Genomic DNA, 144179 nt, shown 5'->3' with positions numbered 1-144179 from the left:
AAGCATTTGATGCAGTTTTTCCACCTCGATCAGTTCTGACTTTGAACTGTGCAAGTATTTTTATTAGAGAGTGAGAGCCATTTTAATACGTGAACTCTTCATTCTCTACTCATACCCTGTCTAACATAAGTTTACATAAACTTAGTAAGCATGCTAGCTAGCAACGACCGAACTTGAGGTGCAATTTATGTTAAATGAACACCTCAACTGCCGAACTGAATTGCTTATTTTCATTACGTTGCCTCAATCAGGCAGGTCGGTTCTGGTAGCTTTGAGTGCATTGCTTTTAGAAACTTTGTTTAAACAGAACAACCAATGATCTCAACACCATACTCAAACCTGTCAAGTCAGTATTTCTGTGCTTCCATTTTCTATTATTTTTGTTAAAATAGTACAATTTCATGGCTTGGTCAGCTTCCAAGGTGAATGAAGGTGATTGCTAAGACAAACAGTGGCACTTTAAGAGTTCTATTTGAAGTATATGATTGAACCTAGAAGGAGTTCATTCGATCTGAATACCCTGCTGTTGTGGAGAGTCTCCTTCATCCAGACCTATCTTGTGACCTGATGGGTTGGTACTCTGGAAGGATGAATTTGAATGGGACCAAAGGGTCTCCTTCATTTTAGGTATCAGCCTTGGCTCAGTGGTCGCACTCTCGCCTCTGAGTCAGAAGGTTGTGGGTTCAAGCCCAGCTCCAGAGACTTGAGCATTGTAATTCAGGCTGACACTTCAGTGCAGTACTGAGGGTGTGCTGCACCCTCAGAGGTGCTGTCTTTCATTAACCGAAAGCCCTATCTGCTCTCAGGGGGATGTAAACGATCCCATGACACTGTTTGAAGAAGAGAATTTATCCCTCAACTAACATTACGAGAACAGATTATCTAGTCACTTACCTCAGCACTGTTTGTGGGAACTTGCAGTGTGCAAACCAGCTGTTGCCTTGCCCTCCATTACAACACTTTGGGACTTCCTGAGGTTGCGGAAAGTGCTGTCTAAATACAAGTTGTTTTCTCAGCTGAACATATTTTGTGATATTATGATTGCCATAATATCGGGTCATAAAACAGGAGGTTAAAATCTAATTAGCAAAATAATGACAAAACATATGTAACAATTTCCAGAAACACTAAAGGACTTGAGTTCAGGGCTTCATACCGAGTAACAGAATACTGTGTATATTTGATCATTTACTCCACTTCATAGAAACCAGAGAATTGATTCCAGGTGACATCAAACATTTAACAGTGAAATTCATATAGTGCCTTATCACATCTCTCAGGCACATCCCAAAGTGCTCTGCACACACTGAATTACCTTGAAGCAGTTGTGGTTATGTGGGTGAATGTGGAAGCCGTTTTTGTGCACTGTGAGTTCCAACAAAAAGCAATGAGATGAGCAGGCAATTAATCTGTTTTTGGTTTAACTGAGAGGGGAATGTTGGCCATGACACCAGAAGAACTAGCTGCTCTTTTTTTGAATAAGATCATGTGATCTTGAATGTCCATCTGAACACCACTAGAAAAGGCAGGTGATCCCTTGGCTTAAACACCTCATTCGAAAGATGGCTCCTCCAACAATGCAGGGCTGTCAGTACTGCACTGCACTGGAGTGTCAGCCTAGATTATGAGCTCAAGCCCTGGATAGGGGTCTGAACCTCTTTCTTCCTTATAAAACCAGGGAATTAAATTCTAGCTAACATCAAACATTTGAATTTGCAATTGAGCAACTAAATTAGTGACAGTTACAATGCCTAGGGTGGTCCATGTTTGCAAATAGAAACCTTTATGTTACAAGCCCAAAGTAGGTTCCAAACTGCAAATAACGTTTACAAACCAGGATCAGAAGGTTTACTCAAAGTACCAGTCTGTTTTGCCACACTGGAAACAATGTGAAACATGAAGCACGTAGAATTCTAGACTATTCTTTATTGCATTTGCCCACAAGATTCTCACTCTCAAGTTTCAGGATATAATCAAATCTTGACTTCTGACAGACACCAATTTGTCTCAGGTTAAAAGTTCGTTCAGTCCCTTTTCAATTCTTCATCCACCCCCTTTCATCTTACCAACTGTGAAAGCTTTGGCTATTCAAACGTCTCACCTCCATCCAATAATACTGTTGGTTAAAGACTTTTCTTGTACAATTTCTAGGACTCCCGGATGATTTGATTGAGAAAGGCAAAGACATCAAGAGCGTTTCTGATATTGTCCAAACTGGACACCATTTCAAGATCACTGTCACAACTGGCAAAAAAGTGCTTGTTAATGAGTTTACAATTGGACAGGAGACAGAAGTGGAATCTCCCTCAGGAGAAAAGATTAAGGTAACCTTTCCCTCCCTTTCAATATTAAGGGCATAGCTTCATCTGATACTGCACATTGTTAGTTGACTTAATTTCACAAGTATTCTTAATTAAAGGCTCAAACTGTGATGATGAAATCATAGAATTGTACAGCACAGATGGAGGCCTTTCGGCCCATCATGCCTGTGCCAGTTCTTTGAAAGAACTGTCTAATCAGTTCCACAGTCCTGCTCTTCCCCTATAGCCCTGCACATTTTTGTATTTCAAGTATATATCCAATTCTCTTTGTGTAACTTGTAATTGTAATGCATGATTTTTTTTACAAATTTTCATAACTTGGATATGACATTACAAAATGAGTCTTGTATTTAGAAGTATAATATTAATTCTAGTATATAACAGCTTGATCGGAGAGGAAGTGCTTGCTAACTGTATAACATAAATCAAAACCAAAGTACAATCTAACCTTAATTATCTACCATAATAAAGAACTACCTCTCCACGGGGATAATACAAATGACCAGATAATCAAGAGCCCTACGCTTTTCCATTTGGAAAATGGTTATTCACTTCAGTGCTGGCAGCCGGCACTCCTGCTGGTCTCCCGACTTCCGACTCGCTGGGCAGCCCAAACTCCTCATGATCCCTTGGACCTGAAAGCCCGGTTCCAACAAAAGTTCCTTGCAGATAATGCGGGTAACAAAAATGTGGATAATGGAGGCGCCATTGTAAAACAGTATCTTACCTATGTCTCCTGATTAGAGTTTCTATAAGTTTGAACTAATACTGTGTAAACTTTGGTTAGAAAGTTCGAAAAACTCCCTACACTGGAAGAGTTAAATCCAAATACCTAGATGGATACTAAAAGCTTAGGGTTCGGAGATGCCAGCACCTGTGACATTAAGTTGTATTAATGCTAGCCAGGACATCAGCTAGACTTATTTGAAGACTTCATTTTTAATTGCCTTGTTCCTTGATTATCTAGGCCATAGTCAATCTTGAAGGGAACAATAAACTTGTTGTCAAGATGCAAACCATTACCTCGGTTACAGAGCTCACCGGAGACCTACTGGTTAATGTAAGTTACCATTAATTCTGGAGTGGGGTTTCTTGTACTTCTAGATTTAATCCTCTGAACCAGGCCATGAGCAGCTAAAGGCGTGGGGCGACTTTCACTAGCTGACTGTGGTTAATGTACATAATGATGATGGGACTACAGGATTAGAATTGGCTTTCAACTTCAGGTGTCCATCGGGCTCCCAGGAGAAGGAATATTTCCAATCAGTATGGAAGCCATATGGACTAGGAAGAGCCCAGATTCAATGACTGGTCTGTGCTGAGTTAGTTGATCTTAACCATGGTGGCAGTAGATCAGCTATAATTGGCCTCAGTGGCACAGAGGAAGGGCAATAAAATGGCCTGGGGTTTCTATTCCTGATCGCTGTCCAACAATCCTTGCTTGCTGCGTGCGAGTGTGGACAGCATTAGACTCGTCTGTAATGCTCTCCACGATCACGGGGGTGATTTTAGGGGGCAATTGCGGGTGCGTTGGCGGTGGGGGGACTCCGAAAATCGCGGAAATCCCATTCGGGTTCGGAAGCTGGCTCCAACCCACCGACTTCCGAGTTTCCCAGGAACCCACCCCTGTGTACGTGCGGGTGACCCGAAAACAGAAGTCCCGCCGGCAATCAAAGCCAGCGGGATGACAGTTCAATGTACCATTGAGGTACTTAAGGCACGTTACCCGTGACAGATTAAGTACTTAGAAAGATTTTTAACTTACCTGGGCGGCTTGCCCACCGCTTCTGATTCACGCCTGGTGAAACCAGGGGGCATGAAGGGCTGGATCAGGGAAAAAGAAACGAAATAAATTAAAGGAAAATCCATGGAAGGAAGTGAAAATGCTAAATGAACCTACCTTTGCACCCTGCTCCGATGTCCGATGTCCGATGTCTCCCGCTCCGATGTCCCCCTCTTCATCCTCCGATCTTCCCCCGATGTCCCCCTCTTCACCCCCCCAATCTTCCCCCAATGTCCCCTCCATCTTTACCCCCCAATGTCACCCCAATGTCCCCCTCTTCACCCCCGATCTTCCCCTGATGTCCCCCTCTTCCATCCCCAATCTTTCCCCGATGTCCCCCTCTTCAGCCCCGATGTCCCCCCGAAGTCTCCCTCTTCACCCCCCGATCTTGCCCCGATGTCCTCTCGATCTTCCCCTCCCCCCTCCGATCTTCCCCTCTCCCCCCGATCTTCCCCTCTCACCCCCCGATCTTCCCCTCTCACCCCCGATCTTCCCCTCTCACCACCCCCCGGTCTTCCGTTCCAGGGCCAGATGACGTCTCGCTCTCTCTCTCTTTCTCTCCCTCCCCCCCCCCACCCCCCCCACCACTCGCGTTGCAGTTCCTGACGGAAGCCAGCCAAGGCTCACGCATCAATAATGGCCGCTTGGGTAAAAAGTACCAGAGGGTGCCCATTGTCCATGGAACTATACTCCATCCTTCAGGAGAACAGAGAAATATTTTGAGAAAGAAATCTTTATGTACCCAATTTGCATGTAAACATCCAGAGGAAAAAAAAGGGTGGAAATTTTTTTTTATTCGTTCGTGGGATGTGGGCGTTGCTGGCAAGGCCGGCATTTATTGCCCATCCCTAATTGCCCTTGAGAAGGTGGTGGTGAGCCGCCTTCTTGAACCGCTGCAGTCCGTGTGGTGACGGTTCTCCCACAGTGCTGTTAGGAAGGGAGTTCCAGGATTTTGACCCAGCGACGATGAAGGAACGGCGATATATTTCCAAGTCAAGCCTCGTTGTAGACAGGCAGCTGCCCTGGTGCCTGCAGTGCCTGCCTGAAACAGGCATTGGGCCCCTTACATATATAAATGGGGAGCCTAATACCTGTTTCAGTTCCACTGCACTAAATTAGTGAGTGATGAGTGGATCAGGCTCCGGGCCTGCTCTGATCAGGATTCTTCAGCAGTTGCTGCGGTTTAAGCAAAAAACCTTTTGCAAAAAACTTTTAACAAAAAACGTTCCTGTGCGTCCAGGAGGAGCTTCACAGCACTCCTGAGAACCGCTGTCAACCCATGATTCCCCCCTTCCCCCTCCCATTGTCCTCCCCACCCCCCACCCCATACACCCCGGGCAGGCGGGTGGCTCAAACTTGAAGTGCTGGCAATGGGCCAAAACTAATTTTTACCCCAAAATGTCTCAGGTTTAATGCTTTCTGTGATTAAAAAACATGTTGACCAGTAAAATCTGGTACAAGCATTAGTACCACTATAGTCCCGTTCAGATCCTGTCTTGAGTCTACTCCCATCATCTTATGGTGCATAGTTCCTCATTGAGTTAACAGTTTAGAGCACTATCATGTTAGTGCTAGATAACAAACTACTGGAATAGTATTAGCGTTAAATCCTGTTGCCTTATTGTGCAATCACAGTCTTGTTAATAGGTTTGAAATCTCAATTTGCGATAATAGTGGAAAAACACATTAGTTTGAAATCCCTTCATCCATTATTTCAACAAAGGTGTTAAACCAAAATGTGATAAAGCCTTTGTTAAAATAATAGCCACAGGACTTTCATACAAACCCACTCATGCATTTGTTACCATTATTGCACAGTGCAAATTCCAGTCTCTAAATGGCATCTGAGATGTATTGTGATTATATAAATTTACTTACTAAACTTTCAATATCCAAAAGTGCCCTTAAATGGGTACCACAAAACTATACTTTGAAAGAAAGAACTTGCATTTATGTAGCACCTATCATGACATCCCAAAGCGCTTTACAGCCAATGAAGTACTTTTTGAAGTGTAGTCACTGTTGTAAAGTAGGAAACGTAGCAGCCAATTTGTCACAGCAAAGTCCCACAAACAGTAAACGTGATGATAGACAGATACTTTTTTTTAGTGATGTTGGTTAAGGGATAACTATTGGTCAGGACACCAGGGAGAACTCCCCTGCTCTACTTCGAAATAGTGTCATGGGATCTTTTACATCCACCTGAGAGGGCAGACATCTCAGTTTAACATCTCATCTGAAGGACACCACCTCCAACGGTGCAGCATTCCCTCTATACCGCACTGGAGAGTCAGCCTAGAGCTTGTGCTCAAGTCTCTGGAGCAGGACTTGAAACCACATCCTTCTGACTCAGAGGCAAGAGTGCTACCAACTAAGCTGACACCGTCCAATGGGTATAAAAGTAAACTTCTGTATCGCACCAATAGGATTATCTAAAGCCATTAAGAATAATTCTGCTGTAACCAAAAAAAGAAACATTTGCATTTATACAACATCTTATCATATCTCTCAGAAACATCCCAGATGATGAATTACCTTGAAACAGAGTGACTTTTATGTAGGCAAGCACAGTAGCCAATTTGTGCTCAGTAAAATCCCACAAACACCAATTCCATGAATGACCAGTTAATCAGTTTTTGTTGGTGTTGGCTGAGGAAGCAATGTTTTTCCTTGAACAGCGCTTTGGGATCTTTAACATCCACCTGAAGCACACAGGAATAGGCAGACTGGACCTCACTTTAATGTCTCACCTGAAGAACAGCGTCTCCAACAATGCAGCATTCATGGTGCACTGCTTTGGAGTGTCAGTTTAGAGTGGGACTTGAACTCATGAACTTCTGACTCATAGGGAAGTGTGCTATCAACCAACCAAAGCTAGAACCAACCTCATAGTTGTCCCTTGATAAATGAAAGGGCCAGGCAATGACCATCTCCAACAAGAAAGAATCTAACCAACTCCCCTTGACATTCAAAGGCATTACCATCACCGAATCCCCCACCATCAACATACTGGGGGTCACCACTGACCAGAAACTTAACTGGACCAGCCACATGAATACTGTGGCTACAAGAGCAGGTCAGAGGCTGGGTATTCTGTGGCGAGTGACTCACCTCCTGACTCCCCAAAGCCTTTCCACCATCTGCAAGGCACAAGTCAGGAGTGTGATGGAATACTCTCCACTTGCCTGGATGAGTGCAGCTCCAACAACACTCAAGAAGCTCGACACCATCCAGGACAAAGCAGCCCACTTGATTGGCACCCCATCCACCACCCTAAACATTCACTCCCTTCACCACCGGCGCACTGTGGCTGCAGTGTGTACCATCCACAGGATGCACTGCAGCAACTCGCCAAGGCTTCTTCGCCAGCACCTCCCAAACCCACGACCTCTACCACCTAGAAGGACAAGGGCAGCAGGCACATGGGAACAATACCACCTGCACGTTCCCCTCCAAGTCACACACATAGGAACATAGGAACATAGGAACAGGAGTAGGCCATTCAGCCCCTCATGCCTGCTCTGCCATTTGATAAGATCATGGCTGTATCTGTGATCTAACTCCATATACCTGCCTTTGGCCCATATCCCTTAATACCTTTGGTTGCCAAAAAGCTATCCATCTCACATTTAAATTTAGCAATTGAGCTAGCATCAATTGTTGTTTGCAGAAGAGAGTTCCAAACTTCTACCACCCTTTGTGTGTAGAAATGTTTTCTAATCTCGCTCCTGAAAGGTCTGGCTCAAACTTTTAGACTCTGCCTCCTACTCCGAGAATCCCCAACCAGTGGAAATAGTTTCTCTCTATCCACCCTATCCGTTCCCCTAAATATCTTATAAACTTCGATCAGATCACCCCTTAACCTTCTAAACTCTAGAGAATACAGCCCCAATTTGTGTAATCTCTCCTCGTAACTTAACCCTTGAAGTCCGGATATCATCCCGACTTGGAAATATATCGCTGGGTCAAAATCCTGAAACTCCCCACCTAACAGCACTGTGGGAGAACCTTCACCACACGGACTGCAGCGGTTCAAGGAGGCGGCTCACCACCACCTTCTCAAGGGCAATTAGGGATGGGCTATACGCCAGCGACGCCCACATCCCATGAACCAATAAAAAAAATGCATTAAGTTTTATTTTCTCATTTCAGACAATGACTGTTGGAGACATCATCTACAAGAGAACCAGCAAGAGGGTCAGTTGAAACCTTTGCAGAACACCTTAGGTAGCTTATTGTATACACTGTACATTATTCAAATAAAACCTATGCTACTGTCCAATGACTTGTCTGCATTTTGTTTATTGTAAACAATTTTACAACACCAAGTTATAGTCCAGCAATTTTATTTTAAATTCACAAGCTTTCGGAGATTTTCTCCTTCCTCAGGTAAATGAGGAATTTTAAAATAAAATTGCTGGACTATAACTTGGTGTTGTAAAATTGTTTACAATTGTCAACCCCAGTCCATCACCGGCATCTCCACATCATGCATTTTGTTTGCCTCTTTAGGTATTATAGATCACATTTCACTTCCACTACTGAGACAGTCTTAACTACAGTGAATCAAGGGAAGGTTTCTAAGGGAAAAAGATCCCTTTTGGCAGCAAACCATGCAGCAGTCCATAAACCCCTCAGTGCCAAAGAGTAACATAGAAACAAAGAAACATAGAAAATAGGAGCAGGAGTTGGCCATTCGGCCCTTCGAGCCTGCTCCGCTATTCAATATGATTATGGCTGATCCGCTACCTCAATACCATATTCCTGCTCTCTCCCCATACCCCTTGATGCGTTTTGTGTCTAGTAAGCTCCTATCAGTTCCTTGGGGAGCCTATGTATGACTGAAAATTCTCCAATCCTGGCAATATCCTCATAAATCTCCTCTGTACCCACCCTAGTGCAATAACATCCTTCCTTTAATGTGGAGACCAGAATTGTTCGCAGTACTCAAGCTGTGGCCTGACTAGTGTTTTATATAGTTTTAGCATAACCTCCCTGCTCTTATATTCTATGCCTTGGCTAATAAAGGAAGCTATTCTGTTATGCCTTTTGAACCACTTTATCTACCTGTCCTGCTACCTTCAGGGATCTGTGGACATGCACTCCAAGGTCCCTTTATTCCTCTACACCTCTCAGTATCCTCCCATTTATTGAGTGTTCCCTTGCCTTGTTTGCACCCCCTAAATACATTGCCTCACACTTCTCTGGATTGAATTCCATTTGCCACTTTTCTGCCCACCTGACCAGTCCATTGATATCTTCCTACAGTCTACAGCTTTCTTCCTCACTGTCCACCACACAAACAATTTTTGTATCATCTGCAAACTTCTTAATCATGCCCCCTACATTTAAGTCTAAATCATTAATATATACCACAAAAAGCAAGGGACCTAGTATTAAGCACTGCGGAACCCCACTGGAAACATCCTTCCAGTCACAAAAACACCCGTCGACCATTACCTTTTGCTTCCTGCCACTGAGCCAATTTTGAATCCAATTTGGCACTTTCCATTGGATCCCATGGACTTTTACTTTTTTGACCAGTCTGCCATGTGGGACCTTGTCAAAAGCCTTGCTAAAATCCATGTAGACTATATCAAACGCGCTACCCTCATCGACCCTCCTTGTTACCTCCTCAAAAAATGCAATCAAGTTAGTCAGACACGACCTTCCCTTAACAAATCCATGCTGACTGTCCTTGATTAGTCCGTGCCTTTCTAAGTGACGATTAATACTGTCCCTCAGAATTTTTTCCAATAATTTGCCCACCACCGAGGTTAGGCTGACTGGCCTATAATTACTCGGTCTATCCTTTTCCCCCTTTTTGAACAACAGTACAACATTAGCAGTCCCCCAGTCCTCCAGCACCACGCCTGTAGCCAGAGAGGATTGGAAAATGATGGTCAGAGCCTTCGCTATTTCCTCCCTTGCTTCTCTTAACAACCTGGAATACATTTCATCCGGGCCTGGCGATTTACTACTTTCATAGATGCTAAATCCCTTAATATTTCCTCTCCCACTATGTTTATCCCATCCAATATTTCACACTCCGTCTCCTTAACTACTATCTCTACATCGTCCCCTCCTTTGTGAAGACAGTCGCAAAGTATTCATTAAGAACCATACCCACACCTTCCGCCTCCACACATAGGTTATCTTTTTGGTCTGTAATAGGTCCTACTCTTTCCTTAGTTATTCTCTTGCTCTTCATGTATTTACAAAACATTTTTGGGTTTTCCTTAATTTGACTTATAAAGTCATAGAATCATAGAAAGGTTACAGCACGGAAAGAGGCCATTCAGCCCATCGAGTCCACGCCGGCTCTATGCACGAGCAATCCAGTTAGTCCCACTCCTCCACCCTATCCCTGTAGCACTGCACATTATTTTTGTTTCAAGTACTTATCCAATTCTCTTTTGAAGGCCATGATTGAATCTTCCTCCACCACTCCCTAGGGCAGTGCATTCCAGATCCCAACCACTCGCTGTGTAAAAAAGTTTTTCCTCATATCACCTTTGGTTCTTTTGCCAATCACCTTAAATCTATGCCCTCTGGTTCTTGACCCTTCCGCCAATGGGAACAGTTTCTCTCTATCTACTCTAAAATAGACCCTTCATGATTTTGAATACCTCTATCAAATCTCCTCTCAACCTTCTCTGTTCCAATGAGAACAATCCCAGCTTCTCCAGTCTATCCACGTAATTTAAGTCCCTCATCCCCAGAATCATTCTAGTAAATTTGTTCTGCACCCTCTCTGAGGCCTTCACCACCTTCCTAAAGTGTGGTGCCCAGAACTGGACACAGTACTCCAGTTGTGGTCGAACCAGTGTTTTATAAAGGTTCATCATGACTTCCTTGCTTTTGTACTCTATGCCTCTATTTATAAAGTCCAGGAACCTGTATGCATTTTTAACCACTTTCTCAACCTGCCCTGACACCTTCAACGATTTGTGAACGTATACTCCCAGATCTATCTGTCCCTGTACCCCTTTTAGAATTGTGCCCTCTAGTTTATATTGCCTCTCCTCATTTTTCCTACTGAAATGCATCACCTTGGGTTTTTCTGCATTAAACTTCATCTGCAAAGTGTCCACCCATGCCACCAACGTGTCTATATCCTCTTGAAGTCTACCACCATCCTCCTCACTGTTCACTACCCTTCCAAGTTTTGTGTCATCTGCAAATTTTGAAATTGTGCCCTGTACTCCCAAGTCCAAGTCATTAATATATATCAAGAAAAGCAGTGGTCCCACCACTGACCCCTGGGGAACATCGGTGTACACCTCCCTCCAGTCCGAAAAACAACCGTTCACCACTCCTCTCTGTTTCCTGTCATTTAGCCATTCTGTATCCATGTTGCTATTGCCCCCTTTATTCCATGGGCCGCAATCTTAATAGTAAGCCTACCATGTGGCACTTTATCAAATGCTTTTTGAAAATCCATATACACCACATCAACTGCATTGCCTTCATCTACTCTCTCTGTTACCTCATCAAAAAACTCTATCAAGTTGGTTAAACACGATTTGCCTTTAACAAATCCATGCTGACTTCCCCTAATCAATCCACATTCATCCAAGTGACTGTTAATTTTGTCCCGGATTATTGTTACCAAAAGTTTCCCCATCTCCGAGGTTAAACTGACTGGTCTATAGTTGCTGGGTTTTATCTTTACACCCTTGCCAGTATAGTCAAGTCTAGAGTTATAGAGGAGGCATAGATGAGGGTTTCAGCAGTAAATGAGCTGAGGCAGGGGTGGAGACAGGCGATGTTTCAGAGGTGGAAGTAGGCGGTCTTGGTGATGGAGCAGATATCTGGCCGTAAGCTCATCTCGGGGTCAAATAGGACGCCAAGATTGCGAATGGTCTGGTTCAACCACAGACAGTTACCGGGAGAGTGATGGAGTCGGTGAATGGGAACAGAGTTTGCGCCGGGGACCAAAGACAACGGCTTCGGTCTTCCCAATATTTAGCTGGAGGAAACTTTTGCTCATCCAGTACTGGATGCCTGATAAGCAGTGTGACAAATCAGAGACATTGGAGGGGTCGAGGGAGATGGTGGTGAGGTAGAGCTGGGTGTCGTCAGCGTACAAGTGGAATCTGATGTGGTGTTTTTAGATGATGTCGCCAAGGGGCAGCATGTAGATGATAGGAGGGAGCCAAGGATAGATTCTTGGAGGATGTCCTGGTAGATCTGCTCCTGGGTTTGATGAAACCAACTGTACACAAGTCCAGATGTACAAGATTGCCAGGGAAGAACTCTCAGACTGCTTGCCCATGTTTAGATCTTGGGGGTATGAGGGGGTAACTGTTGAATACAGTCCAGCATGTGAGTGCAAAAGACAAGGCTGAAGTGTTGAGTAGTGTCACAGAAGCCAGTCTTCAGCCAATTCGATTCACTCCACATGATATCAAAAAACGGCTGAGTGCACTGGATACAGCAAAGGCTATGGGCCCCGACAACATCCCAGCTGCAGTGCTGAAGACTTGTGCTCCAGAACTAGCTGCGCCTCTAGCCAAACTGTTCCAGTACAGCTACAACACTGGTATCTAGCCGACAAAGTAGAAAATTGCCCAGATATGTCCTGTCCACAAAAAGCAGGACAAATCCAATCCAGCCAATTACCTCCCCATCAGTCTACTCTCAATCATCAGCAAAGTGATGAAAGGTGTCGTCAAGCGGCACTTACTCACCAATAACCTGCTCACCGATGCTCAGTTTGGGTTCCACCAGGACCACTTGGCTCCAGACCACATTACAGCTTTGGTCCAAACATGGACAAAAGAGCTGAATTCCATAGGTGAGGTGAGAGTGACTGCCCTTGACATCAAGGCAGCATTTGATTGAGTGTGACACCAAGGAGCCCTAGTAAAATTGAAGTCAATGCTATGGGGAAAACTCTCCAGTGGTTGGAGTTGTGCCTAGCACAAAGGAAGACGGTAGTGTTTGTTGGAGACCAATCATCTCAGCCCCAGGGACATTGCTGCAGGAGTTCCTCAGGGCAGTGTCCTAGGCCCAACCATCTTCAGCTGCTTCATCAATGACCTTCCCTCCATCATAAGGTCAGAAATGGCGATGTTTGCTGACGATTGCACAGTGTTCAGTTCCATTCGCAACCTCTCAGATAATGAAGCAGTCCATGCCCGCATGCAGCAAGACTTGGACAATATCCAGGCTTGGGCTGATAAGTGGCAAGTGCCAGGCAATGACCATCTCCAACAAGAGAGAGTCTAACCACCTCCCCTTGACATTTAAAGGCATTACCATCGCCGAATCCCCCACCATCCACATCCTGGGGGTCACCATTGACCACAAACTTATCTGGACCAGCCACATAAATACTGTGGCTACAAGGGCAGGTCAGAGGCTGGATGTTCTGCAGCGAGTGACTCACCTCCTGACTCCCCAAAGCCTTTCCACCATCTACAAAGCACAAGTCAGGAGTGTGATGGGATGCTCTCCACTTGCCTGGATGAGTGCAGCTCCAACAACACTCAAGAAGCTCGACACCATCCAGGATAAAGCAGCCCGCTTGATTGGCACACCATCCACCACCCTAAACATTCACTCCCTTCACCACCGGTGCACTGTGGCTGCAGTGTGCACCATCCACAGGATGCACTGCAGCAACTCGCCAAGGCTTCTTCAACAGAACCTCTCAAACCACCTAGAAGGACAAGGGTCAGTAGGCACATAGGAACAGCACCTCCTGCACGTTCCCCTCCATGTCACACACCATCCCGACTTGGAAATATATCGCCATTCCGTCATCGTCGCTGGATCAAAATCGTGGAACTCCCTTCCTAACAGCACTGTGGGAGAACCTTCACTACACGGACTGCAGCGGTTCAAGAAGGCGGCTCATCACCACCTTCTCAAGGGCAATTAGGGATGGGTAATAAATGCTGGCCTTGCCAGCAATGTCCACATCCCATGAACAAATAAAAAAATACAACCGTGTATCTACCATGACTAGTGAGCACCACAGGACATCAACTGCTTCACTGACCCAAATATCAAAATATCATTTAATTTTTATTGCTGGCACTCATTTTTCATTTAGATAGGTTGTCCAATCTTTGTTAGTGGCATCTATTTCCTTGGAGGTGCTTGTAGTTGCCGTAGTGTCATTGGGCACTACCATTCATCACCCTGGTGTAAAATAGGACAGGTATGAAGTAGAGTTGATAATTGAGTAGATCGATGGTCGGATAAACCCTTTGTTTTCAATACTCTGCCAATTGATTTCTCAATTGAGATTTCACCAGGATTGGTTGTTATGGGTGAAACACTGTTGTCCTTCTCTGCATTCCTCTGGAAATATCATGATTTCAATTAACAGACCCTCATTTTCTCTTGAATTCCACCAGGCTGCCCAGGTGAAGCTCCTATAAATTGTCCCTTCAGGTTATCTTTTACTTGTCTATCTATTTTTTAAGGTATTGGTAAAGGGTTCTTCTTATGTTTTGTCTATAGTTTAGAGTACACCCCACCAAAACACAAGTGATAATGGTGCTGTTGTGGTGTCCTGGTCTTCCTAAGTTGCTTATGGGTTGTTAGTTGGAACTAAATTAAGCCTAGCAATAGCTTTCTTGTTTGTAGAAAATAACTTAATCTATAATCTCAATTGCTACAAATTCTCTTGTACTGCCAAAATAAAATTCCAACCTATCTTAGGGGATAACAGGGAAGCTAAAAGTTTCTGACAGAAAACTGGTGATTACTTAGTGATATAGAGTTGAGCTCATAGAGAGAGAGCTTTTTAAATCTCTAAATAATTGCAATAGGGGTTGTATAATTATATGATCTAGCTTTATACTGCCACTGACTTAGTAAATCTAATGTGTATATATTAGTATTCAGTCTTTGATTTAATAACTACTGTTTTAAGTATATGGTGCTTTTTAAGGAATATATCAGTAAAACTATTTCACTTGTGGAAAAAAAATTACCACTGAAAAATGTTGGTTCAATTGAGTCAAATTAAGGAACTGGATTAATACTTTAATCAAGTACTGGTTTAGGATATGGGGGGTGGAACCTTATCTTTCCCTGGGTTGTTTGCTTTTGTTTAAGTTTACTGAATCTACATTTGCAGGGCTTGTCTAGTTCCACTACATTGTAACTTTGTTGATCAGAATGTTAAATGTTGTATTTGCTCTGTTAGCATGTAGTTTAACAATTTTCCTAAATAGTCACACTAGACCCTGAATTTCTCTGGTACTCCTGAAAGACCCCTTGAATGAAGTGTTTCTATCTTATTTGTTTCTCTCTTCCAGTGCCCTTATGGCAACAGCAAATACCAGGCTGCTGGTAACTTAAATTGTCTTTTGCTCTTTGGGGTGTTTTACTATGTTAAAGGCACTATATAAGTTTTTTTTGCATTTAAAATCCAATTAACCAATATGAATTAAGAAACTTTGAATTAAGCAGTGTAGATTATAACAGTGTTGCTGTTTTTAGATAATGTTTAAATGAAACTTTTTGTTCCGAGTTCCTAATCGGTGATAGTTTCATATCAGTGCTAGTCTGTGATGGTATTATGGTCCATTTGTAATAGAGGTATACTTGTCATTATCTTTGGGGTGTCATTAGAAATGTAATGTGAGGATTAGAGCACTTCTTTAAAGACTAAAGAGGTATTGCATTGACACCAGGAACTACAAATAGTTCTGATGTAGGGAAAATAGAATCATAAGTTACTGCACAGAAGGAGGCCATTTGGCCCATTGAGTCTGTGCTGGCTCTGTCCCTGTAGCCCTGCAATTTTTTTTTAACCTTTCAAGTACTTATCCAGTTCCCTTTTGAAGGCCATGATTGAATCTGCCTCCAGCACCCCCTTGGGCAGCGCATTCCAGATCCTAACCACTTGCTGTGTTTTTAAAGTTTTCCCTCCTGTCACCTTTGGTCCTTTTGCCAATCACCTTACATCTATGTCCTCTGGTTCTTGACCCTTCTGTCAATGGGATTTTTTTTCTCTTTACTTTGATTTTTGAACCTCTATCAAATCTCCTCACAACCTTCTCTGTTCCAAGGAGAATAGCCCCAGCTTCTCCAGTCTATTTATGACTAAAGTCCCTCATCCCTGGAATCATTCTAATAAACCTCTTCTGCACCTGAAGAGGGGTAGTAAAATGCTTAGCTAAATATTGTAAGAGGAAGTCTTTACTTAAATTTACTGGAGTTCAATGAAATGACTAACCTTTCTGACCATGGGAATTCTGTGGATGTGCTGTGTTTAGATGCAGCAAAACTTTTGATACTGTGCCACAGAAATGATTAGTTCACATGGTAGGAACACATGGAATAGAAGGCAAGCTTCTGAGGTGGATTTAAAAATTGGTGAATGCAATTGGTGGTTGACTACAGCTCTTATCCATGCAAGGGTTCACTAGCAGTGTACCAGAGAGTGCTCACTGCTGTTTACCCTCTGTAGGGAGAAGAGACCAGTTGTCTAAGGGTGTATTCAGTAGAACAGTCATTGCTTGCCTTTTGTTAATCATAGAATCCTACAGCACAAAAGAAGGCCATTTGGCCCATCCTGCCTGTGCTGGCTTTTTGAAAGCTATCCAATTAGTCCTATTCCCCTGTTCTTTTTCCATAGCCTTGGAAATTCAAGTATTTATCCCATTCTCTTTGGAAAGTTACTATTGAATCTGCTTTGACCACCTTTTCAGGCAGTGCATTCCAGATCACAACTTGCATGTAAATTCTTTTTTCCTCGTGTCTCCTCTAGTTCTTTTGCTAATCACTTTAAATTTGTGTCCTCTGCTTACTGACCCTTCTGCCAATGGGAACAGTTTCGCCTTATGATTTTGAATGCCTCTATCAAAACTCCTCTTAACATTCTCTGCTCTGGGGAGAACAACCCCAGATTCTCCAGTCTCTCCACATAACTGCAGTCCTTCATCCCTGGTACCATACTGTAAATCTCTTCTGCACCCTCTAAGGCCTTGACATCATTCCTTGTGAGTGGATGCAAAGAGGCTTCAAGGGGCTATAGACAGGCTAATTGAGTGGGCAGAACATGGCAGATGGAATATAATGTGGAAAAATGTGAAGTTATCCACTTTGGTAGGTTAAACAGAAATGTAGAGTGTTTTTTAAAATGGTGAGCGATTGGGAAATGTTGATGATCAAAGGGATATGGGGATGGTGCAGGAAAATGGCATTGAGGTAGATGATCAGCCATGATCTTGACTGGCAGAGCAGGCTCAATGGGCTGGATGGCCTACTCCTATATCTTGAGTTCTAAAGTGTGATGCCCAGAATTGAACACAATACTCCAGCTGCAGCCTAACCAGTTTTTTTAATATAAAGGTTTAGCATAACTTCCTTGCTTTTGTATTCTTTGCTTCTATTTAGCAGGCAGTCTTTTATGGAGCTGGCTTGGCTCCTACTGCAAATTTACTCTGCAAGTTTAGCATTGATGCAATGTGGAAATGCATTCACAAGTTTGAAAATGATGCCTAGTTTAAGGGGGAGGGTCAAATAATGGGAAAGAAGCAAACCAAATCAGAAGCTAAAAGGGAAATAAAAGTAGGGTTATATCAACTAAATAGCTCTACAGTAGAGGAATTGAGGAGTACTGGTGAATAACTCGCTGATTCCAGCAGTAGTGTGACAGCAATAAGAATGACAACTGCATCTTAGTCTGCATAACCAGAGGGATTAAGCACAAACCTAACACAGCACTGGTACAAGCACACGTGGAATCCTGTGACTAACTTTAACTTTGCATATCTTTGCTGTAAAACCAGGCAGTGCAAAGAAAGCAACCAAACAGATGCCTGGATTAAGATGAGCTATAAGGAGGTGAAAGGCCTAGAATTATTTTCTCTGGGGAAGAGAAGGCTTGGGCACCATGTTCAAGATTCTTCAGGAGGTCATTTTGAGATTGTTGAGCATTAGGACCAGGGGGCACGTGTTGGAGTTTAGAGGGAAGGTGCACAGACCATTTAGGCTCAACTACCTTTGCAGGTAGATATTTAATGGAGAATTGGATATATATTTAAGGGAGTGGGTGATTGAGGCATTTAGTTTTAGGACCTAGCAGATAGGTTGCAGAATAATTTCTGGTCCTGTACTTTCCTCTGATATGCAAAGTATAGCTGTCCTTGACCTGCAGGTGTACAGTAGTAATGTGCTGGATTGGGTGATCTGGGTTTGAGTGATGAGGTGCCCTAGTTGCATGTTAACATCCTGTCCTATGTGGTGTTCAATGAGTAATTTTTCCCAAAGCTGGGAAAGTCTTGCATATAAAGATTGATTTTGATATTACATTATTTTCAAGGTAAAGGGATTTGTACAAAGCAAACCCTAATTCTCTGAATGCTGAACATCTACAATGGACTTCACTGGACAGTATGAACTCCAGAGCCAGGAAAATGTGGAACTATTTATGAAAGCTCTGGGTAAGCTTATTGTAGACCCCTGAAAATCAAAGTACAACTGTTGTCAAAGGGCTTCCCGTTGAATGTCAAAAGATTAGACCCGATGACCTAAACTTTTGCCTTTGTTGCGGGACAGGATTAAACCAGTACAAATTTCCTCTACAGTAAATTTGTGCAAATGACATGGAGAACTGTACTGCATCAAGATCTTGTAATCTGCTGTAAGATAATCTTCCTCATATCTATAAACTGAGAACCCATTACATTATAAAATTTTACAGCAAGGGCCATTTGGCCCAATGCATCTGTGCTAGTGCTCAGCTATCCATTTGGTCCCTTTTTTAAATATTTATCTATTATTTTTAGTTTTAAAAGCTGTTATGGGTTCTGCTTTCCATTCTTTCTGATGGCATTCCAATATTAGGACAACTTGTCTATTCCATCTTTTGCTAAATGTATGCACTCCATTTCCAACTTACTGACCAGTGGCATTAATTTTTTCCCTTTACCATATGAAAACCATTTTGAGCACCGATTACAATCTCCTCTTAACCTTTGCTGCTCTAATGAAAAGAACCTCTAGTGTCTCATCACCTGGGGCTCTTCTCTAGAAAAGAGAAGGTTGAGGGGTGACCTGATAGAGGTCTTTAAAATTATGAAGGAGTTTGATAGGGTAGGTATTTCCACTTGTGGTGGGGGGGGGAAAGAGAGGAGAGGAAAGAGTCCAAAACTGGAATTTGCTACCACATGGAATAGTTGAGGCAAATAGCATAGATATATTTATAGGGAAGCTAGATAAATACACGAGGGAGCAAGGAATAGAAAGTTATGCTGATGGGGCTGTGTGAAGAGGCTCGTGTAGAGCATAAACACCAGCATAGGCCAAATGGCCTGTTTCTGTGCTGTAAATTTTGTAATTCTAAAGGCCCCCCCCCCCCACCAAGCCCTATCATGTTAGAAAATCTCTTGTGTATCCTTCCCCCATGGCCTTTTTAAAGTCCAGTGCTCACAACTGGATACAATATTCCAACTGGCCTAATCAATGATTTGTTTCAGTTTGCCTTTGTACTCAGTGTTCCAATTAATAAAACCTATTATCCCATGTACTTTTTTAAAAAAAACTACCTGTCCTCTTACTTTTAAAGATGTCCATCCTAATGCCATTCTCTGGCTCTTTTCCTGTGTCTGTTGAACTTATTATTGTGGCTTGGCATTTGAAGCCATCACTGAACAGTATTTACTACAATCTGTGGTCTCTAACACTTTCCAGGAGTCCCAGATGACATGATTGAAAAAATCAAAGACCTCAAGAGTGTTACTAAAATTGTCCAAAATGGAAAAGACTTCATAGTTGCTATCCAAACTGGCAATCAAGTGCTTGTCAATAATTTTACCCTTGGACATGAGACACATGTAGAAACTCCTGCAGGAGAGAAGGTCAAGGTAACTTAACCCAGAGTTTGTGACTCCTGTACAATTTTTAACTTTTTAAACTAGTGCTGTGTTCCTGTTGAGTAAATGGTTGTTTTTTTGATGGCCAATTTTTGAAATGCTGTCTATCTAGCTAATGTACTTTAGTTACAATTTTTATTAACCAGTTTAGTTCTAGTATAACTTTCTTGTACAATGAATGCTTAGAACTATTGAGCCTCTGCTTTAATACATTTGACTTCATGATTTTAATTTATTGTTTGCACAGGCTGTAATGAACCTGGAAGGAGAGAATAAACTAGTAGTTAACACAAAAATCATTACTTCTGTTGCGGAATTCAATGGCGATCAGCTGACTAATGTAAGTTTCAATTAAGATCATCTGCAGAATTCCTGCCACTCCTAATTTGCACACAATCTCATCATACTGCATGCAATCGTAAGTAACTGATGTCCAATTAGGAGCATGGCAAACTTGAATACAAAAGGACATAGGCAGACTGCAATTGGGTAAATGTGGTAAATGCAGTTTAATGAAGATAAATGTAAGTGATATATTTGGGGGGGGGGGGCAGGCAGGCAATGAACCACAAATGGTAATGGCGTTCTGAAGCAGTGGTGCAGTTATGTATACCTTTGAAATCAGGTGGAAAACTCCCATTTTTTTGGTCTGGATGTGGGCATCACTGGCAAGGCTGGCATTATTGCCCATCCCTAGTTGCATTTGAGAAGGTGGTGGTGGGCTGCCTTGAATCACAGCAGTCTGTAGTGAAGGTACTCCCACACTGCTGTTGGGTAGGGAGTTCCATGATTTAGACCCAGTGACAATGAAAGAATGGCAATATGTCCCAGTCTGGATGCTGTGGGGTTTGGAGGGGAATTTGGAGATACTGCTGTTCTGATGCGCCTGCTGCCCATCTCCTCTGGTGGAGGTTGCAGGTTTGGGAGGTGTTACTGAATATCAGACCGAGTAAGGACGGTGGGTTTCCTTCCAGCTAAAGACATTAATGAACCAGTTGGATTTTTAATGACAATCAATAGTTTAGGGGAAAATGAGTAAGTAGGTAGCTTCACTGTGGAATTAGGCCCATAATCACTATAGAAATGGTCTCCTTACAATTTACTGTTTTCCCTTGTGTAAATCAATCTGTACTGATGACTTGTGGCAACTTTCATAACGCTAAGATCCTCATCCAGAGTCACTTGGCCTTGTGACTAAGTGAGTTTTGAAACCTAAGAGTACAGTTAGACAATCACTTTATACCAATATATCCTGAATACCTTGACTTTCACTTTGTCTTCTCTTTCAGACGATAACTTATGGTGACATTGTTTACAAGCGAATAAGCAAAAAAATTAAAGACCCTGATGCTGAAGAAGATCATCTGTAGTTTGATATAATTGCAAAAATAAAGCTTCTACAATGATCTGTGGTATGACTGGTCACTCCTAATTCACTTGTATCTTCATGTATGGACTTCTACAGTTCTATGGAGGCCTTGTCATTGACTCTAACCATATTTGGTGATGAATGTGTCCTTCCATTGGTAAGTTAGGTCACTCTCTGGTTTCCATAATGATTTAGATTCATAAGTGCAGCTCCATAGAGGGAGCACAATTGCTAGAGGGAAAAACATGGTACATAAATGGAAGTTATACTTGTAAAGAAGACTTTCATTTCCAGGTACACTTAACATCACGATCCAAGTCTTGGGCAAGGTTCTGCCATCTCTTTATGATCCAAATATAATTGGAGCTACTTTCTTTTTGTTGACTGCCTAATAGTGTGGTATAGTACTGAATAGAAAGTGCCCAAAATCTGTGACCTTACCAATGATCTATACAGGGTAGATTATATTTGTGTTGGTTTAAATCAAGTCCCATCTCCCACTCCAACTCATTCTTTTCCCAAAACTCGAGTGAATACAGGCCGAGTCAACCCAATCTCCATATGAAAGTCCTGCCATCCCAGGGATCAGTCTGGTGAGCCTTTTGCTGCGCACCCTCTATGGCAAGGCCAGCATTTATTGCCCAACCCTAATTGCCCTTGAGAAGGTGGTGAACTACTGCAGTGCTGTTAGGTAGGGAGTTGAAGGATTTTGACCCAGTGACAATAAAGGAACAGTGATATATTTCCAAGTAAGGATGATGTGACTTGGAGGGGAATGTGCAGGTGGTGGTCCCATGCACCTGTTGCCGTTGCCCTTCTAGGTGGTAGAGGTCGCGGGTTTGGGAGGTGCTGTCGAAAAAGCCTTGGCAAGTTGCTGCAGTGCATCTTGTAAATGGTACACACTGCAGCCACAGTGCGCCGGTGGTAGAGAGAATGTTTAAGGTGGTGGAAGGGGTACCAATAAAACAGGTTGCTTTGTTCTGGATGATGTTCAGCTTCTTGAGTGTTGTTGGAGCTGCACTCATCCAGGCAAGTGGAGAGTATTCCATCACACTCCTGACTTGTGCCTTGTAGATGGTGGAAAGGCTTTAGGGAGTCAGGAGGTGAGTCACTTGCTGCAGAATACCCAGCCTCTGACCTGTTCTTGTAGCCACAGTATTTATATGGCCGGTCCAGTTACCATTCTGGTCAATGGTGACACCCCCCCCCCCCCCCCAAGGATGTAGAGGGTGGGGGATTCGGTGATGGTAATGTCATTGAATGTCAAGGGGAGGTGGTTAGACTCTCTTGTTGGAGATGGTCATTGCTTGACACTTATCTGGCACAAATGTAACTTGGCACTTATCAGCCCAAGCCTGGATGTTGTCCAGGTCTTCCTGCATGCAGGTACAGACTGCTTTGTTGTCTCTCAGGTTGTGAATAGAACTGAACACTGCAATCAGCAGTGAACATCCCCACTTCTGACCTTATGATGGAGGGAAGGTCATTGATGAAGCAGCTGAAGATGGTTGGGGCTAGGACACTGCCCTGAGGAACTCCTGCAGTGATATCCTGGGGCTGAGATGATTGGCCTCCATCTTCCTTTGTGCTAGGTATGACTCCGGCCACTGGAGAGTTTTCCCCCTGATTCTCATTGACTTCAATTTTACTAGGGCTCCTTGGTGTCACACTCGGACAAATTCTGCCTTGATGTCAAGGGCAGTCACTCTCTCCTCTGGAACTCAGCTTTTTTTTTGTTCATGTTTGGACCAAGGCTGTAATGAGGCCTGGAGCCAAGTGGTCCTGTGGAACCCAAACTGAGCAACAGTGAGCAGGTTATTGGTGAGTAAGTGCCGCTTGATAGCACTGTCGATAACACCTTCCATCACTTTGCTGATGATCGAGAGTAGACTGATGGGGCGGTAATTGGCCAGATTGGATTTGTCCTGCTTTTTGTGGACAGGACATACCTGGGCAATTTTCCATATTGTCGGGTAGATGCCAGTGTTGTAGCTGTACTAGAACTGCTTGACTAGAGGCACGGCTAGTTCTGGATCACAAGTCTTCAGCACTGCAGCCAGGATGTTATCGGGCCCATAGCCTTTGCTTTATCCAGTGCACTCAGCTGTTTATTGATATCAAGTGACATCGAATTGGCTGAAGACTGGCTGCTGTGATGCTGGGGATATCGGGAGGAGGCTGAGATGGATCATCCACTCGGCACTTCTGGCTGAAGATGGTTGCAAATGCTTCAGCCTTGTCTTTTGCACTCGTGCTGGACTCCGCCATCATTGAGGATGGGGATGTTTACAGAGCCGCCTCCTCCTGTTAGTTGTTTAATTGTCCACCACCATTCACGACTGGATGTGAGAGGACTACAGAGCTTTGATCTGATACCTTGGTTGTGGACTCGCTTAGCTCTGTCTATAGCACGTTGTTTCCGCTGTTAAGCTGTGTTGTAGCTTCACCAAGTTGGCACCTCATTTTTAGGTATACCTGGTGCTGCTCCTGGCATGCGCTCTACACTCCTCATTGAACCAGGGTTGATCCCCTGGCTTGTTGGTAATGGTAGAGTGAGGAATATGCCGGGCTATGAGGTTACAGACTGTGCTGGAATACAATTCTGCTGCTGATGGCCCACAGCACCTCATGGATGCCCAGTTTTGAGCTGCTAGATCTGTTCTGAATCTATCCCATTTAGCACGGTGGTAGTGCCACACAACATTGTGGATGGTGTCCTCAGTGTGAAGATGGGACTTCGTCTCCTCAAGGACTGCAGTGGTCACTCCTACCAATACTGTCATGCACAGATGCATCTGTGACAAGTAGATTGGTGGGGATGAGGTCAAGTAGGTTTTTCCCCTCGTGTTGGTTCTCACCACCTGCCGCAGGCCCAGTCTGGCAGCTATGTCCTTCAGGACTTGGCCAGCTCGGTTAGTAGCGGTGCTACCGAGCCACTCTTGGTGATGGACATTGAAGTCCCCCACCCAGAGTACATTCTGTGCCCTTGCTACCCTCAGTGGTTCCTCCCAACATGGAGGAGGACTGATTCATCAGCCGAGGGAGGACGGTAGGTGGTAATCAGCAGGAGGTTTCCTTGCCCATGTTTGACCTGATGCCATGAGATTTCATGAAGTCCAGAGTCAATGTTGAAGACTCCCAGGGCCACTCTCTCCTGATTGTATATCACTGTACCGCCACCTCTGGTCGGTCTGTGGGACAGGACATACCCAGGGATGGTGATGGAAGAGTCTGGGACCTTGGCTGAAAGGTATGATTCTGTGAGTATGGCTATGTCAGGCTGTTGCTTGACTAATCTGTGGGACAGCTCTCCCAATTTTGGCACAAGTCCCCAGATGTTAGTGAGGAGGACTTTGCAGGTTCAACAGGGCTTGGCTTGCTTTTGTTTGGTACCTAGTTCAGTTTTATTTTTGACTTTTTGTAGCTGGATTGTACAACTGAGTGGCTTGTTAGGTCATTTCAGAGGGCAATTAAGAATCAACCACATGTGGGTCTGGAGTCACGTATAAAATCAGACCGGGTAAGGACGGCAGGTTTCCTTCCCTAAAGGACATTGGTGAACCAGATGGGTTTTTACAACAATCCAGTCACTTCATGGTCACCATTACTGATACTGGTATTTTATTCCAGATTTTTATTTAATTAACTGAATTTAACTTTCCCAGCTGCCGTGGTGGGATTTGAACTCGTAACTCTGGATTATTAGTGGAGGCCTCTGGATTACTAGTCCAGTAACATAACCACTATGCTACTGTACCCATAATTTATTCCCTATATCTGAAGTTTAGGAGTAACAAATGAGAAAAGCTACTTTCAGATCAAGAGGCACAGGAAAGATTGAAGGCTACAGGTGAGAGACCAATTTTTTTTTTCTCTGAATTCTGTCCTGAAGTCTTGGAGATATTAGCTATGGAAGGAGTAATCATGTCTTGGCACAATACCCAGCCTCTGGCCTGCTCTAGTAGCCATGGCATTTATGTGGTTGGTCCAGTTGAGTTTCTAGTCAATATTGACCCTCAGGATATTGACGGTGGGGGAATCAGTGACGTTAATGCCATTGAATATCATGGGGAGGTGGTTTAGACTCTCTTGTTGGAGATGGTCATTATCTGACATGTATAACATTCACGCCATACTAGCCACTTACCAGCTCAAGCCTGGATGTTGTCCAGGTCTTGCTGCATGCAGGCTCGGACTGCTTCATTATGAGGGGTTGCGAATGGAACTGAACCACTGTGCAATCATCAGCGAACATCCCCATTTCTGACCTTATGATGGAGGGAAGGTCATTGAAGAAGCAGCTGAAGATGGTTGGGCCTAGGACACTGCCCTGAGGAACTCCTGCAGCAATATCCTGGGGCTGAGATGATTGGCCTCCAACGACCACAACCATCTTCCTTTGTGCTAGGTATGACTCCAGCCACTGGAGAGATTTTTTGAATGCCTTCTGAAAATCCATATAAGCAACACCTATTGTTGTGCCTTTATCCAATTGGCCAATAGGGTGATGGTTAGTGAGCTGGGAGATAATATAAACAGAAGCAAAGTTTGAAGGTGAGGGAAAGGTGCACCAGAAGTAAAAGGGGGACAGCAAAGGACATGGCTTGAGGCCATTGGGTGAGATACCATCGGAAAGTAGAGGTCTTATTGGATGATCAGAGAACCTGACCTGTTGGCAGGGATAAATCTTGATATTAGTCAACAGGGCCGTGGAGAGAGTGTCTTTACCATTATCTTTTAGACATAAGTTGGAAGAAACAAGCCAAAAAACCTTTCTCTTTTTTTAGGAGAGCTGGGAACTGTACATCAGAATAGAAAAGGGTTGGTAAGGAGGAATCACAGAGCATAGAACAGCTCTGATCATCATACTGGTGTTAGTAAATCTGTTGTAATTAGATGGTGGAGCAGGAGAAAAGAGTAAGAATCTCCCCAAATGGATTTTATTTAGGATCATTGCAGTTGGCATATAGAAAACGACCAAATACATAACATAGCATATTTGATTTGACTTGATTCATATGCATAAACCATATTACACAATCATCACTCTCAGTAGCTTAATACTAGAAACTATTAGTGTGCTCAGGCATGTGGTAGTGTGGAGGAACATATAGCATAAGGAACCAGAAAAGCACTGTTTAAAATACCTCATCGTAAGCCTATTCAATGTGAAATAATGAATTTGAAAGATCAATCTGAACTTAATTGCCTCCAATATTCATCTTATAGTTTCCATTGCATTGTATTTTTTTCCAGACATGCTATTAAGTATAATCAATCAATAAATAAATACCATAGAACCTGCTGGTGAGATAGTGTAGGCGCATGGAAAAATCTCTCCACCTAAGATACGATTGCTTCTTGCATCAAGAGGAATTTAGGTTATGGTACTGGGAGAGTTATCCCAGTCTTCCTTGTATTTTGAAACTGTTCTATTCAATGATTAGAGAAGGGATGATGGGACAACCTAACTTCCCAATGACATTGCCAGACTGAGAGTGAGAGCAAGAAGTGACCAGTCATATTTCATTCAAAGTGAAACGTGAGGTACATCCCTGTCAAAGTTTGAAGTACAATCTTTTGCCAAGCCCCGAAACAGGTCACGTGACCATATGGCAGTGGAGCAGGGGTGAGATTATGGCTTCAGTTCTGATGTTTGCTTTGCTAATTGTGAAAATCAATTTTTTTATTCATTCATGGGATGTGGGCGTCGCTGGCAAGGCCAGCATTTATTGCCCATCCCTAATTGCCCTTGAGAAGGTGGCGGTGAGCCACCTTCTTGAACCGCTGCAGTCTGTGTGGTGAAGGTTCTCCCTCAGTACTGTTAGGTAGGGAGTTCCAGGATTTTGACCCAGCGACGATGAAGGAAAGGAGACCAAAACTGTATGCAATACTCCAGGTGAGGTCTCACTTAAAGCCCTGTACAACTGTAGTAAGACTTCCTTACTCTTGTACTCCAACCCCATAAGCAGACATAAGAATGAGCCTTTTCCATTTTGTACCACATGAGAGACTTGGAAGTGGAGTTATGCTACAATAGTGATCTCACCTTCCCTTTAACTCTAGCCCTTGGCAGACTTGCTGCTCCATGTGGCTCTGGTCCACTGATTATGGTCTGCCCAGCTGAACGATGTCAGTGGAGCTTCCAACATTGAGGAAACGTTAGAATTCCAATTTATAATCAAAAAGTGTGAGACCGATTACAGACCAATTTAAGGGGCACAGAGACGTGTTTACTTTTAAGGGTGATATACATTTAAACAGGTCATGATTTTCAACCAAAATGAGTGGATCTTGTTCCAAATGAGTGGAATTTGATTAGTCTGGGTATTACCAGATCTGGTTTTCAATGCTATTCCATCTCCCCCCCCCCGCCCCTCCACAAGAGGGGAGATGTAGAGAATTTATTTTTACAGTGAGTTGTTATGATCTGGAACGCACTGCCTGAAAAGAGGTGGAAGCAGATTCAATAATTACTTTCAAAAGGGAATTGGATGAATACTTAAAGGAAAAAGTTGCAGGGCTATGGGGAAGAGCAGGGGAATTGGACTAATTGGAGAGCTCTTTCAAAGAGCCAGCACAGGCACGATGGGCTCATTGGCCTCCAGTGCTGTATCATTCTATGAAATGCTGTTGGTCGGTAGGACTATCCCAGTCTGCCTACAACATGTGAACCAGTCCACAAGGCACCAGCATAGGATGAACTTGTGATCTAATTCCAGTGCTTTTTAAGATTGATAGTGTGCCATTGGCAGCCACCCAGTACTCCTGCAGCTGAGGGCATGCTATCAATCTAAAGGAGGGAGGCGAGTACAACACCTCTAACGAGGACTTGTCCTCTGCCCCGTAACTAACTATCAGAAGCAAGGAAACCATAGGCCTCCATCCAATATTGGTGCTCCAATGGGTTGGCAGCACACTGAAAGGAGAGTGGCGCATGTAGGGCACTGTTTGAGCACCATGATAGCACAAAGGAATATGTGATCTTCCGGGGGTAATTTTAACCTAACCCGCCCGTCGGGAAACTGACTGGATCGGGTGCAATGCTTTTTTTTTTACACCCTGCTCGGTTGGGGAGAGTAACATTGGGCAGGGTATAAAAACCAGTGTTTACCCAGGTTAAAATTACTCCCTAATATGTCTGGTATTTCCCCCTCCTTTCTCCTCTTCTCTCCCCCTCCCCACCCAACAAGCTGGTTGGATGTGAGCTGGTTGCTTTTTAAAGGGGCATCACCTTTGTGAAAAATGTTTGCCATAACTCGTGCGCTTGTCACAAACTGTATGTTGAAATGTATGATTGCACAAAATGCCACCGTGAGGAAAAACTGCTGCACAATTCTTTATCACTATTTGTGAAGACAGTGCCTCTTTAATTAAAACAGGTTCTGATTACAATTGGATGTTCGTCACTCGTTCCCCCGCACCCACCTTCAACTGGTAGTTATGAAGCAATAATATAAATTCAGAATTCCTGCGCCAAATGATCAAAAGTCGGAATTTTATTTTCTCTTATGGAAAAGCTGCTTGACGTACTCGGCAGTTGGTTCCGCCATCATTCGCATTTTCTGATTCTTCAGCGCGGCCTCTCTCATCTGGTAGTACATGAATTCGTTCTCCTTGAACATTCGCAGTTCCATTTCTGTCTGGCACCGCATGGCCTGTGAGACAAACGCAATTCATTTCATAATTGCTGCTTTGATAGATAGTGAGAGCCCGGCAAAAAGCTACAAGAATACAACGACAACTTGCATTTATCTAGCGCCTTTTAATGTTGTAAAACATCCCAAGGCGCTTCAGAGGAGCGTTGCCAAACAAAATTTGACCCCGAGCCAGGTACATGTAGCAGGTCTTCTATAGCCACTGCAGCTGGTCAGTTGGCTTCACAGGCACCTACCAATGATATTTCATCAACTAAGGGAGCAGATGACAGCAAGGCATGTACACAAGCATAGAGAGGTTCATGAAACACAAGGGCTAAGTGAACCAGGAAGACAACAACAACTTGCATTCATAGAGTGCGAAACGTCCCAAGGTGCTTCACTGGAGCGTCATCGACACCAAGCCAAAGAAGGAGACATTAGGACAGGTGACTCAATCTTTAGTCGAAGAGGTAGGTTTTAAGGAGTGCCTTAAAGGATAAGCGAGAGGCGGAGAGCTTTAGGGAGGGACTTTCAGTGCTTAGGGCCTTTTCAGCTGAAGGTAAGGCTGCCAATGGTGGGGCAGAGGGATGCTCAGTGGCTAAAGGCAGCAGCTAGTGTTACATTAAGGTATACAGGGCAGACAGTCTTGGGTTTGATTTATCATCTGTGCCAGGTTAGCTGATCACAGCCAGGAAGAGTGTTCCAGTTGGCCTCAGTGCCTCGAACCTAGTGATTCCTGCTGGAAAGGGAGCATTTGTGGACGCCGCCTCCACCCACTTCTCCCAAACAGGCTTTCCTCATGTATGAGCTAAACAGTGAGTTTTGCTGGGCTTTTCAATCACTTGAGTGCATCACAGTTGATCCAGAATGTTGTCCTCATCACACAGATGCACCTTCCGGCAAGGGCTTATGGGCAGGTCATGACTCTGCTCTTTGTTTTTACTCTCCATACCCCAGCAATGCTGAGGACATCTGGAGTCACTCTGAGATCAGTAAACTCAGCACAGACCAGGGAAGGAACCTAGGGCCTGCACGACCTGTACAGCCCACTACCCCACATCAGCTGGAATACTAAACCATCAGGTGGACAGTGCTCCTCTTGTGAATTTTTCAACTGCAACCATCTTTGATGTAGCATTTAGTTAAGGACATTTTGGTGGCAATTGTTGTCTCGCTACGGCCCAATTTTGGGCGGGAGTGAGATGGAAGAGGAACGAAGAGCCAGCGTGAATCAGTTCTGCCGGATTCTTGCTCGTTTACGGTCAAGCTCGATATTTGAGTTGGGCCTGGGATGGACATCTGGCACTGAAAGCGGGTTGGAGCTTCGTTGCCATATTACAAAGGGAACGGGGAAAGGGCCCTGCACCATTTTCGGCCCCATGGGTGTACTGGGTGCTGAGTCTCCTGCAAATCAGTGACACCTGCCAGGAGGACAAGGCCTCGGGCAGACCTGCATGGGGGAGGACATTTAAAAGGCCCACATACTTTCAAGGTTAAGTGAATTAGGCCTTTTGAAAGCCCTTCTTATAGTTGTTTTGTTGGCACCAGGGGGTTTGCCATCAGGAATTCTTCGGGATGATGTGTTCAGAGGAGGGATGTCCTCTCCGCCCGCACCCCACCGTCTGCAGAGAGAGGTCGAAAACCTCACCTTGGTGGGCCTTGTTGGTGGTGGCTCCTCTGGCCAATCATGGCGGCACCAGCTGACCCCTCAGTGACATCACAATGGAATGTGAATGCCTTTCTAACCTTATGCTGGAATCATCGAATCATAGAATGGTATAGCACAGGAGGAGGCCATTCAGCCCATCGTGCCTGTGCCGGATCTTTGAAAGAACTATCCAATAAGTCCCACTCCCCTGCTTTTTTCCCCATAGCCCTGCAAATTTTTTCCCTTCCTGGATTTATCCAATTCCCTTTTGAAAGTTAGTATTGAATCTGCTCCCACCATCCTTTCAGGCAGTGCATTCCAGATCAGAACAGTTCTGTGTTTTAAAAAAAAAAGTTTCCTCATGTTGCCTCTGGTTCTTTTGCCGATCACCTTAAATCTGTGCCCTCTGGTTACCAACTCTTCTGCCACTGGAAACAGTTTCTCCTTTTTACTCTATCAAAACTGTTGTTCCTCAGAAGTTTCCCAATCACATCATGTTATGCTTTACATGTTATTGCATGAAAGAAGTCTTGCCAGGGTGATCAAGAGATAGCGTTATCTGTTTGGCCGCATATGCCAAGGCTCCACCAACTAATGCTGCAGGGCCTAGCAAACCGACTTGGGAATGACTGCGGTAACCTGCCTTCTCGGAGTCTGAATCAGCAGAGGGGAAGATGCCAAACTCTGCTGCAGAGGCACCAGTGGCAACCATGCAGCACCAAGCTTGCACCCGTGCAGGGACAGTAATGGCCAACTGCGGCCTGAAACTGGGCTGCACCTTCTGGCAGGCACGCTGCAGAGCTGACCTATGGGATAGTGCTGTGGAGTGGCACAGAGGGAAAACCGTCCTGGTAAACATGTGGTGCAGCGCCAACTCGACTTCAGCATCCATTGAAGAGTTGGCCAACTGCGGGGCTGCATCGTCACTTGTGTACAAACGCAGGCCTGCACCTGCACGTCCCCTTCCCTTCATCCTGGCCTGCCACTACTTAATCCCTTGCCCCTTCAGCCTTGGCACAGGTTTCTGATGGATTGAGATGCTTTTTAATACTCTCCAGAAACTTTCTAAATTTTTGCCCTCCACCTTGTTACACTTCCCTTTAATTGTCTCCATGCCTTTAAATTTGACGTGCACGCTATATTCGTCTCCTACCAGTGCTTGTTATCCCTAGAATCAGTGTGATTTGCACTGAAATTGTGAATCATTTTGCAAATAAGGTTAGACATGAACATTGCGTGCTATTAGCACTTGAGATTGAGGTGGGTCTTAAAGCAGGGCTATCTATGGGAGAACTGACCAAAAGATGAAAATCACCCTCTCCCCTTGTTTAATGTAATTGGCAAGGTGCCAGATACAGGAGGACATTCTGATGTAGCAACAATGAAGGTATAAAAGGTGGAAATCACGCCTTTGTTTGACTTCATGCAGACAATTGTTCCAAATGGCAAAGTCCTATTTATAATGGGTTGTGGGAGTTAATTATTAAATCACAGTGAGACTGATATCATTGCTTTGATCTGCTGATACAGAGCCATAAAAAACTTGTGAGGAATACTCTTAATATTGAGTTTGCCACATGCTTCTGGTTAAATTCCATTATTAATAATAATGAGCAAGAACATTGAAGTTATTAACCATACACTGTGGTTAAAAGATGTACAGACATCTTCTCAACTATATGTACTTGAAGCACATCTTAAATTAATACTGCGATTTTTCTTTGGTTTCAACATACATTCCATTCATGCCAGAAAGAATTTGTATTTATATAGCACCTTATCACATTTCTCAAAAATGGCCCAAAGCACTTCAGCTACTATGAGCTACTTGGAAATGCAGTCAAGTGTTATGTAGGTAAACAGAGCAGCCTTCTTGTGCTCAGCCATCTGATCATTAACCTGTTTTGTGGTGTTGTTGAAGGAAAAGCTTTGGTCAAGGCACCAGGAGAACTCCCTGCTCTTCTTCAAATTGCACCATAGAATCTTTAATGTGCACCTGAACTACAGATCAGAGCCTTGGTTTAACACCTCGGCTAAAGGACATGAAGTATGAATGGAGCTAGTATGGAACTCATGGAGAGTATGAATGGAGCAAGCATGGAACTCATGGAAAGTATGAATGGAGCAAGCATGGAACTCATGGAAAGTATGAATGGAGCAAGCATGGAACTCATGGAAAGTATGAATGGAGCAAGCATGGAACTCATGGAAAGTATGAATGGAGCAAGCATGGAACTCATGGAAAGTATGAATGGAGCAAGCATGGAACTCATGGAAAGTATGAATGGAGCAAGCATGGAACTCATGGAGAGTATGAATGGAGCAAGCATAGAACTCATGGAGAGTATGAATGGAGCAAATATGGAACTCATGGAGAGTATGAATGGAGCAAGCATGGAACTCATGGAAAGTATGAATGGAGCAAGCATGGAACTCATGGAGAGTATGAATGGAGCCAGTATGGAACTCATGGAGAGTATGAATGGAGCCAGTATGGAACTCATGGAGAGTATGAATGGAGCCAGTATGGAACTCATGGAGAGTATGAATGGAGCAAGCGTGGAGCTCATGGAGAGTATGAATGGAGCCAGTATGGAACTCATGGAGAGTATGAATGGAGCCAGTATGGAACTCATGGAGAGTATGAATGGAGCCAGTATGGAACTCATGGAGAGTATGAATGGAGCAAGCGTGGAGCTCATGGAGAGTATGAATGGAGCAAGCATGGAACTCATGGAGAGTATGAATGGAGCAAGCGTGGAACTCATGGAGTGTATGAATGGAGCAAGCATAGAACTCATGGAGAGTATGAATGGAGCAAGCATGGAACTCATGGAGAGTATGAATGGAGCAAGCGTGGAACTCATGGAGTGTATGAATGGAGCAAGCATGGAACTCATGGAGAGTATGAATGGAGCAAGCATGGAACTCATGGAGAGTATGAATGGAGCAAGCATGGAACTCATGGAGAGTATGAATGGAGCAAGCATGGAACTCATGGAGAGTATGAATGGAGCAAGCATGGAACTCATGGAGAGTATGAATGGAGCAAGCATGGAACTCATGGAGAGTATGAATGGAGCAAGCATGGAACTCATGGAGAGTATGAATGGAGCAAGCATGGAACTCATGGAGAGTATGAATGGAGCAAGCGTGGAACTCATGGAGTGTATGAATGGAGCCAGTATGGAACTCATGGAGAGTATGAATGGAGCAAATATGACTCTTGTGCCCTTCTGTGTGCTACTGGCACCCTAAGGCTGTAAAAGCTCATTTACCATTTAACAAGATTTCCTTCTCTCTGTTACTCAGCTGCTGAATAACACTGTGCTCTTGCAAAAATCCGGCACAGACAGAATGGTCTGAAAAGCCTCCTTCTGTGCTGTAAGCTTCTAAGATTTTAACACTGCTAACTGGCACTATAAGCAGCTGAGCAGCACTCTGCTCAAAGTGATGCTGTTGGTTTGACAGCTGCCCCTGCAGAGTATCTTAAGATTACCACCCCCTTTTCCGGAATTGGTATCTTCTGATCTGGACTTCCAGCACAAACTGATCAGTGTAATCGATGGAAAATGCACAGATTTAATTATAAATAGGACTTGGCTCACAGAATCTGATCACTACATCCGAATGACCAGCAGTTGACTTAATACAAGCAGATTCCACTGGATCGGTGATGGACCAGATGCAGATTAGATAGGTTCGCTCAGGCTCAAGCAGAACCCCGAGCTTTTGTACCGCCTGATTCAAGTGGCGAGGACTGGTGGTTTCCCAGTCTCAATCCGGAGTGTCTCGGGCCCTGGGAAACAGGAATGTGGTGTACACCAGATTCCAACATTGTCACGCCATAAACCAATAGTGTCTTGAGCTCCAATAACAATACCACATTTAGGACTAACCTCAAGATCCTTGGTGATTGGGTGGGTGGGTCCGTGTGTCACCAGGAGAATCCTATTCGCTTGGCAAATCATCGCATGACCTGGTTCTATGAGCCCAGCATGCCAGTGTGTCACACCTGCCCGCATCAGAGACATACCCAGCTGGGCATTGTGGTGATGGTAGAGTTTCCTATTAACAGTTAAAATGCTTTATTAAAAAAAACATTGTTACACGATACTAACTTAATCTAGACCCATTAGTCGTGTACAATGGCCCAGGATTGTTATCCTAAGCCTGTAATAGTTGTACTTAACCAACAATTGACAGCACAGTTGCTGCACTGAATCAGAAAGCTATTGAAAGAGGAAAAGTTTGATAAGGGTTGAGAACCAGAGGACACAGATTTAAGGTGATTGGCAAAAGAACCAAAGGCGACGTGAGGAAAAACTTTTTTACACAGCGAGTGGTTCTGATCTGGAATCTGCTGCCTGAAAGGGTGGTGGAGGCAGATTCAATCGTGGCTTTCAAAAAGGAATTGGATAAATATTTGAAGAGAAAAAATTTGCAGGGCTAAGAGGAAAGAGCGAGGTGAATGGGACTAACTGGATTGCTCTTACAAAGAGCCGGCACAGGCTCGATGGGCCGAATGGGCTTCCTTTTGTGCTGTAACGATTGTATGATTCTAAGTAAATGCACCATGTGGTAGTGAGTTAAACTGACCACGGAGACCCCAGGTTCGCTCCTTGCTTTGCGCTGAGTTAACTGATCTCAGGAAGGCAGCGATCAGAGCACTACTTTGTATCGCATGATTCACCCAACAATCAAGCCTTCCTCTTTTCAGTTGTTTTCTGATTCAGTGCATCAGGGAGCCCATAAGCAATGGTTTGCTCCCAGTATTGCTGCTCATGAATTAACTTCGATACCACTGGGCTAAGGAGGGAGGTAAAGAAGATCAGCTTGAGTTCTCAGCCCTGAATGTTACTCAGTGATTCTTGCTGGGAAATGCGAGTGTGCCTAACATTGGGTGAGGTCAGGATCGGGCTAGGCCTTGATGCTAAACATGGGCAAATAGCCTACCAGAGGGCAGTCAGCATCTGTGAAACTGGTACTCCAGCAACTCAGTGGACCCATGAGAGGAAAGAAATAAAGAAAGAACTTGCATTTATATAGCACCTTTCATGACCTCAGGACTTCCCAAAACACTTTACAACCAATGAAGTATACTTCATTGTAGGGATGTTACCACTTTGCTGGCATGGACGTTCTGATCTATAAAAAGTCTTTAGTGTATGTAATGCAGTTTGTAATATATAATTGTTGGCACTTACTGATATCTCTCCACCACCTTCCTGGCACATTCTGTTGTAATGTAGGGAACACGGCAGCCAATTTGCAAACAGCAAGATCCCACTAACAGCAATGTGATAATAACCAGATAATCTGTTTTAGTGATGTTGGTGGAGGAATCAATATTGGCCAGGACACTGGGGAGAACTCCCCCTGCACTTCTTCGAAATAACACCATGGAATCTTTTACATCCACCTGAGAGGGCAGACGAGGCCTTGGTTTAACATTTCATCTGAAAGGCGGCATCTCCGACAGGGCAGTACTGCACCGGGAGTGTCAGCCTGGATTATGTGCTCAAGTCTTTGGAGCGGGACTTGAACCCACAACCTTCTGACTCAAAGGCGTAAATGCTACCGTCTGAGTCACGGCTGACACCGAAAACGGGGAGAAATTGCGAAGGGGAGGGGAACGGTAAGAGTGCAGCCCAACGTTGCCACTTTGCTGGCATGGACGTTCTGATCTATAAAAAGTCTTTAGTGTATGTAATGCAGTTTGTAATATATAATTGTTGGCACTTACTGATATCCCTCCACCATCTTCCTGGCATATTCTGCTGCCTCTTCAAAATACTGCAGGTAGGACTGCACTTCGGAGGCAAGGCTGAGAAACTTTAGCATGTAAATATTTGTATCAGCCAGAACAGGCTCCTGCTTTTTCAAGCATTCCCGACACCGCTTCACGACCTAAACATGTACCAAAAGCAGACAGAAACGCACAGATAGAAACAGAGGCAGAGAGAAAAATGCAACAACGGAGAGAAAGAAAGATATCAGTTAATATTACTGGGGGAGGGAGGGTGAACAGCCAGAGGTTGTGGTCCATATCAGTGCCAATGACATAGGTAGAAAGAGGAATGAGGTCCTGCAGGCAGATTTTAGGGAGCTAGGACAGAGATTGATAAGCAGGACCTCAAAGGCAGTAATTTCCGGATTACTCCCGATGCCACGTGCTGGTGAGTATAGAAATAGGAGGAGAGAGCAGGTGAATGTGTGGCTGGAGAGATGGTGCAGGAGTGAGAGCTTTAGATTCCTGGGACATTGGGACTGGTTCTGGGGGAGGTGGGACCTGTACAAACCGGACGGGTTGCACCTCAACAGGGCCGGGACCAATATCGTCACAGGGAGGTTCGCTAGTGCTGCTGGGGAGGGTTTAAACTAGCTTGGCAGGGGGATGGGAACCTGAGCGTAGGTTCGGAATGGAGAAAAACAGAGCTGGTGGTGAATAGTACTAATTACTGGTAATTATTAAGTGAGTTTAGAAGACAGAGGAAACAAAGGTTAGAAAATAGACAACAAAGGAGTGTGGCAGTGCTTAATGGTATATACCTCAATGCAAGGAGTATAGTGAATAAGGCAGATGAGCTGAGGGCACAGATAGACACGTGGAAGTACGATATCAGAGCTATTACTGAAACATGGCTTAAACAGGGGCAGGAATGGCAGCTCAACGTTCCTGGTTACAGGATTTTCTGACGAGCTAGAGGGGAATAAAAAAGGAGGGGGATTGGTAATATTGGTTAAAGAAACAATTACAGCTGTGAGGAGGGATGATATGTTAGAAGGATCATCAAATGAGACCTTATGGGTTGAGCTCAAGAACAAAAAAGAGGCAATCACACTGCTGGGAGTGTACTATAGACCCCCAAACAGTCAGAGGGAGATAGAAGAGCAAATATGTAGGCAAATTTCTGAGAAGTGCAAAAACAATAGGGCAGTAATAGTAGGGGATTACAACTACCCTAATATTAACTGGGATACAAACAGTGTAAAAGGTATAGAGGGCACAGAATTCTCAAAATGCATTCAGAACTTTTTTTAGCCAGTATGTAGCAAGCCTAACAAGAGAGGGGGCAGTTCTGGACTTAGTTTTAGGGAATGAAGTTGGGCTGGTGGAAGGGGATATCAGTGAGAGAGCAATTTTGTGGTAGTGATTATAATTCAATTAGATTTAGCATAGTTATGGAAAAGGACAAAGACAGAACAGGAGTTAAAGTTCTAAATTGGGGAAAAGCCAATTTTACTAAGCTGAGAAGTGATTTAGCAAAAGTGGACTGGAAACAGCTACTTGAAGGTAAATCAGTGTCAGAGCAGTGGGAGGCATTCAAGGAGGAGATAGTGAGGGTTCAGAGTAAATATGTTCCCACAAAGGAAAAGGGTGGGACTCCCAAATCTAGAGCCCCCTAGATGTCAAGGAGCAGACAGGGTAAGATAAGGCAAAAAAGGAAAGCTTATGTCAGACACTGAGAACTCAATACTACGAAAGCCTAGAGTATAGAAAGTGTAGGAGTGAAATTAAAAAGGGAATTAGGAAAGCAAAGGGAGGGCATGAAAAAATACTGGCAAGTAAAATCAAGGAAAACCCAAAGATGTTTTATAAATACATAAAGATCAAGAGGATAACTAAGGAAAGTGTAGGACCTATTAGAGACCAAAAAGGTAACCTATGTGTGGAGGTGGAAGACGTGGTTATGATTCTTAATGAATACTTTGTGTCTGTCTTCACAAAAGAGGGGGACGATGCAGAGATTGTAGTTAAGGAGGAGGAGTGTGAAATATTGGATGAGATCAACATGATGAGAGAGGAAGTATTAAGAGTATAAACATCTTTGAAAGTAGATAAATTGCCAGGCCCGAATGAAATGTACCCCAGGCTGTAAAGTGAAGCAAGGGAGGAAATAGCGGAGGCTCTGACCATCATTTTTCAATCCTCCCTGGCTATAGGCGTGGTGCTGGAGGATTGGAGGACTGCTAATGTTGTACCGTTGTTCAAAAAGGGAGAAAGAGATCGACCGAATAATTACAGGCCAGTCAGACCAACCTCAGTGTTGAGCAAATTATTGGAAAAAATTCTAAGGGACAGTATTAGTCGTCATTTAGGAAGGCACAGATTAATCAAGGACAGTCAGCATGAATTTGTTATGGGAAAGTCGTGTCTGACTAACTTGATTGAATTTTTTGAGGAGGTAACAAGGAGGGTCGATGAGGGTAGTGCATTTGATGTAGTCTACATAGATTTCAGCAAGGCTTTTGACAAGGTCCCACATGGCAGACTGGTCAAAAAAGTAAAAGCCCATGGGATCCAAGGGAATGTGGCAAATTGGTCCCAAAATTGGCTCAGTGGCAGGAAGCAAAGGGTAATGGTCGACGGGTGTTTTTGTGACTGGAAGGCTGTTTCCAGTGGGGTTCCGCAGGGCTCAGTGCAGAGTCCATTGCTTTTTGTGGTATATATCAATGATTTAGACTTAAATGTAGGAGGTATGATTAAGAAGTTTGCAGATGATATAAAAGCTGAAGTCTGCAGGAAGATATCAATGGACTGGTCAGGTGGGCAGAAAAGTGGCAAATGGAATTTAATCCGGAGAAGTGTGAGGTAATGCATTTGGGGAGGGCAAACAAGGCAAGGGAATATACAATAAATAGTAGGATACTGAGAGGTGTAGAGGAACAGAGGGACCTTGGAATGCATGACCACAGATCCCTGAAGGTAGCAGGACAGATAGATAAGGCGGTTAAGAAGGTATACAGGATACTTTCCTTTATTAGCCGAGGCATAGAATATAAGAGCAGGGAGGTTATGCTAGAACTTTATAAAACACTAGTTAGGCCACAGCTAAAGTACTGTGTACAGTTCTGGTCACCATATTATAGGAAAGATGTGATTGCACTAGAGAGGGTACAGAGGAGATTTACGAGGATGTTGCCAGGGCTGGAGAATTTTAGCTATTAGGAAAGATTGGATAGGCTGGGGCTGTTTTCTTTGAAACAGAGGTGGCTGAGGGGAGATCTAACTGAGGTATATAAAATTATGACGGGACTAGATAGAGTGGATAGGGAGGACCGATTTCCCTTAGCAAAGGGGTCAAAAACCAGTGGGCATAGATTTAAAGTAATTGATGGAAGGATTAGAGGGGAGTTGAGGAGAAATTATTTCACCCAGAGGATGGTGGGGGTCTGGAACTCACTGCCTGAAAGGGTGGTAGAGGCAGAAACCCTCAACTCATTTAAAAAGTACTTAGATATGCACTTGAAGTGCTGTAACCTACAGGGCTACAGATCAAGTGCTGGAAAGTGGGATTAGGCTGGATGGCTCCTTTTTGGCCGGCATGGACACGATGGGCTGAATGGCCTCCTTCTGTGCTGTAAATTTCTATGATTCTATGATTATCTATTCACTAAGGTGCGTTATTTCATCTCAAATTCAATGGTCCAGGTGCTTACCTATCCATTTAATTTAACACTATCATTAGCTCTGGGAGTGAACCTTGGATTATTGGTTAGTATTTCCACCTCTTGAGTCAGTAGGCGTAGGGTTCAAGCCCTGCTCCAGATAGTTCTAGTGAATAGAGACTGGAGCTCCACCCCTAAATTCTGGGTCGATGTTGAACAGGGTCCTAGCATCCATTGGTTGCGGGTGCCCCCTCCTCCCTCCTCCCTCCTCCCTTCCCTCTCCCCTTCCCCCCCTCCCTCCTTCCCCCCCTCCCCCTCCCTCCTTCCCCCTCCCTCCTTCCCCCCCCCTCCTTCCCCCCCTCTCCCCTCCTCCTTCCCCCCTCTCCCCTCCTCCTTCCCCCCTCTCCCCTCCTCCTTCCCCCCTCTCCCCTCCTCCCTCTCCCCCCCCTCTCTCCCCTCCCCCCTCTCCCCCCCCTCTCTCCCCTCCCCCCTCTCGATGAGTTATGAGATCCCTCAAACCCTTCTGCTGCATATAGCTAACTACCCAATCAGCTGGTAGAATCTGCTTCTGCGAAGCTACCAGTGTGAAAACTGGTAGCGTCAATGTGTTCACAAATCAGGATATGCTCCCTCCTCTCACCCCCCCACAAAATAAAAGGAGCTTTGCTTATATTACACTAAGGTTATTCTGTCTTTTTTCTTGGTTGGTTCTCCATAAACAAGAAAAGATAACAGCGAATGGTAATTAGCCCTTCCTGTGTCCTTTATATATTCACCCCTTCCTGTGTCCTTTATATATTCACCCCTTCCTGTGTCCTTTATATATTCACCCCTTCCTGTGTCCTTCATATATTCACCCCTTCCTGTGTCCTTTATATATTCACCCCTTCCTGTGTCCTTTATATATTCACCCCTTCCTGTGTCCTTCATATATTCACCCCTTCCTGTGTCCTTCATATATTCACCCCTTCCTGTGTCCTTTATATATTCACCCCTTCCTGTGTCCTTCATATATTCACCCCTTCCTGTGTCCTTTATATATTCACCCCTTCCTGTGTCCTTTATATATTCACCCCTTCCTGTGTCCTTTATATATTCACCCCTTCCTGTGTCCTTTATATATTCACCCCTTCCTGTGTCCTTTATATATTCACCCCTTCCTGTGTCCTTCATATTCACCCCTTCCTGCGTCCTTCATATATTCACCCCTTCCTGTGTCCCAGATATTTATATCTCTATTAGTCAATCTGCTGTGGTGTTTCACACAGGGAGTAAAGATCGAGGGAGGTGGGGGATTTCTGCAGGGGTTCTCCCGCTTGTCCACTGTTCACGCCATTTCTTTTACTGTTTCTGCAGCTATTTTGCCAAATTTATGGCAGAAGACCGGGAGAACCACTGTGGAAATTGAACCCCCCCCCCCCCGCCCCCGAGCGTAGTTTTCAGCTGGAGGCGGGCACAATTGGAGCAGACATATTTATATAATACTTTGATCTTATGTTATTATTCATAGTTAGGTCGGAAAACTTACAGCAATTTGGGATACATCGTTAGTTGGAACATAGGAGTTGGGAGACCCAAATCAGAAGCACCATGGCGCCACCACTCGAAGGAGGGTGTAATTACAGCCTGACCAGTTTATACAGGCAGTTTCAATCATAAAGGTGAATGTTGGAATTTATAATAGGGGAAATTTGACACAAAAGTTTGGAAAAACATGACAACAGGAAATAAGGTTTAGTAGATAGGAAGTGCATGTAGATGTATAATTCTCAATATTTTATTAATATATTTTTACAATAATTTCCTCTCAGAATGTTACCAGTTTTTCATTGTATTGATTAATATTTTAAAAACTCTTAACATTGCCCTATTTTTGCCTCCCCACCTTTCTTTTACAAAGAGCTGAGACTCTTTATGTTGCAGAATTTAATAGCCAATTTGTTCTGTAGTGGTGAGAGGAGACATAGGGAAGGATTAGGTCTCCATGTAGATCTTTCCCTCCCTTTGGGGTGGACTGACTCATCACCATGACACACACTGGGAAAGAAAGACAGCGGAAGAACTAACAGCAGGATAGTTAAAGAGATAAAAGGTAAGCAAACGTCTAACGATCTATCTGTACCAAATCCCCCAACGTACAGATATTCTATAGATATTTTATACTCCACAACTTACAATAATGATTCAAATGAATCTAAAATATGCTTGGATGGATAAAATCTGTTGATAATATTGAAGAGATTTCCCCATCAGGATTCTGTCAGTACTAACCCAACCAATGTTGGTGAATATATGGTGAAGAGCTAAAACAGTAAAGGAAATAAAATCACACACAATCCTAATAAAGTATCCAAATGTCAAGTTTCTTTACGATAGCTTAGCTGGATTTCAGTAAATGCATGGCTTTACTTACATTTACCCAAAGTCCCTCAGATCGATCTTGATCAATTTTCTCCAATGCCAACTTTGAAAACTCAATAACCTCATTCACTGTTTCTTCTGATGGCTGTAATGTGACAAATATGTTAGTTATTAGTTAATATTGCACACTTTTAAAGTGTTGTTTCAACACAATTACTATCCTTTTGTTTCAGATAGGGCTCTTTTGCTGGCACCGTAGGTAGTCCCACCAGCATTGATCTGAATTGTAATCTGGCAGCGCTGATTGGTGCCCATTATAGAGCCCATCCAACTTTCGTTAAAATCTGCAAGATTAATATCATGGATTTGTGAGTGTTGAATGAGCTGGGTTTGGGAGTGTTGAATGAGCTGGGTTTGGGGGTGTTGAATGAGCTGGGTTTGGGGTGTTGAATGAGCTGGGTTTGGGGTGTTGAATGAGCTGGGTTTGGGGTGTTGAATGAGCTGGGTTTGGGAGTGTTGAATGAGCGGGGTTTGGGAGTGTTGAATGAGCTGGGTTTGGGGTGTTGAATGAGCTGGGTTTGGGAGTGTTGAATGAGCGGGGTTTGGGAGTGTTGAATGAGCTGGGTTTGGGAGTGTTGAATGAGCTGGGTTTGGGAGTGTTGAATGAGCTGGGTTTGGGAGTGTTGAATGAGCTGGGTTTGGGAGTGTTGAATGAGCTGGGTTTGGGAGTGTTGAATGAGCTGGGTTTGGGGTGTTGAATGAGCTGGGTTTGGGAGTGTTGAATGAGCTGGGTTTGGGAGTGTTGAATGAGCTGTGTTTGGGAGTGTTGAATCAGCTGGGTTTGGGGTGTTGAATGAGTTGGGTTTGGGAGTGTTGAATGAGCTGGGTTTGGGAGTGTTGAATGAGCTGGGTTTGGGAGTGTTGAATGAGCTGGGTTTGGGGTGTTGAATGAGTTGGGTTTGGGAGTGTTGATTGAGCTGGGTTTGGGGTGTTGAATGAGCTGGGTTTGGGGTGTTGAATGAGCTGGGTTTGGGGTGTTGAGTGAGCTGGGTTTAGGAGTGTTGAATGAGTTGGGTTTGGGGTGTTGAATGAGCTGGGTTTGGGAGTGTTGAATGAGCTGGGTTTGGGAGTGTTGAATGAGCTGGGTTTGGGAGTGTTGAATGAGCTGGGTTTGGGGTGTTGAATGAGCTGGGTTTGGGAGTGTTGAATGAGCTGGGTTTGGGAGTGTTGAATGAGCTGGGTTTGGGAGTGTTGAATGAGCTGGGTTTGGGAGTGTTGAATGAGCAGGGTTTGGGAGTGTTGAATGAGTTGGGTTTGGGAGTGTTGAATGAGCTGTGTTTGGGAGTGTTGAATGAGCTGTGTTTGGGAGTGTTGAATGAGCTGGGTTTGGGTGTGTTGAATGAGCTGGGTTTGGGGTGTTGAATGAGTTGGGTTTGGGAGTGTTGATTGAGCTGGGTTTGGGGTGTTGAATGAGCTGGGTTTGGGGTGTTGAATGAGCTGGGTTTGGGGTGTTGAATGAGCTGGGTTTAGGAGTGTTGAATGAGCTGGGTTTGGGAGTGTTGAATGAGCTGGGTTTGGGGTGTTGAATGAGCTGGGTTTGGGAGTGTTGAATCAGCTGGGTTTGGGAGTGTTGATTGAGCTGGGTTTGGGGTGTTGAATGAGCTGGGTTTGGGAGTGTTGATTGAGCTGGGTTTGGGGTGTTGAATGAGCTGGGTTTGGGACTGTTGAATGAGCTGGGTTTGGGAGTGTTGAATGAACTGGGTTTGGGAGTGTTGAATGAACTGGGTTTGGGAGTGTTGAATGAGCTGGGTTTGGGAGTGTTGATTGAGCTGGGTTTGGGAGTGTTGAATGAACTGGGTTTGGGAGTGTTGAATGAACTGGGTTTGGGGTGTTGAATGAGCTGGGTTTGGGAGTGTTGAATGAACTGGGTTTGGGAGTGTTGAATGAGCTGGTTTTGGGGTGTTGAATGAGCTGGGTTTGGGAGTGTTGATTGAGCTGGGTTTGGGAGTGTTGAATGAGCTGGGTTTGGGGTGTTGAATGAGCTGGGTTTGGGGTGTTGAATGTGCTGGGTTTGGGGTGTTGAATGAGCTGGGTTTGGGAGTGTTGAATGAGCTGGGTTTGGGAGTGTTGAATCAGCTGGGTTTGGGAGTGTTGAATGAGCTGGGTTTGGGAGTGTTGAATGAGCTGGGTTTGGGAGTGTTGAATGAGCTGGGTTTGGGAGTGTTGAATGAGCTGGGTTTGGGAGTGTTGAATGAGCTGGGTTTGGGAGTGTTGAATGAGCTGGGTTTGGGAGTGTTGAATGAGCTGGGTTTGGGAGTGTTGAATGAGCTGGGTTTGGGAGTGTTGAATGAGCTGGGTTTGGGAGTGTTGAATGAGCTGGGTTTGGGAGTGTTGAATGAGCTGGGTTTGGGGTGTTGATTGAGCTGGGTTTGGGAGTGTTGAATGAGCTGGGTTTGGGAGTGTTGAATGAGCTGGGTTTGGGAGTGTTGAATGAGCTGGGTTTGGGGTGTTGAATGAGCTGGGTTTGGGAGTGTTGAATGAGTTGGGTTTGGGAGTGTTGAATGAGCTGGGTTTGGGGTGTTGAATGAGCTGGGTTTGGGAGTGTTGAATGAGCTGGGTTTGGGAGTGTTGAATGAGTTGGGTTTGGGGTGTTGAATGAGCTGGGTTTGGGAGTGTTGAATGAGCTGGGTTTGGGAGTGTTGAATGAGCTGGGTTTGGGAGTGTTGAATGAGCTGGGTTTGGGAGTGTTGAATGAGCTGGGTTTGGAAGTGTTGAATGAGTTGGGTTTGGGGTGTTGAATGAGCTGGGTTTGGGAGTGTTGAATGAGCTGAGTTTGGGAGTGTTGAATGAGCTGGGTTTGGGAGTGTTGAATGAGCTGGGTTTGGGAGTGTTGAATGAGCTGGGTTTGGGAGTGTTGAATGAGCTGGGTTTGGGGTGTTGAATGAGCTGGGTTTGGGAGTGTTGAATGAGCTGGGTTTGGGAGTGTTGAATGAGCTGGGTTTGGGAGTGTTGAATGAGCTGTGTTTGGGAGTGTTGAATGAGCTGGATTTGGGAGTGTTGAATGAGCTGGGTTTGGGGTGTTGAATGAGTTGGGTTTGGGAGTGTTGAATGAGCTGGGTTTGGGGTGTTGAATGAGCTGGGTTTGGGAGTGTTGAATGAGCTGGGTTTGGGGTGTTGAATGAGCTGGGTTTGGGAGTGTTGAATGAGTTGGGTTTGGGAGTGTTGAATGAGCTGGGTTTGGGAGTGTTGAATGAGCTGTGTTTGGGAGTGTTGAATGAGCTGGGTTTGGGAGTGTTGAATGAGCTGGGTTTTGGAGTGTTGACTGAGCTGGGTTTGGGGTGTTGAATGAGCTGGGTTTGGGAGTGTTGAATGAGCTGGGTTTGGGAGTGTTGAATGAGCTGGGTTTGGGGTGTTGAATGAGTTGGGTTTGGGAGTGTTGATTGAGCTGGGTTTGGGGTGTTGAATGAGCTGGGTTTGGGGTGTTGAATTAGCTGGGTTTGGGGTGTTGAATGAGTTGGGTTTGGGGTGTTGAATGAGCTGGGTTTGGGAGTGTTGAATGAGCTGGGTTTGGGAGTGTTGAATGAGCTGGGTTTGGGAGTGTTGAATGAGTTGGGTTTGGGGTGTTGAATGAGCTGGGTTTGGGAGTGTTGAATGAGCTGGGTTTGGGAGTGTTGAATGAACTGGGTTTGGGAGTGTTGAATGAGCTGGGTTTGGGAGTGTTGATTGAGCTGGGTTTGGGAGTGTTGAATTAACTGGGTTTGGGGTGTTGAATGAGCTGGGTTTGGGAGTGTTGAATGAACTCGGTTTGGGAGTGTTGAATGAACTGGGTTTGGGAGTGTTGAATGAACTGGGTTTGGGGTGTTGAATGAACTGGGTTTGGGAGTGTTGAATGAACTGGGTTTGGGAGTGTTGAATGAACTGGGTTGGGGAGTGTTGAATGAACTGGGTTTGTGAGTGTTGAATGAGCTGGGTTTTGGAGTGCTGAATGAGCTGGGTTTTGGAGTGTTGAATGAGCTGGGTTTTGGAGTGTTGAATGAGCTGGATTTGGGGTGTTGAATGAGCTGGTTTTGGGGTGTTGAATGAGCTGGGTTTGGGAGTGTTGATTGAGCTGGGTTTGGGAGTGTTGATTGAGCTGGGTTTGGGAGTGTTGAATGAGCTGGGTTTGGGAGTGTTGATTGAGCTGGGTTTGGGAGTGTTGATTGAGCTGGATTTGGGAGTGTTGAATGTGCTGAGTTTGGGAGTGTTGACTGAGCTGGGTTTGGGAGTGTTGATTGAGCTGGATTTGGAAGTGTTGAATGAGCTGAGTTTGGGAGTGTTGATTGAGCTGGATTTGGGAGTGTTGAATGAGCTGGGTTTGGGGTGTTGAATGAGCTGAGTTTGGGGTGTTGAATGAGTTGGGTTTGGGAGTGTTGATTGAGCTGGATTTGGGGTGTTGAATGAGCTGGGTTTGGGGTGTTGAATGAGCTGGGTTTGGGAGTGTTGACTGAGCTGGGTTTGGGAGTGTTGATTGAGCTGGATTTGGAAGTGTTGAATGAGCTGAGTTTGGGAGTGTTGATTGAGCTGGATTTGGGAGTGTTGAATGAGCTGGATTTGGGAGTGTTGAATGAGCTGGATTTGGGAGTGTTGATTGAGCTGGATTTGGGAGTGTTGAATGAGCTGGGTTTGGGAGTGTTGATTGAGCTGGATTTGGGAGTGTTGAATGAGTTGGTTTTGGGAGTGTTGATTGAGCTGGATTTGGAAGTGTTGAATGAGCTGAGTTTGGGAGTGTTGATTGAGCTGGATTTGGGAGTGTTGAATGAGCTGAGTTTGGGAGTGTTGATTGAGCTGGATTTGGGAGTGTTGAATGAGCTGGGTTTGGGGTGTTGAATGAGCTGAGTTTGGGGTGTTGAATGAGTTGGGCTTGGGAGTGTTGATTGAGCTGGATTTGGGGTGTTGAATGAGCTGGGTTTGGGAGTGTTGAATGAGTTGGGTTTGGGGTGTTGAATGAGCTGGGTTTGGGAGTGTTGAATGAACTCGGTTTGGGAGTGTTGAATGAGCTGGGTTTGGGAGTGTTGAATGAGCTGGGTTTGGGGTGTTGAATGAGCTGGGTTTGGGGTGTTGAATGAGCTGGGTTTGGGAGTGTTGAATGAACTGGGTTTGGGAGTGTTGAATGAGCTGGGTTTGGGGTGTTGAATGAGCTGGGTTTGGGGTGTTGAATGAGCTGGGTTTGGGAGTGTTGAATGCGCTGGTTTTGGGAGTGTTGAATGAGCTGGTTTTGGGAGTGTTGAATGAGCTGGGTTTGGGAGTGTTGAATGAGCTGGGTTTGGGGTGTTGAATGAGCTGAGTTTGGGGTGTTGATTGAGCTGGGTTTGGGAGTGTTGAATGAGCTGGGTTTGGGAGTGTTGAATGCGCTGGTTTTGGGAGTGTTGAATGAGCTGGTTTTGGGAGTGTTGAATGAGCTGGGTTTGGGGTGTTGAATGAGCTGGGTTTGGGGTGTTGAATGAGTTGGGTTTGGGAGTGTTGAATGAGCTGGGTTTGGGAGTGTTGAATGAGCTGGGTTTAGGATTGTTGAATGAGCTGAGTTTGGGGTGTTGAATGAGTTGGGTTTGGGAGTGTTGCTTGGTTTGGGAGTGTTGAATGCGCTGGTTTTGGGAGTGTTGAATGAGCTGGTTTTGGGAGTCTTGAATGTGCTGGGTTTGGGAGTCTTGAATGTGCTGGGTACCATAAAAGCATTACCAAAATTATTTTTTAATTCATTCTTGGGATGAGGGCTTCTCTGGCAAGGCCGGCATTTACTTCCCATCCCTAATTGCTCTGACAAGATGGTGGTGGGCCTTCATCTTGAACCACTACAGTTCTTGATATTCTTTGTAGCGGTTTGATGATACTGAGTGACTTTCTAGGCCACTTCAGAGGGCAGTTAAGAGTCAGCCACGTTGGTGTGGGACCTGTGTCACATATAGCACAATGGGTAAGGACGGCAGGTTACAATCCCTAAAGGGCATTAGTGAACCGGTTGGGTTTTTAAAACAATCCGACAGCTTCGTGTCACTTATACTGATATCAGCTTTTTATCTCCAGATTTCTTTTCTAAACTGGATTACCCACGGACCTCCACTGTGCCACTGGGAAGACCCTCTCATTAGGGCCATGAACGGAGGTTCCACAGAGGCTTCTAACTTACCTTTTTACCATCTTCCTCTTTCACGGCCTGCATCAGGTCATCTTTGATTCCCTTTGTGCAGTGCTCACAGGTACAGTCAAAGTAATACTGCTGTTTGAGCAGCTTACGCCTGTCCACACTTAGGTTGAGGAAGTCCACGTACGATACCGTCAGCTCCTCTCCTGCCTTGATTAGCTGGATTGCCCGAAGTTCAATTCTGTTGACAACGAAATAATTTACTGCAATGTTGTACTTAGTAGAGACCTCACAGCCCTGGCACTTTTCACTATTGCCTACCTGTTCCAACAGAATACCGTTCAACGTGTTAGCGCAATATTAGAGTATGGACATTTGTATGGAATTACTGTGCCTGATATTCTAACAGAGGTGTGAACCCATTCATTTTAACTTCTGTCAAGACAGCGAGCGCAGCAATTTCATACGAAGGGGTTAAAACATCGGCACACCCATACTGCACAGCGCAATTTGTAGCCTCTTGTATTCTGGAAATTTCAAACGTCTTTGCCTAAAGGCTTTATTCAAAAGGCTCTTAAGCCACTTTCTACTTGAAAGTGTTTGGTTTACTTAGAAGTAGTTTAGTTTGCATGGGGAAGGTCATGCATTTTTATATATTTTACATGTGATACCATGACGCTACAAAGCTCAGTTCACTTTGAAGCGAGGCAAAGCCATGCTCTATAAAATACATTCAGTAACCTCTACAGAAAGGATCACTGTATTGATGCCACTGCTAGCAGTCGATGCCAATAGGTGCACTCAAAATTCAATCTGATGTGTGTTAAGAGATCATATGTGCACTCCCAGTATAATTAAATACAGGCATCCATTGGGTCAAGGGAGACAGGCATTTTGGAAAATCAACTGGAAAGCTAGTCACAAAATACATGATGATTATGGAAGGAATTAAACATTGGTTAATGAAAGAAAGACTTGCATTTATATAGCGCCTTTCACAGCCTCAGGACATCCCAAAGCACTTTACAGACAATGAAGTAATTTTGAAGTGCTGTAATTTAGGAAATGCAGCAGCCAATTTGCACACAGCAAGATCCCACAAACAGCAATGAAATAAATGACCAGATCATCCATTTTAGGTGTTGGTTGAGGGATAAACATTGGCCAGGTCACCAGGACAACTCCCTTGAAAATAGTGCAATGGGATTTTTTACACCTACCTGAAAGGGCAGTCAGGAACCTCAGTTTATTGTCTCATCCGAAAGACAGCACCTCTAGAGAGTGCAGCATTCTCTCAGTACTACACTGCAGTGTCAGCTTAGATTTTGTGCTCAAGTCTCTGGAGTGGGACTTGAACCCATAACTTTCTAACTCAGTAGGTACAAGTGCTACCAACTGAGCTGCAGCTAACACTGGACTGAATCTACAATGCTTGGCCTTGTTTCTTGATTTGCTTAGCTTTAATTTTTTTTTAAATTAAAGGTTCTGTTATAAGCAATTAGAAAAACAAATCCCTGAGGATTGTGTAATGCAGTAGGTTAGTCCTTTTACCTCTAGGATTTAGCTTTGAATCTAGCCCAAACTAATGGGATGAAAGTGTTCTTTCTCTGTTGGTTGTAAGCATCCCATGTGAAATGAGTTTGGCCCGGGTCAACCTAGTTCCTTAAAGACACGAGTCCAGAGCACAAAACCTCACACAAACCAGCACCTAACTTAGTAAAGTTTATTCAGTGATGTCACAGGGGTGGCTGGTGAGGGGAATAAAAATGGTTAAACTAGTTTAACTATTTCACTGCCTGAAAGCGTGGTGGAAGCAGATTCTATAGTAATTTTCAAAAGGGAATTGGATAAACACTTGAAGGAGAAAAAATTACAGGTCTATGGAGAAAGAGCAGGGGGACTAGGACTAATTGGATAGCTCTTTCAAAGAACCGGGACAGGCATGATGGGCCGAGTGACTTCTTTCTGTGCTGTACTAAAGGAAGTGGCTCTGGAAATAATGGATGCATTGGTGGTCATCTTCCAAAATTCTATAGACTCTGGAACAGTTCCTACAGATTGGAGGGTGGCAAATGTAACCCCACAATTTAAAAAAGGAGGGAGAGAGAAAACAGGGAATTACAGACCAGTTAGAACATCAGTAGTGGGGAAAATGCTAGAGTCTATTATATAGGATGTGATAATAGAACACTTGGAAGGCATTAACGGAATTGGACAAAGTCAGCATGGGTTTATGAAAGGGAAATCATGCTTAACAAATCTACTGGAGTTTTTTGAGGAGGTAACTCGTAGAATAGATAGGGGAGAACCAGTGGATGTGGTGTATTTGGATTTTCAGAAGGCTTTTGATAAGGTACCACACAAGAGATTAGTGTGCAAAATTAAAGCACATGGGATTGGGGGGAATATACTGTCATGGACTGAGAATTGGTTGACAGACAGGAAACAGAGAATAGGAATAAACAGGTCTTTTTCCGGGTGGCAGGCAGTGACTAGTGGGGTACCACAGGGATCAATACTTGGGCCCTAGCTATTCACAATATATATCAATAATTTGGATGAGGGAACTGAATGTAACATTTCCAAGTTTGCAGACGACGCAAAGCTGGGATGGAATGTGAGCTGTGAGGAGGATGCAAAGAGGCTCCAATGTGATTTAGACAAGTTGGGTGAGTGGGCAAGAACATGGCAGATACAATATAACATGGATAAATGTGAGGTTATCCACTTTGATTGTAAAAACAGAAAGGCAGATTATTATCTGAATGGTGATAGATTGGGAAAAGGGGAGGTGCAATGAGACCTGGGTGTCCTTGTACACCAGTCGCTGAAAGCAAGCATTCAAGTGCAGCAAGCAGTTAGGAAGGCGAATGGTATGTTGGCGTTCATTGCAAGAGGATTTGAGTACAGGAGCAGGGATGTCTTACTGCAGTTATACAGGGCCTTGGTGAGACCACATCTGGAGTATTGTGTGCAGTTTTGGTCTCCTTATCTGAGGAAGGATGTCCTTGCCATGGAGGGAGTGCAACAAAGGTTTACCAGACTGATTCCTGGGATGGCAGGACTGTCGTATGAGGAGAGATTGGGTCGACTAGGCCTATGTTCACTAGAGTTTAGAAGAATGAGAGGTGATCTCATCGAAACATCTAAAATTCTAACAGGACTAGACAGACTAGATGCAGGGAGGATGTTCCCAATGGCTGGGGAGTCCAGAACCAGGGGTCACAGTCTCAGGATATGGGGCATGCCATTTAGAACCAAGATGAGGAGAGATTTCTTCACTCAGAGGGTGGTGAAACTGTGGAATTCTCTACCACAGAAGGCAGTGGAGGTCAATTCATTAGATGTATTCAAGAAGGAGATAGATATGTTTCTTAATGCTAAAGGGATCAAGGGATATGGGGAAAAAGCGGGAACAGGGTACTGAGTTAGACGATCAGCCATGATCATTTTGAATGGCGGAGCAGGCCCAAAGGGCCGAATGGCCTACTCTTGCTCCTACTTTCTATGATTCTATGATTCTAGTTCAGTCCTCTTCTGAGGTTCAATTTAAGGCGCACTGATGGGACAGAACAGACAGAGGTTTATTCTTCACTTGGGTGTACTTCACTTGACTGGGTGTATTTCATGTTGGTACTGGAAGCCCCAAAATGGGTAAGTGTTTCATATCTCAGATCTGAGAGGCCTCACCTTCGGGAACACAAAAAAAAATCTTCTAAAGCAGCAAAAGGGAGGAAAAGGACCATTGAATGTAGTATTCAGATTTTCAGGGTAATAGTGCTTCTTCCTGGACAATTGTCAATTTTAAAAGCTCGAGATTTCCATTCTGAGGTCCCCTATGTTGTTAAGCTTTTCCTTCCTTTTACCTTCTAAAAGTAAAACAGTTTGTTAATTAAAATGGTGTTAGAAAATGGTTAACAATGGCATTGTATTAAGTCACTCGGGCAATTTTCACGTGCAGGCTAGAAACTTGTGAACCAATGGAAAAGAAAGTTGAACTGGTTCCCTCCAAATATACACAAGCAGAGGACAAAACTGTTGAGGAGAGAGGATCGTAGGCTCGTTGGTTCACGCCAACAGCCTTGAATAAAGATTTACTTTGGGGGATACATTTGGTTTGCGTTGAGCTGATCGACCTAAAATGGGACTTCATTTCTATTTTTCACCTGATAAACCCTTTCAGTGAATCAGCTGGTCTGAACTGAACGCCAATGATCTTGTCTGTTTTCTTTTCCTCAGAAGCCTGAGACAGAACCCAAGTTTAATATCTCGTCTGAAGGCCGCCACCTCCCCCAATCAATGTGTTACTTCCACACAATGGAGTAAAGGCAGTCGAGATTATAAGCACAAGTTGCACTTTTGTACAGTGCCTTTAAAGAAATGAGAACTTGCGTTTATATCGCACCTTTCATGTACCATGCCATGTACCAAAGCATACATGATGCTGCCTGCATGCTGACACAAACAACCGATGCTGTAGTGACCAAATCGTGTGTGTGGTCCAGAACACATCATTACCCTGTTAACAAGTTGGGAAGTTTGTCAGCAGTGAAGATGGGTGAAAGGTGAGCCAATGTGGGTTTATTTTGCAACTGGGATGCAACGATTCTTGTTTTTTGTCATATAGTAATGGAAATTGCTACAGACAGGTCAGTTAGCATCTAATCGAGAAAGACAGGTTAATGTTTGGGGCGAAAACCTTAGCCCCATCGTTCTCTCTCAGGGGGTTTAAAAAACAAAGCACGAACACCGAAACTCTAAAGTAAAAACAAAAAAAAACGCTGAAAATGCACAGCAGGACGGTAAGCATCTGAAAGAGAAAGATAGGGCTTCAAAGCTGTTTAAATACTAATAAAACAATCATCGACCTCCTATGATAAAGAGTTCCAACAGATGTTTACAGCAAAGAGGTCATTTGGCCCATTGTGTCCGTGCCAGCTCTTTGCTAGAGCAATTCAAAGCTGCCCTCTCACACCATAGCCTTACACCTTTCTCTGCTTCAAATATTTTTCCAATTTTACCTTAAATAAAACGGTCTCAGCCTCAAACATTCCCCTGTTGCAAAAATATTCCCTGTTCCAACAATCACTGAACCAGAGGAAATAATCTTTCCCTATACACTCAATCAAAACCCTTTGTAATTTTTAAACCCTCTAATAAAGATCCTCTTAGCCTTCTTTGCTCTAGTGGAAATAGTCCCAGTGGTTAATGTTAACCTAGCCCACCTGATCGAATCCCCATTTTACACCCCACCTGATCTGACTTTAATAGAAAGTAAAATGGTGCAGGGTGTAAGATGGGCACCCAATCCAATCCCGTCAGTTTCTCTCCGGGCAGGTTAGGTTACAATTACCCCTCAGTATCCTAAAAAGTGTAGTTTCCCATCCCTGATGCCGTCCAAGCGAATCTGTGCTTTATACTCCCTAGGGCTTCAATGTATAATGGTTGCACACAAGACTGCACACAGTACTCAAACTGTGGTGTACAAATTTATAATTTGCTCCATGCCGCTATTTATAAAACCCAAAATGAAGCTGGCGTATTTGAACTCTTGACTTTTATCTGTTGTCCTCCTCTCGATCTGTTTGTTTCAGTCAGTCCTGGCTCCCGTCTCAAACATTAACCTCTTCTGCTTCAGATGCGGACTGCCCTGACATCCATTATCACCATCGTATGTTTTTATTTCAACATTTCGAGAAACGTGTTTTTTTTTTAAACTTTTGACCTCTACTGATTGACTTTTGCTCATTTTTGTAATTTTTTTTGGTTGTGTTTTCCAGCCTTTATTGGAAGGATTAAGCTCAGATGAAGAAGAAATCGTTACACCCCCTAGACAATGTGCGGAGTTAATGTCAAACAGGGAGAGGAGAAAAAAAAAACTGTCGTCAATAGCAACACAATAGCAACGCAACCCACCTCATCTGTGTGTGAAACATTGAATTAACCGCACCACGACTGGAAAACAAAATAAAAATCTACATTTCACAACCAAAAGAAAAAAAAAATCACACACAGTAAAAAATCAAAGCCCTGACTAATACAAACTATTAGAATGCATAGAACTGTGGATAATCCAATAGAGAAAGCAGATTTATCTCATCTTCTCTCCAATCTGCGCCATTGGGCCAACTAAAGAAAGGTTTATCTTGAATCCACCCAATTGTGGGTTGGCCTGTGTTTCTTTGCCGTCAGGCTTGGTGTCCAAGGATAGCAGTAAGGTGACCAACGCCAAAGAGAGTTCCTGTTTTCTCCCCACGTCACCTCATCCACCTCAGAGGAATGAGTGAACCCTGTTAGTATTTGAAACTCGGGCCTACTAGGCCCCAGTCCAGCACTCAATCCCAACTGAGCAAGTTTGCTTTTGTCTAGGTTTCTCAGTGATAAACTAAAGTAGCTGTTGCCTTCCAGGAGATGTCAAAGTTGACATTTTGAGAGCTGAATAACCTTCCATCCCCTTACAAGTTTTCAAAAATCTGCAAAAGAAGAATCATTTTTTCGGTAAATTTCTTCTGTTACCTCGAATCAGAGAAAGTGTTTTAAATTAGCAGGGCTTCACCGAAGTCTAACTGGGTAAGTACACCGAGTGGTGTGGTACTAAAACCCATTGGTCAGGAGAGCCCCAGTACCGATTACTGCTCGTTGCTGAGTTAGCTGATGTCAGCTGGGACAGCAGTATAGGAACTAGAATTGGGCCTCAGTAATCCCAGTAATTATCCAATGTCCCCTGCTGGAAAGTGCTGAGTGTCGACATCAAGGCAGAATGTAGACATGGATTGTGATGCCCCCTGTGGTTGAATAGCCAGTCACCACACATTGTCTGGGCTCACACATAAAGAATAATCACGTTGGAAAGATGCTGAAGGACTGTCAGTGACCTTGATAGTGTGAGTCAGTAACTTCACAAGAGGTTGGAAGAAAACTGAAGGGGAAAGGTTGAATTGCCCTTTTGAAAGAGGACAATTGATTGCAAGTTCGTGATTTTTTTTTTACTTGTAGAAGTTTACGGGGTACAATCTTCGAAGCCAGCAACAAAGCGTAGAACTTCCATTCCTATTTTGGGTGACAGTCCAGCATCCCAGGAGCAGAGGACCTGGAAATTAGTGTGAAACTCATCCTCGGTCGCATGGCAAACTCTAACGAATCGGGGGGGGGGCGTTGGGCACTTCTTCCGCCCACCCTCTGGCCGCACTGATCAGATTTATGGGATGTGTCTGGGACAACGGTCTCTAGGCTCCCCTGGGAATCCAGCAAGATACTGTTACAGTCAGCAGTATGTCCGTGAGTATATCCCATGAAACAGAATTCAAAAAGGATCGACTGCCCTTCGAGGAAGGGCCCATCGCCAAACCACTAGAATTTCTACAATCTTCTTTGGCTATTTTTTGTGAGCCTATTTCCATTTATTTTATCGACTTTTGCAGACTCTTCTTGTGTGTACAATGACAGGAGCTATTTAACAATGATTTATAGACTCTAAATGCACTGTGGGTTCTACCAGCTAACAATTGTTAGTGGTGTATTATACTCTATAATTTTGATAGATTTTTGTTATGCAAGGGTATTAAAGGTTACGGAACCAAGGCTGGTGGATGGAATCAAGGTTCAGATCAATCATAATCTAATTGAATGGCGGAACAGGCTCGATGGGCTGATTGACCTACTCCCGTTCCTGCGTTCCTATAATTCACTAACTACTCTTTGTCAATGCCCAGTTACAGTATAATCCAACAACAGCTTAAAATGTATCAATATAAATAACATTGCATTTGGATCACTGGCTTACATTCAGATAGATTTCACCCATTCCCATCCACGCATCCCCCGCCCCAGAAAAATAATGATGTGGAGATGCCGGTGATGGACTGGGGTGGACAAATGTAAGGAATCTTACAACATCTAATACAACTGGTCATTTTCTCTCTTTCTCTTCCTTTTGGATGTTTCTCTCTCACTCTCTCTCTCTGTCTTTGGGTTCGGACCGTTTGTATATTCAGTAGTCCTGTATGTACTGTCTCTCTGTCTGATTGCCTTGACAACGGGCAGTTGGAAAGATTATCTGTAATCACCAGGCATTGTTCTCTGACTACATATGCGGTAACCTTCAAGGATTCTCACACTCACCTGACGAAGGAGAAAGCCTCCGAAAGCTTGTGATTTTCAAATAAAACTGTTGGACTATAATCTGGTGTTGTAAGATTCCTTACAGAAAAATAATGGTCACGGATCTATTTATTCTAATGATCCTGTTGTATTTATTTTTTACTTACTTGCCATTGTTCAATATAACCGTGCAGTTTGGCCAGCAATCGTGATTTATAAGGCAGATGTTTGGAAATATTCCGACTCCCACAGACTGCAGTCCACGCTGGTCACTGATTGTAAAACCGTTGCAGTTTATCTGGAGAATTAAAAACGTAAGTTTGAATTTTTTTAAAAATCCCTTGTTGCCTCTCTTTTCTAGATTGTCGATTATTTTTCCTCCTCCTTAATGCGTTCCCCAACACCAAGAAAGAACTTGCATTTACACAGCACCTTTCGTGACCTCAGGATGTCCCAAAACACTTTACAGCCAACAAGGTACTTTTGAAGTGTGGTCACTGTTGTGATGTAGGAAACGCAGCAGCCAATTTGCGCACAGCAAGATCCCACAAACAGCAAAATGAAATAAGTGACCAGATAATCTGTTTTAGGTTGAGGGATAAATATTGGCCAGGACACCAGAAAGAACTCCAATGTTCTTCTTCAAATAGTGCTATGGGACTTTTTACATCCAATAGGGAGGCTTTGGTTTAACCTCTCATGCGAAAGACGACACCTCTGACCGTGCAACAATGACTACACTTCAAAAGTACTTCATTCGCTTTGGGATATCTTGAGGTCGTGAAAAACACTATATAAGAGCAAGTTCTTTCTTTTGATCTACAATGCCATTGATTCCCAGAATGTTGGCTTGTTTACACTATGGAGAGCAGCCAACAGAGGGATACCGGTGAATCAGATGCCGGATACACTACTCCAGTGTGAAAATGCCTATTGAAGACAGCGGGATTAAGGATGAATTGTTATTGGCTGACATCCAGTAACGATGGGCCAGAAATCACTCCCAAAATAACAGGGGAGCCCAACAGCGCTCTCCATTGTTAGTGGCGAATTGAAGGAGCAAGTTCCCGTGTTCGCACGTGGGCAGTGAAACGCAGAAATCTGGAACTTGCTCCTAGTGGTTCACTGGTGATTTGACAGCTTCGAATTAAAGGGCCATCGCACGCTGCAATCAGAGAAATCATTGAAAAAGCACCAACTTGCTTATCTGCCCAGCTGGAAAGTAACTAATTACCCCACCAAACAGGCACACCTAAAAATACCAGGTCTAAACTATGTTTTGACAGCACGGTAAGTCTTAATCTCTGCCAAAAAACTAAAAATTAACTCTTAAAAATGTGGAGTCTCATTACTCCTTATTGGCCATTTTTGGCCATTAAAAATTTTTTTTAATTAAAAAATTATTTTTTTTTTACTTTTCCCTTCTGTCTCTTTAATTCATTTATTTCTTTGACTTTATATATATATATAAAAAATAAAATTTTTATTTACAATGACATAGAATACTAACTTTAAATGAATGAAGTCTGCTTGCCTGTTTGAGCAATGCAGCCTGAATCTGTGGGCGGGACTTCTTTTCCTGACAGATTTTGTAGGCGTGTCTTCTCCTCTCACAGACTTTTCCAGCCGCGCGGTAACTCACGCTGCTCAGAGGCTGGGCAGATAGCGCACATTTTTTTTAAAGTTCAAATTCAAGCAACTTGACGCCACAGAGCCCGCAGTAAGTATTTTCGTTAATTTAATTCGCAGGAGCTGCGGTGAGCGTTGCCTTGCTGCTCTGTGCGATTTCTGGCCCAATATTCAGACTCCAATGAGATCACTCTGAATGGTTCTGCTCTGATTCCACTGGAGCGAGCACTTGTTCAGGAGATGACTCGGAGAATTATGTGCAAACATTCAAGAGCATTATCCTTTCACAAGCCCAAAAATAATGGGGTGAAAATCTCCTCTCCCTGCCAGCTCTAAAGATCCTATGTGAATTGAATTGCAGCAGTCTCAACCAAGTCCCTAGTGGGCACATGTCTATGGCACAAAAAGAAACAAAGGACTTGCATTAATATCGTCCTTTTCATGACCTGAGGGCATTCCCAAAGCGCTTTACAGCCAATGAAGAACTTTTTGAAGTGTAGTCATTGTTGTAATGGAGAAACTACTCAGAATTCTCTGCCCTCCCTCCCCCAATAGAACAGGACACCAGAGAAGTGTGAGGTGATGCATTTGGGGAGGGCAAACAAGGCAAAGGAGTACACAATAAATGGGAGGATACTGAGAGGTGTAGAGGAACAAAAGGACCTTGGAGTGCATGTCCACAGATCCCTGAAAGTAGCAGGACAGGTATATAAGGTGGTTAAAAAGGCACACGGGATACTTTCCTTTATTAGCCAAGGCATAGAATATCGTTCACATCGTTTTTCACATCGTTCACCTGACGAAGGAGGAAGCCTCCGAAAGCTTGTGAATTTAAAATAAAATTGCTGGACTATAACTTGGTGTTGTAAAATTGTTTACAATAGAATATAAGAACAAGGAGATTATGCTGGAACTGTATAAAACATTGGTTAGGCCACAGCTTGAGCACTGCGTACAGTTCTGGTCACCACATTACAGGATAGATGCGATTGCACTAGAGAGGGTACAGAGGAGATTTACAAGGATGTTGCCAGGGCTGTAGAATTTTAGCTATGAGAAAAGATTGGATAGGCTGGGGTTGTTTCCTTTGGAACAAAGGAGGCTGAGGGGAGATTTAATTGAGGTATATAAAATTATGGTGGGACTAGATAGAGACGATACGGAGGACCTATTTCCCTTAGCAGAGGGGTCGGTGATCAGGGGCATAGATTTAAAGTGATTGGTAGAAGGATTAGAGGGGAGCTGAGGAGCTGAGGGGGTCTGGAACGCACGGCCTGAGAGGGTGGTAGAGGCAGAAACCCTCAACTCATTTAAAAGTACTTGGATGAGCACTTGAAGTGCCGTAACCTACAGGGCAACGGACCAAGTGTTGGAAAGTGGAATTAAATTGGATAGCTCTTTATCGACCAGCATGGACTCGATAGGCCGAATGGCCTCCTTCTGTGCCTTAACTTTCTATGATTCTATGATATGAAGTCAAGGTCTACCCCAGACAGTGTTGAATGTGTGGTACAGACTGCACAGGAAGATAGTGGTAAAATAAAGAGGGTGATGCAAAAGAAACGATTGAGGGAGATAATATAATGTGTTTTTTTAAATTTTGGGACTGGCAAATGGACTACAATAGTCTTTTCCAGTCCTGTTCCAATCATAATATTTACTTTTCAACTTATAGCATATAGATCTATACTTGGGCCCAGAATTTCCTGGAAGGACGCTATCTGTAAATCACCCTATTTCTTTCCCCGATCTTCTCGTTTTGAACACACTCTCAAAACTTTGCAGTAAAGTATATTCAAACATATGCCAACCATTTTGGGCCCAAAAGCAGACCTAAACGATTTATCCCTCTCACTTTTATCAATTGCATGTGCAGCCAGACCATGCACACAATATACACTAAACCTAACACACTAAATACACTAAACCTAACACACAATATACACTAAACCTAACACACTAAATACACTAGACCTAACACACAATATACACTAAACCTAGCACACTAAATACACTAAACCTAACACACAATATACACTAAACCTAACACACTAAATACACTAAACCTAACACACAATATACACTAAACCTAGCACACTAAATACACTAAACCTAACACACAATATACACTAAACCTAACACACTAAATACACTAAACCTAACACACAATATACACTAAACCTAACACACAATATACACTAAACCTAACACACTAAGTACACTAAACCTAACACACAATATACACTAAACCTAACACACTAAATACACTAAACCTAACACACAATATACACTAAACCTAGCACACTAAATACACTAAACCTAACACACTAAATACACTAAACCTAACACACAATATACACTAAACCTAACACACAATATACACTAAAGCTAACACACTAAGTACACTAAACCTAACACACAATATACACTAAAGCTAACACACAATATACACTAAACCTAACGCACAATATACACTAAACCTAACACACTAAGTACACTAAACCTAACACACAATATACACTAAACCTAGCACACTAAATACACTAAACCTAACACACAATATACACTAAACCTAACACACTAAATACACTAAACCTAACACACAATATACACTAAACCTAACACACAATATACACTAAACCTAACACACTAAGTACACTAAACCTAACACACAATATACACTAAACCTAACACACTAAATACACTAAACCTAACACACAATATACACTAAACCTAGCACACTAAATACACTAAACCTAACACACTAAATACACTAAACCTAACACACAATATACACTAAACCTAACACACAATATACACTAAAGCTAACACACTAAGTACACTAAACCTAACACACAATATACACTAAAGCTAACACACAATATACACTAAACCTAACGCACAATATACACTAAACCTAACACACTAAGTACACTAAACCTAACACACAATATACACTAAACCTAACGCACAATATACACTAAACCTAACACACTAAATCTAACACACAATATACACTAAACCTAACACACTAAATCTAACACACAATATACACTAAACCTAACACACTAAACCTAACGCACAATATACACTAAACCTAACACACTAAGTACACTAAACCTAACACACAATATACACTAAATCTAACACACAATATACACTAAACCTAACACACTAAATCTAACACACAATATACACTAAAGCTAACACACTAAATACACTAAAGCTAACACACAATATACACTAAACTTAACGCACAATATACACTAAACCTAACACACTAAATCTAACACACAATATACACTAAAGCTAACACACAATATACACTAAAGCTAACACACAATAGACACTAAACTTAACGCATAATATACACTAAACCTAACGCACAATATACACTAAACCTAACGCACAATATACACTAAACCTAACGCACAATGAAGAAGAAGTGTTTCGATGAGTTTTAGCTCAGAATTTAAAATATCAATGAAGATCAGAGACTTTATTTTAATTTAATGAATTATTTTGAACTCATGAATTACATTCACCTGAACCGTTATTTTTCAGTCGAAGTAACTGCTGCTAGAAAACTGGTGTTATTCCAGGAAGTATACGATCGCCAGTAACTGGGGCGGGGGGGGGGGGGGGTGGGGCATGGGGGGATGGGGCATGGTTGGAGCTAGGATAATTAATTTTGCCCGGTATCAGTGAGGGTATTGGCAGAGTGGCGCAAAAGTCCCACAACATCATGGTGCAGCATGAATAATGGTGCAGCTGACTCACGCCATAATTTCCTGGGCCGCAGACACACGAGTCTCCAGGAAATTCTGGGCCTACGAGACCACATAAAGCACAGTTAAAAGGAAGCGGATGTAGGATTCAGTTCTCATTACAAAGTATTTTAGCCCAACTTTAGAAGAGCCCGTCTTGCATCTGATTGCCATTTCCATCTCCAATTTCATTTCCATCTCCCACACCAGTCACTATGGCCTCTCGAAGTGAGGTTACCAAGTGCCAAATCAGCCAATGTGTGGAGCGGCCCACTCCCACGAGAAGCCGGGTTCAGAATTCATTTACATCCGAACATTATAATCATCCCGTCAGTTTGGGCTGAGTTCAAACATGGATCCCAGAGGTGAAAGGTCAGTGTGCTAACCCGTTGCACCAGACTCCCGCTGGAGGAAATTTTATAAAAACACAAGTGATCTGAATTTCAAATTAATGTACCTTATTGTCAGTATGATATCAATTACCACAGCACACCAAGAATTATCTACAAATACTGCTGCAGCCCTTGAAAGTTATTTCTAGAAGGTTCTTCATTTAGCAGGCTGAGGTCAGTGATTCCACACAACTTACCACTCCAAATATGTGGGATACGAACTGCAGGCCAGCGTGCTGATTGTTTGAGTGCCAGTAACTGAGGAAAACATCCACATCCAATGCTAGCTGTTTCTTCTCTTCCTCATTAAGGTCATCCACATGGTCCTGGAGATCCTCCAGGGATGAGATGCGATCTTCAGAGACGATGTCTCCCTCTCTTTCAATCCGCCACAAGATACGGGCAGCCAGCCTGACAGCGGCACAAAATCAGAGAATCATAGAATCATACAGTACAGAAGGAGGCCATTCGGCCCATCGTGCCTGTGACGGCTCTCTGAGCTATCCAATTAGTCCCACTATTTCCCCGTGAAGCTGCAAATTTCTCCTTTTCAAGTATTTATCCGATTTCCTTTTGAAAGTTATTATTGAATCTGCTTCCACCGCCCTTTCAGGCCGTGAATTCCAGATTGTATCAATTCGCTGAGTAAAAAATTTCTCCTCATCTCACCTCTGGTTCTTTTGCCAATTATCTTAAATCTGCGTCCGCTGGTTACCGACCCTTCTGCCACTGGAAACAGTTTCTCCTTATTTACTCCATCAAAACCCTTCATAATTTTGAACACTTATATTAAATCTCCTCTTAACCTTCTCTGCTCTAAGGAGAACAACCCCAGCTTCTCCAGTCTCTCCACATAACTGAAGTCCCTCATTCCTGGTATCGTTCTAGTAAATCTCCTCTGCACCATCTTCAAGGCCTTGACATCCTTCCTAAAGTGTGGTGCCCAGAATTGGACGTAATTCTCCAGCTGAGGCCTAACCATGAATATTTTTTTTAAATAGCAGATGGTGTTTGATGGGGTAACACTGTGGTATAAACTGGGTGACATGGACATGTTGGGCCGAAGGGCCTGTTTCCATGTTGTAAACTTCTATGATTCTATAACACAGAGGTATCTCAGCTCCTCTCTCAGCCAGATTGTTCAACTTATATTTGAGACCTGGCTGAAGGCACATGTTTTAATATACTTTACTGTCCTATGTTGTGTCTGTTCACTTGTCCAATTTTCCTCCCTTCCCCATCCCAACCCAATGTGGTTGATCCCAGGGATGGGAAACTAGAGTATATGGGAGCGTGGAATACATTCCCTTGGGAGTGGTCGAGGCAGCAACCATTGCATCTTTTAAGAAAAAATTGGATAAATATTTGAAACAAAGGAAGATATGTGGATATAGGGAGAGAGCAGGGCAATGGAATTAGTTTCAGATTGCCCTAGTAAAGAACCACCACAGACACAATAGGCTAAATGACATTTTCCCTATGCAAAAACAAAAATAATTTGCATTTATATACCGCCTTTAATGCAGAAAAACCTCCTGAGGCACTTCACAGAAGTGTAATCAGTCAACAATCAACATGGAGCCAAAGAAGGAGATAATAAGAGGGTTGACTAAAAGGTCAGTCAAAGAGGTGGAGGGTCTCAAAGGATGAGAGCAAGGCTTATGGAGGGAATTCCAGAGCTTTGAGCCTAGACGGCTGAAGGCACTGATGCCAAAGGTGGGACGAAGGGAGTGGGGGATGCACAGGAGGCCAGAGTTCGAGGAACACAAAGTACTTGGAGTGTTGTAAGACTGGAGAATTAGATAGAATTACATAGAATGTACAGCACAGAAACAGGCCATTCGGCCCAACAGGTCCATGCTGGTGTTTATGCTTCACACTGAGCCTCCTCCCTCCCTACTTCATCTAACCCTATCAGCATATCCTTCTATGGGTTAGAGAGTTAGGGAGGGACAAAGCTATGAAGGGATTTAAACACAAGGATGAGAATTTTAACTAATATACTATACACATCTATGATTCCACAGATGGCAGTCACCCTCCAGTTCCATTCAATTGGCCAATATTTACATGTAAATGATATAAACATATGAAAAAGGACAGGTAATGAATGACCAGTCGTTCCATCAAGCCTTTCCCTTCATAGCACGGTGTAACTTCTGAACGCTACCACCCTTATTCCACCACCCCCCCCTCCCCCCCTCCCAAAAGCAACCATAAGATCTGCTGGGAGAGGCAAAAAAAACAGAGGAATGAACCTTAGGATAAATATCGTCACAAAGTTATGCATTTAAGTGCCAAGCTGCTCTATCAGGTGAATCTACCTGGTGTAGCCGAGACAACTTTACTTCTGGTCAAAGAATCATAGAAAGGTTACAGCACGGAAGGGGGCCATTCAGCCCATCGAGTCCATGCTGGCTCTTTGCAAGAGCGATCCAGCTAGTCCCTCTCCCCCGCCCTATCCCCGTAGCCCTGCAGATTTCTTTCCTTCATGTATTTATCCAATTCCCTTTTGAAAGCCACAATTGAATCTGCCTCCACCACCCCCTCAGGCAGTGCATTCCAGATCATAGCCACTCGCTGTGTAAAAAAGTTTTTTCTCATGTCATGTTTGGTTCTTTTGCCAATCACCTTAAATCTATGTCCTCTGGTTCTTGACCCTTCTGCCAATGGGAACAGTTTCTCTCTATCTACTCTGTCTAGACCCTTCATGATTTTGAATACCTCTACCAAATCTCCTCACAACCTTCTCTGCTCTAAGGAGATCAACCCCAGCTTCTCCAGTCTATCCACATAACTGAAGTCCCTCATCCCTGGATTCATTCTAGTAAATCTCTTCTGCACCCTCTCTAAGGTCTTCACATCCTTCCTAAAGTGCGGTGCACAGAACTGGACACAATCTTCCAGTTGTGGCCGAACCAGTGTTTTATAAAGATTCATCATAACTTCCTTGCTTTTGTACTCTATGCCTCTATTTATAAAGCCCAGGATCCCGTTTGCTTTTTTAACCGCTTTCTCAACCTGCCCTGCTACCTTCAACGATTTGTGCACATATACCCCCAGCTCTCTGTTCCTACACCCCTTTTAGAATTGTACCTTCTAGTTTATATTGCCTCTCCTCATTCTTCCTACCCAAATGTATCACTTCACATTTTTCTGCGTTGCATTGCATCTGCCATGTGTCCGCCCATGCCACCAGCCTGTCTATGTCCTCTCGAAGTCTATCACTATCCTCCTCACTGTTCACTACACTTCCAAGTTTTGTGTCATCTGCAAATTGTGCCCTGTACACCGAACTCCAAGTCATTAGTATATATCAAGAAAAGCAATGGTCCTAGTACCGACCCCTGGGGAACACCACTGTACACCTCCCTCCAGTCTGAAAAACAACCGTTCACCACTACTCTCTGTTTCCTGTCACTTAGTCAATTTCGTATCCATGCTGCCACTGCCCCTTTTATTCCATGGGCTTCAAATTTGATGACAAGCCTATCATGCGGCACTTTATCAAATGCCTTTTGGTTGTCCCTATACACCTCATCAACCGCATTGCCCTCATCAATCCTCTTTGGGTAGACTGTTATATTGCAACCCTCTTCACAGTAGTGTGAGCTGGCACCGCCACAGGTTTATGCAGTCGGTTCCACATCAGCGCCTGGTCAGGCAAAACAGAGCTCTGGGCCTGTTGGGGAGCACATGGTAAAGTCCTGCTGTTGCTGAATGTTTTAATGTTTGGACGAGCCGGCAGGACAGTTGTCTTTTTGGTGATACTAAAGGGTCGATTTTAACCTACTCGGGGGACGTCGCGGGCAGGGGGGGGGTTGTTAAGATGGGGGCCGGGGGACACGCCGGATTCCTGGTACGTAACCGCCCCCAGCTCCCCCATCCTTGTGCTACTTGTGTAGACCAATTTCACCCCCCACCTCCCCCTCCCACGCTTTAATACGAACATATTAAAGGTCAGGCAAAGATCAGCTGGTGCTTCAAACCTGTCCCATTTAGTGACTGCACCATCAATTCACTCCCCTGCTCACACGGTCTCCTGGGAGAGGCAAAATTTTTTTTAAAAACAGAGGAAGAAACATGACCGCCTTAGGAAAACCTCTGGGAAATTCCTCTCCAACCCTCTATGGCAATCAAACAAGTTTCAGGAGAACGTGGGAAGTCATACATCTCACTATTCCCAGCTATCTACGATTCATTCTTTATAACTAGAAAGGTCCTCCTCTCTCAGGAACTTGGCCAGTTCTGTTCTGAGGCCCTGTGAGGAATCCATACTTAATGCACCGTTCAATAATCTGTTCCAGAGGGTGCTCATTCTCCATGGAAAGTAATACTTCCTATCACCTAAGCTATGTCTTTGGCCATGTATTTTATGTATGCACTCCGTCCTTCTCTCATCCCCATCCATCTCAAATGACCCGTCCAGTTGGCCTTATTAACGTTGTGTGTTCAAGGAGTTGGTCGGCCTCCACAATGAAAGGAAGCAGCAGCTCAAACCCACTCACCTGACGCTCTCATTGACGGGCTTGCCGTAGTTTCTGATGGCTGCGCACTCGTTCTTGTGCTCCGACCATGCTGCTTTCTGACAGGTGCGGTCGCAGTAGTGGGCAAACTTGCACTGTCCACAGCGCTGGGGTTTAGCTTGCTTTCTAAAACAGCCATGGCACACCTGCTGCGTGAAGCTATAATGGGGAGAAAGGAAACGAAAGCTCATAGTTAGATACCACCTTCTCATTGATCCCGCGTGAAATGCTTGAGGTAATGAATTACTGTTGAAGGTAGCAGCAAGACAAGGATGTTAGAGAAAAAGCAGAAGTGATCCTTGGGTTTTATTAATAGAGGCATAGAGTACAAAAACAAGGAAGTTATGCTAAACCTTTATAAATCACTGGTTAAGCCACAGCTGGAGTATTGTGTTCAATTCTGGACATCGTGGGCTATAAATTGGGCCGCGTAGTGCCCATTTTGTAGGCGCTATGTGGCCTCCTAAGGATTCAAAATGGCATCCGGAATGCATACACACACTTCTAGCGTGATGTGCGGCAGACACCATCTTGGTAAAGGCGATTGCGCACGTGCAGATGATGAACGCCGGCAGCATTCTGACTGCTGATGCATTTGTAGCTGTTTTTAAAGTTCTCCTATACTTGAATACTAGGACTAGGGGACAAAGCCTAAAAATTAGAGCCAGGACTTGCAGGAGTGAAATTAGAAAACGCTTCCACACGCAAAGGGTGGTAGGAGTTTGGAAAGCTCTTCTGCAAACAGCAATTGAAGCTAGCTCAATTGTTAATTTTAAATCCGAGATTGATAGATTTTTGTTAACCAAAGGTATTAAGGGATATGGGGCTAAGGCAGGTATATGGAGTTAGGTAACAGACAACTATGATCTCATTGAATGGTGGAACAGGCTCAAGGGACTAAATGACCTACTCCTGTTCCTATTTTCCTATAATAAAGTTCCAATACTGTACAGGGAGTGGGCTGGCTAGCTGACAGACAATAGCAAGGGCACTGGCAGAGTGACAGGGGTGGGACAGTAATGCTGTCATCCTGAGAGAGGACAACAGGTTCATGTTCCATGGAGCCACTGCCACTTGCTGCCTCCTGTCAAGTGGCATGGAATTAGGGGTTACGGGGAGCGGGCAGGAAATTGGACATGAATTTAGATTTGAGGTTAGGATCAGATCAGCCATGATCTTATTGAATGGCGGAGCAGGCTTGAGGGACCGATTGGCCTACTCCTGCTCCTATTTCTTATGTTCTTATGTTCTTATGTCCTGTTATGCGCCACCTTCTCCTGCAAGAAAGCGGGACGTGTGTCGGTGAGTGTCCTGCAAGATGTTTGGGTGATGTGGCTGTCATGGTTGAATAGCTGTCAGTGTGTGTGACCTGTAAGTTGTGAGTGTACGGCTTGCAACAGTAATGATGTGTGAGGGTGAGAGGAAGCATCTGATTGGAAGAGTTTGTTGGTATGTGGGTGATGGGCGGTGTAGTGCGTGGAGCAGTGGATGAGGCTAGTGGTGCAGTTGGTAGGAGATGCCACTTGACAGTTGACCTCACTCACCTTGACCACTCGTGTCAAAGCATTGAACTTCTCCCTGCACTGCATCCATGTTCGTGGTGCTATGCACCTGGCATTGACTTCATCCCCTACTGCTTCCCACTGCCTCTTGAACAAATGTCTGGAGGGCTTCTTGCCCTCCCCCCTGCCCCACCCACCGCGGATATAGGATGTCCCTCCTTCTGTCCACTTCTTGTACCAAGGCCTCTCGTGCATCATCAGAGAGCCTTGGTGCATGCACTCTTGCAGGCCTGGTACAAACTCAGATCGGCAGATTGATGAGGAGTGGTGTGCAGATTGGAGGATGTGGAATTTAGTAACGTGCAACCTTTATTCAATGTTTTAACATAACGCAACAGTTTGTAAACATAGAGACAGGACCTCATCTGTATTTTAGGTCGATCTTCATTCAGACTCTGTGCGGACCCGTATTTTATATTTTGCAAATAAGAGGTGCAGGGTGCCTTTAAGAGGTGCAGGTTGCCTTTAAGAGGTGCAGGCTGCCTTTAAGAGGTGCGGGTTGCCTTTACGTGATGCTAGCGACTCGCGATATTGCGGGTCCCTCTGCTGGTGAGCAGCCACTCAACAGCACAGCTAGGCCTGGCTCACAGATATCGGGTAAATCACCAGGCAGCACGAATGTTGCATGCTGCCTGCATCTCAATGACCAGATGTGGGTTAATTGCGTGCCACGACCCCCGCACCCGGTTTCTGGGGTTATCCAATTTAACCCCCCCCACATTTTAGGAAGGATGTCAAGGCCTTGGAGAGGGTGCAGAGGAGATTTACTGGGATGGTACCGGGGTGAAGTTATGTGGAGAGACTGGAGAAGCTGGGATTGTTCTCCTTAGAGCAGAGAAGGTTAAGGGGAGATTTAATTGAGGTGTTCAAAATCATGAGGGGTTTTGATAGAGTAGATGGGGAGAAACTGTTTCTACTGGCAGGAGGGTTAGTGACCAGAGGACACAAATTTAAAATAATTGGCAAAAGAATCAGAGGGGAGATGAGGAGAATTTTTTTTCCGCAGCGAGTTGTTGTGATCTGGAATGCACTGCCTGAAAGGGTGGTGGAAGCAGATTCAATAGTAACTTTCAAAAGGGAATTGGGTATATTCTTGAATAGGAAAAATCTGCAGGGCTATGGGGAAAGAGCAGGGCAATGGGGCTAATTGGATAGCTCTTTCAAAGAAGCAACATGGGCAGAATGGGCCGAATGGCCTCCTTCTTTGCTGTTTGATTCTATGATTCAATGACTTTATGTAGGCATACCAAGCAGCCATTCTATGTCAGAAACATCCCATTGACAGCAATAAGTTATTTATTGGTTCTTTGCGATGTTGATTAATGAAGGACTATTGACTGAAGACTTGCTCTTTAAATATTGCTATATTCCCTCCCATTTTTGTTGCCTCAGGCTTTTTCAGGCCTTCCCAAATTGGGTGCACCTGATTGTGCCTGCAGTGGATGAAGATGAGGGAGTTCCCACCGAAATGAAGCAAGAGGGGGCCTTACTTTCCTCTTCATTGGGGGGTGCCCAGTGACGATGGCAGTGCACCTTGCGCCTGGCGCGCCCTCAGATTGGAGGATCGAAGGAGGCCACACAGCCAGAAAAGGGAGGCCAGAATGGTAGTTATTACTTCCTCCCCGCTGATCCTCAAACCAGGAAGCATCTTAGGCATGCGGCTGGGCCCCTGTTCCTGCCCCCTTCCTCGGTGCAAAGATCTGCTGGGGGTGGACCTCAGCCAAGCTATTGACCTGGCCCATCAAATCACTATCACTAGAGAAAAAGTACGAGGTAAACTAATGGGTCTAAAGGCTGACAAGTCCCCTGGACCTGATGGCTAGCATCTGAGGGTGTTAAAGGAAGTTGCTACAGAGATAGTGGATGCATTGGTTGTAATCTTCCAGAATTCACCAGATTGGAAAACCACAAATGTAACACCTCTATTCAAGAAGGAAGTGAGACAGAAAGCAGGTAACTATAGACCAGTTAGCCTAACATCTGTCATTGGGAAAATGCTAGAATCCATTATTAAGGAAGTAGTAGCAGGACATTTGGAGACTCATAATACAATCAAGGAGAGTCAACATGGTTTTATGAAGGGGAAATCACGTCTGACAAATTTATTAGAGTTCTTTGAGGAAGTAACGGGCAGGGTGGATAAAGGGGAATCAATGGATGCAGTATATTTGGATTTCCAAAAGGCATTCGATAAGGTGCCACATAAAAGATTACTGCACAAGATAAGAGCTCATGGTGTTGGGGGTAATATACTGGCATGGATAGAGGATTGGCTAACTAACAGAAAACAAACAGTCGGGATAAAAGGGTAATTTTCAAAATGGCAATCTGTAACTAGTGGGGTGCCACAGGGCTCAGTGCTGGGGCCTGAACTATTTACAATATATATCAATGACTTGGATGAAGGAACAGAGTGTCTTGTGGCCAAATTTGCTGATGATACAAAGATAGGTGGAAAACCGAGTTGCGATGAAGACACAAAGTGTCTGCAAAGGGATATTGACAGGTTAAGTAAATGGGCAAAAATTTGGCAAATGGAATATAATGTGGGAAAATATAAAGTCATCCACTTTGGGAGGGAAAATAAAAAAGCAAAATATTATTTGAATGGAGAAATACTACAAAATGCTGCAGTACCGAGGGATCTGGGTGTCCTCTTACATGAAACACAAAATTCAACATACAGGTGCAGCAGGTAATCCGGAAGGCAAACGGAATATTGGCCTTTATTTCTAGGGGGATGGAGTATAAAAGCAGGGAAGTCATGCTACAACTGTACAGGGTGCTGGTGAGACCACACCTGGAGTACTGCGTACAGTTCTGGTGCCCTTATTTAAGGAAGGACATACTTGCATTGGAGGCAGTTCAGAGAAGGTTCACTATGTTGATTCCGGGTATGGAAGGGTTGTCTTATGAGGAAAGATTGAACAGGTTGGGTCTATACTCATTGGAGTTTAGAAGAATGAGAGGAGATCTTATTGAAACATACAAGATTCTGAGGGGACTCGATAGGGTAGATGCTGAGAGGATGTTACTCCTCATGGGGAATCTAAAACTAGGGGGCATAGTCTCAGAATAAGGGATCGCCCGTTTAAGACGGAAATGAGGAGGAATTTCTTCTCCCAGAGGGTCGTGAATCTTTGGAATTCTTTACCCCGAAAAGCTGTGGAGGCTGAGTCATTGAATACATTCAAGGCTGAGTTAGACAAATTTTTGATCAGCAAGAGAGTCAAAGGATTTGGGGAAAGGGCGGGAAAGTGGAGTTGCGGTAAAAATCAGATCAGCCATGATCTCATTAAACGGTGGAGCAGGCTCGAGGGACCGAATGGCCTACTCCTGCTCCTATCTCTTATGGTCTTACGGTCTAGGTGTCTGAGGCCTGGCCAGGCAGAATACACCTTGCAAGAGATATGGAGCAAAGGTGGGAAAATGGAGTTGAGGTGCAGATTAGCCATGATCTAACTGAATGGCGGAATAGGCCCGTGGGGCTGAATGGCCTACTCCTGTTCCTAATTTTACTATGTTACTATGCCTTCCCAGCACCCGGGCAAAGTGGGGGGAGGGAGAGGCAGACAAATATTGGGACCAAAATGGGCGCACTGAAGAATAGTGGCAGTGAGATAGTGTAGTACATACCAGAATAATAGTCAGTCAGCCATTCAATTTTGCCAATGATATCATTGAATGCCAGATCTAAGTGACTTATTGAGACAGATATCATGCCTTGTTTACAATGAGCTCCGGGGCTTGTTCGAGGCTCAGGGTGGATGGACTACGCAAAGTTTCCTTTATTTGCACTGATGGTTCCTAGTGCAGTACCTCAAGTGTCACCTAGAATCATAGAATGATACAGCACAGAAGGAGGCCATTCAGCCCACCGTGCCTGTGCCAGCCCTCTGAAGGAGCTTTTCAATTAGTCCCACTCCCCTGCTCTTTCCCCGTAGCCCAGCAAATTTTTCCTGCATGCCTACTATTGAAGTCCCTGCCCTCAATAATAATTCATTGTATACAATGCGCTGTGGGACATTTCTGAGAGAAGCAATAGAGCATTTTATAAATGCAGCTCTTTATTTGCATCTCATATAAAAAATAAACAGTTAAAAAGGATTAAATAATAGGACTCCTAAAGGCTCAGTTGATAAAGGCAACTTATGACTGATCCGTGCTGCGTTAACTGATGATAATCAGGACTGGAGTAAATGTAGCACAATTGGCCTCAGCTCACTTACAGGAGAAGAAAATCAGGCAAGCTTCCTGATCCTGATTCCGAAGGTGTGTAGAAATGCATGAACTGTTACTTGACCATATGAATGTAGAAATGCATGAACAGTTACTTGACCATATTAATGTAGAAATGCATGAACAGTTACTTGACCATATTAATGTAGAAATGCATGAACAGTTACTTGACCATATTAATGTAGAAATGCATGAACAGTTACTTGACCATATTAATGTAGAAATGCATGAACAGTTACTTGACCATATTAATGTAGAAATGCATGAACAGTTACTTGACCATATTAATGTAGAAATGCATGAACAGTTACTTGACCATATTAATGTAGAAATGCATGAACAGTTACTTGACCATATTAATGTAGAAATGCATGAACAGTTACTTGACCATATTAATGTAGAAATGCATGAACAGTTACTTGACCATATTAATGTAGAAATGCATGAACAGTTACTTGACCATATTAATGTAGAAATGCATGAACAGTTACTTGACCATATTAATGTAGAAATGCATGAACAGTTACTTGACCATATTAAAGAATTAAACTGTATAAATGTGAACTGTTTCCTTTTGTTCAGTGAAGAGGTTGTTCTGACCATTGTTCAGAATACAGCTTCCCTTGTATACAAGTCAATTAAAGTAAAACTTTTCCCTTTGTGATACTGGTCTGAGTGTGTTAGTGCATTGGTATAGTGTTAAGTTTCGACAGTTGCAAGTCAACTTTTCTTACTTGGAATATTCTGGACTTTGCAAACAGCTTTATCAATCCAAGTTATTTAAAAAGCCTCAACTTCCACTTTGATCTCTTAAAAAGCTTTGACCTGTCAAAATTCCACCCACTTTAAAGCTTGTATCTGCTTGAAGGTTCAAGCTGTTAGATTACACTAACAGCTGTTTGTAATGATCCCTAGAGTCTTCTATGCCAAAAGCTCTTCTTGCTGCTGCACTGATACAGTGAGGATGATGGCAAACTTGGAAGTGTATTTTCTCCTACATGTCAAATAAAAGTAAAAGAAAGACTGACTTGCATTTATATCGCACCTTTCACGACCTCAGGACGTCCCAAAGCACTATACAGCCGCTGAAGTATAGTCACTGTTGTAAATGTGGGGAACTACGGCAGCCAATTTGTGCACAGCAAGCTTCCGTAAACAGCCATTAAATAAAGGACCAGGTCGTCAGTTGGTTGAGGGATCGATATTGGCCAGGACACTGGGAGAACACCCCTGCTGTTCTTCGAAATAGTGCCCTGGGATCTTTTACATCCACTTGTGAGGGCAGACAGGGCCTCGGTTTTAAATCTCATCTGAAAGACGGCACCTCCGGTAGTACAGCACTCCCTCAGTACTGCACTGAAGTGCCAGCCTAGGTTTTGTTCTTGTCTCTGGCGCGAGACTTGAACCCACTGACTCGGTGGCAAAAGTGCTCCCACTGAACCAAGGCTGACACCCAGTACAGGTGAGAGACCCCATTCGGCCCACCTAGCTCATCCTTCAGTGGAAGCCTATGATTCTCCCCATCACAGTATTTAACTGCCTCTTAATTGTTTCCACAAATGTTGCCTTCAGCTGTCCAGACCCTAAGCCCTCGAATTCCCTCCCTAAACCTCTCCACCTTGCCACCTCTCTCCTCCTTTAAGGCGCTCCATAAAACCTACCTCTTTGAACAAGCTTGTGGTGACCTGTCTCCTCCTTTGGCTCGGTGTCAGTGTTTTTGTCAATTTTTTATCTGATTTATGCTCCTGGGAAGTTTTACTACATTGAAGGCGTTATATAAACTCAAGTTGTCGTTGTTGTTAACACTTCCTGCCTTCATTCCACCACTTTTAACTCACTATTTTTTTGGGGGCTAAAATTAGCAATCGGCTGGATTTCAGCCTCCTTTTCATCCCTGACTTTCTTTAACCGGAAAACAAGAAGAGCGCTCAGCACTGACTCACAGCTCGCTCAAACGTCTCACCACTCAACAGGCCAGTGAATTGAGGTCCAGAGGCTCACGCAGCAGCGAGTTTTCCCAAAGCCACGTGTGTGCCCCAGGCAGTATTACAAGCGGTGATGTGATCCCCGTGCAAGCCTTTGTTATCTGCCTCCTTCCAGCTTTTATCCAACAGCCAGCACCAACTGCACAAGAAACAGAATTTCGCACCAGCTATGCACTGCTGCATGCTGAGTGATGTGGGTCTAATTTTTTTCCTTATAAGGAGATAGACTGGCAGACAAGCAGAGGTTGTTCATTTTTAGCAAGTGATTGCACAGTTGTGTCTAAAGGACCCTTATTAGTGATCTCACAGACAACAACAGGCAGACTCACTCGGTATTTTCATTTTTATTCAAAAAAAGCTCCAATTGCAACAACAACTTACATTTATTCAGCATCTTTAACGTAGTAAAACGTCCCAAGGAGCTTCACAAGAGCGATTATGAAACAATATTTGACGCCGGGCCACATAAGGAGATATCAGAACAGGTGACCAAAAGTTTGGTCAAAGAGGTAGGTTTTAAGGAGCATCTTAAAGGAGGAGGGAGAGGTAACGAGGCGGAGAGGTTCAGGGAGGGAATTCCAGAGTTTAGGGTCTAGGCAGCTGAAGGCATGGCCGCCAATGGTGGAGCGATGAAAATTGCGGATGCGCAGGAGACAAGATTGGATGAGCGCAGCGATCCTGGAGGGTACTAGAGTTGGAGGGGGTTACAGAGATAGGGAGGGGCGAGGCCATGGAGGTTATTTGAAATCAAGGATGAGAATTTTAAAACCGAGGCATTGGCAGAATGGGAGCCGGCAGCTAGCACGGGTTGGACAGTTGGGGCTATAGTGTTCGAACCCTATCTCCGACCCATGCTAGCATCTAGCGAGGCTTCACATTGGCAGCAGAGCCTGACTAAATTGCCCCAACAGTGTGTCGTTGAATTAAATTTTGTTGAATGGAAGTTGTGGGAGTTGTGTGTGTGTGTGTGTGCACTTGCTCTGTATATGAACGGGTAACATTGTGCAAATATTAGGAGTAACTTAGTCAGACCCCCCATCTGGAGTACTGTGATCAGTTTTGGGCATCGAACCTCAGGAGGGATGGATCGCAGATTCATCAGAATTATACATTGATTCCCGGTCCACCAACAGCTCGATTTTAAAGTTCTCATCCTCGTGTTCAAGTCCCTCCATGGCCTCACCCGTCCCTATCTCTGTAACCTCCTCAGCTCTACAACACTCCGAGAACTCTGCATTCCTCCAACTCCGGCCTCTTGCCCATCCTCCACTCCCTTCGCTCCACTATTGTCAGCCGTACCTTCAGCTGTTTAGGTCCTAAGTTCTAGAATTCCCTCCGTAAACCTCTCTGCCTCTGCACCTCTCTCTCCTCCCTTAAGGCCCTCCTTAAAATCCATCTCTTTGATCAAACTTTCAGTCAGCCCTCCTAATAGCTCTTTTTTTCTAACTTGGTGCCAATTTTCATCTGATTATACTTCAGTGAAGAGTCTTGGGACATCTTTCTATGTTAAAGGAACGATATAAATGCAAGTTGTTGTTGTGCTTGTACCTATAAGGTACAGCACGGAAACAGGCCACTCGGCCCAACCAGTCCCTGTTGGGATTTACCCTCCACACCAGCAAATCGTCCTAATCCCCTTTATCCAGCCCGTTCCTGTATCCCTTCAACCCTTTTTTATTCAAACGTGGAAAGTACACAAATCAAGATCATAAAGAAAAAAAATTCAACAGTAATATCTTCAGTCTGTTTGGGAGCAGTGTTCCTGATTAATGCCTGCAGTAACCTTTCCATTTTCAGTGTCCTCTATTTTTATCCCTTAGCAACCGGTGGTGGAATGTGTTGTTTATCTCCCCCCCCCCCCCCCCCCCCTATTGTGTATCCCAGCAAGTGGTAAGCAACTTGAAGCCCCCTTCCCTGTCGCTGATCCCTTGGTATATTAGATATGCACATACCTGTAATTATATTTCACTTGTTGCCGAAAATGATTTCAACTTCTGACATTCAGCCTTTAACAAGAATGACGCCAGAACTGAGAGGTTATACCTTATCAGGACAGGCGGAACAGACTGGGGCTCTCTTCTCTAGAAAAGAGAAGGATGAGGGGTGGCCTGATAGTGTCTTTAAGAGTATGAAAGGGTTTGATAGGGTAGATCTGGAGAAGATGTTTCCACTTGTGGGGGAGTCAAAAACCAGGGGCCATAAATATAAGATAGTCACTAATAAATCCAATAGGGAATTCAGGAGAAGCTTCTTTACCCAAACAGTGGTTAGAATGTGGATCTCACGACCACAAGGAGTAGTTGAGGTGAATAGGTGCATTTAAGGGGATAAACACATGAAGGAGAAAGGAATAGAAGGTTATGTGTGTGCAGCTTTGGTCTCCTTAACTAAGAAAGGATATACTTGCCATAGAGGGAGTGCAGCAAAGGTTCACCAGATTGATCCCTGGGATGGCAGGACTGTCCTATGAGGAGAGATTGGATCGACTCGGTCTACATTCACTTGGGTTTAGAAGAATGAGAGGGGATCTTATTGAAACATATAAAATTCTGACAGGGCTAGACAGACTGGATGCAGGGAGGATGTTTCCCCTGGCTGGGGGGTCCAGAACGAGGGGTCACAGTCTCAGGATACGGGGTAGGACTGAAATGAGGAGAAATTTCTTCACTCAGAGGGTGGTGAACCTGTGGAATTCTCTACCACAGAAGGATGTGGAGACCAAGTCACTGAATATATTTAAGAAGGAACTAGATAGATTTCTAGACACAAAAGACATCAAGGGGTATGGGGAGAGAGTGGGAATATGGTATTGAGATAGAGGATCAGCCATGATCATATTGAATGGCAGAGCAGGCTCGAAGGGCCGAATGGCCTACTCCTGCTCCTATTTTCTATGTTTCTATATTATGCTGAGAGGGTTAGAGGAAGAGTAGTTGGGAGGAGGCTTGTGTGGAGCATAAATAGCACCATAGACCAGTTGGGCCGAATGGCCTGTCTCTGTGCTTTACATTTTACTTAAATCTATGAAAGTTTCAGCGTTAATGTGACTGGTATTACGTGTGTTTTCAAGGCTCAGGGTCATTCAATTTGTAAAGCAGTTGATGAGTTCTCCGCTGATTGCTTACTGGATAGATACAGCACTTAATGGAGTGGTCAACTACATAGCCCAGAAAGGTAGCAACACAATCCATAGTCTGCGCTGAGTTATCTAATCTCAGCCACAGCAACACGCGAGGCACTACAATTGGCCACAGCACCCTTTGGGCTGACGATGAAAATGAATCAGCAAGGGCTCCGACTCCTGATCGCGGTCTAGTGTCTCCTGATGGAATGTGTGTGCACATGGACAGCCGGTGGATCAGACTTGGCCGTGGTGTTCCTATTGTCAAGTTGCCTGGCAACGCTCATGGACCAGGCTCACACATGAAGAGCGCTCGCTTTGGGTAAAGTCATGGCGCCCATGGGCCTGTACCCCAACAAAGGAGGGTAGAAAATTGGGGTGAGGGGGTCTCCAAAACATCTCTGAAAACAGTGGAGTGGTTAATGTGGCAGGACTCTCCCACCAGTCATTTTCGCAGAGCTTTCTCCTGATCCCTCGACGATACTTCGAGAAAATGAATGCTGGGAATTTTCCCTAACCCTCGTTTTTTTTTGTTGATTGGGATACAGGGAGACAGCAAACGGGGAAATTTGCATACGGTGTCGCTGCCACTCAAAGGAACCAGCTGGTAATTGAGGCTCCTCCTGTTTCCTCAGAAAAAAAGTCTGCCTTCCCAGGTGGACATAAAAGATCCCATGGTACTATTTCGAAGAAGAGCAGGGAAGTTCTCCCCGGTGTCCTGTCTAATATTTATCCCTCAACTAACATCACTAAAACAGCTGATCTGGTCATTTATCTCATTGCTGTTTGTGGGATCTTGCTGTGCACAAATTGGCTGCTGCATTTCCTACATTAAAACAGTGACTACACTTCAAAAGTACTTCATTGGTTGTAAAGAGCTTTGGGATGTCCTGAAATCGTGAAAGGCGCTATATAAATGCAAATCTTTCCACTTTCTTAATAGCCCCAACAATCAATTACTGGATGTTTTCTCCCACCAACCATTTAGCAAAAGAACTAAAAGCGAGGAGCGGTAACGGCCAGAAAGAGGTTTGGATTTTTTTTTGGTGGCGAATATTTTGTGAGAGGCGTGCAGAGTGCAAGTCTTTGAGTGGTGAGAGATTTACAGAGTGCGGAGGTATTTCATAGTGAGGAGTTTCAGCTAACCAGTGAGTATTACAAGACTGGTAAGGATATAATTGTGTGACTGCTTTACACTAGGTAGCTTTTCATCTTAGGGAATATGGCAGGACAGCTGAGAACCGTTGCCTGCACATCCTGTGCCATGTGGGAACTCCAGGACGCTTCATGTGTCCAGGATGACCTCATGTGCAGGAAGTGCCTCCGGCTGCTCGAGCTCGAGCTCAGGGTCTCTGAACTTGAGGAGCGGCTGGTGTCACTGCAGGGCATATAGGAGGCAGCAACAGAGAGTTCAGGATAGTAAGAGGGTGGCCAACCTGCAAGGTAGGAAGAGGAGGCAGGGAATGCGGGAATCCTCCAGGCGTGTGACACTCACAGACCAGATTTCAGTACTGAATACCAGTGAGGGTGACAACACCTCGAAGGGGTGCAGTTTAGAGCAAAGCCACACCAACGGGGCAAATTACTGCACAGGGAAGTGCAGCAATGCAGTTATCGTGGGGTTTCGATGTTCAGGGCGATAGACAGGCATTTCTGCAACCGCCAACGTGAATCCCGCATGGTATGTTGCCTCCCCCATGGTGTGTTGCCTCCCCCATGGTGTGTTGCCTCCCCCATGGTGTGTTGCCTCCCCGTGCCAGGGTACAGGATGTCACAGAACAGATGCAGAACATTCTGCGGGGGGAAGGGGAGCAGCCAGAAATTGTGGTCCATGTCGGAACCAATGGCATTGGAAAGAAAAGGGTTGAAGGAGCTAGGGAGAAAACTAAAGAGCAGGACCTCAAAGGTAGTAATCTCTGCATTACTCCCAGTACCATGTGCTAGTGAGTATAGAAACAGTTATCATAAAGTAGGTTAATGCATGGCTGGAGAAATGGTGCAGGAGGGAGGGCTTCAGATTCCTGGGGCACTGGGACCAGTTCTGGGGCAGGAGGGACCTGTACAAGGTGGACAGGTTGTACCCGAACAAGGCTGGGATCAGTGATTTTGCCGAGAGGTTAAGTAGCACCGTGAGGGAAGGTTTAAAATAATTTGGATGGGGAAGGGGAAACAGGACGTAGCATCAGAGAGGAGAAACAAGGTGTATAGAGGTCTGGGAGAGACAAACAGCATTAGAATAAAGAATAGTCCAGAAAGAGGAGGGGCCTGACAGGGAAGAAATGCAAGGTGGGTTTGGATAAATGCATGCAGCATGATGAATATGGTTGGTGAGCTGTAGGCGCACATGCAGTTATGATATCGTAGCAATAACAAAGACCTGGCTCAAACAAGGACAGTAATGGGAATTTAACATTCCTGGCTATAGTGTATTCAGGAGGCATGGGGAAGGAAAGAAAGGGTGGCAGCATTGATCAAAGATACTATTACAGCCCTGGAAAGGGAGGATGTGCTTGAGGGTTCAAAGACAGAATCTATTTGGTTATAGTTAAGGAGCAGAATAGGAGCTATTACACTGCTGGGGGGTATAACATGGGCCACCAAATAGTGGGAAGTAGATGTGGGAGCAAATGCAGAAAGATGCAAAGTGAAAATAGCGGACTTCAATTATCCTAATTTAGACTGGGAAAACAACAGTGTAAAGGGCAAAGAGGGTGAGGAATTCCTGAAATATGTACAGGAGAACTTTCTTGATCAGTATGTGTCCAGCCCAATGAGGATGGAAGCAGTGCTGGATCTATTTCTGGGGAATGAAGTGAGGCAAGTGGAGCAAATTTTAGTGGGTGCGCATTTGGGGAACAGTGATCACAATGTCATACGTACATACGTATTTATGAATTAAGAGCAGGAGTAGGCCATTCGGCCCCTCGAGCCTGCTCTGCCATTTGATAAGATCATGGCTGACCTGATTGCGACCTCAACCCTACTTTCCCATCTATCTACTAAAACCTTTGACTCCCTTGTTAATCAGGAATCTATCTAACTCAGCCTTAAAAATATTCAATGACCCTGCCTCCACCGCTCTCTGGGGAAGGGAGTTCCACAGACTCACGACTCTCTGATAGAAAAAATTTCTCCTCATCTCCGTCTTAAATGGAAGACCCCTTATTTTTAAACTAGTTCTAGTCTCTCCGACAAGGGGAAACATCCTCTCAGCATCTACCCCCTTCTAGTCCCCTCAGGATCTTATGTGTTTCAATAAGATCACCTCTCATTCTCCTAAACTCCAGTGTATACAGGCCCAACTTGTCCAACCTTTCCTCATAAGATAATCCCCTCATCCCAGGAATCAGTCGAGTGAACCTTCTCTGAACCGTCTCCAAAGCAATTATGTCCTTTCTTAAATAAGGAGACCAAAACTGCACACAGTATTCCAGATGTGGTCTCACCAATGCCCTGTACAACTATAGCAAAACGTCTCTACTTTTATATTCCGTTCCCCTTGCAATAAATGACAACATTCCATTTGCCTTCCTAATCACTTGCTGTACCTGCATACTAACTTTTTGTGATTCATGTACTAGGACACCCAGATCCCTCTGTACCTCAGAGTTCTGCGATCTCTTGCCATTTGAATAATCTACTGCTTTTCTATTCCTCTTGCCAAAGTGGACAAGTTCACATTTTCCCACAGTATACTCCATCTGCCAAATTTTTGCCCACTCACTTTGCCTATCTATATCCCTTTGCAGACTCCTTATGTCCTCTTCACAACTTACTTTCCTACCTTTGTGTCATCAGCAAATTTAGCAACCATACATTCGGTCCTTTGATCATTAGGTTTAGAGTAGTTATGGAAGAGGACAAGGTGAGGATACTCAACTGGAGAAGGGCTAATTTCAGTGAGTTAAAAAGAGAACTGGCTCAGGTAGAAAATAAACAAAGATTGTCAGGTAAAACAGTATTTATATAGCTCCTTTCATGACCTCAGGATGTCCCAAAGTGCTTTACAGCCAATTAAGTACTTTTGAAGTGTAGTCACTGTTGTAATGTAGGAAACGCGGCAGCCAATTTGCGCACAGGATGGTCCCACAAACAGCAATGTGATAATGACCGGATTTGTTTCTGTTTTAGTGATGTTGGTTGAGAAATAAAGAAAGAAAGCTTTGCATTTCTATAGCATCTTCCATGGCCTCAGGACGTCCCAAAGCACTTTATAGCCAGTGAAGTACTTTTGAAGTATAGTCACTGTTGTAATGTAGGAAGGATAAATATTGGCCAGGTGAACTCCCTGTTCTTCTTCAAATAGTGCCTTGGGATCTTTTACATCCACCTGATGGGGCAGCTGGGGCCTGGGTTTAACATCTCATCTGAAAGACAGCACCTCTGACTGCGCAGCACTCCCTCAATACTTTACTGAAGTGTCAACCACAGATTATGTGCTCAAGTCTCTTCGGACTCAGAGGCGAGAGTGCTACCAACTGAGCCACGGCTGACACTAAAGGGCACTAACACGACTCCTTAATGACAAGTGGCCAATTAGCAAGACGCAGGGTATTAAATAGTTTTCCAGGACGATGCCATTCCCTTATGGCAGAAACTCCATGAACTCCATTTGACATTTCATTTTGACCTTCCATCAAAATATCATCTATCAGTTCTCAGCGAAGAAAGTTTAAAATTTCTTTGTGCGATCTTACCCTTCAGTTTTGCCATATGTTAAACTTACTCAGTGACACAGTCCATTTTTCCCTTCATTCCCCCCAGTTTTCTTCCTTCTTCTCCTGAAGGTGGGGGTTTTGATTCTACGGGTCCTGGCAGCCCTCCCCACCGCCCGGGTACCTCAGCTAAATGTGAGCCCAGCCAGTGGGTGTCAGCACTCTCATTGAAGATGGAGATATCACAGTTCAGGCCAGTCCTGTCCTCACCCAACACCCACACACAAGCACTTTGGAGCAAAAGGTCACTGAAAAGCGATCAGCTACTTTTCCCCCCCTGTAGCCCAAAGGGTGCTGAGGCAAATTGTATCATAGAATCATAGAATCTTAAAGTACAGAAGGAGGTCATTCGGCCCATCATGCCTGTGCCGGCTCTTTGAAAGAACAAGTAATCCCAGTCCCCTGTTTCTCCATAGCCCTGCAAATTTTTTTCCAGTTCCCTATTGAAAGTACCCCAATTACTGCCCCAACTGAGATCAGTCAATCGAGCACAGAACGGAGATCAAAACCAGGATCTTCCTGGTCTGCTTAGCTCAGCGCCACCCCGAGTGGCACATTTACCCACATTATGGGTACAGTAGCATAGTGAGTGTGGTACTGGACTAGCAACTCAAAGCTTGAGAGTTCAAATCCCACCATGACAAGTTGTGCAATTGAGAAGTTAATAAATTTGATAAAATGTGACAATAGAAAACTGAAAGCTGCTGGGTGGTTGTAAAAACCCAACTGGTTCACTAATGTCCTTCAGGAAAGGGAACCATTACATGGTCTGGCCTATACATGACTCCAGTCCCACACTATGTGGTTGGCAATGCCCTCAGGGTAACTAAAACGTGCCAAAGTGCTTTTCATACAATTAATAGCTTTGAACCATTGTTATGCTTAATTTTAACTATCTGAGAATTTATGAATCCCACCTATTAATTTCATTAATTTATTCATTCCTGCATTCCATACCTCACTTTATCAAGTAGAATTACATAGAATGTTACAGCACAGGAACAGGCCATTCAGCCCTACAGGTCTATACCAGTGTTTATGCTCCACACGAGCCTCCTCCCACCTTACTTCATCTCATTCTATCAACATATTCTTCTATTCCTTTCTGCCTCATGTACGTATCGAGCTTCCCCTTAAATGCACTTATGCTAATTGTCTCAACCACTCCACGTGGTAGCGAGTTCCACATTCTCATCATTCTGAGTAAAGAAGTTTCTCCTGAATTCCTTATTGGATTTATTAGTGACTATCTTATATTTATGGCCCCTAGTTTTGGACTCCCCCACAAGTGGAAACATCTTCTCTACGCCTTCCCTATTGAATCCTTTCATCATTTTAAAGACCTCTATTAGGTCACCCCTCAGTCTTCTTTTTCTAGAGAAAAGAGCTCTAGCTTTATTTAATTACTTTCTCCAGATTCTCTGGTAAAATCACTTTTAATCATAAAACTGCAAAGTGATGGAAGGAGTCCATCAACAGTGGCATCAAGCAACATCTACTCACCAATAACCTGCTCATGCCAGAACCACTCAGCTCCAGATCTTGTAATAGCTTTGGTCCAGACATGGATGCAAGAGCTCAATGCCAGCTTCCTCAAGACAACGTTTGACTGAGTAGAGCAGCAAGGAACCCTCACAAAACTGGGGTCAATTGGGGACAAGAGGAAAACTCTCCAACAGGAAAAATGCCTGACACAAAGGAAGATGGCTGCGATTGTTGGAGGCCGATGGTCACAGTCACAGGACGACGCTGCAGCAGTTTCTCAGGGAAGTGTCTTCAGCTCAACCATCTTCAGTTGCTTCATCACTGACCTTCCCCCCACGATAATGCCAGGAATGGGGCTGTTCACTGATGATTCCACAGCGTTCAGCTCCATTCACAACTCTTTCGATAACGCAGCAGCCCGTGCACCCTACAGCAGGACCTGTACAACGTTCAGGCTTGGGCTGACAAGAAGCAGGTAATATTCACGCCACATAAATGATCATCTCCAACAAGAAACGGTCTAACCATTTCCCACCGAGTGCCTCACCATCAACACCCTGGTGGGTAGTCACCATTGACCAGAGGCTGAACTGGATCAGTCAAATCAACAAAGCAGCTACAAGAGCAGAGCAAAGGTTGGGTCCTCTGTGAGGGGTAGAGGGGACTATATAATGGGGACAGGCTCACCTCTTGACCACTCAAAGCCTCTCATAATCTACAAGGCTTAAGTCAGGAGTGTGATGTAATACTTACTGCTCGCCTAGATGGGCAGAGTGGCAACAACATTCAAAGCTTGTCCGCTTGATCGACGCCCCTGCCACTGGACTACATGTCCACCCCAACCACCAACAGCACACTGTGGCTGCATTATGGACACCCTACAGGGTTCACTGCAACAACTCACCAACCTTACTTCAGCGGCAACTCCCAGTCCACAACCTCTACCACCAAGAAGGACAAAGGGCATCAGAATCAGAGGGACATCACCACCTGCAAGCTCTCCTCAAAGTCACGACCATCCTGACTTGAACATATATCACCGTTCCTTCGTCATAATTGGATCAAAGTTCTGGAATTCCCTACCAAACACCATTACGGGGGCCTCATCACCACAAGGATTGCAGCAGTTCAAGGAGACGAGCCTCTATCACCCTTCTCAGGGCAACCAAGGATGGGCAATAAAAAGAAATGTGGCTTTGTCTACGTTGCCCACATCCTAATAACTAACTAAAAAAATATATAAGAAGCACTCATTTATGGTTTCCACAGAGTTCTGAAATTTAGTCCCCAAAGAAATATCTCCACTTGAAAACCTGCTGAGAGCAGTTACCAAACCCAATAGCTCCCCAAGACAATGTAGAATGGCCCCATACAATTTCCCCCCCCCCACCGCATAAGGACTAGTCACTTGAGCAAGGTACTGGGGGATTACCAACTCCCAGGAACCATACCCCAGCTTCAAGAGAACAGGAGAGAAAATCATGAGAGGGGAATATCCTGGACGAATTAGCACAGTGAAGGCAGGGGTAAGAGAAGGAACTCAATCAATTAGGCATTGAATAAAATCAATGAAATATTGCACAAGTTCTGCTATATTAAACTCAAGTTTAAATAAGCTGTATCCCGTGCAAAATCCAGATCTACTCCGACCGCCTACAATGGAGGAAAAGAACCGGTTTGGGTCATAAATAGACATACTGACTTACTTGTCAAACACGACCGCAGCGTACGCCGGCTCAGCGAAGACCACGTCCCCGCTACAAAATTCTTGCCTCGCCTTCAGCCCCCTGCCCTTGCCGTCAGTGTTGAAGATTTCTACTTTTTCCATATCGCCAGCCGTCATTGAGGGAATGAGCGAGAGCACAGCAGAACAGGCTTTAACCTTGGCCACTAATCTCCACTTATCTTGACACCTTCAGATTCCTGAAAGCGAGCTCTATAAATGGTCTGCCTCATCCAGCCTGTACCAAATCAAAAAAGATGGGAGGGAAGGTCGCAAACCGCTGAAACATGAGGCCTAGATTGATTTCTAAGAACTGCATCGCTGTAACTGCTGACAAAGAATTGTGGTCAAATGTCTCAGCTATTTTCAAAGACGGAGAAGACATTCGCATTATTGCCGTGATGTGGTATGTTTTACCTCTTTCCCCCTTCGGAAAAGGGGCTGCAGCCAGTGGATTTATTTTTGGAAAACAGATGCTCTTGTCCATCAAAGCATGGCAGCTGAAGAGAGGCAGCCATTTGTTCTGGAGTTTGCTAAAAGATATCAGAGATCCGCAGGTCTCCTGAACTACTGCACGTTCAACAGCAGGGTGTGGGAGTGGCCTAAAGTATTAGTGAAACCAAAAGTTTCGAAAAACCTTTGCAGAAAGTTCTGGAAACCTGGATTATGAATAATCCTTGGACGGAAAAGATTAGAACTGTTGTGCTGGTTATGCTACTTAAAAATGTTTAAATTAAGCTCACCCAATGTTTGAGTTAGACAAGAAACCAGGAACTTAGGAAGATAGGAACAGGAGTAGGCCATTCAGCCTCTCGAGCCTGTTTCGCCATTCAGTTAGATCATGGCTGAACTTTTTTTGCTATAAAAGACACAAGTTAGGTGCAATGTTTTACCAATTGCCTGTGCCACAAAAAGATGATGAATTAGGCACATTATGATAAAAGAAACAAAAATAAAAAAACGTACCTTTATTTAGCCATATCATTTTCCACAGAAACATCTCAAAGAGACACACGAATCATTGTGAAGTGTAGTGACTATTGTTACCTAGACAACTGGACAGGAAATGGGAACCTTCGTGCCCACTGCTGAATATGTAGCCCCGATTTTAACTGGGGCGGGAATCACTCATTGTTGCATTAATGATGGACAGTTGGTTGGACCACTCAAGAACCGTGTGAATCCACTGTATGTTCCTCTCCATGTGAATCCAGGTGCATTTACAGACTCTTTTGTTTTGAGAACCAGATTGTTATTGAGCAACCCGGATGTCCTGAGAACGAACCTTCTCGAAGGGTCTCCACAGCTGTCGTCTTATTAGTTGATTGTCCTTTGCATTTGTTGTGAAAACCCAAGACCGGTTCAAACTCTCTCGAAGCCGCTGCAAGGCAATGAAAGCTTCTGTCTTTCCTGCTTATCAGTTGTTATTGAAAACTGCAGCTTGTTGATGTTTCTGTACTTTGCTGCTTTTGCAGTTTTAAACTAATGTCCAAATATCCAGTTAAAACTGACTGCACTTTGCTGTCTTTGCAGTTGTGAATTTAAACTGTCCAAATGTCCAAATGTAACGTCAAGGGGTGAGTTAACCCTTGATTTCACATATACTATCCAAGTACATGTCCAAATCCTTAAAGGGACTAGTTAGCCCTTCACTTTGAATTGTCCAGTAGGTCTTCAGTTCAAAAGAGTAAAATGGGGCCTGAGCCCCTTCTCTACAACTTATAGCCAGGATGCTGCCTATAGCCAGCTTTTGCTGGCGGGTTCGAGACTGTGTGGACCTTAGTCAGACCCACAGGTGGAGCCATTTAAATTAGGTCCCCGTTTCTCTGTGGCGGTAGGCCTTCCCATGCCTGAATTCAGGCAGGTTAAGATGGACAGTGTGGAATGCTGCGTGAACCCCCTGCCATCAGTAGTTGTGTAATTACAAGCTGTAATAGGGCTTTGGAGAAAATTGGGACCACATCCATGGCACCCAGTTTCACAAGGGAACATGCTGAACCCAAGTCAGATGTATCCTTGATGAAAGGAGATTAAATGTACATTTTCTTTCAAATATTTTTATTTTCCAATTTCTTCAGTTTCCTGTGCTCCCTGCTGAAGGTGCTCTATCTTGTTACAGCAATCTTCCATTACCTTACCCATTGGCCAGTTTTCATTTGTGAGCCTTGGTAATGACTGCGGGCAGGCTATTCGACCAGACCATGCGATCATGGCAGGTACACACGCTAGCTTTTCTTTTAAATGATGACGGACCTGAGTCGTAGCATTTTGTTTTCAGATTTCCTGCAATCCCAATTGTTCCTTTTATCTTTACTATTCCATCTCCTGTGGCATTCCTTAGGACCAGCACCACTACAGGGGCACCCCAGTGCCCACCTAGCACATGCAGGAGGAAACTCGGCCGTCCAGCCGCTCTTGAGGGGCAGGGGTAGCCTCGGCCCTGCTTCTGGCCAGGCTAGGGTCCCTTCGGCCCCCTGAGCAAGGTGGGGAGTGATCTGTCCAGAGTCTTTTCAGGGGTCCAAGCCACTTGCCATGGCTCGAGCCCACCAGTGGGGCCCACACAAATGCACACACCCTCGTGCAGGCCTGTACGCCTCTGCTCGTTCATTGTAGCTGCCGTTACTACTACCCTGGGCCTCATTCCAGGTTGAGGGGCAGGAACTCCAAGGTTAGGGAATCTCCAAAGTGTTCCAGTCCCAGGTAACAGCCCCTACCTTGACAAACGCAAAATTCACGACAGAAGGAAAGAAAAATCAAAGAAATCCACAGCAAATCAAACACATTTCTCTTTTTTTAAATTGAATTACAAAATACCACAATTAAATTAAAATAATAAAACCTTTAATTAGATTATTACAACCCTTTATTACATAGATCATGGCATGGCAAGATGTAGCAGAGTGAATCAAGACTAGCCAGAATCCATATGATACAATAAAAAACTAGCAATCATTTCACTTTTCAAACTAAAAATTATCAGATCATCTTTGAAATACACTTTCATTGAATCTACTTTAAAACCAATCTATCAAAAGAGATGAGGTGTTCCACAGGTGTAATTCTATTCACATCTACAAAGATCCAACTAGAGATTTTCTATTCTAAAGGAACTCCGAGCTACAATGTACATCTGTACAGAGGGTATTTGAAGGTATCAGCCGTGTCTCAGTGGGTCGCACTCTTGCCTCTGAGTCAAGAAGGTTTGAGTTCAAGTCCCACTCCAGAAACTTGAGCACACAATCTAGGCTGACACTCCCAGTGCAGTAGTGGGGGAGTGCTGCACTGTCGGAGGAGTCGTCTTTCGGATGAGACATTGTGGGGGCACATTCCCACAAAAGTATCATCAATGGGAAAGAGCTCCTCGGTTTCGGAAACTTTGTACAGTTTATGGATTGATGTTCCAGACAACAGGTAACCACCTCCACCTGCATACGGAGGGTAAGGCTCGTTGCCATATAGAAAGAGAGGGACATAGTATTTACTCTGCACGACCCTCGTGGGTACCAGTTCCTGAAAACATCTCTGACGTAAAGGTCTTTGGAAGCACTGAAGTCCTTTAAGTACTCCACAACGTTCTCCATGTTGACAAACACATCGTCATTGCCCATCAGAACAAACGGCACGGCAATCCTCGGAGAACCATCTCCTTGAGGGAATTAGGGGTTACGGGGAGCGGGCAGGAAATTGGACATGAAGCTGAGTTCGGATCGGTCAAGGCCCTGTGGGTGGCGGAGCGGGCCCAGGGGCTGAGTGGCCGGGTCCTGCTCCTACTTCTTGTGTTCTTTAGATTTGAGGTTAGGATCAGATCAGCCATGATCTTATTGAATGGCGGAGCAGGCTCGAGGGGCCGATTGACCTACTCCTGCTCCTATTTCTTATGTTCTTATGTATAAATGCAAGTTCTTTCTTTCTGCTGCTTCCTACAAGACCTCCAACCCATAAAAATACAATTATCCTTCATTTCATATTAGCTGGCAGTTTCCCTCAGAAAGGCGACAAAGACTGAATAAGTGGAAAATGGAAGATGACTCAGTGCTGCTAATATCTTCTGGGGTTGGAGTCAAGGCACGTCAGTGAGAATTTAACCTGCCACCAGACCATGGAAGTACCTAAACTGGGATGGTCAACGTAGAGACTGGATGCAAGAAACACCAAGGTGCTTATTGACCCGACTCTCGCAACTCAAGATGGGCCCAATGCCCTTGATTTGGGCAGCTGTGAATTCCACACTGCCTCATTTCATAGAATCACAGCACGGGAGAAGGCCATTCGGCCCATCGAGTCTGTGCCGGCTCTATGCAAGAGCAATCCAGCTAATCCCACTCCCCCGCCCTATCCCTGTAACCCTGCACATTTTTTCGTTTCAAGTACTTATCCAGTTCCCTTTTGAAGGCCATGGTTGAATCTGCCTCCACCACCCCCTCAGGCAGTGCATTCCAGATCCTAACCACTCGATGTGTAAAAATGCTTTTCCTCATGTCGCCTTTGGTTCTTTTGCCAATCACCTTAAATCTATGCCCTCTGGTTCTTGACCCTTTCACCAATGGAAACAGTTTCCCTCTATCTACTCTTGTCCAGACCCTTCATGATTTTGAAATGGCAGAGCAGGCCTAAGCCATTGGAAGTTTGACTCCAAAACCTATTCTAATAATTGCTGCAAAGAAAAAAAATGAATTGTAATTGGAGGATTGTTGTGAGAAAAAAATACAATTGTCCCATTAAGAAATATTACAGTAATCCCATTCAGAAATTAAAGAGGTAGTCCCATTCGAAAAAAAATGCTAACTGTTTAAAAAATGCAAATCAGATTTCAATATAACAGTGCAATCTCATTATTTCATTCTAATGGACTATTGCAATCCCTCCCACCTCAGTGCTGGTAAATCATATCATAGAATCATAGAAGTTACAACATGGAAACAGGCCCTTCGGCCCAACATGTCCATGTCGCCCAGTTTATACCACTAAGCTAGTCCCAATTGCCTGCACTTGGCCCATATCCCTCTATACCCATCTTACCCATGTAACTGTCCAAATGCTTTTTAAAAGACAAAATCGTACCCTCCTCCACTACTGCCTCTGGCAGCTCGTTCCAGACACTCACCACCCTTTGAGTGAAAAAATTGCCCCTCTGGACCCTTTTGTATCTCTCCCCTCTCACCTTAAATCTATGTCCCATCGTTATAGACTCCCCTACCTTTGGGAAAATCCTAAGAATCAATGCCCAACTGTCTGTAAAATTATAAAAATGCATAGCATCAATCAGTACCTGAATGAGAAAAGTTATTTTAACATCTAGGGTTACATGGTAATTAGAAAGAAAATGCCTTTATATAGCACCTTTCACAACCTCAGCACTTTACCACCAATGAAGTACTTTTGAAGTGTAGTCACTGTCGTGATGTAGGAAACGCAACAGCCAATTTGCGCACAGCAAGATCCCACAAACAGCAATGAGATAAATGACCAGATAATCTGTTTTTGGTGTTGTTGGTTGAGGGATAAATGTTGGCCAAGTTACCAGGAGAGATCCACTGCTCTCCTACAAATAGTGCCGTAGGATCTTTTACGTCCACCTGACAAGGCAGACGGAACTTCAGATTAATATCTTGACCGAAAAGACAGGTTAAGTCTCTGGCTCTGAGCCATAGAGGCCAGGCAATTCCCAGTCCTCAGTTAGTTTATCTCAGCTAGATTGGCAATAAAGGTGCTTCAGTTGCTATCAATGTTGCTCAGGGGGTTGGGGGGGGGGGGGTTCAAAGGCAGGGAGAAAAAGTGCACAGTTCCCTCTCCTGATTTCCATACAGCAGTTTCCACTTGAAACCAAGAAAAAAGTAATGCTAACAGACGTTTTATGGCACAGCAGAGCTGCTTCTTCACAGTTTCAATTAGATTTTTGTGAAACGGCTACACGGCATCTTATTAGCGTCCTTGAGCAAGCTCCAGATCAGCCACAATTCGTTTGGTGTCACTCTGTGAACAAGCATTAACTCTTTGTAAATGCACGGGTCATATGGAATATTTCCATACGTTCGGAACCCAGCGTGAGAGGTCACTTCAATTTTGGCCCTCTGGGCGCATATTCCCACAAAAGCATCATCAATGGGAAAGAGCTCCTCGGTTTTGGAGACGTTGTACAGTTTCTGGATTGATGCTCCAGACAACAGGTAACCACCACCACCGGCATACGGAGGGTAAGGCTCGTTGCCATATAGAAAGAGAGGGATAAAGTATTTACTCTGTGCGACCCTCGTTGGGTACCAGTTCCTAAAAACATCTCCGACGTAAAGGTCGTTGGCAGGGTTGAAGTCCTTCAAGTACTCCACAACGTTCTCCACGTTGACAAACACATCGTCGTCACCCTTCAGAACAAACGGCACGGCACGGCAATCCTCGGAGAACCATTTCCAGAAGAGCGTCTCCTTGAGGGTCACGTTGAAGAAAGACTCGCGGAAGCCCCACTGAACTATATCGCCGTGCTCCTCGCTCTCATGTTCCACCATGGCCTGCACAGCCTGTGAGCGGATCCGGCTCTCCGTCATCCCCAGCAGGAAGACCCGGCGGATCCGGGCGCCAGCGACCGTCCGTTCCTGGCCCCACGTGCTGCGGACCGAGGCGCGCCGGTCAGCGTTCTCCGCCAGAGACTTGACCGCCAGCAAGAGGAAGGTGTCTCTCTCCCGGCAGCTGCTAGCCTTGAGCAAGAGCGGGAAATCCCTGCAATGTCGGTACATCATGAAGTCCTTATAGATTGGCCGTAGATCGGCAGTCAGGACATTAAAACTTGAATTCGGAAGGCATGCGACTGGAGCCGGTTCCACTGTAGAATTATAGCTGACCGCATCTGTTGTCACGTAGCTGAAACTCATTTGTTCTGAAGGAGCTTCTGACTTCCAGATAAACTTGTTGAAATACGCTATTAAGATCTCTTTCCTCTTCACGACAATTATTGGGTGAAAGATGCTGAAACCAACTATTAGCACAATTGAAAATATCACGATACCTTTCAATCCACGGGTTAAAACGGTGATGTTCATATCTGCATATTGAGAGGGGGAACAAAAAAATTACACCTTTTAAATTTATTTACAAGAAAAGATTATATTTAATTGCGGGAAACGATGAAAAGCAATGGGTTTTAATTTCTGAGTTATGCACTGGGTGCATAATATTTTTTTTCGAAAAGCTGTTAAGGATAGGTCAATTGAATCTTTCAAAACTGAGTTTGATAGATTTTTGTTAGGTAACGGTATTTAGGGATAGGGAACCAAGGCGGGTAAATGGAGTTAAGATACAGATCAGCCACGATCTAATTGATTGGAGGAACAGTCTTGGGGTCAGAATGGCCTACTCCTGTTCTTAAGTTCCAAAATCATAGACATGTCAGCCCATTATGCTTGTCTTGATGTTACCTCCACACTAGAACCATCTACACAAACTCCATTTATAATGAGCAAATCCAGAGTGAGAAAAGGCCATTCAGCCCACCAAGCCTAGAATCCATGAATGATTAATTATTCAGGGGCTTCCTCCCAACCCACCTCATAGAAAACTAATTTCCTCTCTTGACCTCTGCTGAAGGGGTCGGGGGGGGGCTGAATATCTCTATAACCATCAATTCTACTTCTATTTTTCTTCAAGTATTTTCTAATTCTCTCAAATGTCATGATTGACTGGGCTGCATCGCCATCCTTGGAATATATTCGTTCTTGGGATGTGGGCGTCTCTGGCAAGGCCATCATTTATTGCCCATAAGACCATAAGACGATAAGAGATAGGAGCAGGAGTAGGCCATTCGGCCCCTCGAGCCTGCTCCGCCATTTAATGAGATCATGCCTGATTTGATTTTTACCTCAACTCCACTTTCCCGTCTTTTTCCATATCCTTTGACTCCCTTGCTGATCAAAAATTTGTCTAACTCAGCCTTGAATGTATTCAATGACTCAGCCTCCACAGCTTTTTGGGGTAAAGAATTCCAAAGATTCACGACCCTCTGGAAGAAGAAATTCCTCCTCATTTCCATCTTAAACGGGCAACCCCTTATTCTGAGACTATGCCTCCTAGTTTTAGATTCCCCCATGAGGGGTAACATCATCTCAGCATCTACCCTATCGAGTCCCCTCAGAATCTTGAATGTTTCAATAAGATCTCCTCTCATTCTTCTAAACTCCAATGAGTATAGATCCAACCTGTTCAATCTTTCCTCATAAGACAACCCTTCCATACCCGGAATCAACCTAGTGAACCTTCTCTGAACTGCCTCCAATGCAAGTATGTCCTTCCTTAAATAAGGACACCAAACTGTATTCAGTACTCCAGGTGTGGTCTCACCAGCACCCTGTACAGTTGTAGCATGACTTCCCTGCTTTTATACTCCATCCCCCTAGAAATAAAGGCCAATATTCCGTTTGCCTTCCGGATTACCTGCTGCACCTGTATGTTGACTTTTTGTGTTTCATGTATGAGGACACCCAGATCCCTCTGTACTGCAGCATTTTGTAGTATTTCTCCATTCATATAATATTTTGCTTTTTATTTTTCCTTCCAAAGTAGATGACTTCACATTTTCCCACATTATATTCCATCTGCTAAAGTTTGCCCATTCGCTTAACCTGTCAATATCCCTTTGCAGACACCTTGGGCCCGATTTTACCACCCGCTATCGGGTGCGTTCTCGGCGGGGGGGCCACGAAAATCGGAAAATCCAGGAGCGGGACCGGATCCCGCCTCGATCCCGCCCACTTCCGGGTTCCCCACTGACGCGCTGGCGTGCGCGCGCAGCCCCCGCTGGTAGGAAGCCCGCAGGCAATTAAAGCCAGCGGGATGCCACTTGACAATATTTAGTTCGGTATTTCAGGTCATTAACTGACCTGATTAAGGGACTATGTGGAATTTTTGAACAACATGGGACTGTTTCCCACACTGGGGGAAACACTCCCAGCTTGAATGGACGTGTTGCAGCTGTCAGCCTGTGGCAGCTGCAAAGGTCCATTTGACAGGTGGGGGGGGGAGACCCTCACCCATTGCAGGAGGCCACTCTGTCACTTGGGACAAAGTTTGGCCTCCACCACCCTCCTTCTGACGGTCAAAGTCACCAACCTGCACACGTACCCCGGGGTCCGGAGACATGTACCTACCTTGCGGACCCCCTCAGATGTACATCTTGCGGATGGGGGCCGCCGTAGCTGCAGTCATGACCTCCTCGGAGGGCGAACAGCATCACCAGCCTCACCAGCCTCGCCATCCACCTCTGACACGTGGAGCTCCACAACAGAGTGCTGTGACACATCCACCTGTACAGCAGGAGGGAGGGCTACCGCAGAGAGAGATGCGTCACAGAGGGCACTACCCTTGCCACAGGGTCCACAGACCGAGGCTCAGCCTCCTGGACCTCTCTGAGCAGCAGTGCACACGGAGGCTCAGAGTCACTCAACATGTAGCCGTGGACATCTGCAGCCTCCTTCATGCCAAGCTGCTCCCGGCTGGCCCGAGCACCATCTTCTTACCTGTCGCTGTCAAAGTCACCACTGCCCTCCCGAACTTCTCCTCCGCAGCCTTCCAGGGTGCAACCGGGGACATCGCCGATGTCTCTCAGTCGTCTGCGCAGAAGAGCCCTGCAAATACACCTACACCCACTCTGCAGTGACACAATGGGTGGCATCAGTGGTGGGTCCTCATAGTGATACCCAGGAGCGGGCATTATTGCACAAACCGGACAGGATTCGCGAAGACATGGCAGTAGTGGCGCCAATATAATGTGTGATGTGAGTTGTTCTGAAATTCAATATAAGTAACACCCATGACAAACCCTCAAACACCCTTGTGCATCCCCTTCATGCTCACGACACATTTGCCTTACGCTGCCTACTGCACATATGTGCTGCATGCCCTGTGGCTGCAGCACAGGTGGTGGCAGGTTGAGTGAGGCTGGCCGTGAGAGAGATGCATGAGAGGGTGAGTATGGGATAGAGCCATGAGATTGTATGAGGATTTGGTTGAGTGGTAGTGGCGGGATGAGTACTGGCGAGGTGAGTAGGTGCAGGTAAGATGAGGATGGGGTTTGAGTGGGTATGAGGGGTGATGTGACAGAGTAGTGTTGGCAGTGCCGAAGGAGATGTGGGGTGGGGGCAGTGATGTGGCAGACGGAGTGTAGGGGAAAGACTACGTGTACTCACTGTGGCTGACCTACTGAGGTAATTGGACCGCCTCCTGCACTGTATGCAGGTGGGCGATATGTTGGTGGCGCAGGTGACCCCCTCTGCCACCTCGAGCCAGGCCTTCCTGGTGGCGGAGGCGGGCCGCTTCCTCCCACCCGCCGGGGGGAAGATCTCTGTCCTCCCCCTCCTCCTCACCCCATGTATTGATACCTGGGGTGAGGCATCATTACACTGGGAGCAGCCTTCCCCCTGGGCTGCTCCATGCAGTCATCTTTGCTATTGGTTGCAGCATCTGTCAGTGGAGGACTGCCCCTTTAAATAGAGCGCCTCCAGCTGACAGATCTTACTGCGCATGCGCAGCCCGCCCGACACGCAGATCAGCAGCGGGGAACCCGGAGGAGCAGGTAAGTGGATCCAATTAGTGGTTTGCCTGCTACGATCGCGCGGGAAACCCACTAATTTCACCGGGCGCGTTACCCACACGCGCGCTCGCCCATCCGTCGAAAACCCGCAGCCCTGCTAAAATCGGGCCCCTTGTGTCCTCATCTACAAGTGCCAGGCAATGACTATTTCCAACAAGAGAGTCCAACCACCTCCCCTTGACATTCAACGGCATTACCATCGCCGAATCCCCTGACATCAACATCCTGGGGGTCACCATTGACCAGAAACTTAACTGGACCAGCCACATAAATACTGTGGCTACAAGAGGCTGGGTACTCTGCGGCGAGTGACTCACCTCCTGACTCCCCAAAGCCTTTCCACCATCTACAAGGCACAAGTTAGGAGTGTGATGGAATACTCTCCACTTGCCTGGATGTGTGCAGCTCCAACAACACTCAAGAAGCTCGACACCATCCAGGAAAAAGCAGCCCGCTCGATTGGCACCCCATCCACCACCCTAAACATTCACTCCCTTCACCACTGGCGCACTGTGACTGCAATGCATACCATCAATAGGATGCACTGCAGCAACTCGGCAAGGCTTCTTCGACAGCACCTCCCAAACCTGCGACCTCTACCACGTAGAAGGACAAGGGCAGCAGGCACATGGGAACAACACCACCTGCACGTTCCCCTCCAAGTCACACACCATCCCGACTTGGAAATATATCACTGTTCCTTCATCATCACTGGGTCAAAATCCTGGAACTCCCTTCCTAACAGCACTGTGGGAGAACCTTCACCACACGGACTGCAGCGGTTCAAGAAGGCTTGTCCTATCTTTGTATCATCAGTAAATTTGGCCACAGGACACTCTGTTCCTTTATCCAAGTCATTGATATATATTGTAAATAGTTGAGGCCCCAGCACTGATCCCCGCAGCACCCCACTAGTTACAGATTGCCATTTTGAAAATGACCCTTTTATCCCGACTCTTTGTATTCTGTTATTTAGCCAATCCTCTATCCATGTCAGTATATTACCCCCAACACCATGAGCTCTTATCTTGTGCAGTAATCTTTTATGTAGCACCTTATCGAATGCAGTTTGGAAATCCAAATATACTGCATCCATTGGTTCCCCTTTATCCACCCTGCCCGTTACTTCCTCAAAGAACTCCAATAAATTTGTCAGATGTGATTTCCCCTTCATAAAACCATGTTAAATCTCCTTGATTGTATTATGAGTCTCCAAATGTCCTGCTACTACTTCCTTAATAATGGATTCTAGCATTTTCCCAATGACAGATGTTAGGCTAGCTGGTCTCTAGTTACCTGCTTTCTGTCTCACTCCCTTCTTGAATAGGGGTGTTACGTTTGCCCATCCCTAATTGCCCTTGAGAAGGTGGTGGTGAGCCGCCTTCTTGAACCGCTGCAGTCCATGTGGTGAAGGTTCTCCCACTGTGCTGTTAGGAAGGGAGTTCCAGGATTTTGACCCAGTGACGATGAAGGAACAGTGATATATTTCCAAGTCGGGATGGTGTGTGACTTGGAGGGGAATGTGCAGGTGATGTTGTTCCCATGTGCCTGCTGCCCTTGTCCTTCTATGTGGTAGAGGTCGCGGGTTTGGGAGGTGCTGTCGAAGAAGCCTTGCCGAGTTGCTGCAGTGCATCCTATTGATGGTACGCATTGCAGTCACAGTGCGCCAGTGGTGAAGGGAGTGAATGTTTAGCATGGTGGATGGGGTGCCAATCGAGCGGGCTGCTTTTTCCTGGATGGTGTCGAGCTTCTTGAGTGTTGTTGGAGCTGCACACATCCAGGCAAGTGGAGAGTATTCCATCACACTCCTGACTTGTGCCTTGTAGATGGTGGAAAGGCTTTGGGGAGTCAGGAGGTGAGTCACTCGCCGCAGAATACCCAGCCTCTTGTAGCCACAGTATGCAAAAGCACTGGAATCAGTTAAGAAACAATTGGATGGTGAAATAGGAGGAATTTAGTAACTCTCTGGAAGGATAAATTAAAAATGGGCTGAATGGCCTTCCATATCTGTAATCATCTCGTGAAAAATTTGAACGCTCTCACCTTATCTTGAACACAGAGGTTGGTATGGACAGACAGTGAACTTCTAACGGAGTGAATTGCTAACAGAGCGAGGACTTTCATCTGGGAATTTGATGAGTGTGGGAATTAGGTACAAAGGGGGAAGGAGGTGATTAAAACTAAGGGACAATAAGCTAATCTATCAACTTTTTAAAACTTAAATTTAAAAAAATATAAAATAAAAAAAAGACTAAGTAATTACTAATTATTCGCAATCAAGCTAAAGCCATTTAGTAAATATAATCTAGAGCTCAAGTTTTTTAAAATTCATTTATGGGATGTGGGCATCACTGGCAAGGCCAGCATTTATTGCCCATTCAAAATTGCCCTTGAGAAGGTGGTGGTGGGCCGTCTTCTTGAACCGCTGCCGTCCTTGTGGCAAATGCGATTCTGTTAGTCCTAGTGATTCTATTAGTTCTAGAAATAAACTATCTGATAATAAATAAATAATTGCCACATCTGCAGTAAATGTCTCTGGATTGAGACACTCTGGTTCAGAGTCTTTGAGCTGGAGTGCGAGCCAGAGAAACTCTGACACATAAGGGAGGGGGATTGTAAGAATATGGTTCAAAACTGGCATGATCAAGTATCCCATCTCACATAGCATCTAGGCATTTAGCAAGGGGGTGGTGTTAAGGGGAACTCATCTCCGGGTTAATAGAACACACAAGGACACGGATAAGAGCCTACACATTCCTTAGAGGAACAAACAGCTGGTAACCATAAGACCATAAGAGAAAGGAGCAGGAGTAGGCCATTCGGCCCCTCGAGCCTGCTCCACCATTCAATGAGATCGTGGCTGATCTAATTTTTACCTCAACTCCACTTTCCCGCCTTTTCCCCATATCCTTTGACTCCCTTGCTGATCAAAAATTTGTCTAACTCAGCCTTGAATGTATTCAATGACTCGGCCTCCACAGCTTTTTGGGGTAAAGAATTCCAAAGATTCACGACCCTCTGGGAGAAGAAATTCCTCCTCATTTCCGTCTTAGTAAACAGAGATGAAGGTTGAGGTGACTAGTGATGATCCATGAAACAGCTCACCTTGAGTTGCTAACGTAGCATCAACCTGGCGGGATAATTAATAACTAGGAGATAAGGACGGAGATGCTTATGTGCAAAACAATGCAGCTGAATAGTATAAAGAAAGGGTTGCTCCCTCCACAAGTGTGTGTTCTGAGGACAGTCAGAAGTCCATAGCCAAGAAGCAGCCTACAGAGGTCGAGTCTGTTCACCTCGAGTCCACAGGAACCAGGTTGTATTAATTGCTTGTCATTTGATGTAATGTTGAAGACAACTGTAGTGCATTTCTAGTGGAAGTCAATATTAAAGCTTGTTGTTGAATAGCCAGTTGGGTCCGAATCACACGTAAGTTATTGTTGAAGGATTAACAACCCTTTGTTGGAACAGTGTTGGGAAAATCCGCTTACATTGGCGTCCCTGGGTGGGCCTGAGAATTAAAGGCTTGAAAATAAGAAGTGTTAAAAGATTGACAGGTTCTGACATGAAGGGTAAAGAGGGGATAAGTGGTTGTGACTGAGTTATTGAAAGGTAGAAAGAGATAAGTGGTTGGGACTGAGTAATTAAGAGGAAGCCAATGCCTCAAAACCTTTAAAGGAATAACCAGGCAAATGCAACAGATGGTTTATATTGTAAATTTGGTTTAAGTGAAAAAGTGTAGTCCATGATGGAATCAAGAAGGATAAACGGAGCATGTTACCAGCTACAGAATGCGTTCTTTTGTTTTCAGCGTACTGTCTCTTTAAAAGTTTGTAAGTGCAATCTTTTCCCTGTATCTCACTACTCTCCTTTCAATGCTTGTGTGTTTTTCTCTTTTTTGTAATGTTACTTTTTCTTCAGTTATATTGTTGGTTGGAATGAAATGTGATAGCCGTTAGAAAACTGTCAGTACCCCTTTTATCTTGTGATTGGCTGTGGTTGGAAAAAAGTGAGCAATAAAAAGAAAAGATTAATTAAAGGATCTCTATCTCGTATCTCTTTGACAAAAATTGGGAAATGTTGTGTAGTTGGACTATCTAAGAGTTAATAAATTTTGGACACTTCTTAAATAAATGCTATGATGTGGAGATGCCGGTGATGGACTGGGGTTGACAATTGTAACCAATTTTACAACACCAAGTTATAGTCCAACAAATTTATTTTAAATTTCACAAGCTTTCGGAGGCTTCCTCCTTCCTCAGGTGAATGGTGTGGAACCATTCACCTGAGGAAGGAGGAAGCTTCCAAAAGCTTGTGAAATTTAAAATAAATTTGTTGGACTATAACTTGGTGTTGTAAAATTGTTTACAATTAAATAAATGCTAAATGCTTTAACAGCAATTGGAATTAATCTGCAACATTTGTAGATAAAAAGGCCAGACACAAGTACTCTTTTCAAAAAAAAACTGAGATGAACGAATTCCTGATACAAGAGTTTTTTTTAAATTTACATGAAAACTGCATTGACGCACTCTGTGTGAGTTGTTTATTTTTCTGCAAAGAAGTTAACCCCTTCCAAGGACACCGACATCTGTTTATAATTCACCGAACAACAACCTTTGCATTTATTTAAAATAAGTTTCTTAATTTAAGTGGATATTTCCCCACATGATAGAAGGAAATATTGTGCATTATTCTTGTGCTCCCTTTGCTGACTATTCCACCTGGAGTGAGGTAATTAGATTCATTCATGGGAACCTGCGTGGAGTCCTCTCTGGTCCCGGGATAAAGGGTGATAGAAGAAATTTAATTAATTGTTTGTTGTTTTCAACGCATTGGGGTCTCAAGAAGAGCCATAATGGATTTTCTGTGTTTCTTTTTAAAAAGGGAACAATGGTTTCGGGAACCCAAAAATGTTGGTGCAGAAAACATTCCAGCGGTGTTAAGAACTTAAGATCTTATCTGCAGACATCAAATGTCATGTTTTGGACTCAGACTTGAATTTCGAAAATTCAAAATTACATAGAGAAAGAAAAGCAATCATCAGCCTTGATCAAATCTCATCTATACTTATCTAAGAATAAACCAAGTTGTTTCTCCTCTTTCAACAACATTTTGATTTGTTTTGCTTTAATCCATTTATTTTCCAAGACAGAGTGCTTTAAAGAGGTGGGGGGGAGATATATCTAAAAGTAATTACAAGCATTTCTGTCTCTACTGTAAAACCACAAAGCCTGGACATAAATTGTTTCTGAAATTGGAACTGTTAAGATAAATTGATATGAATTGCTGTTCAAGAACTCGAGAAGGGAAAATTTACCTGTAATTTAAGGGGATAATCAAATTATATTTTAAAATAAAAGGAGTCGAGTCTAAGTGGTTCCCGCCCAATGCTGTGTATCAAGGAAGAAAGTATTTTGGGAGGAAATAAAATTGTACATTAACAAGTCTTGTCAGTCCAACAAGACTGCTCTCTAGAATTGGGATATTTTGAAATGATGGAATGGACTCAGGCACATTATTTGGGATATTCTGGGGAATGAAAAGTGGTCCAAGAAGAATTTAAGTAAAATAAACAAAAAAATGTTTGCGATATTGGACCAGACTGTAAATATTGTATTGGACAGTAAAGTTCCTCCAGGGCTCATGAATGAGATGAAATGATAATATAATGGGATGTGTATAATTGGATGAGAGGAAGTGATTGAGAATATAAGATAGAAATAGAGAAATTACACCACCAAATGGGAATTTTTCTAAAGTCATTGCCCTAGGTGCTTATGGGTAAATAAATCACCTAGGCATGATTTACCAAAAGATATCAATCTGGTATAAATGTACAATCTAGTGAAAGTCATGACTGTGTAGTTGAGAAAAGTTAATTGATAGCTTTCTCTTGGAGATGTTTGCGTCCTTGCCTATACTGAACAATGATAAAACTGTATTTGGTAGCCTGACTGCCCAAGACATCGAGACCATGCAGGGGGAGATAAGCAAAGACCTCCAGACACCCCCCGATCTTTTGATAAGATAACCTGAAAGCCCAAGGATGGCTACAGTGGGCATGAAAGATACAAATGTATGTTGCCATCAATTGGAAATGGAGACCAGGATGAAGAACATGATTACAAAGGCTTACGGCCTGGTGAGCTATTGGAACCAATCTTCAAACAGAGCAGTTGCTGTTACAGGATTGAATCTTACTGGACATATGAAGTGTGCTATGGAAAACACATTTGCTAATACCATAAGGAAAAAGACACTGGCCAGCAGAAAGTTAAGAATATTATCTGTGATACGTTGCATGTGAGGAAATGCGTGATGAAGATGCAGTGAAGAACGGGTCTCAGACATGCTTAGTTATTTGACAACAGCACGGCAAGAAATGGTTAATGTGGCTCAGGAGAGTGAGAAAACCTTTTTAAGTAAGGCATTGACACATGCTCCATAGCGAAACCAACAAAATAATGAAACAATCAGGAAACACTGGTACCTATCAGATGGATTGAAATTAAAGTAAAGAGGGACATAGAAATTTGGATTTCCAAAATTCAGGGTTAAGTTCCTTTGAGTTAACAATGAAATTGGGCTGGGGGGAAATAATACTTAGCAAAAATATCCACAAGATGGATATTAGTAAAAGGAGAGATGGAGAATCTTTTAAGCCCATGATTTCTTGATAATATGGTATACTGTAGTTTTCTGTCTATCTCTTCTTGCGGAAACAGAGGGAATGACTGAGGTACTAAATGAATACTTCGCATCGGTCTTCACTAGAGAAGAGGATGCTGCCAACGTAGCAGTAAAGGAGGAGGTTGTAGCGATATTGGATGGGATAAAAATAAAGAGAAGGTTTAAACGATTGGCAGCACTCAAAGTAGAAAAGTCACCCGGTCCAGATGGGATGCATCCTAGGTTATTGAGGGAAGTAAGGGTGGAAATTGCAGAGGCTCTGGCCACAATCTTCCAATCCTCCTTGGATATGGGAATGATTCCAGAAGACTGGAGCACTGTAAATGTTACATCCTTGTTCGAAAAGCATAGAGGGATAAACCTGGCAATTACAGGCCAGTCAGCCTAATGTTGGTGGTGGGAAAACTTTTAGAGACAATAATCCGGGACAAAATTCATTGGCACTTGGAAAAGTATGGGCTAATAAATGAAAGTCAGCACGGATTTGTTAAAGGAAAATCATGGTTGATTAACTTGATTGAGTTCTTTGATGAAGTAACGGAGATAACGATTAATATAGATTGTAATCTATTTACAATCTATATTAATGACTTAGATGAAGGGACCGAGTGTAATGTATCCAAGTTTGCTGATGATACAAAGCTAGCTGGGAAAGTAAGCTGTGAGGAGGATGCAAAGGGCTCGATTTTAGGGTCGGGTTACCTGCGGGTTTCCAGCGGGGGGGCCCCGAAAATCCCGATCTCCGATCACGTGACCGGATTCGGACGAAATCCCGGCCACTTCCGGGTACCGCGCTGACGTGCGGGGCTGCGCGCGCAAGCCCCGCTGGTGGGAATCCCGCAGGCAATTAAAGCCAGCGGGGTTCCACTTGAGAGCACTTAACTTGCTCGTTGTGGTCAGTTAATGAGCTGAAGCAGCTGTCAAAAGAGGAAGTGTGGGATTTTACGTTCAAAGCAGTCAGTTTCCCACACTGGGGGAAACAGGACCCTTCAAACCAGGCGTGTTGCAGCCAGCAGCCTGTGGCAGGTGCCAAGGTGCGCTCCACGGGGGAGCGCACTCACCCACGCAGGAGGCCACCGCGTCACATAGGGCAACCCCTGCCCCCCACCACCCCCCGGCCAAGCCAGAGGACAGACCGACACGAAACCGCAGCCCCAGTCCGAGGACCCACACACCTACCCTGCACAACCCCTCAGACCAACACCTGCCAGTTGGGTGGTGTGTGGACACCCTCGGAGGACGAAGAGCATGACCACCACCAGCAGCCTCGCAGTCCACGCCGTCCGCCGCAGAGACGTGGATCCCCCCAACACGGTGTGGTTGCACGCCCACCTGCACAGCAGGAGGGAGGGCTACCGCAGAGAGAGACGCGTCGCAGAGGGCACTACCCTCGCCACAGGGTCCACAGACCGAGGCGCAGCTCCCCGGACCTCTCCCAGCAGCAGTGCACAGGGAGGCGCAGATTCGCTCGGCATGTAGTCGTGGAGATCTGCAGCCTCTTTCATGCCGAGCTGCTCCTGGCTGGCCCCAGCACCAACTGCTTACCTGTCGCTGGCAAAGTCACCACTGTCCTCCACACCTTCTCCTCCGCATCCTTCCAGGGTGCAGCCGGCAACACCGCCGATGTCTCTCAGTTGTCTGCGCGGACGAGCCCTGCAAATACACCTGCACCTACTCTGCAGTAACACGATGGGTGGCATCAGTGGTGGGTCCTCATAGTGATACCCAGGAGCGGGCATTATTGGACACAATGGACAGGATTCGCGGAGACATGGCAGTGGTGGTGTCAATATAATGTGTGCTGTTTGTGGCTCTGAAATTCAATATGGGTAACACCCATGACAAACCCTCAGACACCCTTGTGCACCCCCTTCATGCTGACGAGACGTTTGCCTTACCCTGCCTACTGCACATATGTGATGCATGCCCTGTGGCTGCAGCACAGGTGGTGGCAGGTTGAGTGAGGCTGGCCGTGAGGGAGATGCACGAGAGGGTGAGTATGGGATGGAGCCATGAGATTGTATGAGGATTGGGTCGCGTGTTAGTGGCAGGATGAGTACTGGCGAGGTGAGTAGGTGGAGGTAAGATGAGGATGGGGTGTGAGTGGGCATGAAGGGTGATGTGACAGAATAGTGTTGGCGGTGCTGAAGGAGATTTGGGGTGGGGGCAGTGTTGTGGCAGACGGAGTGTAGGGGAAAGACTTCGTGTTCTCACTGTGGCTGACCTACTGCGGTCATTGCAGCGCCTCCTGCACTGTATGCAGGTGGGTGATATGTTGGTGGTGCAGGTGACCCCCTCTGCCACCTCGAGCCAGGCCTTCTTGGTGGCAGAGGCAGGCCGCTTCCTCCCGCCCGCCGGGGGGGAAGATCTGTGTCCTCCCCCTCCTCCTCACCCCATCTGATGATACCTGGGGTGAGGCATCATTAAACTGGGAGCAGCCTTCCCCCTGGGCTGCTCCATGCTGCAATTTGTCCCATTGGTTGCAGCATCTGTCAGTGGAGGACTGCCCCTTTAACTCGAGAGCCTCCAGCTGACAGATCGTACTGCGCATGCGCAGCCCGACCGACGCGCAGGCCAGCGCCGTGGACCCCGGAGGAGCAGGTAATTGGATCCTATTAGTGGATTGCCTGCTACGATCGCGTGGGCAACCCACTAATTTCGCCGTTCGCGTTTTCGACGCTCCCGGAGGACCACCCGCTGGGAACCCGCAGGCCTGCTAAATTCGAGCCCAAAGAGTCTGCAAAGGATATAGACAGGTTAAGTGAGGGGGCAAGAAGGTGGCAGATGGAGTATAATGTGGGGAAATTTGAGGTTATTCACTTTGATAGAAAAACTGAATATTTTTTAAATTGTGAGAAACTATTAAATGTTGGCGTTCAGAGGGATTTGGGTGTCCTTGTACACAAAACACAGAAAGTTAACACAGGTACAATTAGGAAGGCAATTGGTATGTTAGCCTTTATTGCAAGGGGGTTGAAGTACAAGAGTAAGGAAGTCTTGCTGCAACTGTACAGGGCTTTGGTGAGACACCACCTGGTGTACTATGCGCAGTTTTGGTCGGTGCAACGAAGGTTCACTAGATTGATTTCTGGGATGAGAGATTTGTCCTATGAGAAAAGATTGAGTAGAATATACTCTCTGGAGTTTAGAAGAATGAGAGGTGATCTCATTGAAACACATAAGATTCTAAGAGGGCTTGACAGGGTAGATGCTGTAAGGATGCTTCCTCTGACTGGAGAGTCTAGAACTAGGAGACATAGTCTCAGGATAAGGGTCAGACATTTAGGATTGAGATGAGGAGGAATTTCTTCACTCAGAGGGTAGTGAATATTTGGAATTCTCCACCCCAGAGGGCTGTGAATGCTGAGTCGTTGAGTATATTCAAGGCTGAGATAGATAGATTTTTGGACTTTAAGGGAATCAAGGGATATGGGGATCGGGCGGGAGAGTGAAGTTGAGGTCAAAGATCAGCCATGATCTTATTGAATGGCGGAGCAGGCTCGAGGGGCCGTATGGCCGACTCCAGCTCCTATTTCTTACGTTCTTATGTTCTTAGAGGGTTGATAAGGGTACTGCGTTTTTTTTATTCGTTCATGAGATGTGGGTGTTGCTGGCGAGGCCAGCATTTATTGCCCATCCCTAATTGCCCTTGAGAAGGTGGTGGTGAGCTGCCTTCTTGAACCGCTGCAGTCCGTGTGATGAAGTTCTCCCACAGTGCTGTTAGGAAGGGAGTTCCAGGATTTTGACCCAGCGACGATGAAGGAACGGCGATATATTTCCAAGTCGGGATGGTGTGTGACTTGGAGGGGAACGTGCAGGTGGTGTTGTTCCCATGTGCCTGCTGCTCTTGTCCTTCTAGGTGGTAGAGGTCGTGGGTTTGGGAGGTGCTGTCAAAGAAGTCTTGGCGAGTTGCTGCAGTGCATCCTGTGGATGGTACACACTGCAGCCACAGTGCGCCGGTGGTGAAGGGAGTGAATGTTTAGGGTGGTGGATGGGGTGCCAATCAATCAAGTTTGATGTAGTGTACATGGACTTTCAAAAGGTATTTGATAAAGTGCCACATAATTTTAAACATTAAAATTATGTCCTTTAAACATTTAAATTATGTCCTTTAAACATTTACCTGAGGAAGGAGGAAGCCTCCGAAAGCTTGTGAATTTAAAATAAAATTGCTGGACTATAACTTGGTGTTGTAAAATTGTTTACAATCATTAATAGAGGAATAGGGGGGAAAATTTGATAATTCATGATGTGCTATTACCCCGCACCTAATGACCCCTGTGCAGGCAGGACGAGAGTTTCAGCCAGCCTGAGGACTAACCTGCGATCAGTGTTTCATTCTGGGCCGTGCACGTGAAATCAATGCAATTTGCACTTTCCACCAGCAGATGGAGGCCAATCTCTTAAATGAAGGCTGTTTCTTCAAAATCTCTTAAAGCTATCTGGTACTTGTTATTTGCTGAAAATAACAGCCTACTGTCTGTACGGGGTCTGAACGGAGATCAGACATTGCACACGTAAAACACAGATGCAGGTCACATCCCTATGTTTACACACTGATGAGTTATGTTAAAACATTGAATAAAGGTTGCGCACTACTAAATCCCACATCCTCCAATCTGCACGCCAGACCTCACCAATCTGCCGATCTGAGTTTGTACCGGGCCTGCGAGAGTGCGTGCAGCAAGGTTCTCTGCTGATGCACTAGAGACCTTGGTGCAAGAGGTGGACAGAAGGAGGGACATCCTATATCCACTGGGGGGGGAGGGGGGGCGCGGAACAAGAGACTCGGAGTGGAACTACAGGTGGGAGCGGACCTGGGAGAGAGCACAGGACTCGGAGCTCTACCAAAGGCCCAGGCTCGAAGGCCCACCTCCACTCGGAGCGGAGCTACAGGCGGGAGTGGACCTGGGAGAGAGGGCAGGACTCGGAGCACTACTAAAGGCCCAGGCTCTGGGCCTACCTACAGGCTTCATTCCAGCAGAGAGGCAATCGGTGGAAAAACAAGGAGTGATGTCACAGGACAGCAGGTAGGTGATTTTTTTTTTCTCTGAGTTAGGGAATTGGGTAAAATTGAATTAAAAGCTAAAAGCATAAAACTACTGGTAGCTCATTAAAATTAAAAACTTAAACTACTTAACTAGAGTGACAAAACCAAAAATAACCGTATTTAAGGCTTAATTTGTTTTTGCTTGGTTTAAGTTAATCTAATAAATGAAGGCATGGCAGAGCAGCTCAGACCCGTGGATTGCACGACCTGTGCCATGTGGGAACTCCAGGACGCTTCCCGTGTCCTGGACAACCACAGGTGCAGGAAGTGTCGTCAGCTGGAGGAGCTCGAGCTCCGGGTTTCGGACCTTGAGCAGCAGCTGGCGTCACTGCAGTGCATCAACGAGGCTGAGAGTTTCGTGGACAGCACGTTTCAGGAGGTGGTCACCCGGCAGATTAAGAGAGTGCAGGCAGAGAGGGGCTGGGTGACCGCCAGACAGACAAGGAGGACCAGGCAGGTAGTGCAGGAGTCCCCTGAGGGCATCTCACTCTCCAACCAGTATTCAGTTCTGGGTACTGGTGGGGGAGAGGGTTCCTCTGGGGAGTGCAGCCAGAACCAAGACCAGAGCACCATGGGTGGCTCAGCTGTACAGGGGGGGAGGAGAAAGGTCGAGAGAGCAATTGTGATAGGGGATTCTATAGTTAGGGGAGCAGACAGGCGTTTCTGCGGCCGCAAACGTGATTCCAGGATGGTATGTTGCCTCCCTGGTGCCAGGGTCATGGATGTCACTGAGCGGCTGCAGGACACTCTGAAAGGGGAGGGTGAACAGCCAGAGGTCGTGGTACATATCGGTACCAACGATATAGGTAAAAAGAGGGATGAGGTCCTGCAAGCAGAATATAAGGAGTTAGGAAATAAGTTAAAAAGCAGGACCTCAATGGTAGTAATCTCAGAATTACTCCCAGTGCCACATGCTAGTGAGTATAGGAAAAGGAGAATAGACCAGATGAGTGCATGGCTGGAGGCTTGGTGCAGGAGGGAGGGATTTAGATTCCTGAGGAATTGGGACCGATTCTGGGGAAGGTGGGACCTGTACAAGCCGGACAGGTTGCACCTCAACAGATCCGGGACTGATATCCTCGCAAGGGGGTTTGCTACTGCTGTTGGGGAGGGTTTAAACTAGAGTGGCAGGGGGATGGGAACCTGAGCGGGGAGTCAGAAGAGAGTAAAGTTGAAAGCAGCAAGAGAGGGGAGGACCCAGGGGAAATTTACAATACAAATAGTACAAACAGTTGTTCAAGAACAAGTGAAAGAGAAAAGCGTAGAGCAGCAGAAAGAAAGTGTACTTTAAGCACGACAGATAAAGTGAAAACTAGAAGGTGTAAAGCGATTAACCCAGCATCAAAGCTGAAGGTCAGGCTAGGGTGTGTGGTCCAACTAAGAGTTCTATATACAAATGCACGGAGTATAAGAAATAAATTAAATGAACTACAGGTTCAAATTCAAATTGGAGGGCATGACATGATGGCTATTACTGAGACATGGCTGCAGGATGGTCAGGATTGGGAACTAAATATACCAGGTTATAAGGTCTACAGGAGAGATAGGGAAAATGGAAGAGGGGGAGGAGTAGCCTTAGTGATTAGAAATGAAATCACTTCAATGATAAAAGAGGATATAACGAGAGGTAAGCAGCCAGAGACCTTATGGGTTGAATTAAGAAATAGGAAAGGATCTAAGACTATAGTGGGAGTTGTGTATAGGAGCCCTGGCAGCAGCTCTGAAGTGCTAGATTGTATAAATGCAGAGATTAGACAAGCGTGTAACAAAGGCATAGTGGTCTTAATGGGGGACTTTAACCTTCACATAGAATGGGAAAAGCAGACTAGCAACTGTCAGAAAGGTAGTGAATTTCTTGAGTATGTTCGGGATCGTTTTCTACAGCAGTATGTTCTGGAGGCAACAAGGGGGCAAGCCGTACTAGATTTAGTAAAGAGTAATGAACCAGATTTAGTTAACAGCTTAACTGTGCGTGAACATCTATCCAAGAGTGATCATAACATGATCGAGTTCAAGGTAGCTTTTGAAAGGGAAAAAAGTGAATCAGCTGCTAAGATTCTAGACTTGGGTAAGGCCGACTTCAATGGGATGAGACAGAGACTGTCCACAGTAAACTGGGCAAATCTGTTAATGGGTAAAACGACTGATGATCAGTGGGAAATATTTAAAGAAACACTTAATGAGATACAGAACCAATTTATACCCCTGAGGGGCAAGAACTCTACTTGCCAGAAAAAACAGCCATGGACAACTAAAGAAGTAAGGGACAGTATAAGACATAAGGAAAGGGCATACAAAAAGGCAAAAAATGGCACAGATCCTGGCAAATGGGAAAGATACAAAGATCAACAAAGGGTCACAAAACAGATAGTAAGAGCTACAAAAAGAGTGTATGAAAAGAAACTTGCAAGGGATATCAAAACCAATACAAAGAGCTTTTATAGTTATATTAGGAAAAAGAGGGTGGTCAGGAGCAGTGTTGGCCCCTTAAAAACTGAAAGTGGGGATATTGTCATTGACAATGGGGAAATGGTGGACATGTTGAATAATTACTTTGCATCAGTATTTACAGTAGAAAAAGAGGATAGCATGCTGGAAATCCCAAGAAAATTAATATTGAATCGGGGACAGGGACTCAATAAAATTAACATAAGTAAAACAACAGTAATGAAGAAAATAATAGCACTAAAGAGTAACAAATCCCCAGGACCAGATGGTTTCCATCCCAGGGTTTTAAAGGAAGTAGGTGAGCACATTGCAGATGCCCTAACTATAATCCTTCAAAGTTCTCTAGATTCAGGAACTGTCCATCTAGATTGGAAAATTGCACATATCACTCCGCTTTTTAAGAAAGGAGAGAGAGGGAAACGAGGGAATTATAGACCAGTTAGCCTAACATCTGTTGTGGGGAAAATGCTGGAGTCTATAATTGAGGATAAAGTGACTGAACACCTTGAGAATTTTCAGTTAATCAGGGAGAGCCAGCATAGATTTGTGAAAGGTAGGTCGTGCCTGACAAACCTGATTGAATTTTTTGAAGAGGTGACTAAAGTAGTGGACAGGGGAATGTCAATGGATGTTATTTATATGGACTTCCAGAAGGCATTTGATAAAATCCCACATAAGAGACTGTTAGCTAAGATAGAAGTCCATGGAATCGAGGGAAAAGTACGGACTTGGTTAGGAAATTCGCTGAGCGAAAGGCGACAGAGAGTAGAGATAATGGATAGGTACTCACATTGGCAGGATGTGACTAGTGGAGTCTCGTAGGGATCTGTCTTGGGGCCTCAATTATTCACAATATTTATTAACAACTTAGATGAAGGCATAGAAAGTCTCATATCTAAGTTGGCTGATGACACAAAGATTGGTGGCATTGTAAGCAGTGTAGATGAAAACATAAAATTACAAAGCGATATTGATAGATTAGGTGAATGGGCAAAACTGTGGCAAATGGAATTCAGTGTAGGCAAATGTGAGGTCATCCATTTTGGATCAAAAAAAGGATAGAACAGGGTACTTTCTAAATGGAAAATAGTTAAAAACAGTGGATGTCCAAAGGGACTTAGGGGATCAGTTACATCGATCATTGAAGTGTCATGAACAGGTGCAGAAAATAATCAATAAGGCTAATGGAATGCTGGCCTTTATATCTAGAGGACTAGAGTACAAGGGGGCAGAAGCAAAACCCTGGTTAGACCGCACCTGGAGTACTGTGAGCAGTTCTGGGCACCGCACATTCAGAAGGACATATTGGCCTTGGAGGGAATGCAGCGTAGGTTTACTAGAATGATACCCGGACTTCAAGGGTTAAGTTACGAGGAGAGATTACACAAATTGGGGTTGTATTCTCTCGAGTTTAGAAGGTTAAGGGATGATCTGATTGAAGTTTATAAGATTTTAAGGGGAACAGATAGGGTGGATAGAGAGAAACTATTTCCACTGGTTGGGGATTCTAGGAGTAGGGGGCACAGTCTAAAAATTGGAGCCAGACCTTTCGGGAGTGAAGTTAGAAAACACTTCTACACACAAAGGGTGGTAGAAGTTTGGAATTCTCTTCCGCAAACGGCAATTGATACTAGCTCAATTGCTAAATTTAAATCTGAGATAGATAACTTTTTGCCAACCAAAGGTATTAAGGGATATGGGCCAAAGGCAGGTATATGGAGTTAGATCACAGATCAGCCATGATCTTATCAAATGGCGGAGCAGACTCGAGGGGCTGAATGGCCTACTCCTTTTCCTATGTTCCTATGTTCCCTTCAGACATATGCCCAAAAGGCAGTGGGAGGCAGCGGGTCCGAAGTCAATGCCAGGCGCATAGCACCGCGAACATGGATGCAGTGCAGGAAGAAGTTCAATGCTTTGACACAAGTGGTCAAGGTGATTGAGGTCAACTGTCAAGTGGCGTCTCCTACCAACTGCACCACGAGCCGCATCTACTGCACCTCGCTCTACACCCCTCATCACCCACATACCAACAAACTCTTTCCATCAGTACTCAAATCTTCCAATCAGATGCTTCCTCTCACCCTTACATATTACCACTGTTTCAAGGTGCCCACCCACAATTCACAGGCTACACACACTGGCAGCTATTCAACTGTGACAGCCACATCACCCAGACACACGTTCCACTTTCTTGCAGGAGAAGGTGGCACATATTAGGTGGCAGCAAGTGGCAGTGGCATTTTGCCCCTCGAGCCTGTTCCACCATTCATTAAGATCATGGTGGACCTGTGACCTAACTCCATATACCCACCTTAGCCCCATATCCCTTAATATCCTTGGTTCACAGAAATCTATCAATCTCAGATTTAACATTCACAATTGAGCTAGCATCAACTGCCGTTTGCAGAAGAGCGTTCCAAACGTTTCCCACCCTTTGCGTGTAGAAGCATTTCCTAACTTCACTCCTGCACATCCTGGCTCTAAATGTTAGGCTATGTCCCCGCGACCTAGTATTCAAGTCTAGGAGACCTCCTAAAGCAGTTACAAATGTCTTGGCAGCCAGAAGCAATAATCTAGCCACTAACCTATAAATCCTGCATGGGTCCCTTTAAATAGCGCTGATGGCAGGGGTGGGGGGTCCTCCAGGTACTCTAAGACATGTTCAGATAGTCGGGGTTAAGAATTTTTAAAAATTTGTTCATGGGATGTGGGCGTCACTGGCGAGGCCAGCATTTATTGCCCATCCCTAATTGCCCTTGAGAAGGTGGTGGTGAGCCGCCTTCTTGAACCGCTGCAGTCCGTGTGGTGAAGGTTCTCCCACAGTGCTGTTAGGAAGGGAGTTCCAGGATTTTGACCCAGCGACGATGAAGGAACGACGATATATTTCCAAGTCGGGATGGTGTGTGACTTGGAGGGGAACGTGTAGGTGGTGTTGTTCCCATGTGCCTGCTGCTCTTGTCCTTCTAGGTGGTAGAGGTCACGGGTTTGGGAGGTGCTATCGAAGAAGCCTTGGCGAGTTGCTGCAGTGCATCCTGTGGATGATAAACGCTGCAGCCACAGTGCGCCGGTGGTGAAGGGAGTGAATGTTTAGGGTGGTGGATGGGATGCCAATCAAGCGGGCTGCTTTGTCCTGGATGGTGTCGAGCTTCTTGAGTGTTGTTGGAGCTGCACTCATCCAAGCAAGTGGAGAGTATTCCATCACACTCCTGACTTGTGCCTTGTAGATGGTGGAAAGGCTTTGGAGAGACAGGAGGTGAGTTACTCGCCGCAGAATACCCAGCCTCTGAACTGCTCTTGTAGCCACAGTATTTATGTGGCTGGCCCAGTTAAGTTTCTGGTCAATGGTGACCCCCCAGGATGTTGATGGTGGGGGATTCAGCGATGGTAATGCCATTGAATGTCAAGGGGAGGTGGTTAGACTCTCTCTTGTTGGAGATGGTCATTGCCTGGCAGTTGTCTGGTGCGAATGTTACTTGCCACTTATCAGCCCAAGCTTGGATGTTGTCCAGGTCTTGCTGCATGAGGGCACGGAATGCTTCATTATCTGAGGGGTTGTGAATGGAACTGAACACTGTGCAATCACCAGCGACCTTATGATGGAGGGAAGGTCATTGATGAAGCACCTGAAGATGGTTGCTCCTAGGACACTGCCCTGCATTGAGTTGAACATTAAAATGGTGTCTACCACTTTAAATCAGCATTGCACACTGATTGTATCCATTTTCTCCCTACTTTACATGCTTCCAGCTTTTGGTATTTGTGCCTGTGCTAACTCCTACACCAAGATGACGTCCGGTGCACGTAATGCTGGAAACCTGTGTGCGTAGCCGAGACGCCATCTTGGATGTTGGAGAGAACGTGTAGCACCGAAACAACGGGAGCTACACGGCCCAATTTAGCGCCCATAGAGTACAAAAGCAAAGAAGCTATGTTAAAACTTTATAAAACACTGGTTAGGCCCCAGATGAAGTATTGTGTTCAATAATGGGCACCACAATTTAGGAAGGATGTCAATGCCTTAGAGAGGGTGCAGAAGAGATTTGTTAGAATGGTAGCAGGGATGAGGGACTTCCGTTTTGTGGAGAGACTGCAGAAGCTGGGGTTGTCATTTAATGTAATGTTGAAGACAGCTATCATGCAATTCTGTTGTAAGTCAATCTTAAAACCTGTTGTTGAATAACTACTAAGGCCTGTATCGCGCGGAAGTTATTGTTGAAGGACTAACAACCCTTTGTTGCAACAGTAACAGGAAAATACGCTTACAAGGATGTTAGTCAGCAGGGTATTGGGATCCTAGAAGAGGTAGAGAAGGAGGTTTCATAGACACTGGTCGTATCCACAGGTACTTGATACCTGTGAGTAAAAGAATGAAGGCTGCAGGGAGGATGCCCAGAATGCCAACCATGGCACCATGGAGCATGAGGCAGTCCAAGGGAGGGGAGGATCAGAATAGAAAGTTTCTCGTCATAGGGGATTTTATAATCTGGGGGATAGATACAGTCCTCTGCAGTCACGACCAAGAGTCCAGGAGGGTGTGTTGCCTACCTGCTGAAAGGGTAAAGGACATGTAATTGGGAAATGAATTTCCATATAGATAAGATAGGTCAGAAGTGTGGATGTTTGCTGATGATTGCACAGTGTTCAGTTCCATTTGCAATCCCTCAGATAATGAAGCAGTCCTTGCCTGCATGCAGCAAGACCTGGACAACATCCAGGCTTGGGCTGATAAGTGGCAAGTATCATTGGCGCCAGACAAGTGCCAGGCAATGAACATCTCCAACAAGAGAGAGTCTAACCACCTCCTCTTGATATTAAACAGCATTACCATCGCCAAAACCCCCACCATCAACGTCCTGGGGGTCACCATTGACTAGAAACTTAACTGGACCAGCCACATAAATACTGTGGCTACAAGATCAGGTCAGAGGCTGGGTATTCTGCGGTGAGTGACTCCCCAAAGCCTTTCCACCATTTACAAGGCACAAGTCAGGAGTGTGATGGAATACTCTCCACTTGCCTGGATGAGTGCAAGTCCAGCAACACTCAAGAAGCTCGACACCATCCTGAACAAAGCAGCCCGCTTGATTGGCACCCCATCCACCACACTAAACTTTCACTCCCTTCACCACCGGCGCACTGTGGCTGCAGTGTGTACCATCCACAGGATGCACTGCAGCAACTCGCCAAGGCTTCTTCGGCAGCACCTCCCAAACCCACGACCTCTACCACCTAGAAGGACAAGGGCAGCAGGTGCATGGGAACAACACCACCTGCACGTTCCCCTCCAAGTCACATACCATCCTGACTTGGAAATATATCTCCATTCCTTCATCGTCACTGGGTCAAAATCCTGGAACTCCCAACCTAACAGCACTGTGGGAGAACCTTCACCACATGGACTGCAGCGGTTCACGAAGGCGGCTCACCACCACCTTCTCAAGGGCAATTAGGGATGGGCGATAAATGCCGGCCTCGCCAGCAATGCTCACATCCCATGAATGAATTACAAAAAAGTGTGAGGTGGTACATTTTGATTGGAAAAATAAGGAGGCCACCTACTCCTTGGAGCATTGGAGTGGTTAGGATCTGGAATGCACTGCTCGAGGGGGTGGTGGAGGCAGATTCAATCATGGCCTTCAAAAGGGAGCTGGATAAGTACTTGACAGGAAAAAATGTGCAGGGCTACGGGGAAGGTGTGGGGAAGTGGGACTAGCTGGATTGCTCCAGCATAGAGCCGGCGCAGACTCGATGGGCCGAATGGCCTCCTTCCATTCTGTAACCTTTCTATAATTCTATGATTCTAAATGGGGTTGTGGTGTAGAGAGATCTGGGGATACATGTACACAAATCACTAAAAGTAGCAAGGCAGATGACTCAGGACATAAAAAAAGCAAACCAAGCACTGGGGTTCATTTCTAAAGGGATAGAATTGAAAAGCAGGGAAGTTATGTTAAACTTGTATAGAACCTTGGAGTACTGTACACATTTCTGGTCTCCATATTATAAAAAGGATATAGAGGCACTGGAGAAGGTGCAAAAAAGGTTTACAGGGATGATATCAGAACTGAGAGGATATACCTATCAGAAAAGATTGAACAGGCTCGGTTTCTTTTCTCTAGGAAAGAGAAGACTGATGGGTGTCCTGATAGAGATCTTTAAGATTATGAAAGGGTTTGATAGGGTAGACGTAGAGAAGTTGTTTCCACTTGTGAGGGAGACCAGAACTAGGGGCCGTAAATATAAAATAGTCACTAATATATCTAATAGGGAAATCGGGAGAAACTTCTTCACCCAGAGAGTGGTAAGAATGTGGAACTTGCTCCCACAAGGAGTAGTTGAGGTGACCAGCATAGATGCCTTTAAAAGGAAGCTAGAAAAACACATGAGGGAGAAAGGAAAAGAAGGATATGCTGATGGGGTTAGATGAAGTAGGGAGGAGGCTAGCGAGATGCATAACACACTGGCATGGACCTGTTGGGCCGAATGGCCTGTTTCTGTGCTGTTATAGTATCATAGTAGGTACAGCACAGGAGGATGCCATTCGGCCCATCGCGCCTGTGTCGGCTCTTGGAAAGAGCTGTCCAATTAGTCCCATTCCCCTGCTCTTTCCCCATAGCCCTGTAAATGTTTTCCCTTCAAGTATTTATCTATTTCCCTTTTGAAAGTTACTATTGAATCTGCTTCCACCACCATTTCAGAATGCAATGCATTCCAGATCATTACAGGTCATAAAAAACCTCTCTTTAACCATTCTTTTACTTTTTATATGCTCATAAAAGCTCTTACTATTTCCTTTTATATTATGCACTAGACTTTTTTAGGGACTGAAATTCTGGTCAAGCCTACGGGTGGAGAGCAGGTAAACGGTCATCTGCCGGCGGCCATAATTTGGGGTGGAGTCCAGTTCTGCTCCGCTTTCTCTGTCCTGCCATTTTCCGGGGAGGGGGCGGGAGGTGTGGCCGCATCTGCCATCTTATATGAAGGGGGGGTGTCCAGGGGTTCCCTAGGAATTCCACCCAGTGTGCTTCAGTGGAACTCTTGCCAACTGAGAGCTGGTATAAGTCCCGTTGAGGTCTTTTGGAAGCCTATGTTCCAGTGAATATAGTTGTATTTCTGCCCCCCACCAAGTCTCTCACCCCTGGTATTAACCTAGTAAATCTATGCTGCATCTTTACCATAGTTCTAATATCCTCCCATACTGTAAACATCACGGACTATTATTCTTTCTCTGTATAATTCCTTACACCCCCCCCCCTTTTCAGACATCCAATTTTCCTCCTCCTCCTCTTTTGAAGGCACAGACTCTCCAATGAGTGCTGGGCATTCTATATTAGTTCACCCTATTGTGCCTTTTCTCATATGTGGGAGCCGAGACAGTGAATGTGAGGAGCCCTTTCGATTGAATTAAATTATCTCATTGCTGTTTGTGGGAGCTTGCTGTGCGCAAATTGGCTGCTGTGTTTCCCTACATTACAATAGTGACTACACTTCAAAAGTATCTTATTGGCAGTGAAAGGCAGTATAACAATGACAACAACAATTTGCATTTATATAGCGCTTTAATATACAAAAACGTCCTAAGGCGCTAAACGAAAGGAGATATTAGGTGGGGTGACTAAAAGCTTAGTCAAAGAGGTGGGATTTAAGGAGGGTCTTAAAGGAAAGGAAAGAGGTTGAGAGGTTTAGGGAGGGAATTCTAGAGCTTAGGGCCTAGATGGCTGAAGGCACGGCCACCAATGGTGGGGCAAAAGGAGTGGGGATATATAAGAGATCGGAATCAGAGGAATTTAATTCTGAAGGAAGTGTCAGAGGTAGGTAAGGCCATAAAGGGATTTAAACACAAGGACAAAGTGTTGAAATTGGAGGTGCCAGGGGACCGGGAGCCAATTTAGGACAGGAGTGATGGGCAAGCGAGACTTGGTGCAGAACAGGATACGGGCAGCAGAATTCTGGATGAGGTGTAGGTTCCAGAGTGTGAAGGATGGGAGACCGGCCAGGAGAGCATTGGAATATTTAAGTCTGGAGGTGACAATGGCTTGGATGAGGGTTTCAGCAGCAGATGGGCTGAGGCAGGGGCGCAGGTGGGCGATGTTACAGAGGTTCCCTCCCCTGAAGGGTATTACTGAACCAGTTTGATTTTTACCACAATTTTACCACTTCCGTGGCCATTTCTTCTGCTGCTGACCAGATGGTACCAGTTTTTTTCTTAACAAATTCGATTTCACAAGTTGCCGTGGTGAGACTCCTATGTTGCTAATCCAGTACCATATAAAGTACACTACTGAACCCACTCAGTTATTATAGTTTTACTTTTGGAAAGGGTTATTCTGAGTACACCACCTTTACCCAATCAAGTTACACTTCCTACTCTTAGGAGTAACAAGGGAAAAATGTCTTACAGGTTACAAATAAAAGTGTAACTCTCCTAATAAAAAGAAAGACTTGCATTTATATAGCGCCTTACACGACCTCCCAAAGTGCTTTATGACCAATGAAGGATCAACAAGGTCATCTATGTGCGGAACCACAAGAGATGGGTGAGATCCTGAATGAATATTTCACATCGGTATTTACGGTTGAGAAAGGCATGGATGTTAGGGAACTTGGGGAAATAAATAGTGATGTCTTGAGGAGTGTACATATTACAGAGAGGGAGGTGCTGGAAGTCTTAATGCGCATCAAGGTAGATAAATCTCCGGGACCTGATGAAATGTATCCCAGGACGTTATGGGAGGTTAGGGAGGAAATTGCGGGTCCCCTAGCAGAGATATTTGAATCATCGACAGCTACAGGTGAGGTGCCTGAAGATTGGAGGGTAGCAAATGTTGTGCCTTTGTTTACGATGGGCGGCAGCGAAAAGCCTGAGAACTACAGACCGGTGAGCCTGACATCTGTAGTGGGTAAGTTGTTAGAGGGTATTCTGAGAGACAGGATCTACAGGCATTTGGAGAGGCAGGGACTGATTAGGAACAGTCAGCATGGTTTTGTGAGAGGAAAATCATGTCTCACGAATTTGATTGAGTTTTTTGAAGGGGTAACCAAGAAGATAGATGAGGGCTGTGTAGTAGACGTGGTCTACATGGACTTCAGCAAAGCCTTTGACAAGGTACCGCATGGTAGGTTGTTACATAAGGTTAAATCTCACGGGATCCAAGGTGAGGTAGCCAATTGGATACAAAATTGGCTTGACGACAGAAGACAGAGGGTGGTTGTAGAGGGTTGTTTTTCAAACTGGAGGCCTGTGACCAGTGCTGTGCCTCAGGAATCGGTGCTGGGTCCGCTGTTATTTGTTATTTATATTAATGATTTGGATGAGAATTTAGGAGGCATGGTTAGTAAGTTTGCAGATGACACCAAGATTGGTGGCATTGTGGACTGTGAAGAAGGTTATCTAGGATTGCAACGGGATCTTGATAAAATGGCCGATGAATGGCAGATGGAGTTTAATTTAGATAAATGTGAGGTGATGCATTTTGGTAGATCGAATCGGGCCAGGACCTACTCCGTTAATGGTAGGGCGTTGGGGAGAGTTATAGAACAAAGAGATCTAGGAGTACAGGTTCATAGCTCCTTGAAAGTGGAGTCACAGGTGGATAGGGTGGTGAAGAAGGCATTCAGCATGCTTGGTTTCATTGGTCAGAACATTGAATACAGGAGTTGGGATGTCTTGTTGAAGTTGTACAAGACATCAGTAAGGCCACACTTGGAATACTGTGTACAGTTCTGGTCACCTTATTATAGAAAGGATATTATTAAACTGGAAAGAGTGCAGAAAAGATTTACTAGGATGCTACCGGGACTTGATGGTTTGACTTATAGGGAGAGGTTAGATAGACTGGGACTTTTTTCCCTGGAGAGTAGGAGGTTAAGGGGTGATCTTATAGAAGTCTATAAAATAATGAGGGGCATAGATAAGGTAGATAGTCAAAATCTTTTCCCAAAGGTGGGGGAGTCTATAACGAGGGGACATAGATTTAAGGTGAGAGGGGAGATATACAAAAGGGTCCAGAGGGGCAATTTTTTCACTCAAAGGGTGGTGAGTGTCTGGAACGAGCTGCCAGAGGCAGTAGTAGAGGCGGGTACAATTTTGTCTTTTAAAAAGCATTTGGACAGTTACATGGGTAAGATGGGTATAGAGGGATATGGGCCAAGTGCAGGCAATTGGGACTAGCTTAGTGGTATAAACCGGGCAACATGGACATGTTGGGCCGAAGGGCCTGTTTCCATGTTGTAAACTTCTATGATTATATGAAGTGTAGTCACTGTTGTAATGTAGGGAAATGCAACAGTCAATTTGCGCACAGAAAGATCCCACAAACTACATTGCAATAATCTGTTTTAGTGATGTTGGTTGAGGGATAAATATTGGCTAGGACACCAGGGAGAACTACCCTGCTCTTCTTTGAAATAGTGTCATGGGATCCTTTATATCCACTTGAGAGGGCAGATGGGGTCTTGGTTTAAAGTTTCATCTGAAAGACGGCACAGCGCTCCCTCAGTCCTGCGCTGGGAGTGTCAGCCAGGATTTTGTGCTCAAGTCTCTGGAGTGGAAATTGAACCCACGACCTCCTGACTCAGAGGTGACAGTGCTACCCACTGAGCTACAGCTGACACCTGATGGTACAGTAGAATAATGTACTACCTGGTTAAAGTTAGCCATGCTCACAGTAAGGGAACAATAACTAACCTTAGAATCCCCAAGTTTAAAAGAAAAACTAGCCCACTCTCAATTCCTCTCCACCAGCCTGTGCTGCAAAGTGCAGTCGTGTGGGCACCAAGTGAGGGCAGAATTGTGCTGTGATACCCCCTATCCCACCCACGATCAAATAATCTGGCAGCCTTCACTGTCTAGATCCACAAATGAACAATTACCACTTCTCTAGGGATAGTGGAAGACTGCCTGTGCCTGTGGAACAATACAGCAATAGCAGCCAACACCTGGGGTGGGGGGTTGGCAATTGAAGTACTTCGAATCTACAGTGTGGAAACAGGCCATTCAGACCAATTATGCCTGTGTTTATACTCCATATGAGCTTCCTCCCACTCTAATTAGCTCTTCCCACCCTGGCCCTGTATCCATCTATTCCATCCTCCCTCAAGCCTCCCCTCAAATAAATCAATGCTATCTGCTTCAACCACTCCATGTGGCAGCGAGTTCCACATTCTCATCACTCTCTGTAAAGAAATTCCTCCCAAATTCTTCATTTGATCTGTTAGTGACTATCTTATATACATGCCCCATTGATCTGGACTCACCCACAAGTGGAATCGGTATATCCACGTCTACCCTATCAAACCCTTTGATAATTTTGAAGACCTCCATCAGGTCTCCTCTTAGTCTTCTCTTTTCCAGAGTAAAGAGCCCTGGCCTAGTCCAGTAAATGTCCAGAGATAAAAGGGCTTACCAAATTTGTTCCAATGGGCCATGTTGCCAAATTTTCAAAGACCTAGGGGGGGAAAAGAAAGAACAGTTTATATTTGGAATTCCAGGTTTGGTTATTTGGTCAGCATGGTGTTAACTCACACAGAATCCCCATCACCATGTTTAAAAACTCTCCAAACATAACTACTGAGAACTCTACACAGGTGGTGTTTCTGTTTGCCCGATAGAGAGTGAGCACTCGGTCTGTAGATAAATAACCACTTGTCTAAGTCCAGACAACTGGGTTCAGGCTGGCAACAGCCAAGGCTTAGGGACTCCCAAGTCCCAACCAGCTAAACCACACAGCTTACCAACACCAGGTATCCGATAAGCATCCCATTGCTTGGCCAGAGAGGACCATTCTACCCATTAGGGCACAGACTTGCAGAGTTTTCAGTTGCCAACTTCCTCTTATAGGTTGAAGCCTCCAAGGCCCATTAATGAGACAATCAACACAGCCCTGAAGTACTGCAGATTTATCTAGGTGGCAGTTAAGAGTTAACCAGGTTGGTTCAGACATTGGACTACTGAGTCCACCATGAAAGGTTTCGATAGAGTGAATAAAGAGAAACTGTTTCCACTGGCAGGAGGGTTGGTAACCAGAGGACACAGATTTAAAGTATTTGTCAAAAGAATCAAGGGAGAGTTGAGGAGAAATGTTTTTACGCAGCGAGTTGTTATGATCTGGAATGTACTGCCTGAAAGGGTGGTGGAAGCAGGTTCAATAGTAACTTTCAAAAGGGAATTGGATAAATTCTTGAAGAGGAAAAATTTGCAGGGCTATGGGGAAAGAACAGGGGAGTGGGACTAATTAGATAGCTCTTCCAAAGAGCCGGCACAGGCACAATAGGCCAAATGGCCTCCTTCTGTACTGTCTGATTTTATGGAGGACTGTTGTGGTTCCAATCTGTTGGGTAATTCCTTCCTTATCCTTTTAACAGATTCGAAAAGCTAGAGACAGTAATTTGTCTGATGATTAACTTTATTTATTATTGTTACAAAGCATTAATCTTAGAACCCCAAACAGAGCAAAATGCATCAGCCTTACGTCTAACACTCACATGCATAGGATTTGGCGAGGAACCGTGAAAGTAGTGTCTCCAAGCCTTTTCACCTATCTGGTATTGAAGGTCTTCCTACAGAGTAAAACGTGGCATCTCTTCTCATACCACTTGCTTTTATGATCTGCATCCTGCTGGATGCAACACTGATGTTTTACTACTTCCAATACTTTGAATAGATGACTAGATAGGGATGAGGGGCCGCTTATCTTTGCATATCATACTGTTACTTCCTATCATTGCTTTTCCCGAACCATAGCTTTGTTGTACAAAACCTTTAATGTATGTTCCATAACAACCTTTTATATTGCAGCAATCTCCTTTATTACACGAGACCCTTCTGTGATGAAAAGCCTGTGTTTTAAAAGCCTATGTGTTATAGAATCACAGAAAGATTACAGCACGGAAGGAAGGCATACGCAAGAGCAATCCAGCTAGTCCCGCTCCCACGCCCTATTCCCGCAGCCCTGCAAATTTTTTCCTTTCAAGTTCTTATCCAGTTCCCTTTTGAAAGCCATGATTGAATCTGCCTCCACCACCCCCTCAGGCAGTGTATTCCAGATCTAAACACTCGCTTTGTAAAAAAGTTTTTTCTCATGTCACTTTTGGTTCTTTTGCCAATCACCTTAAATCTATTCCCTCTGATTCTTGACCCTTCTGCCAATGGGAACAGTTTCTCTCTATCTACAATGTCTAGACCCTTCATGATTTTGAACACCTCTATCAAATCTCCTCGCAACCGTCTCTGTTCCAAGGAGAACAACCCCAGCTTCTCCAGTCTATCCACATAACTAAAGTCCCTCATCCCTGGAATCATTCTAGTAAATCTCTTCTGCACCCTCTCTATGGTCTTCACATCTTTCCTGAAGTGCGATGCCCAGAACTGGACACAATACTCCAGTTGTGGCCGAACCAGTGTTTTATAAAGGTTCATCATGACTTCCATACTTTTGTACTCTATGCCTCTATTCATAAAGCCCAGGATCCTGTATGCTTTTTTAAAAGCTTTCTCAACCTGCCCTGCCATGATTTGTGTACATATACCTCCAGATCTCTCTGTTCCTTTACCTCTTTTAAAATTGTGCCCTTTAGTTTATATTGCCTCTTCTCATTTTTCCTTCCAAAATGTATCAACTTGCATTTTTCTGCATTAAATTTCATCTGCCACGTGTCCGCCCATTCCACCAGCCTGTCTATATCCTTTTGAAGTCTATCACTATCCTCCTCACTGTTCACTACCCTTCCAAGTTTTGTGTCATCTTCAAATTTTGAAATTCTGCCCTGTACACCCAAGTCGAAGTCATAATCCTAACAACCTTTCAAGCTCAATATTATCCACCTAGTTTGTTTATTTAACAATCTATATGTGCCTATCCATACAGTACAATATCTGTGGCCCTGAAACTCATCCTCTCCAATGTTATCAGCATCATTGAGGGGAAAAGGACAGGATTTGTGAGAATGCAGTTTAAACAATTCTGTTAGATACATAGAATGATAGAATGATATAGCACAGAAGGAGGCCATTTGGCCCATTTTGCCTGTGCCAGCTCTTTGAAAGAGCTATCCAATTAGTCCCATTCCCCTGCTCTTTTCCCATAGCCCTGTAAACATTTTCCCTTCAAGTATTTATCCAATTTCCTTTTGAAAGTTACTATTGAATCTGCTTCCACCACCCTTTCAGGCAGTGCATTCCAGATCATTACAACTCGCTGTGTAAAAAAATGTTTCCTCATGTCGCCTCTGGTTCTTTGGTCAATTATCTTAAATCTGTGTCTTCTATTACTGACCCTTCCATCACTGGAAACAGTTAAGAACATAAGAAATAGGAGGAGGAGTAGGCCATACGGCCCCTCAAGCCTGCTCCGCCATTCATTAAGATCATGGCTGATCTTAACTCCACTTTCCAGCCCGGTCCCTACATCCCTTGATTCCCTCATTTTCTCCCTATCTACTCTATCAAAACCCTTCATGATTTTGAACACCTTGATCAAATCTCCCCCGAACCTTCTTTGCTTTAAGGAGAACAGCCCCTTCTCTAGTCTCTTCACATTACTGACCTTGACGTCCTTCCTAAAGTGTGGTGCCCAGAATTGGACACAATACTCCAGCAGGGGTCTAACCAGTGTTTTAGAAAGGTTCAGCATAACTTCATTGCTTTTGTACTCTATGCCTACATAAGAACATAAGATTATAAGAGATATGAGCAGGAGTAGGCCATTTGGCCCTTCGAGCCTACTCCGCCAAGAATCCCGAATGCCTTTTTAACCGTCTTCTCAACTTGTCCTGCCACCTTCAAAGACTTGTGTATGTACACCCTGGTCACTCTTTAAGATCCACTTTAAGATTGTACCATTTAGTTTATATTGCCTCTCTTCATTCTTCCTACCAAATTAATCACTTCACACTTCTCTGCATTAAATTTCATCTGCCATGTGTCTACCCATTTCCCCAGTCTGTCTATGTCCTCCTGAAGTCTGTTACTATTCTCGTCACTGCTTGCTACATTTCCGAATTTCGTGTCATCTGCAAACTTTGAAATTCTACCCTGTATGCCCAAGTCCAGGTCATTAATATATATCAAAAAGAGCAGTGGTCCCAACACCGACCCCTGGGGGACACCACTGAACACCATTCACCACTACTCTCTGTTTTCTGTCCCTTAACCAATTTTGTATCCACACAGTAACTGTTCCTTTAATCCCATGGGCTTCAATTTTGCTAACAAGTCTAATATGTGGTATTTTATCAAATGCCTTTTGAAAGTCCATATACACAACATCAAACGCACTACCCTCATCAACCCTCCCCGTTACTTCATCAAAGAACTCAAGTTAGTAAAACACAATTTTCCTTTAACAAATCTGCGCTGGTTTTCATTTATTAGCCCATATTTTTCCAAATGCCAATTAATTTTGTCCCAGATTAATGTCACTAAAAGTTTTCCCACCACCGACATTGGGCTGACCGGCCTATAGTTGCCGGATTTATCCCTCTCCCTTTTTTTTTTGCAATCCTCCAGTCCTCCGGCACCACTTCCATATCTAAGGAGGATTGGAAGATTGTGGCCAGAGCCTCCGCAATTTCCACCCTTACTTCCCTCAGTAACCAAGGATTCATCCCACCTGGACCGGGTGACTTTTCTACTTTGAGTACTGCCAATCTTTTAAGTCCCTCCTCTTTATTTATTTTTATCCTATCCAATATCGCTACTCCTTCCTCCTTTACTGCTATAATGGTAGTATCCTCTTCCCTAGTGAAGACTGATGCAAAGTATTCATTTAGTACCTCAGTCATACCCTCTGCCTCCACAAGAAGATTTCTTTTTTGTCCCTAATCGGCCCCATCCTTCCTTTGACTACCCTTTTACTATTTATATGTTTATAAAAGACTTTTGGCTTCCCTTTTATGTTACCCACTAATCTATTCTCGTACACTTTCTTTACCCTTCTTACTTCCTCTTTCAGTTCTTCCATGTACTTTTTGTATTCAGCTTGGCTCTCTACTGAATTATGAACCCAACATAAGCCTCCTTTTGCCATTTCATTTTAATCTCTAGATCTTTAGTCATCTAGCTTTGGATGCCCTTCCTTTCCCGTTCATGGGAATGTGTCTAGTCTGTACCCAAATTATCTCCTCTTTGAAGGCCTCCCTTTACTCATTTATTATTATACCTGCCAGGTTTTCATTCCAATCTACCTGGGCCAGATCCCTTTTCAACTCACTGAAATTAGCCCTCCTCCAGTTGAGTATTTTCACAGTTGATTTTTCCTTGTCCTTTTCCATAATTACTCTAAACCTAACGATATTGTGATCACTGTTTCCTAAATGCTCTCCCATTGAAACATGCTCCACTTGCCCCACTTCATTCCCCAGAACTAGATCCAGCACTGCTTCCTTCCTCGTTGGGCTGGAAACACACTGATCAAGAAAGTTCTCTTGTGCACATTTCTGGAATTCCTCTCCCTCTTTGCCCTTTACACTGTTACTATCCCAGTCTATATTGGGATAATTGAAGTCCCCTGTTATCACTACTCTATAGTTTTTGCATCTTTCTGTAATTTGCCTGCAAATTTGCTCCTCTATCTCCTTCCCACTATTTGGTGACCTATAGTTTACGCCCAGTAACATAATAGCTCCTCTATTGTTCCTTAATTCTAAACAAATAGATTCTGTCTTTGAACCTTTAAATCCATCACCCCTCTCAACAGTATCTTTGATCAACACTGCCACCCCTCCCTCCGTTTTTTCCTTCCCTATCTTTCCTGAATGCATTGTAGCCAGGAATATTAAGTGTCCATTCCTCGTTGTTAGAAATGAAAGTAATATAAAAACGTATCTATATTCTTACACAATCTTCCATTACCGGTTATGTTATCTTGGACATCCTCAACACCCCCCACCCCCACCCCAAAAAAAAGTCCCACTTAGCTTCTCTCCGTCCCCCAAGGGGAAAAATCACTCGTTGATCATTCAATAACTGACATGTGAGGGTTTGAGCCCTCATTTGGCAGGCAGTAATTACCTGGAACTCCTCACGAGTGAACACCACCACCAGCCGCCTTCCTGATCACAGCACAGACAATCACCATGTTCCATCAGGGTTCAGCAGTGATTGCTTGCCTCTCTGCAATCTGGGTATGGTAGTGTCGTTGTTATGGTACTGAACGAGTAATACAGAGGCCTGGCTAGTATTCTAGAGAATGTGAGTTCAAAACCCACCTTTGAGAATTTGAATTCAGATTTTTAAAAATGTGGAAATAAAAAGCTGGGTTATGAGTAAAACTGACCATGAAGCTGTTGTTTTGTGGTAAAAACCGAACTGGTTCACTAATGCCCTTTAAGTAAGGAAATCTGTTGCACTTCTCCTACATTAATTTTACTCATTTTCACATCGTTCACCTGACGAAGGAGGAAGCCTCCGAAAGCTTGTGAATTTAAAATAAAATTGCTGGACTATAACTTGGTGTTGTAAAATTGTTTACAATTGTCAACCCCAGTCCATCACCGGCATCTCCACATCTTAATTTTACTCAGAAGCAATGCATGGGGCGTCTTCGCTTCACCAAGGAGACTGTCACCGAGCGATGTCACCTGCTACGGCCACCACTCGAGCCTCGAACCAGGGGACAGATGGCAATGCCTGTGGCTGTCAAGGTCTCTGTGGCCTTTAACATTTATGCCAAGGGTTCCTTTCAGGCTGCAACAGGTGACAACAGCCACATTTCACAGTTAGCAATGCATTGATGTATCAGGCAGGTGCTTGAGGCTCACTATACCAGGAGGAACACCTACATCTTCTCCCCTATGGACAGGGCGAAGCAGGAGTGGGCACCAGGTTTCACTCGCATGGCAGGCTCCAGTCCACTGCCTGCACCAGGGTTCTCCAACACATCAGAGAACTTTGGTGCCCAATCACCAGTGCCTTCAGCCACATCATTACTCATAACCCTAGTGTCAGCAGCAAGAATGCATCTCCCCTTCAGCGTTCCTCGAACCACTGCTCTCGCAGCTTCCTGAGATCCTCGCTCCACGCAATACGCCACCACATGCACTCTCTCGACCTCTCTCTCCAGCAGCACCGACTCACTCTACTTCAGAGTTGTCCTGGTCCGTAGTTCCATTTCATCCTTTCCCTCATCCGGCACTTTAACAAAAAACTTTTTTTCTTCCTTTCAGGTGTCAATGACTGCCAGCTTCAACAACTCTTAGATACCAATGACCCTCCTCATCCTTCTTCCCATCACTTTCCTCTGACCACATCCCTCCCTCCAATCTCACCCTTTGTCGTGTTTCCACCATTCTTTCTGACCTTCCCCTCTCTGACCCCAAACGATCAGTCCTCGGCAAAGGCCTCAGCTTCATCCCCTTAAGCCCCCACCTCAGTGAATTTCGAGCTCGACACGATGCTGAGCTCCTCTTCCATTGCCTTCGCCTCTGCGTCCACTTCTTTGGCCAGGAATCTTCCCCCCCGCACAGCGGACCCTTTCTCCCACGTTCAGAATTCTTGTTCCACCTGGACCCCTCCCTCTTGATCTTTTCACTGTGAACTGCCGGCGTGACATTGGCAGTCTCAATTTCTCCACTCCGCTCACTCACTCTAACCTACCTCCATCTGAACTCGCAACATTCCGCTCTCTCCGGTCCAACCCTGACCTTGTCATTAACCCTGCTGACGAGGGCGGCGTTGTTGTTGCTTGGCGAACAGGCCGCTACCTTGCGGAGGCTGAACGCCAACTCACCGACACCTCCTCCTATCCCTCCCTGGACCATGACCCCTCTGCCGAACATCAAACCATAGTTTCCGAAACCGTCACTGACCTCATCTCCTCTGGAGAACCCTACGGCCTCCCACCTCATAGTCCCCCAACCCCGCACAGCCCGCTTCTGCCTGCCCTGGGAGACCCACCATTTCAGCCTGTTCTTACCCCACGGAACTTATTTCCTCCTATCTTGACTCAATTTTTTCTTCGCTTGTCCAGTCTCTTCCGAATAACATCCACGACTCTTCTGACGCCCTCCAGAGCTTTAGTTTCCAGTTCCCGGCCCTACCCCTAACCATCTCCTTTTCACCATGGACATCCAGTCCCCCTGCACCTCCATCCCCCAGCAGGATGGCCTGCGGGCTCTCCGTTTCTTCCCGGAATGGAGGCCTAACCAGTCCTTATCCACCACACCCTCCTCCATCTGGTTGAACTTGTTCTTACATTGAGCAACTTCTGTTTTGATTCCACTCACTTCCTCTAAACAAAAGGTGTCGCTATGGGAACCCGTATGTGTCCCTGCCAGGCCTGCCTGTCCCTGGCTCTGCACCTGCTTAAAAACTTTAACTCTTTAACATCTTCCAGTTCTGATGAAAGGTCTTCGACCTGAAACGTTAACTCCGTTTCTTTCTCCACAGATGCTGCCTCACTTGCTGAGCTTCTCCAGCATTTTCTGTTTTTATTCCCTTTCAAGAGGCTCTGGCTGCCTTTAAGTGGGGTCAGAGACACCTGCTATCCCCCAACTCACATAGAAACATAGAAAATAGGAGCAAGAGTAGGCCATTCGGCCCTTTGGGCCTGCTCCGCCATTCAAAATGATCAATGCTGACCGTCTAACTCAGTACCCTGTTCCCGCTTTTTCCCCATATCCCTTGATCCCTTTAGCATTAAGAAATATATCTATCTCCTTCTTGAATACATCTAATGACTTGGCCTCCACTGCCTTCTGTGGTCGACAATTCCACAGGTTCACCACCCTCTGAGTGAAGAAATTTCTCCTCATCTCGGTTCTAAATGGCATAGCCCGTATCCTGAGACTGTGACCCCTGGGAACATCCTCCCTGCATCTAGTCTGTCCAGTCCTGTTAGAATTTTATATGTTTTGATGAGATCACCTCTCATTCTTCTAAATTCGAGTGAATATAGGCCTAGTCGACACAATCTCTCCTCATACATCAGTCCTGCCATCCCAGGAATCAGTCTGGTAATCCTTCGTTGCACTCCCTCCATGGCAAGAACATCCTTCCTCAGATAAGGAGACCAAAACTGCATATAATACTCCAGATGTGGTCTCACCAAGGCCCTGTATAACTGCAGTAAGACATCCCTGCTCCTGTACTCAAATCCTCTTGCAATGAACGCCAACATACCATTCGCCTTCCTCACTGCTTGCTGCACCTGAATGCTCGCTTTCAGCGACTAGTGTACAAGGACACGTCTCGTTGCACCTCCCCTTTTCCCAATTCTTTCACCAGTCAGATAATAATCTGCCTTTCTGTTTTTACAACCAAAGTGGATAACCTCACATTTATCCACCGACAGCATCTGCCATGTTCTTGCCCACTCACCCAACTTGTCTAAATCACATTGGAGCCTCTTTGCATCCTCCTCACAGCTCACATTCCACCCCAGCTTTGTGTCGTCTGCAAACTTGGAAATGTTACATTTAGTTCCCTCATCCAAATCATTGATATATATTGTGAATAGCTGGGGCCCAAGCACTGATCCCTGTGGTACCCCACTAGTCACCTGCCTGCCTCCCGGAAAAAGACCCGTTTATTCCTACTCTCTGTTTCCTGTCTGTCAACCAATTCTCAGTCCATGCCAGTATATTCCCCCCAATCCCATGTGCTTTAATTTTGCACACTAACCTCTTGTGTGGGACCTTATCAAAAGCCTTCTGAAAATCCAAATAAACCACATCCACTGGTTCTCCCCTATCTATTCTACTAGTTATATCCTCAAAAAACTCCGGTAGATTTGTTAAGCAAGATTTCCCTTTCATAAACCCATGCTAACTTTGTCCAATCCCATTAATGCCCTCCAAGTGTTCTGTTAGCACATCTTTTATAATAGACCCGAGCATTTTCCCCACTACTGATGTTAGGCTAACTGGTCTGTAATTCCCTTTTTTTCTCTGCCTCCTTTTTTAAATAGTGGGGTTACATTTGCCACTCTACAATCTGTAGGAACTGTTCCAGAGTCTACAGAATTTTGGAAGATGATCACCAATGCATCCACTATTTCCATGGCCACTTCCTTTAGTACTCTGGGATGTAGATTACCAGGCCCTGGGGATTTGTCAGCCTTTAGCCCCATTAATTTCCCTGGCACTATTTTTTTACTAATACTGATTTCCTTCAGTTCCTACCTCTCACTAGAACCTTGGTTCCCCAACATTTCTGGGAGGTTATTTGTGTCCTCCTTTGTTCTGCCATTTCTTTGTTCCCCATTATAATTTCCCCCATTTCTGACTGTAAGGGACCTACATTTGTCTTCACTAATCTTTTTCTCTTGACATATTTATAGAAGCTATTACAGTCAGTTTTTTATGTTCCCTGCTAGTTTACTCTCATACTCTGGTTTTCCCCTCTTAATCAATCTCTTTGTCCTTTGCTGAATTCTGAAATGTTCCCAATCCTCAGGCTTGCTGCTTTTTCTGCCAATTTTATATGTCTCCTCTTTGGATCTAATACTATCCCTAATTTCTTTTGTAAGCCACGGTTGAGCCACCTTTTCTGTTTTATTGTTGCGCCAGACAGGAATAAATAATTATTGTAATTCCTGCACACATTCTTTAAATATTAGTCATTGCCTATCCATCGTCATCTCTCATAGCCAACTCACACCTCATACTTTCATAATTTCCTTTATTTAGATTCAGGACCCTAGTTTCGGATTCAACTTCTTCATTCTCCATCTTAATGAGGAATTCTATCATGTTATGGTCACTCTTCCCTAAGGGACCCCACACAACAAGATTTTTAATTAATCCTTTCTCATTGCACAATACCCAGTCTAGGATCGCCTGTTCTCTAGTTGGTTCCTCAATGTATTGGTCTAGAAAACCATTACACACTCCAGGAATTCCTCCCCCACAGTATTATTGCCAATTTGAGTCATGATAATGATCAGCCAACAATACATTACGTGCTGCCTGAGTCACTTGCAACAGGCATGTGCAGTGTGCCCCCTGCACGCCCGATTCTGTCCCTGATCGGTTTTTAGGCCCCTAAGATCCTCTCCCCCACTGCCCCCACCCCCCACCTCCCACTGGAGAAACAATTGGATCTTAAATAATTTCAGAATTTTTGCTGCCGCTGCTTGATCTGGAAGTTTGTTCCACACATTGATCACTCTTTGTGTGAAGAAAAACTTCCTGATATCAGTCCTAAAAGTAGTCTAGTTTGAACCAATGTTCCCCAGTTCTGCTTCTACAGTTTAATTTAAAGTAATAGTCCAGGTTCTCTTTTTTTTTTAAAAGCCTCAACAATCTTATATACTTTATGTGAGAACAGCTTCTCAGATGCCTCCGTTAAAGCTCAAAGTTTCTTCAAACTTTTCTCATAACTCAGACCCCTGACACTGGGAGTCGGCCTCGAGTCGTGGCTCTTCCCTCCACTGTCTCGAGCATTTGCACCATGTTTCTCCTTGTTCCTTAGTCCTTGCACACACAACCGTCTCAAGGCACAGGAAGACCCCAGAACCTTCTGTGTTGTGCAGCCGCTGCACGTGGCAGGCTTCGGCTGTTACCCCTCTCCTCCCCAACAGATAGTTTTCTCTTAAAAGTTTAATAAAAATCAAAAAAAAACGAAACAAAAAAATCTTAGCAATTTTTAAACACTCCTTGTTTCTCCAGGCATTTTGCCACACTGGTAAAACTGCGTCCTGATGAACCCACCACCAGGATAGACGAGCCTGGCTTAGCAGCATCAATGCCAGGAAGCTAGCTTGTGAATTAAACCGGTATTAGCTGAGCCCAGACAGCCTTTCCAGGTCATTCAAAATGCCCTTTTGGAAGTGATTTGCCGCCAAGTTACAAGGGAGCAGAGACAAGCCGTTGAACAAACACTAAATAGCTGTCTTCACAGTATCGATTGAGAAAGAATGGATTCTTGTCATTCAGGGGAGGGGAGCCAGTAAAGGAATCAGTAAATAGTAGGATTCCTTCTCTCTCTTTCCCTCTCTCCCTCCCTCCTCCTTTCCCCATGGAGCATATGGTTTACAACTGGATAACATTATAAAAATGTGTTCAAAATTAATACGAGTTTACTGACCATTGTGAAGTTAACCTATCCTTTCAATGTAGACATTTCAAAACAACAAGCAAAATGCTGCAGATGCTGGATTTTAATTGTCTTCCTGCAGTAATTGAACTTCTCTCTAAACAGTAGTCAAAGACTCAACCACATATCAACAACAAAAAAAAGATAAGCACACTCACCTGGCCGATTCCTCTCCCACTGCTGTGAGTCTATCTCCTGGTTTATTCGAACCTGCAGCTCATTCTATATAGCTAACTCAACCTGACCTCGTCCTCCTGTGACGTAGACGTCTAGCCTTATGCTGGGCCCTAGTGCCTGCCAAGTTCACTCCACCTTTCTGGTTTATTCCAAGTTGTTGTGCACACCCAGCTCAAATCTCATTTGGTCCTTCTCAGATTTGGCTATTTGTAGCACGTTAGGTCCTAATGCTTTGCATAACGCCGACTTTAACTCGGGACGGGAAATCCGGGGTGAGCAAGGGCTCGGGTTGGATGTATTCCTGGAGGTTTCATTGAATGACTTCCCGTCTCTCGCACTCTGGGCATTGGTCACCCGACTCTCCCCTCCTCAACCTGCGTTTATATAGCGCCTTTAATGTGGCAAAACGTCCCAAGGCGCTCCACAGGAGCATTTTCAAACAAAATTTGACACCGAGCCACATAAGGAGATATTAGTGAGAATCCCTACGTGGTCAGTTTTTAGTAAAATATTAAAATGTCTACGTGGCAAAGAAGCAGAATGCAAAATGGTTAGAAAGGGTTAATTAGTTAGTAACTGAGATTGATACAAGTGGCCTGGCCCTCCTGCTGGGCCATATGTTTGCTTAGTCAGCAGGCCTGCATTGTCTTATCAATGATAGGTCTTTGATGTGAGTCAAGGACTGGTCTGAATGTCTCCATGTTTATGGCAGATCAATATAGATAACGAGCTTAGCCAAAGTTGAAAGACATTCCAGGTTGCGAGATAAGGAACAGAAGGAACAGGGAAGAACCTTCCAAGTTGGAAAGTGAGGAAGTTATCCCCTTTGATGTCTAACAGCAGCATGATCATTGTAAACAATTTTACAACACCAAGTTATAGTCCAGCAATTTTATTTTAAATTCACAAGCTTTCGGAGATTTTCTCCTTCCTCAGGCAAATGTTTTTTGAGGAAGGAGAAACATTTGCCTGAGGAAGGAGAAAATCTCCGAAAGCTTGTGAATTTAAAATAAAATTGCTGGACTATAACTTGGTGTTGTAAAATTGTTTACAATTGTCAACCCCAGTCCATCACCGGCATCTCCACATCATGAGCAGCATGATCAGCACATGGACGATTTATGATTGGCCGGAAATAATGTAACCTCGCATGGCAACCTATGCCCGGCTTATGATTGGTGTTGACCCTCGTTAAGTATGTTCCAACCCTATTCATCTGTATAAAAACGTGTGGATTTCTGTATGTTTTTGTTCTTGCTCTGCCAGCATAGAGGGACTCTATCAGGAGTCCAAATCAATGCTGCAGACTAAGAACCCTGCTATTAAAGATGTGTTGGACTTTAAAATGTATTCGACTTCAGTTATTACTGAACCAGACTGAGGGGAAAGAATCCGGATCGTCATTAGGATAGGTGACCAAAAGCTTGGTCAAAGAGGTAGGTGTTAAGGAGAGTCTTAAAAGAGAAGAGACAGGGTAGAGAGGCAGAGAGGTTTAGGGAGGGAATTCCAGAGCTTAGGGCCTAAGCGGCTGAAGGCACGGCCGCCAATGGTGGAGCAATGAAAATCGGGGATGCACAAGAGGCCAGAAATTGGAGGAGCGCAGAGATCTCAGAGGAGGGTTGTAGGGCTGGAGAAGGTTACAGAGATCGGGAGGGGCGAGGCCATGGATGGATTTGAAAACAAGGATGAGAATTTTAAAATCGAGGCATTGTCAGACCAGGAGCCAATGTAGGTCACCCTCACAGTGCACCCACTCCCCATGGCCAATTGGAAAGCGAACAGACTCTTCAGTACCCCATTGGATGCTTGTTGACTGTCAGTCAAACAGCCTTTCTTTCACCAGCTCCAAATAGTAAATGAAAAAAATCAAAAAAATTAAAATAAACACAAATCCCTTACGATTTATCTCCTGGGTTTTGCTCTCTGGGGCCCAGGAGATTAATCTTTAATCCTGGGGAGACTCCAGGGCAATCGTGGGGGCCGAAGCAGGTAACGATCGATCCGGCTTCAACCTCCCGCCTCCTCCCCCTTCACCACCCCCCCCACCCAACCCCAGACTGCGAGGCCCAGGAGATTTTAACCCCCGGCACCTCGTTTGCACTCCCGGAAACAGACACCTGCCCGAAGCCAGTGGGAATGAAAGGAAACAGCAGTGGGTGCAGCAGGAAACAACAGGAGTGGAAATCTGCGGGGGATCAGGCCGCCGTCGTAGGCCTCTGAAAACGGTTCCTCAGCAAGGAGGGTGGGCGGTGGGGGGGGTCAGCAAAGGTTGCGGCGGGGTTGGGTCAGAGTGAAAAGGTCATCGACCTGAAACATTAACGCTGCCTTTCTCTCTTCAACGATGCTGCTCAACCTGCCAAAAGTGCTTTCTCTTTTCATTCCGGATTTCTAGCATCTGCAGTATTTTGCTTTTCGTTTCACCAAAAATGAACGAATTGGCATTCACCTCATTGTCGAGTATGGTAGGCAGGACCAACATAAGAACATACTTCTGATGAAAGGGCATCGACCTGAAACATTAACTCTGTTTCTCTCTCCGCAGATGCTGCCTGACCTGCTGAGTGTTTCCAGCATTTTCTGTTTTTATTTCAGATTTCAAACATTTTGCTTTCATGATGAGAATATACTTACCAATTACAGGGAATAATACTGAAAGCAGTTGAGAGAGAAAAGGACCTGTGTGTTATTGTGCATGAGTCACTCAAGGTTCATGACCGATGCAGAGTAGCCGTTGCCAAAACAAATGGATATTGAGTTGTAATGACAGAACCATTCAATAAAAGTCAAAGGATTCTGTGTTTCTATAGGTTCCTGGTTAGACCGCATCTGGAGTACTGTGTCAAGTTTTGATCCCCTCACTCAGAGGAGAGCTACAAGAATGATTCTCAGCTTAAAGAGCCTTAGTGACTCAGATAGGCTCAAAGAGCAAATTCTTACTTTAGAGCAGCGCAGACTTAGAGACGACCTGATGGAGGCTGATAAAATAATAAAAGAGCTGGATTGCGTACCTATTTATTCATTACAGGTCATGAGGTCGGAAGTCATACTCACAATTCAAGACATCGCAGCTGGATCAGGCAATCAAGATGGATTGAGCTGAAAGGGGCCAAAACACAATGGAGTTTGCCATATTTATACCCATAAGAAACGACTCTTGACTGATTCCATTCACACCACTGTATGTCTTTGGAAATTTACCGCTTACTTTACCATCATGCCTTGCCTATCCGAATTGACCTAGCTCAAACTTAGAAAGAACTGCTCCTGCATCAGATGGAGAAGAAAGACTGTTGGAACTTGCATGCGCCTCAAAAGTTAATCACATCAGGGGGATCATCATCAGATAAGGAAGAGTTAGTATCTGCGGTGAAACAATGGGAAAAACAAAACTGGGAAACAGGATCGCCCCTGATCACATTAACCATCTGGACTGTGAGTGAGACATCTCATATTCTTCTGAGATGCCGAGTAGTAAACTTGTTGAGCAGGCAAGTCAGAAAGCAAACAGTATACACACTGCTTGATAAGGGAAAGCAAAATTGGGAAGGTGCTAACCACAACAGTTCCGATGGTTCGGGGTGGGGTGGTGGGGTGGGGGGGCTGCACGACTGAAAGGAGTATAAAAACGCAGATGAAGCAGCAAATAGTGATAGAGACACCAGTGAATTGGAGGAGAGGAACGATACGCCGTTTGCCAAGGGACCGAACGGATAATAAGGTTAAATGCTTAGATTGGAAATGAATAAAAATCACTGGTAACCATATTGGTGTCAAGACCGAATCTATCTTACACCAGTGAAGTACATGGGCTGTTACCTTCTATTCCTTACGTTGTTCAGCTGCTCATTGTTTCTTTCTCAATACTTTTCCATTATCCCTAAACCAGTTTTCCTGGTGTGCTGGCCAACAACAATAACTTGTACTTAACATAGCGCCTTTAACATTGGAAAATGTCCCAAGGCGCTTCACAAGAGCATAATCAGACAAATAATTGACACCAAATAAGGAGATATTAGGATGTGTGACTAGAAGCTTGGTCAAAGAAATAGGTTTTAAGCAGCATCTTAAAGGAGGAGAGGTGCAGAAGCAGAGAGGTTTAGGGAGGGAACTCCCGAGTTTCGGACCCAGATTGCTGAATACACTTACGCCAATGGTGGGGCTCAGAGAGTGGGGGAGTGCGAGTGGGGGGTGCACTAGAAGCCAGTTGGAGGAATGCAGAGTTCTTGGAAGGTTGCAGGAGGAGGTTACAGAGATAGGGATGGGCGAGGCCATGGAGGGATTTTAAAATGGAAGCGTTGGTGGGCCGGGAGCCAATGTAGGTCAGCGAATACAGGGGTAATGGGTGGCCAGGGCTTGGTGCCATCAACCAAAACAACGGAGTATCTGGTCAATTATCTCATTGCTGTTTGTAAATTGGTTCCAACATTTTCTTGTATTATAGTAAATATATTTCAAAAGTAAATTGGCTGCAGCATTTTCCTATATTATGACAGTGACTATATTTCAAAAGTACGTTGGATGGGGAGACTTTCGGATGTCCTCAGGACATGAAATGCACTATATAAATGGAAGCTCTTTCTTTCTATACAGCCCTAGCCTTTTGTAATCCCGTGATCTGTCTTGATAGGGAGTTCAAATTTACATTGTCTTAAATTACGCAATAGGCGAACGAGCACAGGACAAAATAGCCTGCCAGAGAACAACTAATCACGCTATCTATTATCTAAGCAACTAATTAATTAAACTATGACTGGCTCAAACCAGCCCACCCACAGTCAAGGTACCAAATAAGCAAGTTTGTACAGTTCCTAATATTAAATGTCTAAATACAATAAATCTCAGTATTTATGCCCCAATCACTCCCGCTGAGATTACACTCCACACCCCCCTGGCCTTTCACACTCCGATGCCTGCTGACTGCTAAGGACAACAGGTACTAAAGCTGCCGGAAATTTCTGCAACTACCAGTTGAGTTTAAATCTGAGTGGATTTTCAGTTGCATTTTTGGAGAGCTTTTCTTTAATTAGTGGGTCCTGTGTTTTACAAGTGCCAGCTGGTGTTGTGGCATTTCATTTCTCTACTTCAAAAGCTCCCTGCTCTCGCCCCGAGCTGGAAAATTTCATCAACTTTACTTCCAATTTCCACCCTTCCCTCGCCTTCACCTGGTCCATCTCCGACTCTTCCCTTCCCTTCCCCCACTTCTCTATCTCCATTTCTGGGAATAGGCCGTCAATCAATATCTATTATAAGCCCACCGACTCCCACCGCTACCTTGATTACTCTTCCTCCCACCCCGCGTCCTGTAAGGACTCTATTCCATTCTTCCAGTTTCTCCGTCTCCGCCACATCTTTTATGATGATGCCACCTTCCACACTAATGCTTCTGATGTGTCTCCCTTTTTCCTCACCGAGGATTCCCCTCCACTGTAGTTGACAGGGCCCTCGACCGTGTCCGTCCTATTTCCCGCACTTCTGCTCTCACCCCTTCCCCTCCCTCCCAGAACCACGATAGGGTCCCCCTTGTCCTCACTTCCCACCCCACCAGCTTCCACATTCAACGGATCATCCTCCGCCATTTCTGCCAACTCTAACTTGATCCCACCACCAAACACATCTTCCACTCCCCTCCCCTTTCAGCATTCCAAAGGGACCCCTCCCTCCGCGACACCCTGGTCCACTCTTCCGTCACTCCCAACACCCTCTCTCCTCCCCACTGCACCTTCACGTGCGAGCGCAGGAGATGCAATACCTGCCCTTTCACCTCCAGGGCCCCAAACACTCCTTCCAGGTGAAACAGTGATTTACTTGAACTTCTTTCAATTTACTATACTGTATTCGCTGCTCACAATGCGGTCTCCTCTACATTGGGGAGACCAAACGCAGATTGGGTGATCGTTTTGCTGAACACCTCCGCTCTGTCCGCAAGTGTAACCCTGACCTGCCGGTCGCTTGCCATTTTAATTCCCCGTCCCACTCCCACTCTGTCCTCGGCCTCTTACACTGTTCCAATGAAGCTCAATGTAAGCTCGAGGAACAGCACCTCATCTTTCGTTTAGGCACTTTACAACCTTCCGGACTCAATGATTTCAATAACTTCAGATCATAACCACTGCTCCCATTTTTTCGGACAAGAGGTGCTGGTAATGGTTCTGCTGTTGCCATTTACATCTCCTCTAGAACCATTTTTTCTTTCTTTACCCCTCCCATTACCACCTTCCTTGCCTTGCACCATCATCCCTTTTGTCATTTAATCAATCCTGCGCTCCACCCTATCACACACCTTCCCTGTTGTTCTTTCCTCCCCCTCCCTCCCCCCTTTCCCTGGCTCTGTACTTGCTTAAAAACTTTAACTCTTTAACATCTTCCAGTTCTGAAGAAAGGTAATCGACCTGAAACATTAACTCTGTTTCTTTCTCCACAGATGCTGCCTGACTTTGCTGAATATTTCCAGCATTTTCTGTTTTTATTTCGTTTCTTTGCTTTGTCTTTGCCTCTTGAGCTGTGAGATGTATTCTATGTTACGCAAATGGACTTTTAGCATGTTTTTTTCTATCGTGCACCTTGTGGGAATCTTAATTTCCTCCCCTCCTCTCCAAAAGGCACTGACTCCTAATCCGGTATATTTTCTCCAAGCAACTGTCAGCCATGGCTCAGTGGGTAGTGTACGAACATACGAACATACGAGTTAAGAGCCAGGAGTAGGCCATTCGGCCCTTCGAGCCTGCTCTGCCATTTGATAAGATCATGGCTGATCTAATTGTGACCTCAACCCTACTTTCCCACCTACCTACTATAACCTTTGACTCCCTTGTTAATCAGGAATCTATCTAACTCAGCCTTAAAAATATTCAATGACCCTGCCTCCACCGCCCTCTGGGGAAGGGAGTTCCACAGACTCATGACCCTCTGAGAAAAAAATTCTCCTCATCTCCGTCTTAAATGGGAGACCCCTTATTTTTAAAACCATGGCCCCTAGTTCTAGTCGCTCCCACAAGGGGAAACATCCTCTCAGCATCTACCCCTTCTAGTCCCCTCAGGATCTTATATGTTTCAATAAGATCACCTCTCATTCTCCTAAACTCCAGTGTATACAGGCCCAACTTGTCCAACCTTTCCTCATAAGATAACCCCCTCATCCCAGGAATCAGTCGAGTGAACCTTCTCTGAACCGCCTCCAAAGCAATTATGTTCTTTCTTAGACCAAATCTGCACACAGTATTCCAGATGTGGTCTCACCAATGCCCTGTACAACTGTAGCAAAACATCTCTACTTTTATATTCCATTCCCCTTGCAATAAATGACAACATTCCATTTGCCTTCCTAATCACTTGCTGTACCTGCATACTAACTTTTTGAGATTCATGTACTAGGACACCCAGATCCCTCTGTACCCGAGTTCTGCAATCTCTCTCCATTTAAATAATATACAGCTTTTCTATTCCTCCTGCCAAAGTGGACAAGTTCACATTTTCCCACATTATACTCCATGTGCCAAATTTTTGCCCACTCACTTAACCTATCGATATCCCTTTGCAGACTCCTTATGTCCTCTTCACAACTTACTTTCCTACCTACCTTTGTGTCATCAGCAAATTTAGCAACAATACATTCGGTCCTTTCATCCAAGTCATTGATATAGATTGTAAATATTTGAGGCCCAAGCACTGATCCCTGTGGTACTCCACTTGTTACATCTTGCCAACCTGAAAATGAAGCATTTATGCCTACTCTCTGTTTCCTGTTAGCTAACCAATCCTTTATCCATGCTAATATGTTACCCCCTACACCATGAGCTCTTATTTTGTGTAGTAGCCTTTGATGTGGCATCTTGTCAAAAGCCTTCTGGAAATCCAAGTACACCACACCCACATGATCCCCTTTATCCACGTTACTTGTTACTTCCTCAAAGAACTCTAATAAATTAGTCAAACACGATTTCCCTTTCACAAAGCCGTGTTGAATCTGCCTGATTGCACTGAGATTTTCTAAGTGCCCTGCTATGACCTCCTTAATAATAAATGCTAGCATTTTCCCTATGACAGATGTTAAGCTAACTGGCCTGTAGTTTCCTGCTTTCTGTCTCCCTCCTTTCTTGAATACTTCTGAGTCAGAAGGTTGTGGGTTCTAAGTCCCACTCCACAGAGGTGAGCACATAATCCAGGCTGATACTTCAGTTCAGTTCAGTTTAGTACAGTACTGATGGAGTGCTGCACTGTCAGAGGTGCCGTCTTTCAGATGATATGTTAAACCAAGGCCCCGTCTGTCCTCTCAGGCGGATGTAAAAGATCCCATGGCACCATTTCGAAGAAGAGCAGGCGAGTTCGCCCTGGCCAATAATTATCCCTCAATCAACACCACTAAAAACGAGATTATCTGGTCATTCTGGAACCTTGCTGTGAGCAAATTGGCTGCTGTGTTCCTACATCACAACAATGACTACACTTCAAAAAGTACTTCACCAGCTAATAAGCACTTTGTGATATCCTGAGGTTGTGAACAGCACTATATAAATGCAAGTCTTTCTTTTCTTCCTTTCTGTTCTTCATGTGTGAGTCTAGACAGCAAACTATTCAACATTACAGCCAAGCCCAATCTTGTCTTCATTTTGACCTAGAAATTTAACCATGCAGCACCTGTTTTTCCAGTGCTAAAAAGCCTCTTAAGCCTCCAAATGGCGGGCAGGATGCACACACTCATTACGAGCCAGAAGTGTGCTGCCCGCCATATTGGTAAAGGCCAAAAGATCGGCCTGCAGTGCCCACACTTAATACTCGCGTATGCAAATAAGGGCCTAACACCTGGCTGAGGCCCCCACTGCAAGACTGGTTTGCGCCAGCGCGGGCTACACTCAGGAAAACCAGGCCTACATGCGGCCTAACAGGCAGGCATTTAGAGTCAACTACATTGTGTGAGACTGGAGTCACGAGTAGGCCAGATCAGATAGACTTGGCAGGTTTCTTGAAGGATATTACTGACCCAGTTTTTACAACAAATCTGGTAGCTTTCATGGCCTTTTGATTTTCTAATGCTAGGCCACAAATTACCAGATTTACTGAATTCAATTTCACAATTTACCATAGTGGGATTTGAACTCACGGCCTCTGGATTAGTAGTTCAGTACAGGGTTGCCAATCCTCCAGGATTGTCTCCAGGAATTAAAGACTAATCTCCAGGACACTGCTGTGAGCAACACCCAGGAGAACAATCATCGGAGGGGGTTAACAAAACTGTGTTTTCTTTAAAATTTTCTTTGAACACTTTTGTTTATTAGTTATAAAAAATACCAGACATGGGGGAAAAAAGGCAGTTGAGTGACTGTGTAGAATCATCCAATCGGGCAATGAAAGGTCAATTCACTTTCCGATTGGTGTGGGAAAGTGGTGCACCGTGAGGATGGACGTGTCGGGCGACCAATGGCGGGAGTGTGGGGGCGGGGAGGTTGGAGGCAGGAGCTGGTGTGATGAAACTTCCAGGAATATGTCCAACCAGAGTTCCGCAAACCTGGGTTCTCCTGGGTGATCCCTTCCTGAAGTGGGGCTTTTCTTGCCCCACTGCCTTTCTTCATCTTCCAGTGCATTGATCAGAAGTCCTTTTTGAAGAGTAAAATGCTGCAAAAAAATGCGGCAAACTGAGATTATGTGACAGACCTTGGCTGGACCGTATTGTGAGATGGCTCTCACAAACCTGTCAAGGCACCCGAAATGTGCCTTCAGAGTAGCCATGGTCTACTTGGTCAGAATGCAGGTGGCACCATGAGCCTCGTTCTATCAGTGCGGGGCAGGAGTAGTAGGGAAGCAAACGAACATCATAAGCCAGTTCTGTAGAGGGCAGCCCTGATCTTCCATCAGCCATCCAGAAACTTGCTTTTCACTAGTAAATAGTGGAAGTAAGTTGGACGGGCATAAAACCAAAGCATCATGGTGGCTGCCTGTATAGCTTGCATTGACATACATGATTAGACTCGCCCTATAAGTCAAACCATCAAGTCCCGGTAGCATCCTAGTAAATCGTTTCTGCACTCTTTCTAGTTTAATAATATCCTTTCTATAATAGGGTGACCAGAACTGTACACAGTATTCCAAGTGTGGCCTTACTAATATCTTGTACAACTTCAACAAGATATCCCAACTCCTGTATTCAATGTTCTGACCAATGAAACCAAGCATGCTGAATGCCTTCTTCACCACCCTATCCACCTGTGACTCCACTTTCAAGGAGCTATGAACCTGTACTCCTAGATCTCTTTGTTCTATAACTCTCCCCAACGCCCTACCATTAACGGAGTAGGTCCTGGCCCGATTCGATCTACCAAAATGCATCACCTCACATTTATCTAAATTCAACTCCATCTGCCATTCATCGGCCCACTGGCCCAATTTATCAAGATCCCGTTGCAATCCTAGATAACCTTCTTCACTGTCCACAATGCCACCAATCTTGGTGTCATCTGCAAACTTACTAACCATGCCTCCTAAAT

General features: G+C 44.7%; 4 protein-coding genes across 7 annotated transcripts in view; 2 read left to right on the top strand and 2 right to left on the bottom strand.

Annotated features, from left to right (window-relative positions):
- The window catches only part of LOC137323407 (fatty acid-binding protein, liver-like), a 9180-nt gene extending 807 nt beyond the window's left edge, over window positions 1-8373 (top strand). Inside the window, exons 2-4 of the mRNA XM_067986913.1 lie at window positions 2152-2324; window positions 3289-3381; window positions 8257-8373. Coding sequence (XP_067843014.1) covers window positions 2152-2324; window positions 3289-3381; window positions 8257-8310 — 320 coding nt within the window. The 3' untranslated portion in view covers window positions 8311-8373. The remainder of the gene's footprint in view (window positions 1-2151; window positions 2325-3288; window positions 3382-8256) is intronic.
- A 10022-nt stretch (window positions 8374-18395) lies between these two features.
- LOC137323311 (fatty acid-binding protein 1, liver-like) lies at window positions 18396-21342 on the top strand. The gene is made up of 4 exons (XM_067986822.1): window positions 18396-18518; window positions 19768-19940; window positions 20197-20289; window positions 21239-21342. Exons 1-4 carry the CDS (start codon window positions 18452-18454, stop codon window positions 21317-21319), a joined length of 414 nt encoding a protein of 137 aa, XP_067842923.1. The 5' UTR covers window positions 18396-18451; the 3' UTR covers window positions 21320-21342.
- A 7312-nt stretch (window positions 21343-28654) lies between these two features.
- LOC137319472 (histone-lysine N-methyltransferase Smyd1-like) lies at window positions 28655-85929 on the bottom strand. 2 transcript variants are annotated; one of them, XM_067981652.1, is made up of 10 exons: window positions 85706-85929; window positions 66875-67051; window positions 62564-62777; window positions 56746-56876; window positions 54395-54433; window positions 48524-48719; window positions 42413-42505; window positions 36353-36516; window positions 34506-34674; window positions 28655-28976 (listed from the first exon to the last, which is right to left on the bottom strand). In XM_067981652.1, the coding sequence occupies exons 1-10, from the start codon at window positions 85840-85842 to the stop codon at window positions 28818-28820; spliced, it is 1479 nt and encodes a 492-aa protein (XP_067837753.1). In that variant the 5' UTR covers window positions 85843-85929; the 3' UTR covers window positions 28655-28817. The 2 variants fall into 2 exon arrangements, with proteins under 2 accessions (XP_067837753.1, XP_067837799.1); XM_067981698.1 differs by lacking the exon at window positions 54395-54433.
- Window positions 85930-89228: 3299 nt separating this feature from the next.
- LOC137319188 (N-acetyllactosaminide beta-1,3-N-acetylglucosaminyltransferase 4-like) lies at window positions 89229-133769 on the bottom strand. 3 transcript variants are annotated; one of them, XM_067981534.1, is made up of 3 exons: window positions 133683-133769; window positions 121898-121939; window positions 89229-92758 (listed from the first exon to the last, which is right to left on the bottom strand). In XM_067981534.1, exons 2-3 carry the CDS (start codon window positions 121917-121919, stop codon window positions 91611-91613), a joined length of 1170 nt encoding a protein of 389 aa, XP_067837635.1. In that variant the 5' UTR covers window positions 121920-121939; window positions 133683-133769; the 3' UTR covers window positions 89229-91610. The 3 variants fall into 3 exon arrangements, with proteins under 3 accessions (XP_067837635.1, XP_067837712.1, XP_067837681.1); XM_067981611.1 differs by lacking the exon at window positions 133683-133769 and adding an exon at window positions 130609-130632; XM_067981580.1 differs by lacking the exon at window positions 133683-133769 and adding an exon at window positions 129404-129653.
- Window positions 133770-144179: the final 10410 nt, after the last annotated feature.

Source organism: Heptranchias perlo, chromosome 1, assembly GCF_035084215.1.
Source record: "Heptranchias perlo isolate sHepPer1 chromosome 1, sHepPer1.hap1, whole genome shotgun sequence".
Lineage (NCBI taxonomy): Eukaryota > Metazoa > Chordata > Chondrichthyes > Hexanchiformes > Hexanchidae > Heptranchias > Heptranchias perlo.
Note: the sequence above shows the minus strand (reverse complement) of the source record. Positions and strands in the feature narration are given on the sequence as shown.

What these genes read in the sequence shown, in the direction of transcription:
- LOC137323311 (XM_067986822.1), top strand. Translation starts at nt 18,452, where the DNA reads ATGGACTTCACTGGACAGTATGAACTCCAGAGCCAGGAAAATGTGGAA. An exon ending in ACTATTTATGAAAGCTCTGG is followed by an intron (nt 18,519 to 19,767) that starts GTAAGCTTATTG and finishes AACACTTTCCAG; the next exon opens with GAGTCCCAGATGACATGATT. An exon ending in ATGGCGATCAGCTGACTAAT is followed by an intron (nt 20,290 to 21,238) that starts GTAAGTTTCAAT and finishes CTTCTCTTTCAG; the next exon opens with ACGATAACTTATGGTGACAT.
- LOC137319472 (XM_067981652.1), bottom strand. Translation starts at nt 85,842, where the DNA reads ATGACGGCTGGCGATATGGAAAAAGTAGAAATCTTCAACACTGACGGC. An exon ending in ATGTTTCACACACAGATGAG is followed by an intron (nt 48,720 to 54,394) that starts GTGGGTTGCGTT and finishes CGTTGTCAACAG; the next exon opens with AATTGAACTTCGGGCAATCC. An exon ending in AAGAGGAAGATGGTAAAAAG is followed by an intron (nt 42,506 to 48,523) that starts GTAAGTTAGAAG and finishes GTCACATTACAG; the next exon opens with CCATCAGAAGAAACAGTGAA.
- LOC137319188 (XM_067981534.1), bottom strand. Translation starts at nt 121,919, where the DNA reads ATGGCCCATTGGAACAAATTTG. An exon ending in GGCCCATTGGAACAAATTTG is followed by an intron (nt 92,759 to 121,897) that starts GTAAGCCCTTTT and finishes CTCAATATGCAG; the next exon opens with ATATGAACATCACCGTTTTA.